The 144179-nt window shown below is 41.2% G+C and overlaps 1 protein-coding gene and 1 long non-coding RNA gene across 6 annotated transcripts; one reads left to right on the forward strand and one right to left on the reverse strand.

Annotated features, from left to right (window-relative positions):
- Positions 1-4500: 4500 nt before the first annotated feature.
- On the forward strand, positions 4501-93395 carry LOC128835143 (uncharacterized). 4 transcript variants are annotated; one of them, XR_008444580.1, is made up of 3 exons: positions 4501-5084; positions 51619-51713; positions 93317-93395. XR_008444580.1 is itself a non-coding variant. In XM_054024567.1 (2 exons), exon 2 carries the CDS (start codon positions 9648-9650, stop codon positions 11076-11078), a length of 1431 nt encoding a protein of 476 aa, XP_053880542.1. In that variant the 5' UTR covers positions 4501-5084; positions 8648-9647; the 3' UTR covers positions 11079-11637. The 4 variants fall into 4 exon arrangements, 2 of the variants coding, with proteins under 2 accessions (XP_053880542.1, XP_053880541.1); XR_008444581.1 differs by lacking the exon at positions 93317-93395 and adding an exon at positions 70371-70851; XM_054024567.1 differs by lacking the exons at positions 51619-51713; positions 93317-93395 and adding an exon at positions 8648-11637.
- On the reverse strand, positions 78800-95536 carry LOC128835144 (uncharacterized). Of its 2 annotated transcripts, none has more exons than XR_008444583.1 (3): positions 95026-95536; positions 80449-80526; positions 78800-79308 (listed from the first exon to the last, which is right to left on the reverse strand). It is a non-coding gene; the product is annotated as an uncharacterized LOC128835144 (long non-coding RNA). The 2 variants fall into 2 exon arrangements; XR_008444582.1 differs by having other exon boundaries at positions 94919-95536.
- Between the last annotated feature and the right edge of the window lie 48643 nt (positions 95537-144179).

Consider the following 144179-nt stretch of genomic DNA (forward strand, 5'->3'; position numbering starts at 1 on the left):
TGATGACGTCTTGAGGTCCCTTCCAACCCTACATTTTATATCCACATCTTTATCTAATATTAATTGGATTTTGATACATCAATCAATAAGTGTGAGTAATGAGTGTATGTTGCTATATGAGAACTGCTCCTGAGAGTACAGGCAGTGCAGTTGTGGATGGCCCCTTAGTGGGGAAAAGAGCAAAATGAGTTAGGCCCCATGGCTCACATTCTCAAAGATATTTAGGTGCCTAGCACCCATTGATCTCAATGGGAGTTAGATGCCTAAATACCTTTGAGGATCTAAGCCTATGTGTCCTCTCCCACTCTTCTTGGACATGATACTGCACCACTGAATTCAATGGGAATTTTGCCATTGACTTCAGTGAGTGCAGGATGAAGCCCCTTGTGCACCCACACAAGGCCAGTCACAATGTGGCCATGTGTAGTTCAGTGTCTTCAAGACAACAATATTGTCCCCATTCTATAGTACCTACCACAATACATGTTTATGCACAGCAAATACAATAAAACTAGAGTTGGCTCAAAAACAGAAACAAAAATCTTGCAAATTTTAAATTTGGTCCCTCCCCCAAAATTTCTGCAAAAGTGTTTTTGGTTTTCCAAGAACAAAAATCTAAACTAAAAAGTGAAAAAAATGTCAGATTTCAAAAGCCTTCAAGTTTTCTTTTCTCCTCCCCTCTTGCTTTTGCTCCATTTTTTTCCTTCCTCCTTCCTTCACTTATCCACTTGCAATTTCTCTGGGTTTTTTTTTTCTAGTTTTTCACTGAAAATGAAAATTTTCAGAAGGAGAAAAAAACCATTTTCATCAAAAAATATTTGTGATTGAAAATTTTCACCTGGCTCTAAGTAGATGCATCTTTCTAGCATTATTAAAGATGCTTCAATTGTCATTAGATGGTGGGAGCGTGTGTATGTTCTCGCTGCATGCTGAACTTGGTCAGGTTTATTGTCGACGAAGCATAGTATTAGTGCCTTATACTTGCTAATATACACTTAATACATGTATGCCCGTGACAATGGACGCAGCTCAATGAATGGTAGGACTTTCCATTCCCTCTAGGCTGGCCAAAGACATTCCCCTGAGACCTCATTTTATACACCAATACAAACAAGTTATGTATTCCCCTCTGATGTGGTTAGCTACCACCCGCTACCTTGTACATGTTGGTTTGATCAAAACACCTCTATTCATCACACTGTCATCCTAACCTTATCTTTAAGGGAGGTCAATGTGTCCATGTTATCTTTGGGGAATGTGTTGGTATTGAAGTGTTCTGGTACTACCCTTTTGGAATGTGTTTGCACGAGTAGCCTGTGCCTAACACTTCTCAGGAATGTGTGTGCAATACTAGTCCTGTTCTTGACAGGTTCTGTGAGCTTGCACGCAGGCAAAGCCTGACTTCTGATCACAGTCTGTCTCTTGCTAACTTTGCTTTATATTTGCAAGGCTTTACCACTACTTTAGTTCAGGCCTCAGGTATCATACCAGGCCTCTTGTCTTAGAGGCTGTCTTTTTACTAAATCAATCAGCTAAATAGAGAGGATGGGGAGATTCATAAGGTCAGAAGGGACTACTGTGAGCATCTAGTCTGAACCTTCTGTATAGCAGAGGTCAGGAAACTTCCCTGCATTAATTCCTTTTTGAACTAGAGTATATCTTTTATAAAAACATCCAATCTTGATCTAAAAATTGCCAGTGATGGAGAATCCACCACATCCCTTGTAAGTTGGGAAGCCTGCCTCAGCTGAATTTCTCCATTTCCCATATTGTCAGTGTACCATTTAGCATTCAGGGATATGTAAATGTATTTTTATCACTGGTAAACTACTCTTAAAGTAGGTAGAAAATGGCTTTAGTTTTTTTCTATAGAACTTTCATAAAGCTTTTAGCCAATATCCTATAGTTCCTTTTTTACTCAGTCCTTTCTAAGACAAATTTAAATGCAAATTTTATCCAATTAAGAATGAAGGGCCAGATTTTTAAAAGGTATTTAGGTTCCTAACTCCCATTGAAATGCATAGGTGTCACGTCACTAAATACCTTAAAAAATCTGCTCCAAATGAAAAATGAGTTCCAAATTTAGGTTTCATTTAAACTGGTCTAACTCTAGAGTAATTACATTTACTCTAAGTAGTTACTCAAGATTTATACTTGTGTAATTAAGAACTGAGTTCTGAAATTGGCCCTGAATAAGGAGTCAATATTTGTCTCACTGATAAGAAGACTAAAGACTATTTTCCTTTAAATTTGAAATTCTACACAAAATTCTGTTTAAGGGAAGGGGGGGTGCCAATTATTTTCATGGTAGGTTTCCTCAAGGGAATAAGGAAGAGAAGGAAGATGTGGTGTGAATGGGGGTTATATGTCATTCATAAATAAAGGTGTAGCCAGTTGACTATATACAGCATGAATCCACATCCCCAAACCCCACCTTTTCTAAGTGGGACTTAGAAATTTGCTGCATCACCCACCTTTTTTCCCTAATAACCCAGCAATAGCTTCAGGCAGTTGATAATAGAGCCCCTGTTGGGCCTACAGATTCCTTACCTTAGCCCTTTCTGTGATCAGGCAACACTGCTTTTGTAGAAGATTAAGGTAACCTTCCATTTTACTCATTCCAGTTTGGAAAACTTGCTTTATCTAGAAATTCCAGTGTGTCCTCTAACCTGATAACAGACAATTGTACTTTCCTCTGACTTTTTGACAATTTGGGGTATTCCTAAAGCCTTTCACAAAACTGGTCTGTACCTCTATAGATTCCTGTAATAAAGAATGGCACCAAGATAATACAATGGTGGGTCCAGTAGATATAAATTAATAGATAACACTAGAGAGATAATGAGGAAAAACACAATATAAGCCTTTGTTTTGTCATTATTCAACTAACTGAGTGGGAGGAAAATCACAGGGGCAGGAATCAAATGTAAATCTTCTACAGATTACTTCAGAGAACTACCAGTAAACCACTGGGCAGCGCATTAAATATATATGCATATCTAAATTCTTTTTAAAGTCATACAATTTTCTACTTTTTAAAAATGTAGAAAACAAAACAAGAGCTCAATTTGTGAGTCTCTAAATCTGGCATTTCCTCCTCAGGCAGTGTGGTCTATTCGCTAGAGGAAAACACAGACAGTCAAGAGGCCTGAGTTCTAATCTCATCTTCGTTGTTCTTTGAACTTGGGCAAGCCACTTTGCCTTTGTTCTCCCTTCTATTTTCTGTCTGTCTTCCCTATTTAGCAGAGATGGCCAGAAAACAAGAATTCTGTTTTATGAAAAGTACCAAGCTTTCAACATTTGTTTTCATTCTGATGCAGAATCAAACCCAGACCTTTTGAAATTTTTCAGGCACACACAGGAGATTATCTCAGGGACTAGGTCATTCAACTGGGATGTGGACGACGCAGGTTTAAGATCCTGCTCTGCCTGATTCAGCCCAGGGACTTGAAATTGAGTCTCCAACATCCCAGGTAGGTGTCCTAAACACTGGGTAGATGTATCTAGTTTTGACCAGAAATTTCATCCTGGACCTGAGAAACCTTCTCAACAAAAAGACATTTTGTATAAAAGTTCCCAACCAGCTCAACCATTTAGACTGTAAACTCTTTGAGGCATAAACTGTTTCTTACTGTGTGTTTATACAGTGCCTAGCACAATGGGGTCTTTAGACCCTCTAGGTAAAGCCCTGCACATATTAAACATTTATATCCACAGATACAGATATTCACAGATATAAAACAGATATCCACAGAGCTGCAGGACTCTACCAGGAACCACAGTGGCGAAAGCAGCAGCATGTTGGGCCACCACTCCCAGGAGCCAGCGCCCTGCACCGGCAGCTCCTTCAGTGTGTCTGTACTGCTCCCAGCCCCGCCCTCTGGGCCAGGCACCAGGATCTCTGGCAGCTGTCCCTGGTCGTGCTAGTGCAGGGATCGGCAACCTTTGGCACGCAACCCACCAGGGTAAGCACCCTGGCGGGCTGGGCCGGTTTGTTTACCTGCCACATTCTCAGGTTTGGCCGATCATGGCTCCCACTGGCTGTGGTTCGCCGCTCCAGGCCAATGGGGGCGGCGGGAAGCGGCAACCAGCACATCCCAGTGGGAGCCACAATCGGCCAAACCCGTGGACGCAGCAGGTAAACAAACCAGCTCGGCCCACCAGGGTGCTTACCCTGGTGGGTCGCGTGCCAAAGGTTGCCAATCCCTGTGCTAGTGTGTACAAGCAACTCAGACGCCCCAGACAGGAGACACAGATCGCTGGGTGCAAGGGATTCTGCCCATGGGCATGCGAGCTGCTTGCACACACTAGCACGACCAGGGACAGCTTCACGTGAGCTTGGTGCACGCCCCAGTGGGCGGGGCTTGGGTGGGATGGGGGGTGATACAGCCATGCCAGAGATGCTGCCTGCATGGGGTGCTGGCTCCTGCAAGTGGTGTCCCAACCTGCCTTTGCTGCTGCGGTTTCTGGTAGAGTCCTGCAGCTTTGCGGTGTGGAGGAAAAAGTTTGCTAGGGCCTAAACTTTAGTTGTCTCGGGCCTGAACTTTGGTTCAGACCTGAACATTAGTGAAGTCTATTGTAGGTGAAAGGTTTTTAGAGGCAGAATAGAGGAAAAGTATAAAAGCAGAACTATCTATAATTATAAGACCTGTGATTCATAGTGCTGCATTGACAGTTTTGGAGAAGTCTGGAAATCGCAGTAGGACAGACTGTGAAAAACAGGAAAGCTTAGAAACCGCAATAAGGCAGACTGTGAAAAACAGGAAAGCTTGCTAAGCTATATTCCTTTTATGGAGAATGTATTCCAAATATAGCAATAATGCTGATAAGACAGTATGTATCATGTAATTGTGGGTTTATGCTATATAAGCTGTGCAAGATTCTGTAATCGGGGGGATTGCTAGTTTGCTGGTACCCCCCATGCATGCATGAAAATAAAAAGGCCTCAGGCGATTCTGATTCAAACACAACGCGTGGTCATTTTTCCACAACAATCTTGGTGCCAGTGACTCGGATCCACAGACTATCCACCGGACCAGGAGACCGCGGACCATTCCCCTCCGAACCCAGCCGGCACTTGATAGGTGAGAGACCTTTTAAATCTCTATTTGGGTTATCGGTGGAGGACTGCCTGTAGGCCCTAGGTCGGGTGAGTAGCAAGCTGGATACGGACCTTTTACTGCCAGACTCGCCTGACAACCTTTTGGTTTCCCGGGAGGAGCCACGGGTAAGTGGCGGGGAGTCGGGGTTCCCACAAGGATAGGCCTTGGTTTTAGGCCTTACCTCAGTGTTTGTGTGCAAGTGTGAATGACTGAAAACGAATGAGGGTCGTAGGAAGACGCCCAGAGCTTTCTGCGAGGCCTTGAGGCTTACGACCAGGAATGTCTCTAAAGCAAGCCCTATGACCCGTGTGAGTGGCCTGATATTGTTCAGGGAAAAAGGGATTATAGGTTTAGGAAGACGCTATCGGAAACCTAGGGATTGAGAGATTGGATCTCACAGTCGGTAACCTCGGGATAGCTGACCAAAACCCTACAATCAGGTAGACTCCAGGAATCAGGGAAAAAGGGATTATAGGTTTAGGAAGACGCTATCGGAAACCTAGGGATTGAGAGATTGGATCTCACAGTCGGTACCTCGGGATAGCTGACCAAAACCCTACAATCAGGTAGACTCCAGGAATGTAAATGTAATTGGTATACCAGAGATGATAAAAATTTGTAATTTCCATTAGAAGAAAGCTTTGACTTTGACAGGATTGTGCACCTCAGAGGCGCACTTCTTGCCAACAAAGTCGGACAAGATCAGTTTGATGTATATTTTTATTGGTGTAAGGAAACAGTAAAACGGCGCCATAAATCTCAAGTAGGGAGTCCCAAGGACTCCCAAGAAAAGCTTAAAAAAAAGATAAAAAGGAAATTGACTCTTTTCCGTAACCCCGCTGGCCAGCAGATATTATTCTATTCATCTAGACCCCTTCAGGAGGCAAAGCTCTTTGGAGTATCCCCTCCACACCTCCTGACGATCTTATAGACCTGTTATTGTCAATTTTTCTTTTTAGTCCTTGTTTATTGGATAACCTTTTGGGAAAAGACTTGCTGTGTAAATTAAATTGTATAATCTGCTGTACCCCAGATGGTGTGTATCTGGACGTGCCTGGTCCCGCTCACAATGAAGTCCTGGCAGTTTATGGGAGAAAACTGACCCCAGCCCTTCCTCGTTGCAACAGGAACTGCTGGTTAAGGTCTCTCCCTCCCTGTGGGCTTTGTGAGCCGATCATGCCAACCAGGTTGGGGGCATTGAGTCTGCCCAAGCCGTTAAGATTGGCCTAAACCCAACAAGAACCCTTCCCAAGGTGCAGCAGTACCCTATATCAAAACAGGCCAAGGAAGAATCCAATCTGTTGTTACCTCCTTGATTTAACAAAAAGTCATTATTCCTATGGTCAGTAAGTGTAACTCCCCCGTTTTATCATGCTGTTCATGCTGTTGTTCTTTTTTCCTCTCCCGTTGTCCCTAGCCCTGTTATTATTCTTTTTATAATGCACCAGTGCTGAGGGGTTATTATCGCCTCAAGAAAAGATTGTATTAAGTCCAGACATAAAGAATTAAAGTTATTATTAAATAAGATGCATCTAGATGTAATGTGTGTATGTAATGTATATAAATAAAGAAAAGGGGGGTTAGTTAAAAGGCCCACCCTCCTTGCTAAATTGGTAGTGAAACAATGCCTGTGCCCATGGAAAGAAATAATGCAGCAAAGAAAAAAGGATCGGGCCCAAACAAGCAAGCAACCAGAGTTTGAGGAAGTTGAAAGAAAGAAAGTGAAAAGTTAACTCTGTAGTTACTGGAGGGAATCAAGCAGTGAAACTTGGTAGGAATGTCTGTAAGTAATCCAGGCAAGAGGTTATTTAAGTGGAATTATTCAACTATGAATAATTTAGTCAAATTTGCTGAAGAACACTCCTGCTGTGTAAAATTTTTATTTTATAACTTTGAGATGAATTGGTATTGTTTAAAGTTGCAAAACTGAGAATACTTTTGCCAGACACAGGAAACTAGTGTTGTTTAAGGTATTTAGCATTTAATCCTTAAGGTGACTTAATGCTTTATAAGATTTAAAATGTTTTAAATAAAGACCAAAGGTTGTGGCTGCAGCAGGGTAGTCAAAGCCAGGAGAATAAAAGATTTGAATTTGTTTCTGGGTAACAAAATAGTAGATAAAAGATCTGTTAAAGAGAGAGAAGGACAGTGCCACTGGCTCTGTGTGGTCGAGCTGTCACTTTGCTATGGTTGCATGAAGATTTTGTAAGCACAAAAGAAACAGTTACACCTTGTGTAGAAATTAATGAAGAGAATGGGCATTTTCCCCAGAAAATGTGCAGTGTATATTGAAGCAGAGGTAAAAGAAATGCAAACCTATCAAAATAGGTTGTGTTGTCTTTTTTCAGATCACTGTATGTTTGAAAATAGGAGTTAAAAGTTAATTGTGTCCTTTTTTAAGTAAGAGTCTTTAAGCTGTGGATAGCTTTGGATCCAGAAGCAAGCCAGAAAGCATCTGTACTAATGCAAATTATCTTAACTGATAATGTAGAAGCCACTGAAACCTGGGCTGCCTATGAAACAATTACAAGGAAATATGGGATAATTCCTCTGTTTTTCCTGAAATCAACAAGAGTATTTATATATAAAGGAAATATTTTAAGCAATGACTGACTACCCAGAAGGGGTAGGCTTCTGTTCTTTTGTCTTTCAGATCATCAGAGAAAAATAAATGCCAGCTAAATAGCATTCAGTGTACCATGCATTTACTGGTACAATAGGAATTATTTTTGTGTTCTGTGTCCTGTCTTGTGGTGTTTGTCTTGTGACCAGAATTGTTGTTTAATATTTTTATAGGACAGTCTAGTTCAAAATTAAATAGAACGGTTAAATAAAAAAAAAGTAGATACTTGTTTTATTCAACTTAGAATACAAAGTATTTGGATAAATGAGGAAAATGTGATATACTAAAGTCTAATACATTTGCTTAAGTAAGAAAAAGAAACTTCATTGGCCAGATCTTTTAATTGAAAAAAAAAATGTTGTTAATAAAATTACCAACAGTCTTTGGAAGCAAAGACATGAAAGGTTAACCCACTCCCTATATTGCACATGGGATCCTTCTGGCTACCTCAGATTTCTAGCCAGAGGGCTGGGGAGGGAGGAAAGCTATTGGACATAAGAGGTTGTACCGAGTGGACTCCTCAAAAGTGGGTGTGCTTGTCCTGGTTTGTTGCTCCATAGCTCTGTAATAAAGTTATTTTACTGGAAGGGTATATGTGGCATATATTGAATAATAAGATTAATGTACTGTATAAAGGCAATATGTATGTGCTCATTGTTGAGAAAAGGTGTATGAGTGAGGAGTGGAAGTTTCCTTTGTAGGTTAAAAAGCCAAGAAGGGGAGAAGGAAGAAGAACAAAACTAATTAACTGAAGAAAAAAAATAGCTAGCAAGCTCAGTCCAAAGATAAGATGCTGGCCCCATTCAAGGACACTGCTACAGCTAAGACTTGGCTGACAACCAAGAAAAGGGGGGGCTTGAATGTGCCCAAGCAGCTGTAAAATATCTGCAAAACACTGCCAGGCATTAATGAAATGTGTTAGGTTTTTTCTCACAGGTAAAGCAGTGCTAACCAAAGACCCTAGCAGCCCTGCCATTCATTGAAACCAGAAGACTGAGTCTACGTAAAGTCCATCAACGAAAGACTGCTTTGGCTCCATGCTGGAAAGGCCCTTTCCAAGTCCTGTTAACCACCAACACCGCTGTGAAGTGCCAAGGACTGCCTGCCTGGACCCATGCTTCTCACTGTAAAAAGACCCCTCCACCTCGGGAGGGCTCTCCAACTGATAAGCCTATTTCTCTTTCTAGCTCTGCTGTGCTTTCTGAACAGCAGGGAAAAAGGACAAGGTGAAGTGCTAGTAACGTCTCCCTTGTCCACTGACAGACCTACTGTGCCTTTGGATTTTTCTGGAAGAAGCAAAACCATTACAGGGTGATGTGCTAGTAACCTCTCCCCTCTATGATGCTGAACCATGACTGTTTCAGGAAAAGAGAAGAAGGAACACTCGCTCCATTGAAATCACCAAAGTCCAGGGATTCCTGACTACAAAAGATATTAAGAACTGACCCTAGTAAAGAAGCAAAGAATTACACACTGGCAGAAAAAAACTTGTGGGACCCATGCTTGGGAATGTGGTATTGATTGGATTTTGGGGTTTATTCTACAGGCTGTGCCCTGTGTTTTGGATAAGTCCTTCAGCATGTATTGCCCTCCCTAATTGAATTTTAAATGACAAGTACCAAAGGCACCTTGTTGCCACTGCCCCTGCCATCTCCTCCATTACACTATTACCCCTGTAACACATCCAAATACAGATAGTGCCATAGATTTGATAAAACCAATGGCCAAGGCCTTCACACTTTAGTGATTTATTTAAATATTGTTTAGAAAAAGAAATTATTTTTAAGGTTCAGGATATCCCATATAAGTGAACAATTGAATGGAAAACAAGTGGATCAGTGGAGATAAAAGTATATGATATCTCTACCAGTGAACCCCAAGAATTTGTAATTGCAATTGATGGGTTCTATAGCAAAGTAGACATGATGGCCATCCCCGGGGTTTGTAACACCTCAACAGGGAAAGGTCCCTTTTGTTATTTAGTCATCCAATTAAAAGGGGGTCAAATATATACCCAAAGGCTCTGTTCAACCTCAAGAAATTTTAATTGTATTCACACAATTCCTGTGACCATTGATGTAACCTGTACCCTATTGCAGTATGCCCCACCCTATGTTTTTAGAGTTAACGATTTCCAAAAATATGTGAAGGTGTTCAGTCAGCAAATGTGGTATAAGACTAACCCTAAAAGGGATATATATGGAAATCGATGGACCATAATCAATGCCACCCTGGGAATCATAAGATTTATGTTATCTTTGTCTAGTTTCCAAATTACTTTTAAATATTATAACTATTCAAGGGGAGCTGCTCTCCGAATAGCTCAACTACGGGCATGGGCTTTCCCCAAACGAAAAAGAGATTTAACTGGACATCTGTGGGATGGAGCTAATGGTGTAGCTACAATTTGGAATATCTATAAAAACCAACAGCATGCAGAAAAATTGGGCCAATTAGAAAAGGCTTCAGGACTTATTACAGGGGCACAACTAACCCAGGTGCAAGCCGGGGTAGGTGAATTACATGTCATTTCCGCCCTTGGTTCCTTAACCCAGAGACTTCTGGCAGAGATGGTATGGAACATCACTGGTGCTGGGGAGGCATTGCAGTGGGACACAGCATGTCTAGAGATCCAGGATTTTCTGAATGAGCAATTAGCAACCATTCGAAGTGATCTCGAACACCAGGCCTGGCCCACTGCCCTCACAGACACCTCAGGAGTACCATCTGATCTGTGGCCATGGAGACATACCTGGAGGTTTTCAGGGTGGAGATGTGTACAGTCCCAATGCTCCTTCCAGGCATATGGACCAGTTAAAGAGATATGGGCACCTACTTACCGAATCCTGCCTGGTCCATGGGGAGGATGCATCTGGGACTGGGTGATTCACCGAGATATATGGGAAATAAAACCACCTGGTTTACCTAGCCGATTTATAGTCGGTGCCCCTGAAATAACACCCAATATTTGGATTAGATTAGGAAACCAATGGACACTCTGGCCATTGGAACCCTCACAGACCCAATGTATATGTAAACTCAAACCAGGGAAAGTTGTCACTGTCCATAACAATGTTTGTTGGGAAGGTAAGGGACTGGGAAACCTCCTGACAGAAGTCATGATCTTCCAGGTTAATAACAGCTGTGTATTTGTTAAGGCCCATATTGTACACAACACCCATTTTAACCTCACTATGACTGCAGGCAGCCATGTTATTTATTGGCCTTTGGATAAAAATTTGCAATCTACTCTCTGGTTCGAGATGCCCTTTAACTGGACAACCCTGGTACCAGACTGTTTCCAAAATCTGCTTTCATTGATACCCAAGGTCCAGAAAATTTCTGATTTATAGGGACAAATTCATATCCTCGAAAATGTGTATCAAACAAAAAAAGGTGCCTTTCAGACCACCTATCGATTGTCTTCTTTGTGTACTAGTCAAGACATGTTGTGTGCAGTAACCAAAATTGTATACGAGACACACCATGTTGTTGTTATAAGCGGATTGATTATTGTATTAGGATTGTTTGGTTTAGGATTATGTTTTTGTTATTGTTGTTGCAAAAGATATTGCTGTGCCTGTAATTTTTCTGCTAAGCCTATTGCGAGAGAGCAGGTAGCCTTAATGATTGTTAATGAGGTTTATGATAAAAGTTGGGATGAGATAAGAGAAAAGGAAAAGACAGAAATTAGAGGGCTCATGAATGTGGAAGTTTAGGCCAAGGGTGGCGCTGGAAGCGCCAAAGGGGGGAATTGTGGAGGAAAAAGTTTGCTAGGGCCTAAACTTTAGTTGTCTCGGGCCTGAACTTTGGTTCAGACCTGAACATTAGTGAAGTCTATTGTAGGTGAAAGGTTTTTAGAGGCAGAATAGAGGAAAAGTATAAAAGCAGAACTATCTATAATTATAAGACCTGTGATTCAAGACCTGTGCTGCATTGACAGTTTTGGAGAAGTCTGGAAATCGCAGTAGGACAGACTGTGAAAAACAGGAAAGCTTAGAAACCGCAATAAGGCAGACTGTGAAAAACAGGAAAGCTTGCTAAGCTATATTCCTTTTATGGAGAATGTATTCCAAATATAGCAATAATGCTGATAAGACAGTATGTATCATGTAATTGTGGGTTTATGCTATATAAGCTGTGCAAGATTCTGTAATCGGGGGGATTGCTAGTTTGCTGGTACCCCCCATGCATGCATGAAAATAAAAAGGCCTCAGGCGATTCTGATTCAAACACAACGCGTGGTCATTTTTCCACAACAGCGGATATCCAATTTATATCTTTGGATAGCCTCATCCGTGGATATAAATTTTGTCTTCATGCAGCGCTCTACATCTAGGCACTATTGGAACATAAATAATCATAGTTGAGCTGCCTGGGTGGATAAAGTCACTCAGCAATAGGTGTAAAGGAAAAAAATAAGTCAGGATTGGATGTGTTACACAGGAGGTCACACTAGATGATCACAATGGTCCCTTCTGGAATCCATGAAGTGAACTAGCCAAGGATGGTACCATGTGGGGCTCCATTGAAAGTTAGAGAGGGCCCACTGCCCAACATGTTGAAGGAACCATGAGAGAAGTAGGAAGAGAACCAAGGAAGGATGGATTAATGAAAGCCAAGAGAGGACCAGATTTCAAGAAAGTGCCTAAAAGCATATAGTATATGAATACTTTTGCATTTCACTATGGATATTACTATACCCAAAGGGAAGTTTTGGTTTTGGTTCAGGGAATGGTTCTGGGGTTCAGAAGGAATACAGTGTGGCATTATTTTTCCTGAAGGAATGGGAAAGAAGAGTAAGAAAGAGGGAAATTTGTACAGCATGTTTATATCCATAAAAATAACAAATATTTCTTAGCTCAATTTTATTTTTATTAAGACATTTAACATCAGTGATTCCGGACCAGTTTGAAAGAATGAAATTTAATCCACATAATTATTAATATGTAACTGACAGTTATTTTTAAAGTTGCAACATAATGTGGGAGGTGGGGGAGGGAGAGTAGCTTTAGAAAATGTGTGAGGATTCTTGTTGTAAGATTATTATTTTTCAGCAATGTGCATGATTAAAAGTAAGTTCCAGACTACACAGAGGTTATATAAAATCACGGTATGCTATTTATAAAAGGTCCCTTCACCTCTCACTGCAGCTAATTAGAATCACTTGTAGCTATGAGAGTGATCATATAATCAGAGACACAAATGTGGGGTTTAATTATTCACACCTGCAAATGTTCAAAACGCACCCTGCTGTATCTTTTTGAAGCTTAGGAAACAAACACACTGTTCAGGCTCAGCGTGCTATTTTTAAATGCCCCCAATTTGTTATTTCAAACGCAGTTGTTTTTTTAACATGGCAAAGGCTCTGTTTATCACTTAGGAAGATATACAATACATTGTAAAGCCCTGATCCTGCAAAGAGACACGAGTAACCCTACACACTTGAATAGTTCCATTGAACACGCTGGCTCAGATAATGTGTTGCTCCAATCCCACACTTGACAGAGGAGGGAAATGGGTGAGGCGGAAGACAACTGGTTTTAAACCATCTTTATTCCTCCAAATTCTGTCACAGCAGGGCTTGTTGTAACTCCAGTGCAGTCAGGGCCGGCTCCAGGCACCAGCATTCCAAGCTGGTGCTTGGGGCAGCAATCTGCAAAGGGCGGCAGTCTGTGTGTTTTTGCTGCCCCAAGCAGCGCGCCGAATTGCCGCCACAGACGGCGGGGGCAGTCCGTGTGCTGTTAGGGCGGCATGCGCGTTTCTGCGGCAGCAGCTTCTATGTTCAGCTACCCACGGTGGCAATTCGGCGGCTTCTGTGAAAACATTGCCGAATTGCCGCCGCCGCGGAAACGCGCGTGCCGCCCTAACAGCACACGGACATGCTGTCTGTGGCGGCAATTTGGCGTGCTGCTTGGGGTGACAAAAACAGTAGAGCCGGCCCTGAGTGCAGTTAAACAGTGTATTATGGCCATGGCCACGCAACTTACCCCTCTGTCATTACACCAGCTTTATGCTGGCTGAAGACCCTCCTCCCACATCATAGGTGCATTCTGTAGGAGTCATTAAAATCAGATTTAGTGTCCCTTAGACATCCTGTGTAGTATAAAGGGACCATACTGTGTAACCCCCTCCAAAAAAGGGCGGGGGAACTCAAACTCATAGTCTACTTTAGAAATTGCTAACCAGAGTGACTTGCCCGAGGCTACAAAGGAAGTATAGTAATAGGAATTCAAGTGGTCCTAACTCCTAGTCATGCAATCAGTCCAGGACACTGCCACTCTAAAAACAATAATCTGAAATTTTCTGTTGGGTCATGTGTGTGTGTGTGTGTATGTGAAAGAGAGGATGTTATCGGCTGCTCTTTCATTGGTATAGCGAATCTGGGCAAGACTGTGCTGTTGTCTTTTGATAGCGATGCAGATTGTATATGTACTTTCTCTGTTGTCTACTCAAAGGAGCCCTTCAGAGTTCAGGGCCAGGCACTGCAAGTCTTGCTTTCCCAAAGGCTGGCTATTTGAACTTACTGGATACATTCCTGCATAGTTGCCATAGTTACCGAAGCCTTATTTACTTATTTGTATATGCTCTCTTTGGTGCTTATCCCCACAGTGTCTGAGCACCTCACATTAGAGCCTTAGGGATGTTGCTGTATCTATGTCTAAAACTCCATTTACACCTCCTGTCATTATTTCAGGTCATGCTACTGCCAGAACCAGTGCCTTTAGGCTTACATGCTGCTTTCTTTGTTGCCTCTTACAGCTCTTTGCTTGTTGGAAGAAGGAGCTAAGAAACTTATTGTGCAATGTCTTATTTGCTACTTGTTTCTCCTCTCCCTCCATATCCTCTAGGTCTTTCTCATAATGACTCCCTGTCTTTTTTTATTCATCTTTGCCCTTTTCCATTCATTTCTGTGCATGAATACATAAATAAAAATTGCATAAAACAACACTCTTTGTTTCTACATTCCATTCCCTCCTTCAGCAACTTTCTTATTAGTGTTTTCTCCCTGCCAAACAAGAGACAACATCTTTAAAAATGAACCTGTCCAATGGTTCCTGGGATACTGGGTGAGCTCAGTGCACTTTCCAGCAGCCAGTGTCCACAACACAAAAGACACCATTGCAGCTGCTACAAAATTAAGTTAGCACCCATGCTAGAAGGCTCAGAAGAGAGAAATTATGGATTGTATGAGCTATGGAGACCACACTCTCATTCTTAGAGGTGGTCCTTCCTCAAGAGAGTTTACTGTCATTGGGACAATGATATGAGGAAGCTAGAACTGCTGGCTGTTCTGTGGACAAACAGAGGACTTCTGTTGTGATGACTGCTGACCCTCAGCAGCTTTCCATGAACACTAACATTAGCACTGATTTCTTTAAAACCCCTCATAAATAATGTCAAAGGAAAACAAAAGAAAATGTTAGGCTCTTTAACCGATTTTAAAATCTGTGTTTCTTCCCAGGAAAACTCCTACATGAGTTCATGTCCTTACAAAACTCACATTGTTCTAAATCTAATAGATTTGAATGGGTAAAACATGGAACTGAATGGATAAAACAAGGTCTGCAGAATAATTTAACCCAGGGATCGGCAACCTTTGGCATGCGGCCCATCAGGATAATACGCTGTTGGGCTGGGACAGTTTGTTTATCTGTGGCGTCTGCAGGTTTGGCCAATTGAAGCTCCCACTGGCCACAGTTCGCTGTTCCAAGCCAATGGGGGCTGTGGGAAGCGGCAGCCAGCACATCCCTCAGCCCGCGCCGCTTCCTGCAGCCCCCATTGGCTTGGAACAGCGAACGGTGGCCAGTGGGAGCCGCGATCAGCCAAATCTGCGGGTGCTGCAGGTAAACAAACTGACCCGGCTCACGAGCGAATTTCCCTGATGGGCCACTTACCAAAGGTTGCCGATCCCTGATTTAACCTTTCAGTGCTCCTCTGCCCGTTTCCCCACGGTGATGCACAGATGTTGTTGTCACCCATCAACAGTTGTGCTGCTGAAAGCACCTGTGCACAGATAAAGGAAGGAAACTGAACAAAACTCAGTGAAAAATGAAATACTGGCCATTGTGCAAGCCAGGCAAAAGTAGTAAGTTTCATACTACAAAACTTTTCTTAAAGTTCTATACCAATTCTATGACTTTACATAAACCCATGTTGAAAAATATCCTTTGTGAACCAGATTTGTTGAGATTATCTCTAAGAAACAGAATGTAACGCATAAGAAGCAATCCTGCAAACAACTTGAGTAATCAAATTGGCCCCAGTTTACAGGTGATATAAATTACATGTTGGTAAATTAGTATAAATGGATACAAATTATATGGCAAGGGAGAAGAGGGCTGACATGTAACAGGAAAAGAAACCAGCTGAAAGGTATGAAATAAGATGGTAGGGAGGAATACAGCCTTATCATACATCTTCAAAATATTCCTTAAATTACACACATGGCATGTTGTTTTAATTCTCACTTTAATAATCCAAATGGCATCACATTTCTGATTATTTCAACATTTTCCCTGTTCTCATTTAATTATAAAGGAATAATCACAAAGACATGCAATAATCTTTCTTGAGCCAGATTAATGAACTCATGTTATATGCTGGGTATTATTTGAGGAATAAGTTTCAAAATGTGCATAATTTAATGAATACTTTAGTAGTAAACAGATTTGGAGAGCTGCTTGCAAGCAGCAATGCGGAAGCAAAATGCTAATCATTGTGTTTATCCTGATGCACTTCTTAGCTTGAATGTAGGCCAAAAGTAATATATTCCTCCACCTATATTTCCATTCTGCACAATACACATAATATTTTGAGAAGGTTGTTGAGGTTATAGAAAAACTAAAATGCTTTGATGTCTCTGTATGTAACTTTCTGAGAAACAGCAGCAGTAATACTTCAAGTTAAAAACAGAGCTCTTAAATACTTTATTTGTATTGACTACAAGTGGATTTGGTGGGCTGCTCAACTAATAGACAATTTCAGGGAGTTCATGGCACACTGGTCATTGCCAAGAGCTAAAAATGAATAAGATATACAATGATCTAGATGAAAAAGTAGGACAGACACAGGTGGGAGGTTGCACACACAAAAAAGCTAAAATACATGACACATTTAGGGCAAGAGCTTCTTGATGGATAGTTGTCTTGGTATCCTAGCGAGCCCAGTAATCTGTGTTACAGACAGCAGTAATCAGATAAGAATCTCACCTTTCTTTATCAAGCAGTCTTAAAACTACAATATCCACCTGGGGAACTGAGGAAACAGGTTGACAGAGTGAGATGGGTACCCAGAAGGGTACCTACTACAGGACAGGCCCAACAAGGAAAATAAGAACACCAGTGGCCATCACATACAGCCCCCAGCTAAAATCTCTCCAGCACATCATCAACGATCTACAACCTATCCTGGAAAACGATCCCTCACTCTCATAGACCTTGGGAGACAGGCCAGTCCTCACTTACAGACAGCCCCCCAACCTGAAGCAAATACTCACCAGCAACTACACACCACACCACAGAAACACTAACCCAGGAACCAATCCCTATAACAACCCCCCTTGCCTACTCTGTCCCCATATCTACTCTAGTGACACCATCAGAGGACCCAACCACATCAGCAACACCATCAGGGCTCATTCACCTGCACATCTACTAATGTGATATATGCCATCATGTGCCAGCAATGCCCTTCTGCCATGTACATTGGCCAAACCAGACAGTCTCTACGTAAAAGAATAAATGGACACAAATCAGACATTAGGAATGGTAACATACAAAGGCCAGTAGGAGAACACTTCAATCTCCCTGAACATTCAATAACAGATTTAAAAGTAGCCATCCTTCAACAAAAAAACTTCAAAAACAGACTTCAAATCGAAACTGCAGAGCTACAATTCATTTGCAAACTTAACCCCATTAATTTGGGCTTGAATAGGGACTGGGAGTGGCTGGCTCACTACAAAAACAATTTTCTCTCTCTTGGTATTGACACCTCCTCATCAATTATTGGAAGTGGACCACATCCACCCTGACTGAATTGACCTTGTCAGCACTGGTTCTCCACTTGAAAGATAACTCCCTTCTCTTCACATGCCAGTATATCTATGCCTGTATCTGTAATTTTCACTCCATGCATCTGAAGAAGTGGGTTTTTTACCCACGAAAGCTTATGCCCAAATAAATCTGTTAGTCTTTAAGGTGCCACCGGACTCCCCGTTGTTTTTACCTTTCTACCTATCTATGCATGTATCTATACTATTCTCATCACCTTGGTATTAGAGTGCCTATTTATAGCCATTGTTTTTGACAGGGCCTCATATGTCCAACTCAAAATCCTGGCTTTGTTGACTCAATTTTCCTCTCTACATCAAAGATATAGTTGCTGGATATCATCTCATCTCCTGTTAGCCCCAACAACAACACTGACACAGCACATTTTCTTTGTTTTGTTCAGTTGCATAACGTGGAAATTTGCCATGCAGAAAAGCAGTGCATGCTTCCAGCTATGAGAAAGTCCTGTGTACACACACTGTGATGGCTATGTATTCAGTTACTTAGCTATTTACTGAATAACAGGAAAACACCTCATGGGATTTCATAATAGCTACACTGTAGCTACCCTGCATGGCAACATTAATGGAAATAGCAACAGAGGGTCCTGTGGCACCTTTAAGACTAACAGAAGTATTGGGAGCATAAGCTTTCGTGGGTAAGAACCTCACTTCTTCAGATGCAAGTAATGGAAATTTCCAGAGGCATGTATAAATCAGTATGGAGATAACAAGGTTAGTTCAATCAGGGAGGGTGAGGTGCTCTGCTAGCAGTTGAGGTGTGAACACCAAGGGAGGAAAAACTGCTTCTGTAGTTGGATAGCCATTCAGTCTTTGTTTAATCCTGATCTGATGGTGTCAAATTTGCAAATGAACTGGAGCTCAGCAGTTTCTCTTTGGAGTCTGGTCCTGAAGTTTTTTTGCTGTAAGATGGCTACCTTCACATCTGCTATTGTGTGGCCAGGGAGGTTGAAGTGTTCTCCTACGGGTTTTTGTATATTGCCATTCCTGATATCTGACTTGTGTCCATTTATTCTCTTGCGTAGTGACTGTCCAGTCTGGCCAATGTACATAGCAGAGGGGCATTGCTGGCACATGATGGCATATATAACGTTGGTGGACATGCAGGTGAATGAACCGGTGATGTTGTAGCTGATCTGGTTAGGTCCTGTAATGGTGTTGCTGGTGTAGATATGTGGGCAGAGTTGGCATCGAGGTTTGTTGCATGGGTTGATTCCTGAGTTAGAGTTGTTATGGTGCGGTGCGTGGTTGCTGGTGAGAATATGCTTAAGGTTGGCGGGTTGTCTGTGGGCGAGGACTGGCCTGCCTCCCAAGGTCTGTGAAAGTGAGGGATCATTGTCCAGGATGGGTTGTAGATCACTGATGATGTGTTGGAGAGGTTTAAGCTGAGGACTGTAGGTGATGGCCAGTGGAGTTCTGTTGGTTTCTTTTTTGGGCCTGTCCTGTAGCAGGAGGCTTCTGGGTACACGTCTGGCTCTGTTGATTTGTTTCTTTATTTCCTTGTGTGGGTATCGTAGTTTTGAGAATGCTTGGTGAAAATGGAAATGATGTTACCAGTGGCAATGCTGTGCTATTCTGGATAACCTGACAAGCTGTGTTTCCACTTCATGTGTATATAGACCCCGTTTTGCCTCAATATATTGTTTAATTGTGCAGAGCAGCCATTAGAGCATGCTAATACAGTTGAAGCAGAAAGAGTAACAATTTCTAAATGTGTGACATCATTGTTTTTCATGATATACTTACTTTTCTTTCCACATTTGCAAGGATAATGTTTCACCCTTTCCTTCTACTAGAGAGGAGGGAAGTGGAAAGTATCTTTTCCAAACATATTGACATCATTTTAGAGGCCTGGTGGTCTAGAAGAAAAAAAAAACATGAATTGGAAGTCAAGACCATCTGTATTTTTTAATCCCAGTTTTGTCACTGAGTTATTGCATGGCTCTGGGGAATCACTTATCATCTTTGCTTCACTTTACCCATCTGTAAAATACTCACTTACTTATCTCTAGTGATGTGGTGGGATTACTAGTTTGTTTTTGTTTTGTTTTGTTTCTTTTGTACAGCACCTTGAACTTGTAAAGTGTTAGATAAATTGTAAGCATCAAAATTTATATTATTTCTGTTGTTTCATATAGAAATTAACAAACCTGTAATGAAATAGAACATTCAGCAAGTGAAATTCAATAATGCATTGGTTATCTACTGATGGGTCAAATCCTGAGGTCTTTATTTAGTGTTACTTACTATTTAGCCCCACTCAAGCAGACTCCCATTGCCTTTGGCTTCATGACATTATATCTTTGTATTAAATGCGCTTTTGTAATTATTTCCTACTCTCTCCAAGAATAACTGTTAGGTCAAAAAGCAATTAGAGTGCTCAAAGGTTTTCACTGTCTATATTATTGTTTTTTTTAAACAAAAGCTCCCTTTCTTAATTGCAGATATCTTAAAGACTGCATTGCTGTGCTACTGAATTGTTTGAATACACGTAGTTGAAGTAAAAAGAGAAAAAAAAATTAAAAAGGGACAGAACAACCTATCAATGACTCATCATTTTAAAAAATACCATATTTAAGACAAGTACATTTAACGCGCCACATTTCTACTGATTCTAATAACTTTGATACAATATTACAGGGTATTTTGTTTGGTTCCAATATATTCCTAAGGAGTTTTTGAACATGCTGCTATTTTTTCAGACACAACTTTTATTTTACGTTTGTTACATTTCTGTTTGAAAATCCAAAACCTTTACTATTGTTTTATAGCAGTCACCATTACATTTAATGAACTATTTATAATGTGTTTACTGATGGTTTGTATATTAAACCCTAACTGCTAAATTATTTGTAAAATAGATCATACCCCCTGTTTATATCATAATTAGCTATTGGTTTTAAAAAATAAAACAAAAGGATTTTTTACTAAAAATTTGCCTTGAGTATTCTCCTGTCCTTCCACTGATTAACTCTATCTAGTTCGTATTTCTCAGGATATACACACTATCAACTTAATGAAGATACCTCCCATTTTTACAACTGAAGAGTCATTAGCATTTATTTTTTCCCTTTGGATTATAAATAGAAAGTCACAAAATCTCCACAGGCCTATACCAAAGATACATAAACTACTCCAGATAAGAACCAACCCTGGAAATTCAATCATCCTTCACATAAGATGGCTATGTTTTCAAAATCAGAAACTGGAACACTTTTGTAGTGACATTTTTGGGGTCAAGAAATACACATGTATAAGAAAAAGTAAATTGAAAATATAAATATATCCTAATGTTGCTTCTGCCAACTTCTGACTTAACAACAGTATGCATATTACTCATTGTAGCATTTTTTCTGTTAACTTTGTGCTGTGAATGAGTTTATCAAGACATACCGAATAAGTGTAATTCACTCCCAAACATCCCCTACTGGTCTCAATGTGGGGGGGGGGGGGGGGGGGCGGGGAAAAACATGATAGGGTCTTCCACCTAGGGGGCACAGGTGTTCATTAGCCTGCATTTCCCGGCACCTAGAATTTAAACTGGAGTGAGGGCCATTTGAAGCCTCTTTCGGCTCCATTCCAGCACTCCCACCCTCCCCACCCCCAAACTAGACATGGGAAACTAGCCTGACAGATACTGTGGATGTAGGTGATTACCCGTTTTGGGGTCAGGCCGGGAGGACCAGGGAGATTTTTGCCTTTCTTGCAGCACTTTCAAGAAACAGTGCGGGTAATTAGGAACACACTTAGTTCCTAACTGAGGTACTTGGGTTGAGTGGTTAATTCGTCACAACTTGCAGTCAGTTTCAAGTGTGGTTAAAAGGATAAAATGAACAGTTCCTAGAGATAAAATACCTGGGATTTGGAGATGGACATTGAGCTCATGAGATAGGGTGAGACTTTGTGACCTTTGTGGTCCACAGTCAGACCTTGTGGCCCTCTCAGGACAAGGTTCCCACCCCTCTGCACTCTCTGTCCCCCTCAGGGTGGGGAAGATGCTAGGACTGCATCCTGGGGGGTAGGCTGAGAAGATCCTTTCCCAAGCTATGGATTGTATGGTAAGAACCCCTGTAATCGCTGCACTGGAACCAACAAAATACTTGCTATAGGAGAGTTGATAGGCAGGTAGCACACCTCCCCTGTGCTAAAATTTAATAAAAGTTGCAGCCTGCCACTTAATTCCATGCATGTGCCTGTCCTCAGTTTGGCACTGTGTCCACATCAACACTATTCATCATGCAGAACACTCATTCCATTGGACTACTTGTTCCTATTACACAAAGCAAATTCTGTTCGGTATAGAAATTTCTTGAAAAAATATGTTGTAGTTATTGAAAAAATGTTTTGACTGATTACATGAAAAAAAACAAACAAACAAACAAAAGAAAACCTAGGACATATCAAGTGTCCTGAAATAAAGTTCTGTGACACTGGAACATCCTGAGAACCTGGGACTGTCCCACTAAAACTGAGACATGAAATCACTTCACCTTTATACCAAACGTTTTGTTAAGTTGGGAAACATATTTTTTAGCATTTTTTTATGCTTAGTGCCATCTGCATTTCCAGGTGCCAGCTGGAAGTGGTAGCTGAAGTGACAAAATTACTTCACAGAAAGCTAAGGCCTCCAGCCTATGGTAAGCTTAATGGGGGCTGAGCCTGTGGAAGTGAGTAGAGATTTCTGTGGGTCAGTGAAATGCATTGCAGAATTGAGGCCTAACTCTGTGTTAGTGCAGCTCTTTCCAATGAACCAATTGAAATTTCCTCACCACTTCACTTCCCCAGTTCAAAACAGCTAAATAATTAGCATAATATGATGTGATGCTGCAAACTGCAATGTGGGGGAAAATAAATTCATATGTTTATTTCAGATTAGATAGTATAACTCAGATCAGGTAAGGATTTTGTAATCTGAGATTCTAGTAGTAATTTTACTGTTAGATACAGATAATGAATTAGTAGTAGTAGTACTGTTATTTATTATCTAAAGCTATTGCAGTCATACAGAGTTCTTTCATTACCTCAACCATCCCCCTTTTTGTGTAACAACTTGTCTAAAATATTTATAGAAGTTTACTGACTACAGATCTATGATAATTCTCCAGAGAAAGCTAGAAGTATTTCAATCACTGTGTTCCAGAATGCTCAGACAATATATAAAATGCTCCATAAAGCAAAGGATCATTGAGAGGTGCCCTTAAAATCTTGCTGTTAATAAACCCCAAGAAAACTCGATGTTAACTGTACTAATTATTTACTTCTAATAGGGGAAAAATATATTTGCATTGCTTTTCACAATGTAGCACACTACTGTGTTTCACCATTTCATTTAATATTTTGCCCACTAGATGGGGGTAGACAACCTTATTCTATACTGTACATCATGATAGCCATGGTAGATGAGAACTTTGTCAAAGATTGATTAAACACATTAAATGTAGCTTCTTTGGGGACCTTTTTCTTTTTAGCCTTCCAACCCCCCCTAAAAATCTAAGGAGTGCTGTTTGTTAACTATTGGTAGTTACATGTGAGACTGAATTGAGGTCATATAGAAATGCATTTTCTGAGTTTCAGAGTTGATGGAGGACTGCAACCTTAAACTTTCACTTTAATAAATCAGGCAGTTTCTTTACAGATTAAGTAAAACAACTATGTTATTGCAAAATAGAGAATGAGTACACAAAGTTCATCTTTTAAATCTAAATAAGTAATTGAATCAACAAAAAGATCACATGCGCGTGTTGCACAAATGCAGACTAATGTTGATGAATTAGCTTCACCTGCCTCTTGATCATTAGACCTAATTGATCACTATTGGTAGATCCATTAAACTCTAAGCTCCTAAATCAGACATGTGGATGCAAGCCATATTCCCCTTGCCAGGCCACAGTGAACCAAGTCAAGTGAAAGTATAATGATCTCTAATTTGCAACCTCAAAAGATGTTAAACATTTTACCTGCAACTGAAACATGCTCAGAAGTATGTAGAACTTCTATTTGTGACTGAAAGTTGCAAAAGAAAGTCTGGGAAAAAATCACTTTAAATCTAACCCTCAAACTAAAATGCAACAAAAGAAAACAAGTTTGGATACATACAGCCCAATCAAGGATTACTTCTTGTGTAAGCACAAAGCTGAATTTGATTGCTATGATTTTTTTAACTGAAATATTTGTACAGTACATTTGAGCTCATAAAATGAGTTTCTGAAAGCACAGGCTTGAGCCAGGTAAAGAATGGACAATTGTTATGCTAACTGTCTTACACCATTCTAAGAATATGCTTAAAATCTGACTTACAATGCTCCTTGTCAGCAGAGAATGCCAACTGAAGCAAATTGTGATTTTTTTCTGAAGTGGGCTAATGAAGAATAGGATAAGACCATCTGATTAGTTTTTACTTATGACCTGAGCCAACATTTTAAAAGTAAACTAGCTGACTGCACCATTCCCCTTAAATAGCAATGGCTGTTACTGAACATGTTACTTGACAGCTGTAATCACACTTTGATTTGAAACAAAAGCTCAATTTATGAACACACTAAAGATTCCCTAACTAAACTTAAACCATACATTATCTGTTTTTGCAGCCTATTTAAAATATCTTTCCATTGCTATAAATATATTATAAAAATCATAGGGAAAAAGAAGCAGAAATAGGTGCATATTACTCTTAGATGTTGTTATGATGATTATTGTAATGCTCTAAAATGTCTGTGTGCCGTAAGCACTATGACTTTCCTTTTTCAAGCCTAGGCACTCTTTTTTAATGATTTTTTCTGTCTTCCATCCAGATGGCATAATTACTTTCCATCTTTCTTTTCAGTCTGTCACCTTCTCCTTTGCTTAAACTGTTGCTATTGCTCATAAAACTTACATACTATTGGAGGTTTTTCTCATTTGACCTAATAAATAACAGTTTCTCTGTTTCACTAACACATCCCAGTTGTGTCATTTTGCTGAACTTGAAATAAATGTGTAAAGGGAAAAATGATCTTTGCGTAAATGTTAAATTTGCTTCTGATGGTAATACTTTCCTCCTATTGAACGTTACATACAGAGACAATTTTTCTTGCTGTGAACAGAAATGTCAAACCAAGGCTTAAAACTTGCTTCTATAGCAGTTGTACAATTATAAATACGTTTCTTAGCAGCCCTAAGTGCTATCAATGATATTCTGTTGCTTTTACTAGTACATGCAATATTACAAGAAATAGTTGACAGAATGTGATGTACACAATGTAGTCTTCATGATGTGAAATAAAAAAACAAGACTTTAATATAAAGCGCTTGTCTGATTTTAATTTTGGCAATATTTATCTAATCATTTTAAATGACATGTTAAAACTATTTGTTTCAATAGACAAATTAACATTATGAGCTACATATAAATGTCCTAATTGGACATTTGCAATGATGCAAGTGATATATAAATGGATATTGAAGTAATTTAGACTAATAGGCAAATCCCATTAATAGTATCTCATTTTCAAATTGGTTTAACACAGGTTTAAAGAGCTTCTAAGCAGCCCATTTTGAAGAATTAAATTGTTGTAAGGATAAGTCTAAAATGTATTGAAGTACACAACTCTGCTTATGACTGTAGTACTGTTGAATGATCCTGGATGGCCTATATCTATAATGACACATTTTACCCATCGTTTTTTTTAATACATAATAAGCAGCATTTTCATATATAGTAAATGGTTTTAAGTAGCATAGTAATAAATACTCATATCATATCCAAATCAACATTTACCCTTCTTTACTGTATATGAACAGTTTCCTTCGTTCATACTATCTTGTTTTTTAATTGACTGATTTGTAGTATTGAAGATATTTTTTAGTCGCCACTATATTGTATTTAATCTATTCCCCTTTCCTTCTTTCCTAAGCAGGGGTATGTACAGGTCTTAATGTTTGTTTTTGTTTTTCACTGGCTGTTTTAATGCCACAGTGAGTTATTTTGGAGGCTGATATGATGAGACATTGATCTCTTTTTGTCTGCATTTGTTTCATTTCACATTGCCCACTGCCCCTCTGCTCCAGTGATGTCAGCCTGAACACATTGTTCATCCCACAACCATCTCCTTGCTTTCTTCCTCATTGCTCTTTGAGCATGATCCAAAGCCCATTGAAGTCAATTGCCTCAAGTAAAGAAGATCAGGATATGATATGTAGTAACAACTATTTGCAGGGTTAGAAGCTTGAGGTGAAATACTGGCTCCAGTTAAGTCAATGGCAACTCTCCAGGGCTTCTATCCTGCAATCTGAACCTTGCAGGTTGGCTCTAACACACCAAGGAACCCCATCGATGTACAAAGGAGAGTGCCCCCCCCAAACCCCAGCTCTCTACATTTCATTTTTATTCAGCTTTTCCAGAAAACAATACATTACTTCTTGGCACTGTGTGTTCTACTTCCCCTGCCTTTCTCCTAAAGTTGGAACATTAACATGTACTTCATTTTATTTTTTAAATTTCCACTAAAACAACATTTCCTAAGCTTTAATAGGAGAGTCAGCTAGGGGACTAACACCCTGTACAACCTGGTGTGTATGCAAAATAAGAGACTGAAAAGCATGCTAAGGACTATCCGCTCATGCTGTCTGTGGAGGATTACCAGGGATTACATGTAATTATCTGAAACTGCACACTGTTTTTTGCCAATTTTAAAGAAGTATAATTGATAGGGCTTCTAATTTCCCCCAAACATTTTTTGTACATTTTTCTTTTTAAAATTTACTTATGAAAAGTCAAATGGTTATAATAGAGAAATGAAAGTTGTTTAGTGTTTCGATATAAATATCTATATAAAACGGCGAAAATGGAGCACTCTGTGAAAGGTAAAAGACAGAGACAAAGCTAAGAGTTTATTCTACACAGTGCAAATTGTGATCAAAATCTGTTCCCATTATTGGTGCGTTTCAGGTGTCTATACATTCTGTGGGCCAGATTCTGATCTCAATTACTCCAATTTAAATCCAGAGTAGCTGAAGTAAATGGAGTCATTTCAGATTTACAGTGGGGTAAATGAGAGCTTACATGTCCCTGAATCTGAAAATAAATAAATAAATAAATCCACATCTTGAAATATGGAGGGTTTTGTAAATATCCACTTTTTTCAAGTGCCAAACAAAACAAAACAATATAAAACAATAAAACAATACAATCTCCCTATTGACTTCATTCTAACTTGTACATTAGAGATGTGGGCAATGTGAATGTTAGGCTTTTAGGATGGTATTTTCAAAAGCACTGTGTACCACCTTCACTCCGCTCTCACAGAAGCCAGTGCGAGTTTTACTACTGATGTCAACAGGACAGGAATTAGGCCAAAATTCGGTGTTTTAGAAAACACCAACATGAAAGCAGCAGTCATTTCCCCACTTTTACCTAGAGACCACTGGGGTCTGATTCTGCTTATAGTGCTTGATCCTGCTTGGAGCTACTCACATGAGCAAAATTATGCATCTGCATAACTGTTAACAGCAGCAAGTCCTATCTGTCGATTTGAGCCTCAGCTGGTAAACACTGCTCTACAGCCAAAATGCTTCTGAAATAAATGTAGTCAAACTTTACTAATTCTGGGTCACTGAGAATGAAAATGATGCTTAAAATTGTTGATTGGCTCTAGTTTTCAAGATATGCTATTGGGTCAGTATATACAACCCTTGTCTTGGGAATGGCGGAGGATAAGTGAGTTATAAAGGGAAGGGATCTCAATTTAAACCAGAAATGACTAAAATACATCTTTGACTGGATCTATGAATAAATCTATGACTGGGTTTGGACAGTACTTGCTTTTTAGACAAAACAATGAATGATGCAATCTGAAGCTGGTCTTGCGTCATACATGATATGAATTGCATCATGTTATTCCTAGAAGTCATGGATGATGCAATCATAACGAAGCTTACATCATTCTGCTGAACAAATTGCCCTATATCAGCTCTAGAAATCATACAGTGTCGCGCTCTTTTATTTGTCAGTGTTTGATTTTGCAAAGGGACACATTTCTGTTTAGCCAAAGTGAGCAGAGATGCCTCATACTTGTGTGAACAGTGCAGATAACTTCTGCTACGTTTGTGGTGAAGTGACTTTTGCATCACAAAAGCGCAGTATAACCACTATGGTTAAGAAAGCCTTTCACCTTTATTTTGGCTGCAAAATTGGAGATCAGGACAAGAGGTGGGCCCCACACATATGCTGCAACACTTGTGCAACAAATCTTCGCCAGTGGTTGAACAGGAAAAGGAAATCTATGCCTTTTGCAGTGCCAATGATTTGGAGAGAGCCAACAGATCATACCAGCAATTGTTACTTCTGCATGGTGCCTCCAGTTGGGAAAGATGTGTCAAAGAAGAAAAAGTGGATTGTGCATTATCCAAACATTCCATCAGCTATATGCCCAGTACCCCACGGAGAAGGACTGCCGGTTCCTGATGCACCAGAATCATTCTCACTTGAGTCAAACGAGGAAGAGGACAAAACTTCTGGTCCTGAACCATCAATGTCACAGGACCCACATTTTCTCCCATCCTCCTCCTCTGAACCACACCTCATAACACAAGGTGAACTGAATGAACTTGACAGGGATGTGGAACTACCCAAGAGTAAGGCAGAGCTGTTGGGCTCCAGACTACAGCAGTGGAATCTCCTGGCAGGTGATGTTAGGGTTTCTATTTTCCGTGACCGTCAAAAGGATCTTGTCCCATTCTTCTTCATGGAAGGTGATCTTGTGGCCTGCAACAACATCGATGGTGTGATGGCAGCCCTCAACATCGTTCACGATCCAGATGAGTGGAGACTGTTCATTGATTCATCGAAGACGAGTCTTAAAGCTGTTTTACTGCATAATGGCAATGTTTTGCCATCAATTCCAGTTGGTCATGCAGTCCATATGAAGGAAACCTATGACAACATGAAACAACTTTTGAGGTGCATAAACTATGACCAACATCAGTGGCAGCTTTGTGGCGATTTGAAGGTTGTTGCTGTCTTGCTTGGCCTGCAGACTGGATACACAAAGTACTGCTGTTTTATCTGTGAATGGGATAGTCGTGCAAGAGATTCCCACTACATCAAGAAAGATTGGCCACTCCGACAGTCATTGGAGCCTGGGAGGAAAAGTGTTCAGCATCCACCACTTGTTTATTTATCCACAGTGGAAGAGTATCAATAGGAAAGATAGAGAGAGCCCCACATCAAAATATCCCTATAGCCCACGGATTCATTAGGGTACTCACCTGGGCGGTGGAAGACCCATGTTCAAATCCTATCTTCTTGTAAGGCAGAGAGGGGGGAATTGAATCTGGATCTAGGTGAGTGCTCTAACTAAAAGTTATAAAGTGTGTGGGGTGGTGGTGACTTGACTACTACTTGTTAAAATGGCTTAGGAACCTACCTCCAGGAGAGGGGTTCCTGGCTGCAGATCACAAGCAGCGATAAGTATCTAACTCTGGGCTGCAGGGAGATGCCTAACACTTTTGAGGGGCTCAGGACACAATCCTCTTATTGGCTTCTCCTACTGGCTGGCATTGGCTGTTCTCCACTCAGCATGCTGGCTTTCGTGGATACCATTCTCAGGTGCCTCATGCACCACATAGGGAGCCCAGGCACCTAAATCAGGCATTGTGAATCCCAATGATTTTCTAGGCACCTAAGACTTAGGCATTGTGATACTGAGCATCACGATGCTGAAGGCCCAGATTTTTAAAGCTATTTAGGTGTTGTTGTGCTCAGTATCACAATGCTTAACTAATTTAGGAGCTAAATCTCATTTTCAAAAGACATTTAGGAGTCTAAATCCCATTGGCCGTTGATGGAATTAAGACCTAAATACCTAAAATCCCTTTTGAAAATGAGATTAAGGCTCCTAAATCAGTTAGGCATTGTGATGCTGAGTACAGCAATGCCTAAATATAAATCTGGGCCTAAGTCTCTTTGTGAATCTAACTCTAACTCAGTTATTTACCCCTGACTATAAAAGTGGTGCATGTTCAAACCATTTTTTTCACTGTTCTCCCCCCCAGCACCAAAGCTTGTCTGTAACAAAATTGATAAAATAAATCAGAATAATCTTCAACCATTGTCACATTTTCCAGAGGCAAGGTTGCGTTTTTTAGTGACTGTAGTGTACTGAGTATGAAATAGTTTAGATGGTTACAGCTGAAGAGGGAAGTGAGGGATGTCAGATACCGGTGTTCTTAAAAAATTGGAGCCAGATTATGGCTTATGCATGTGGGGGAGTAATCTGCTCCCTGTTACACTCTGAGGTGGCTTGACTGGGCACAAATGGGTAAAAAGGGCCCACTGCTCCTTCCCTCAGGAAATGGGGAGGGAATGGATGGGAGCTTAGATTTTGTCCCCCATTAAGTAATGATGTTTAGAACAATGTGAGTGCTAACAAATGTTTCCTAATGTGGTAGCACTCACAGACAGCAGATGAAGAAAGGCACAAGTAACTCATAGTTTTAAATGATCACTTTGTGTCTCAGAGAAACATAATGTTTAAGAGATATTGTGACGGGTTGGATCACAGAAACCCCCTGGGAGCTGCCACCTGATGTGCCAAGACTACTTCTACCCCTACCTCCCCTGCCAGCTCAGGGCCCCAGCACCCTGTCTTGCTGAGCCAGACACTCCCGTCTGCTCCAACAAAGACCCAGGGTCTGCATTGCTTGCCCCAAAGCTGCAGGTTTACCTGAAAGCAGCTCACAGAAGTGTTCCTGTCTTTAACACTCAGATGCCCAAATCCCAATGGGGTGTAAACCCAAAGAAATCCATTTTACCCTGTATAAAGTTCATGCGGGGTAAACTCATAAATTGTTCGCCCTCTATAACACTGATAGAGAGATATGCACAGTTGTTTGCTCCCCCAGGTATTAATACATACTCTGAGTTAATTAATAAGTAAAAAGTGATTTTATTAAATACGGAAAGTAGGATTTAAGTGGTTCCAAGTAGTGACAGACAGAACAAAGTAAGTCACCAAGCAAAATAAAATAAAATGCGCAAATCTATGTCTAATCAAACTGAATACAGATAATCTCACCCTCAGAGATGCTTCAGTAAGTTTTTTCCTCAGACTGGACGCCTTCCAGGCCTGGGCACAATTCTTTCCCCTGGTACAGCCCTTGTTCCAGCTGAGGTGGTAACTAGGGGATTCTTCATGATGGCTCCTCCCCCTTTGTTCTCTTTCACCCCTTTATATATCTTTTGCATAAGGTGGGAATCCTTTGTCCCTCTCTGGGTTCCCACCCTCTCCTTCTCAATGGAAAGACACCAGGTTAAAGATGGATTCCAGTTCGGGTGACATGATCACATATCACTGCAAGACTTCATTGCCCACTTGCCAGCAAACACATATACAGGAAGACTTACATGTAAACACAGCCATCTGTAGACAATTGTCTTGGTTAATGGGAGTCATCAAGATTCCAAACCACCATTAATGGCCCACACTTTGCATAATTACAATAAGCCCTCAGAGTTATATTTCATATTTCTATTTTCAGATACAAGAGTGGTACATTTATACATATAGGATGATCACGTTCAGTAGATTATAAGCTTTGTAATGATACCTTACAAGAGACCTTTTGCATGAAATATATTCCGGTTATATTATATTCACTCATTAGCATATTTTTATAAAACCATATAGACTGCAATGTCACAGGTATATTGTTCAATATATCTGATCAAAATGAAACTGAAACAGACCAATAGGCAACCAGCTTGTACTGGTTAGCCTCATCATACAAATATGACAAAGCTATTAGAAATCATATAATTTTGGGCAGCAGAGATAATGAAGCTAGAGCTCATATGCTGTCACAGTCAGAGTTGGAACTTACTCATGCTGTTGATATCTACCACAACAGTGAAGCAAAGAAACTGCCACAAAAATTACAAGCATTTGAAGTAGCAGAAGATATATGACAGACACAAAACGGAGGCAAACAGACTAAAGTAAGGATCTGAGCAGGGTCTGCAAAAAAGAGCAAACCATGCATGTATTGTGAGTGAAAATATGAAAAAGGCAAATGTCCAACATGTGGTGCTACCATACGCTTACTCAAAAAAAAAAAAAAGTCAGTTGGAAAAGTTTCTCTATGCGCCAGAAACAGTCCTACAATGTACATCAAGTTGAGCGTGGCAATGACCCCTCTTGAAAGGAATTTATCTCTACCTCCACTGTGTTGGGACTGTGAAGAAGAGCAAAGAAAGTGGTTTACCCAACTAAAACTTGAAGCATCACCAAGGCACCCACCTTAGACATTTAAATCTCAAATTGACAGTGGCTCTACCTTTGACATTAAGGATTACTGCAAAATTATACAAGAAAAAGCCCACATCTGATACCATGTTGTTAAAACCAGAGGTGATGTAAAGAGCTGCGAGAGGAAGCTATTTGCAGTGCACAAGAAGAAGTTTTATTGGATCCATGTGTGATGGATTGCCTCCTGCCTCCAGGGTGCGACCTGATATACTGGGATACCACTGAGCCCAGCTGTTCCACCAGCCTGGGCTCCCTTATACTGTCCTGCTGAGCCAGGCCCTCAAGCTTCCTCCAGCACACACACAGGTAGGGACACACCCAGCTGCAGAAAGACACAGACACTGAAATCAGCTCTGCATGGGAAGACTCAGCTAGGGAATTGCCCGACTCTCAAGTGCACTCCCCCTCTGGAGAGTAAACCCAAAATTGTATCGTCTTGCACTGCACAGTTAACTGTACAGCGTAAGCTCATAAAATTCACTCTCTTCCTCAGTGTGGAGGAAGACATGCACAGCTTTGTGACCCCCAGTTATGAATTCCACAAACTGGTTTCAGAGCAAACAAAAACAAGTTTATAAACTACAAAAAGATAGATTTTAAGTGATTATAAGTGTTAGCAAACAGATCAAAGCTGATTATCCAGCAAATGAAACAAACACACAAGCTAAGCATAACACTAAAGAAACTGGTTACAAGTTGTAATTTCTCACCCTAAATGTCATTGTAGGCAGGTTGTGGAGTTTCTTGAAGGCAAGCTACTCTTGCTTGCAGCTTAAAATGCTAGGTATTTCTTTCACAGGCCAGACACCTTCGCAGCCTGGGTTCAGCTCTTTTCCTCCCCCTGACATTTGTCTTTGTTTCTTAGATGTTTCCAGCAGTCATCCTGGGCAGGGATTCAGTGAAGAATGAACACTGATTAAGTCACTCTCCAGCCTTAAATAGGTTTTACATATGGCGGGAACCCTTTGTTTCCACACTGGAAAAATACTGGTGTTCTATCATGGAGTCTAGTACCAGGTGATGTGATCCATGACCTTTCAGTGTCAAAGCAGCCATTAGTAAAAGGCCGTTTGTAGCATCCCAGGAAGCTTCTCCGGAAGGTGGGAGATTAGCATCTTCAAAGACTTATTGTTCTCCCTCATGGTTCATAGACTTGTCCCAGCTAACGAGCTAGACTGATTGCATTTTGTCTGGTGGGCATTCCCAGGTGCAAAAACTATTGTTGTACAGATGTATAGTTAATATTCCTAACTTTAGATACAAAAATGATACATGCAAACAATTAGGATAATCATATTCAGTAAATCATAACCCTTCTAATGATACCTCACACGACCCCTCTTGCATAAAATACATCTTAGATATGCTATAATCATATTAGAACAATATTTCTATGAAGAATATGGGGCATAGTGTCACACCATGAACCTCAGGAATTATGCTATGTATTTTTGAGTACCATCTACTTGCACTTTATCTATTAACTATTTATATATACACAGGTATAGATCACTCCTATAACACCCTCCATCATTGAGCAGCCACATGATTCCTACTGTGATGTATCCGGAGGGTACCCAAGGTTGCGAGGTACCTTGCTACCACCTGCCCTTAGCAAGAGGAAGCCTTGTCTGTGCCTGCAGGGGTCAGCTCCCAGCTCCACAGGCAATGCAAGCACCCCCCTCTAGGCCTCACAGGCCCCACTGTGTCTCTACAGGTTAGCAATAGACACACTCCAACACTTGAGCCTTCCAAGCATCTCCCTGGAATGTCCAGCCTCTGTTCCACCGGACACTCGTAGTATACACAGATTGTCTTCTTCCAAAGAATCACTACACCCCAGCTTATCAGTTCCATGTCTCTACTTAAAGCACATCACTTAGATATGTTTACAGTGAAATCAAATATAAGTTTATTTAACAAATCACAGAGATTCAAGCAATAGCAAATAGAAGTATTGGAAACAAAAGGTTAGCTATGAAATAAAATCATAACACACATTCCAGAACCTATACTTAACTAGATACTCTGATGTCTTGTAGAGTAATACTCACCAAAAGTCCTTGCAGTGCTTTACAGCCAGATTTGGCTGTGCTCCTTCATTCATGAGACAGGCATGCAGTCAGCTTGTCTCATGGGTGAAGGACACTGTGTCTTCCTTTGAACCTACAGATATACCCTAAAAATCCTTTGTCTTTAGTTGTAAACAGGAAACCACATTGCTGTTTGTCTCAGTCTGTGAATTTCCTCTTGTACATTTTGCAATCTCTTCTTTTGCCTGTGGCTCAGTATGGAAAGAGGCCTCCATTGTGAGAGGCGATACAGAGATGACCAGAAAGGGAGATAAGCATCTGTTTCCTCTGCCTGAAAGTAACGTGCCTTAGTGCCAAGACTTTAAGGACATAATTTTCAGTGTAAATTCATAACTCCTTAAATGTTATCCATACTTATATTTCACAACGACCAGTAGGCTACTGGCTCTCCCTTTGGTGAATTATTATGCCTATAATTCTGACCCAGAGAATCTGTGAAAAACCTGTATATTTTCTCTACCCTCTGCCAGTTGACAGCAAAAGGTCCCTTGCTCACACCTTCCATGTGCTGCTCCTGATACAACCTTAATATTCTTATACTGTAGTCTTTAAAATGGGATTTGAATCTCAGTGGTATTTATTATTTTATAGTTCTACATATCACACCAAAATAAGCGTGAAAAGCCAAAGAAGACAGAAGTGATATAAATGTTGCTGGAAATTACACTTTGGTAAGTAAGTGCAGCTTTACATACTTGTGGGGGAAGGGGGAAGAAAGCACCCAACAAGAGCATATAAGAAGGTATAAGAAACCAGGTCTCCTCTACTCTTACACTCACAACAATTCTTCAAAGTGTAACTCACACAACTAAGGACTTAGTTATTTACTAGAGATCACACAAAAGAGACATGTTAATTGAAAAGAGATCATGAGCCAGTTTTATAGTCCTACATAAGGAATGTCTGCTTTTGGGGAAAAAAATAGTAAAAACCTTGAATGCCAACATTAATTCAGAAAGTACTTAATCAGAGGGCTTGATTCTCTCCAACACCAGAGCTCAACTTAGCAAAGGAGAGAGAGAGAGGCATCAGGGACCTGGTTCCACCTGCCTGATTCTGAGCATCAGACTCATCCCTGAGGAGACTTAGAACTCCTTCTGGTCAGTTCTGATTTGTACCACTGACTCAGAACCCTACCCCAGATGTTGCCAGTTGTAGCATTGTGGAGATCTACCACATCCACTCCTCACACACTAGAGCTGGGTGAATAATGGATATTTCAGTTCATTGGCAATTCTGAAAAATTGAAAAAAAAAAAAACATTTTGGGTTTAACTTTTTTTTTTTTTTTTTTTTTTAATTTTCAGTTAATCGAATGAAAAAATCATTTTGGGTGAAACAAAATGCTTTGGTTTCATTTTTAACATTTTAAAATTATTTGTTTTTAAGCAAAAATAAAGCAAATTTCAAAACAGTCATTTAAATAATCAAAATATTTCATTACAAAAATATAAAAAAAGTTTCAAATTTTTGTTTGTTTTTTTAACTGGAAGAATTTGGAGAAACTGACGTGAATTTACAAAAGTTTTTGGTGTTGCCGAATCTGAATTTTTCACCAAAAATAAATGTTTGGGCCAAAAAATGTCACCCAGTTCTACCACACATTTCCATCATACTCCCCATGCTGAGTTGGCCAGGGTAATGGGAATGGCACACAATTAAGATCATTCATATAACAAGTCAACAGTTGTGTGTAAAATGCAATGCTGACAGACTGGAAGGTCCTGTTCTATATAGGCTCTTATACCACACTCATAATTGTAGAATCTGTGTGCCTGATTATCATGGATTATATGGGTCAATTCAAAGAGAAGGGTAAAAAGATTCCATTCCACTTTGTGTGCTTAGCATTCGTAGCCTTCATAATCTACTGGACAAACACTGCACTATAACTAATTATTTGCAAAATGCAGAGGTTCTCACTGTGCCATATCCACACTTTTTCAGCATGCTGGGAAAGAACTGCCACCTATACTTTTGAATTCTGCCAGATGAGTCCTGGAAAAGAAGATTTTTGTTCATGTTTAGGTTAATCACTCCCCTTTTGATGAAACCCGCCAAGTCTGAAATAAAAGATTTTCATAATTACAATGTCCAATTTTTCAGCTTTCCTCAAAAGCTTTATTTAAATCCTTCATGTCAGGGCTAATGAGTGATATGGGATGATGATTGGTACATTCTAATAATATTTCCCAATCTTGGGAATTACCATAATTAGAACCTCCAACATCACTCTTGTCACTTAACCATGAATCCAAAATTTCTGATAGATCTTTAATGCCATGGGTGCCTGAAATCCATCAAAATGTACATAAAATTCCATCCCCACTAGGAGATTTCACCTTTGTTTAATCTGCTGTCAGTCATTCATTAAATATATAGCATTCAATGCCAAATAACATATCAAACAGATTCATCACGCAAAGCCAATTACAAGTGCTTTCAAGAGAAAAGGAAGGAAGATGGTTTCAGTCCAAAAGAACTAAAATCTTATTCACAAGGACCAGATATTCCATACCCTGGGAACATAAAATGTAAAAGGACAAGCATCGAAAAAGGCACACCCAATTTGATTTCAACCATCCAATTCATGTCAAACACAGAAATCAACTGTAGGCTTGGAGGGAACTAAAATATCTTTATGGTAAATTAAAAAGGCAGGGTTTGAACTTCTTTTAGAATATTTTCACTAATAATGACCAGATTTCTAATCTTCCTTTTTTGGGAAAGGTAGAGAAGCTGGTATTAAATAAACCCTTTCAGTAACAACTATTTAATCTGTTTCTAGGCCTGTATACTATCTGAAGACTACACCAATTTAATTGATCAAGGTAAAGGGCTAGAAACACACTTTTTTTCTTTTCTATACTCCTTTACAGAAGAGATTTCCAAAGGCACAAGTGGGAACTAAATGCCCAACTCCCATTGACTTTCCACGAGAGATGGGGACCTAACTGACTTGTTGCCTTTGAAAATCTCCCATTTCATGTCTATCTCCTCTATGTAAAAGAGCTTGCAGCCACAGGCTTTTTCAGGTGCAAATCTGTCTTCATTCCTTTCATACATTGCAGGGTCACCTAAAATTGTAAAGGCCAGTACTGATTGAAGAAAAGATGATTTACTCCTATTTTATGATTTGCTAAAACTTAATTGAAGAAAACCAGGTTGGAATTTGTTAATAATCTATTTTGACTTAACTCTTCTGAAACAAATATTGAGACAGATATTCAGTTAATATTAATTAACATAGTTCCATTGAAGTCTGTGGGGCTATGCCAGTTTACACCAGTTAAGAATACGGCCTATTAAATATATGTTTCTCTGTCACTCATTTTAGACATCAAGGGAGGATCTGGGTTTAAATGAAAACTTGGAGTCAATTAAATCCTGCTCATTCAGTTAAACTGTGGATTGCAGAAAGTTGAAAGCAATGTATCTGATTAAAAAAACCTCTTCAGAGTTCAACAACCAAGGAGTTAAAAATGGATCAAGAGCTCATGAAAAGTCCAAATGTTGAAGTTTGGGAAGTGCTAGAGACAGGTGCCCTGGAAATTGTTCCTATTGAAGATCTATCAAGGAGATGATTTAGCTTCCTGCAGTCCCCACATTCTCAGTGGTTTGTAGTGTGTATTAAATCTAAACTTAGTATGTCTAAGGTCAAAACATTTCAGGATAGATGCCTTAAAGATTTAGGAGTGACAGTTTATAAAGGAAATCTATTGTTTAAGTTAGATATGAATATTACTTTACAAAGTATATTAAGTCACTAGAATTACAAGAAATTCCTTGGGTTTGGTTGGATGGGGAATTTATATCTATGGAATATGATGATTGGCCTGACAGTAGTATCAAGGGTGTTTATTATGCTGTTTTTTCAGTAGTGTGAATTCTTGTCAGGGACTTCACTTAGGTAAAATAAGCCTGTGGGGGGGTTGTTTTCAAACACAGAACTTCAGAAAGAAGCTTAGTGGATGAGCAGACAACATCAGCATTCCCATGTGAAGTAAAACCTGCATGTAAACAAGTGGTGAATTGTTAACACAATTAAGAAAAGTAAGAAGTAGATCCCGATTCTGCTCTCACTTGTGTTTGTGTCAATTCTAAAGTTAATGGCATTACGCTATGTAAATGTAGTGTCAGAATCAAAGACTATTTAGAGGGAGCTGTTCACGCTTTTGGGTTCCTGACTCATGCTGTTTATTTTCAGAAATGTTACTTAATATCTTTTTATACATTTTATTACAAAACTGAAACAAAAATAAAATCAAGAGAACATATCACCATACCTAAACTATTAATAATATTAAACTAAACTAACAATAAAGCATTACCACTATCAAATCAAAATCTTATTGACAACAAATCAAACACGTCAGACTCAGTGTTGGATTGGAGTTAAATCATAATATTAGTTAAATCCTCCAATTAATGCCAAAACTAACCAATCCTTATAAGGTGACTATCCATTTAGTTATAAATTCCTACTAAAGAATATGACCTAAATCAACCAGATCTATACTTTGAACAGTTAAGTAGCTTAATATTAAAACCAAATTATCTAATATCTAAACCACAACACCAAAGCCAATTATAAAGCTACTTTCTTAGAATTCCATTCTTATGTAGTGGCTAACCCTGCCCCCCTCAGCAAAGACATTATAATACAGACTTTGACAGAACACTCTAGAGAAGAAGTTTAACAACTCTTATTTATAAGAAATTGCAGCTGACAATCTCAAGTCTCTCAGGACTTTTCAAAATAGAACATAGGACACTCTCTAATGAGTAATTTTATGAGACAATATTTAGGGCTGTTTAAAACCTGGGGAACATTTCCTTCTGGTGCCTTATGGACTTTATTGGCTCACATGTACGCACACATGCATGCACACATTCACACCCTATAATTAAAAAGGATAACTTCACACAAATAATGAAAATAGAAAAAGGAAAAATAAGATACCTACAATTACAAGGAGTTTGCAAAGTCTTCAGCTCTCACAGACAACTTGACCCTTATATGGTAGGAACTGAAATTGCAGTCAAGGAGCCAGGTGGTGATGTTCCGTTGGCTGTCACAATTCTCAAGTTACTGATGGGAACCTCCTGATGCTTGGGCGCTGTAAAACCTGAAGGGTGCTCACATCTGTATAAACAGGAGTCTCAGAGTTGAATAGTGAAACTGTTTGAAGGGGATGGCACTCCTAACACCAGGAGGGGTTGTGGATACCTGTACTGACCACTTGGTGGCTTGTCTTGGAGCTTGCTGACCTATCTTGCCCAACCAGCAAGCCAGAGTCTGTTGTCTCCTTGTAGGATTAGTATAACCATCTTGAGAGCAATTTCCCTGAAGTCTTTCAGGAGTCTCTCTGTGGGAGCTGTCTGCTCTCTCCTCTCTACAAACAACTGACTGTAACACCCTGCTTTTTAAATTCTTATTCCAACCCTCACATGGTTGACAGTGCTGGAGGGGCAGGGCCAGCCTTGGCCACAAGATAGGATAGGATGTCCCCTTTGTTACCAGTGTGGGGTTTGTACAACCTTTTCACACATCCTCCTGCTTAGGATCAGGGTAAGGATGTTAGAGTCATGTGTAGGGGGGAAACATGTTAGCATTCTGGTAAGCTTTTCCATCTCAGTGGTGGACCTGAAACCTATATGGTTGTGGTGACAAATACCAATGTTCTAGTCAAGGGTTGGTATCCTTCATTGCATTCAATCATTGGATTGGTGCGTGGTTTGTAATTAATGAAAAGGGATTGACGAAACATCCCATCTCACAGCTAGTACCTCTTTTTCTATGACTGAGTATGCCTTCTCTCTGGAGAACAGCTTCCTACTGATGTATAAAATTGGATCTTTTTCCCCCTCAAAATTTTGTGAAAGCACTGACTGTAAACCCACCTATGAGATGTCAGTGTATAATGCAAACTCTTTTGAGAAATCAGGGTTGAAAAGGACTAACCAAATTGGCACTCTTTGAGGATCTTAAATGCCTTGTCACAGGTTCCTGTCCATCATATCTTCCTGGGGTGTCCATCTTTTATGAGGTCTGTTAAATGGCGAACCCCAGTATAAAATGTTTGTAGTACCCAGCTAATCTCAGGAATTATTGCATTTGTGTTTCCATCGAAGGGATAGATTAGCTCATCAAAGCATGGACCTTGTCCACTAAGAGTCGGAGATGGCCACTTTCTACTGTAGGTGTGTAGCTCGACCATTCCTGATTGCATTTTTCCAGAATGGCAGTCAACTCTGTGTCTATGAGTGATTAAAGTACCACTGCTATCTGTTTCAGGTGGTCTCTTCAATTCTAGCTATATATGATAATGTCATCCAGATAAGCTGCAGCTTATTGCAAATAGGGTTGTAAGATTTTATCCATGAGTCTCTGGAAGTTCGCACCTGCTTTATAGAGCCTGAATGGCATGTTACAGAACTGGTACAATCTGAAGGATGTGGAAAACAGCTGTTTTTTCTTTGAAGTCTAGCGTAATGGGGCTCTGCCAGTACCCTTTGGTAAGATCAAGGGTAGATATATACTCAGCTACCCCAGCCATTCCAGTAACTTGTCCACCCTTGGCATGGGGTAGGTGTTGAATTCACATACTATGCTGACTTCACAGAAATTGATACAGACATGCATCATCCTATCTTAGGTACAACAGGGCTCCTCCATATACTGTAGGACACCTCTATCATTTCCAGGTCTAATATTTATTGAAGTTCTTGATTGACACTTGCCACAATTTCTATGGACGGGTCTGAGGGTTTCCCCTCACATTCTGTCCTGGAGCTGTTTCAATATGATAGGAGATCAAGTCGGTCTTTCCTGGAGTGGACAAGAATATTGCAGAGAACAAGTCGACAATTTGTTGTACCGGTGCCATTTGATCAGCTTGTAAGGTTATCCCATCATTACAGGCTCGCAGGTTTTTTCTTTTGTGGTCTGAGATCCTAATTCAGGTTCATGGAGGGGACTGGGTGGAGGACAGGAATCAATGAAAAGCCCTTCCCTGGCATTTCAGGTCTTTAGAATATTTACAAGATAATTTTGGGTTTCTTTCCATTGTCCTGGGTCTTAGATTTTGTAATCAATGAGCCCCGTCTTTCTAACCACTTTGAAGGGCTCTTGCCGGTGGGCTAACACTGTAGACTCCAAGCTGCTTTGCAGTAATAGTACCTGATCACCTAGCTTACATTTATGCAAGTGAGTGCTGTGGTTATAGGACATTCCTTGTTTGTGTTGAGCCTACAGGTGGTTTTCTTTGGCAAACTCCCCCACTTCTTTAAGTCATCTCCATAACTGGAAGACATATTGGACCATGATGAATCCCTGAGGGGCCTATTCTTCCCAGGAATCTCTCAACAGGTCTAGGAAGGCCCAGGATTGTCTTCCATACAAGAGCTTGAAATGCAAAAAGCCTATAAAAGACTGAGGAACTTCCTGAATGGCAAATATTAGGGGCAGAAGTAGTGGTTCCCATATTTGGGATCTATGATCACAAATATTTCTTTTAAAGTTTTATTAAAATGTTCTACCAGTCAGTCCATTTGCAGATGGTAGACTGATGTTCGTAATGTCTTGACTTTCAATAGGTTGCATAGTTCCTTCGTGAATTAGCATGTGAAATTAGAGCCTTGATTCATGAGGATTTCTTAGGAAGTCCTATGTGAGAAATTAATTTCATAAGATCAGTTGCAAGGTGTCTGCATTGGTCGATCATACTGTATCAAGTGTATTGGTGTATCAAGTGGCTTAATCTAGGAAGAACAAGATGTGCAGAAAGCTGGCAGCACTCTTTTCCAGGGCCCCCTCTAAATCTATTCCTGTCCTTTCAACGGGTAAATCCACAAGGAGAAGGGGGATGAAGGGTGCCTTGGGGATGTTCCTGGGGCCTGTCAACTGACACTCTGGGCATGATCCACAGTAATTCCTCACATCTTTATGGATAGTGGGCCAATAAAAACAGGCCATGATTTGGTCAATGATTTTCTCCCTCCACAAGGGTCTTGTGCATGGTATTTCATGGACTAGTCTCATCACCACCTTTCTGTATGTGGTAGGGACCAGGAGTTGGGGCCTGAGTTCTCACATCTGTTTGTCTCTCTTGATGTCACTCTGGAGTTCAAAACAAGGACACTAATTCAGTAGTTGGGGTTTGAGTGGTTTGCCATTCACTGCAGTGACCTGATCAAAGGCCTGACTAAGCAAGGGGTTGGCCTGTTGTTCCTGTACTAAGTCAGTGTTCTGGGCGAGGATGTCAGTGCCATGGTCATCGGTTTCTATAAGGTCATTAGGCACAGGTAGGAGGGTAGTAGCCTGAGAAATCATGTTGTTTGCCTACATCAACCAATTCCCCTTGGCCAGTCTTTGTCTCCAACTGCTGGGAGTATCCAACCTTCTCACAGGGCTGACTCCCTCACTCAGCTATGGTTTCTTGAAAATATTGATAATCTCTTCCTAGAATAACCAGGTATTCTAAGGCCAGGATTAACCCAAGATTTTCTGTAAGGCTCCTCACAGTTAGTTGTATATTTTGTTTCAGGTAGGGCATCATGTCTCCATGTATATACTGGAGCATGATAGTCTCCCCAGCATCACCTTCTCGTCTGACTAATTGCTCCCATACCAAGGTCTACCAACAGCCAGAGTCTACTAGACCACTGACCTTTTTCCCATTAACTCGTATGGGCACCACTAGTTAGCTTGGCCTCTTCTTCTGACCTTGGGCCTAAGCTGTTCATACTTAACCATAACTACATTCCACATAGGGACAGTCTTGGTGGAAGTGTCCTCACTGCCCACATAAAAAGCATACCTTGGCACTGCAGAAACACTGGTTTCTGTTTTAGAAGTTTGTAATTCTTGCTGAAGAAGTTCCTGGTTGGTCTTTGCAATGTGTCTAATGGGATCTCCGGTTCTGCATAAGAGATCCCTTCTCTAGATGACCAGAGCTTCCCAGCTCATGTTCCTTTGCTCATGTTCCTTGATACCTCCACGTCTGTTTCTAGGGAACCACACTAAGGTGGTTTGTCTCCTGACTGGTCCCAGGCTCTGTTTGGTCAGGACCTGTGGTTCCACATATACTGCTCCCTGGTGTCACTGGTAGACTATCAGCAGGCATATAATTTTCCAAGAGGTGAACCACCTTTAACATCTCTGGGTAATGTTTTAACACCCAGACCCTCCCCAGCAGATAGGATGGGTGTGAACTGTTTCACCACCACAAGTTCAGCTATTTGTTCACCTATCCTGGCTTCGGTGAGCACCAGTCATGATTTCTCAAGTACTGCGCCACCACTTGAGGTCATGGTCCTGAGGGATACTTCTCCTCTTGGAAGTACTGACATTGGGTTTCCTCAGTAATATTTAAATAGTTGAGGATAGCTGTCTTGACTTTCAGGTAGTCGTGCATGGCTGTCACATTAAGTGCTCGGTATGCCACCTGGACTGGTCCGGGCAGGAAAGGGGCCAGAAGAATGGCCCAATGTTCCTGTGGCCACCAGGCTGCCTGGGCCATTTGCTTGAATGTTATGAGGAAGGACTCGCGGTCATCATTCAGGCCTATTTTCACCAACTTTACTGGTTTGGGTGTGGCTTCCATCATGGGATTCATCAGGCAAATTGAAAAAAGGTAACATTTATTGGATTAACTGTTGCTATTGCTCCTGATGCCATGTTGTTATTTTTCTTAGCAGCTGTTGTTGCCCCACCGCAGCTAATTGTTTTAGCAACTGCTGTCACTGTACCTGCTGTTGTGTGTCTGTCAGCCACTTCTGTAGCCTATACAAGTCCATCTTGCTTAGGTTGTCCACAGGTGTCATAACTGTAACAGGTTTCGTACTCACTGCTGGGGAGCCTCGTTGTGGCTGCATCTGGTGAAGAGCTCCACTCATTCCGATGTCCTCTTTTGTGTCTTGTTGATGCTGCGTCCCCTCTCACATTCCAAAACTTGAAGTGCTTCCTCTTCATGGCTTGGCCTTCTGGCCAGGTCACTCTAGTTTTCCCCTTTCAGAGGGGAGTCAAAGTCTCCCTCGACAAACTGTCTCAGGCAGTCTTCTGCTCCACTGCCCAGACTGTAACACTTCTCCAGTGGCTGGTAAGGGAACCTGGGCCTAATCATTACTTAGGGTTCCATCCCACGGACCCTAAAATCAGCAGACAGGGTCTGCTCTATCCCAAAACCCTTCCACCATTTCCTTGGGCTTTTACCTATTAAACCTCTATCAGGCTTAGCCACTCCACTGTTGGGTGTGTCTTGTTATAGCTTATTAAAATATGTGTATGTTAACCCAATATGTAGTTTGTAAGGATATAGCATCAATTCAAAATGGAGTCCAAATCACCATTTTGTAAACTCCATCTTGTGACCCCTTTTGTGCCTTGTCATCCTGGCTTAGTTATAACTTGATCAAACTGTTTTTTCCTGCCACTGGGCGATCTTAAGAACAATTTTACCTCAGACTGTTTCCTGCCTTTGCTGGGACTGTACCATGTTTTCCTGCCACAAACTGCATAAAAGAACTGTGACCACAGACAAGTGATGCAGTCCATCCCAGTGACCACGCGTGCATGGTTCAGGTCTTCACAGCACCAGTGCGTCATTGAAGGGCACCACCATTCCTGAAGTGAAGAGAAAGGGAAGAAGACATTCCATCTTACCTGCTCCTGTTCCTGGGTACAACATCACCAGATGTCCGCTTCTTCTACCCTGAGACATCCAATGCGCCTCTTCTGCGGGTTCCAATTACCCAATGAGTGTAGGTCCTGGACTTCACTGCTGCCACAGACATGCTGATAGTGAGACAATTAGGGTTCTCTTAATCAGGGATTTATGTTGTTTATTGCCAGGGTGATTTTGGGCCTGAGCTTCATGCTCCAGTTTTAAAGCTGCTGTTTCACTGTTTTATATTGTTATTTAGCTACTGTTCTTTCATGTTTACCCCTTCCCTTACTGTACTCATTCCCTTACTACACTTGCCTGTTGTTTTTACAATTACCTATTGTCAGTTTTTTATTATTTGCACTACACATAGAGAAGAGGGAGGGAGTCCTGTACACCAGTCCACCAGAGACAGACACAGCAGAGGGCGTGTCTGCTCTTCTGAGTAAAAGGTGCTTGTTTTACATCTCGATACCTACACCTACACTACACATCTAGAATTACCTTGGCTCCCCTTTGAGGTAACACCACCAACCCGCTGGGTAAATCCTTCCTGCAGGGCCAGGATCCCAGGGCTTCCACTCTCTCCCTGGGTTTCCTCTTTTCCCTCTGATGGGTGCTTCCTACTGCTTGGGTGCTGCAAAACCCATAGGATGCCCCTGTCTGTATAAACAGGAGTATCAGAACTGAACTGTCAGTTTGAAGCTGATAGGGTTCCTGGATCCCACTCCCCTAGTCTTTTCCGTACAGTTAACTGATTCTCCAATCCTCAGAGGAGTTAAGGATTGCAGTACTGAGTGCTTGGCAGCTTGCCTTGGGGCTTGCTGACCCATCCTGCCCAGATCAGAACAAACTTCCTGAGCGCATTTTCACTATGCCTCCTTCCAAGATCTTCAGACAAATCGGGTGCAAGGCTTACTTTGGAGCCATGCAGTTTGGTCCAATCAGATTTGAAGTAGGGCATTGCTAATGACTATCAATTTGGAAAAGTCCCATTAAATCAACAATTATAAACATATTTGGTGTTTTGCAAATCTGTGATTCATCCAAAAAAATATCAAAAATCTGGACACACCTTTGAGTAAGTTGTCATGGTCTTACTTGGGTGAAAAGACCTTGAGATGACATGTCACCAGTTTACTGAAAGTTCAATATAAAAATTCTATAAACATTGTTAATTGGAAAAAATCTTAATAATAAAACCAGTAACTTACCATTTATTCGCCAGCAAAATTAAAAATAAGTTCAAACTTATAATCAGTTTCATCACCTACAATTCCTTCTTAGAAATGAGGCATTATACAGTAATCTTTGTATTTTAGAACTGAAAGCTTCTGGGATATTCATAGATACTTTAAATAGGTAGGTTTTTAAGTAACTATTCTATTGAAACTATCAAGATTAAACCCATTTAAAATATAAAAAATTAAATTTATATAAGTCATGTATTCTCATAAATTATTCTTTTCACAGTAGAGTAACGCCCTTGAAGTCAATGGAGTTATAGCAGTGTAAGAAAAACAATAACATACAAACACTTCATTTATATAGAATATATTTAGTATAGGTTTGTCATTGTATATAACTTATGGGTGCAGAACCATGAGCTCCAGTCTGATGGTGTAGCTAAGAGGTAGCATGCAACCCTTACATGCATAAACTAGGGAATATAAAGTAGGAATAGGGAGCTAGTATGTCTATGTATGGCATTTGTAAGACCAGTACTGGAATACTGTGTCCAGTTCTGGTATCCACAGTTCAGAAAAGATATTGAAAAAATAGAACGACTTCAGAAAAGAGATACAAGGATAATTTGAGTGAAAACGTGCCTTATAGTCAGAGATTAAAGAAGATCAATCTATTTAGTTTATTTGAGAGAAGGTTACATGTTTATTTGAGAGAAGGTCTACAAATATCTATGTGGGGAGAAGATTTCTGTGATAGATGGCTCTGTAATCTAGCAGAAAAAGGTATAACAAGATCCAATGTTTGGAAGCTAAAAGAGGTGCTGTAACTCAAAAAGAAGTGATTGGCCTGATACAGAAATTATTGTGTGAGGTTTATGGCCTGTGTTATGCAGGAAGTCATACCTAGGTGATCATAGTGGTTCCTTCTGGCCTTAAAATCTCTGAATCACCAGAAGCCTCTGAAAAAGAGAAATATAACTCTTGTAATCCATGCAAAAATTGGTGGGCTCATCCAACTTCTCAGCAAAGATTTAATAGCAGTAATGAGGGTTCACCAGGACTTCATTATGTATATAGAATATAATACAGTGCATTTGTAAGTACATTGAGCATTACTAATAATGAAAATTGTACATATCAAAATAAATTGATAAAATAGGCAGTATTGCCAACCCCAAATGTTCAGATATCATGAGTCAGGACTCAAAGAAATCATGAAAACGGGGTAATAAGCATTATATTTTTAAAATACTACATTTTGAATTTCTTTTATCTGCCTGGTGGGTTTTGTACATTTGGTGTTCATGTTTTAAAGCTGCAACCGGGAGGGCCAGACACTTAAAGAAAAGGATGTTGAGATTCTGATGTATTAGTAGAGGCTCAGGATCTAGGGGTTTGAGGAGAAACACCAAATATCACAAAATTCATGATAAAATTGTGAGCATTGGCAAAAGCAAGTATGTTTTATGATGCACTATCATTGGTGTGTGTATGTGTGTGTAATTTCATATTGGGTGGAATACCTCTCTCATACTGCAAAAGGCTTCCAAGGCAATTGAACTGTGGCAATTGTGCAGCTTCAGAGGAAGTGCTAATGTGTTCATCCAACTATGGAGCTAACCAGGTCCCTGAATTTCACCTTTACTTGCTAAAAGGTAGTAATTTGCAATGGATCTGCCAGTTATTAGTATGAATTAGCAAACTTCTACTAGTATATTTTATTTACTTAGATTTCTTTGACATTTGTATCCCGATGGGTGTACGTGATTTTCCCACATTTGAAAGATATGAAAATGAAGCATGAAAACCAAAAACACAATCTGCCCATACAAAGCAATTTAGCCTAACATAACACTTAATTAATAACTAATTAATAATCTCCTGCATCTGACCACTGGACTTTCACCCTCACCCCTTTCCCCAAAAAACAGATAAATAAGATAAGCTTTGCAACATGCTCTAAAAGAGGCTAACAAATCCGCCCGTGCCCAATCATAGGGAGGAAGTGAATTCTAGTATCAATGACCCCTCCTATAAAATGCTCTGCCTCCTACCCCGAACCCCAATCCCTTTTAAATTTGAGGACTGATCATTTTAAGCACCTCCATTGATCACATCTGTGGTGCTGTCCAGGGAGAGAAAGAGAGAGAGAGAGGCTGTCAGCCAGCCATAACATTCTACCTGAAATACTACCTCTAATCTAACTTCAGGATTTATCATATATCCATCATTCTCAGGAATTAATTACTTGCAGTTATTAACTAAATTGAATGGTGTTTTCTATAACTTCTGATTCATATTGAAATGTATAGTTAATTTTATTTGCATCAGTCTCTCTAACTTTGATTTAGGACTTTAATTATGGAAATATTATTTGTCCTCTATTTCCCCTTTAAAAATCTATGTAGGCCCCTGGAAGCTTTATTTTCTTTCTAATAGAATTTATTCTGAGATTAATGATACATAAATTCTACCTGAGTTCTTAATTCCACATTTAATTCACATTTTTCCTTCAACTTCATTGTAAAAGATTGTTAGAACCTGATCTGAACCAACATGATATTTGATTTTTTTTAACCTTTGATCAGCTTTGAAAAAAAAAATCTTCTACCTTTTCTAAAAAGATAGTGACTTTAATCAAAGTAGTTCCAGGCTAATAGCTAAAGTGACTATGATCACAGAAGTTCAATGCATTGCTTTGTGACAGCAGCACTGCAGATGCTAGCAGGACTGGTGGGATCACGTCTGTTCCTATGCTGCATCAAGCTATGAGATTTGCTGGTGGGTAAGGCTTACTAGCAAGGCCTGGGTAGTGAAAGCTAAGGGCCTGAGAGTAACCACTATATAAGAAATGAGGAAGAGGTGGTTTGGTTCTTGCTTAAGTAATATTTCTCCCTGACGTGTATTTTTATTTATTTGTAATATTTAGGGATGTGGGGAGAGTTCACATTTCCAGTCGCCCCCCCCCCAAAATGCTACACAGCAAAGGATAGGAGTGAAATCTCACTTTGTGTCACTACATAGAAAAAGGTAGAGAACTACCCATCTGTGCCTTACAAGGTTTCATCCTAACCCTTACACACAAGACTCACAGGTCAGGAGTCACAGCTGGGAGAGAGGGTATCCAGATCCACTGGTAGCCACAGTGCTGCTGCTACAGGGGACTAAATGCGAACAACAGGGAGAATTACTGTACTAACATACTGAACTTGACGACTGTTAGCTGGCTGGTGTGCTAAGAACACTACCTATCATACTGACCAATACTGTTTCCTTATGCTCTTCTGTCTGCATCCACCTATTGACCCTTGTCTTATACTTAGATTCTAAACTCTTTGGGCCAAGGATTGTCTTTTGTTCTGTGTTTGTAAAGCACCTAGCACAGTGGCTCCCAGTCCATGTCTGGGGTTCCTAGGCACTACTGCAATACAAATAAATACTAAATAACATGAAACTGCTGTAATTAGAACTGAAACCTTTATTACAAATGATAGAAAATATACCAATTTCGAACAAAGTATCATATCTCAGATATTTAGAATGTGCTGCTAATATCTAAAGTCATTGTCAAATGACTTTTATTAAGATTTTGTTCAGGCAAAACGCTCATTGATTTCAATAGGTGGTTTACCTGTGTAAGGAGTGACAGACTCTGTAAGTAGGCTACGTCTACTAAGATGAGGGATCAGATTTCTAGAGCAAACATACTTTGAAACCTGGAACAAAGCACAATTTGATGGTTAGTAAAAACAGTGGATCTTTAACTTTTCAATAGAACCATAGTTGGAAAACAAACCAAAACAAAGCCCCCAAGTAACAACTAAAAATACTTTTGAAACCATGGAAATAGAAAGGGTCATGCAACAAAGTCTGTACCCACTGCCAGTCACTGGAAAAGATGAAGAGAAAGTCCCATGGAAAGAATTCTCATAGGATAAAGTTTTATTATAAAAACAAAAATAAATTTTATTCAACAGTTTACTAACTGCAACCTGCTAACCTTTAAAAATATCAATGATGTCAAAAATAAGAATGCAGCCAGGGAAAGCAGTCTCCTAAGGGAATAGAGAGAAATTTCACTGGCAGTGGCAAGCCACTCATCTTGCTCTCTGGTCACTGTTTTAAGAAACTAATACGTTATATTTCCTTTTTCTGTATCACAGTGAATCAATGTCAGTTACCCCTACTTTTGCTCAGCTGGGATGCATATAGTAATACAGATTATTCTTTCAGTTCATGCCTTCTTTACTTACTGCCTATAGCAGTTTGTTGGCAGACTTTGTGCACTAAGCCACTGATGTGTTTTTTGCATTTTTTCACACTTTGGGTTTTTAGAATTCTCCATACATTCTTCCAGTTACTGGCAAATAAAAGGGTCACCCAACAAAGTGTACCGAGTGCCAATCATTGTAAAAGAAGAGAAAGAGGTTTCCATGCAGAATTCACGCTAATGTCAATGGAAGCTTTGAGCATGGATCTGTTGCAAAAGTGGGTGTATTATCAAGAGGATTTTCAAATATGGCTCAGGCTTTGGCTTACCTCTGCTTCCACTGAAGTCAATGTGAATTTTGCTACTGACGTCAAAATTGAGTTTGTCCAGTGCTGAGCACTTATGAAAATCCCATCCTACATACTTAAGCACTGAATATACAGATCTATGTTTTTTATCCTACTAATATTTTAAAAGTATAATATTTTGTGGTTTTACTAGGCATCATCACTTGTTATAAGCAGCCTTTTCATCCCTCAAGTTACTGTAGAGTCATCTCCACCAAATGGCCCAGAACTTCATTTCCCCTAATCAGAGCTCATAGGGAAAGATACCTTCATAACAGGTGGGAAGTATCAAGTGGGAAGGAGGGTCTAGGGCACTCCAAAAGGGAAGGAAAGGAGGTGGAACTGTGGTTGTGCCAGCCTGCTATGTACAGGCCACCAGAGGGTATAATAGCCGATGAACAGCTTCTGAATGCCTGGGTGTTCCAGAAAATACACAGATGTCTCCCAATAACATTTTTTCACACCATGCAACCCTGTACTCACCAGATTGTGATTTGTGTCCTAAATAAGAGAGATTCTTACAGTGGGTTTTGTTAAAATCAGGAATCAAAATACTGCTGATATGTCAACCTCAATCTAATTGGATATAAAATGATAATGCTGCTTCCATATGTGGGGTTCCAGTGAAAACCTTAACATAACTAGTGTGAGTTTTTCTACATGGAGAATAAGTTTAGACTATGCTCAAATTAAAGAAAACTTTTAATATTTTAACTGGAGATGGGCCTGAGCAGCAAAATTTGTTTCTTTTATCTGAATTTCTTCAAAGTTTTTGGGTGTTTGGATGCAGGGCCTTGAGTCAGCCCATATGGCTAGTCATGAATGTCAGATTCAACCTTTCCCATATTTGAGGGTAGGTTGTTCCCAGGTTTCTATCCCAACTTTAATTTTAACCCCATTTATACTAGGGAGAGGAAATCCAGTTCATGTAATATGAGAATTTTACACTCTCAGATATAAGCTCCAAAGCCTCTTGAAAGTTTCAGAAGTTAATTTAACTCCCCCCTCTCCCCATTGTGTCTCATTTTAATAGGCACCTGCAGTTCTGTAACAAGGCCGGGAATGGAAGTGACAGTGATAGAGGAAAACTGTCCTTGTAGTATAATATTCAAGTTGGAATCAGTTCAGGTAAGAAGCATCACAACCAAAAGCTATTCTTGTATGACTTTGTACTTCATTTGCAGACCCAAAGGACTCAGCATAAGAAATATTGGTTGTTTATCCAAAGAAATATAGAAATAACCCCACTGGATGACATCATTGGATCCATCTCGTAAGTCCAGTATCTTTTCTTGGACATTGGCCTGTACCAGATGTTTCAGAGGAAACTCCAAGAAAATCCAGTGGACAATTATGAATAACTTATCCAAGGGAGACATTTCTTGTCTCCCCTGCTCAGGCTTTTTGAGCCTCACCCATTACTAGCTTACACCACTGTCCTAAAGCTGGTCTACATTGTAATTCGGGTTACAAATCACCCAGGTATTATCAAAATTACACATGACATTTTACTTGTACAACTTTTTGTACCTCTTTCACTTACCTCACTGTGACTGCCTATATTCCTGTAAAACTCACTTTCTACCTGAAAGCACTATCAGAATCAATTAGCATTCCAATAGTTAACATGTGATTTCTAGGCAACTATAAAGGAATTAGGCTCTGAGCAGTAAAGGAGCATTGTGAAGGAGTGTACTTCCCCTTCTAGGGAGAGGCTGGAGGGTCTGTCTGGGACAGCTTGGAGTGTAATCAAAGGGGCCCTACCCTGGGGATGGGCTATACAGGAACGGGAAGCTGAACAAAGAGAGGGAGTAGAAGCCAGGTAGGTTTCAATGAGTGGTGGCCATCATCTCCTCTTCTTCTAAGACACAGGAGACCAGCCTGCCAGAAAGAGAAGCTTTGTTTTATGGACTTTAAGTTTGGGAACTGAACCAGGGTCCTCATGAACTGTGTATTGTAATTACTCCTGTCCTGAAACCTCATTAAAAAGAGAACATGCCATTTGGTTAGTGTGTGTTGGTCTCTCCTTGCCGCAGGCTGTTAAAGTGAAGCTATTGCTGCTCCAGATGGGGGAAATTAAGATGAGGTACATTTGCAGTGCCACATCCCACAAGGGGGAGGGCAGGGGCTTCCCACATCTTTCAAGCATAGAAAATGCAAAGATATTTATTTTTCTTAACAGAGGAGAAAAATGCAAAAGCATTTGTACAAGCAAAAATACAAGCAATGTGATGCTTTGAAAACCATAGCAAAAACTCTACCCTAAATATATCTATCTATCTTAGTTCTCCCCTGATTGGGGCAGCAATAGCTTCACTTTAACAGCCTCTGGCAAGGAGAGACCAACACACACTAACCAAATAGTATGTCCCCTTTTGTCCCCAATGGTACAACTTATGCTGTGGTTTTCAAATCATCATATTGTTTGTATTTTTGCTTATACAAATACATATCTATAATGCATATTGGTCTCACTTTGGGTTAAAACCCATGTCATTCTGCACAGTTTGAAAAATCCTCTCAACACAACAATCATTTTTTCCCTATCAGTAATGGATTCAGCTTTATGAAATCTGACGTTTATCACTTTTGTTTAACAATATCCAGTTAAAATCCCCTGTGTTACAACTAAATCGCTGCCATATTTTAAGGATTTAGCAGAAAATATGTTAAAGGTGGGTGCAAAGAAACGTGATCTTTGTTTAAAAAATTCATAATAAGTGTGTCTTTGTATTTTAATCAATCTTCTTTGATCTTTCAAAGCATTTACAGTCTGAACATCCACAATCTTGTTAATCACAATGGTCACTCCCTCTCTGTCTCTTTTTCTTAAGTCTGCAGTAACCTGATCTGCCTAAACTACTTCCATTCTCCATTCTTTCTAGGTTCTCAAATGGATCTTATGGATTCAGGCTACATTACAGTCTTTCTTTCGAGCATGAATACACTTGTCATGGGGTCTCTAGGTTACTTAGTTCTTTAATGCAGAGTGATACTATTTTAAGCCTCTGAATTGCCATACCACATACTGTTAATATCATAATAATCATAATAGAATATGCACCTTGCTCACACAGTAATCATGAAAATAACTTACAGTGACATTTGGCCCAAAAATATTACTGGAAATATCAATTTTGACACTGCATTAGACAGAATGCAATTCATAAATGACACCTACATATATATTTCTATAAATGTAGCCGACTCCAGATGCAAGGGCCAATCCAATACGTCTATCAAAGTTAATCCAACTTCAGACAAATAGCACTACCCATTAGGATCCAATGGATGAAATTAATCAAAGTACACAATGTGCATCATGTATAACATTTGTGTCTATATAATTTCCATCCAGTGTTTGTTCTAAAATACATAATGTAAAAACACTTTAAAAAAATGAGAACTCAGGAAAGGAATTAAAACTCAAGGAAAATTTGCATAATTTAGGATCTATTTCCACTGAAACACCTACAGATATTCCAGCTATCTAGTTCCATTTCCATCAAGCATTAACTCAACTGGAGCATTTATTTTGCAACAATTAATCACTTAATAAAAAAATATTAATTTGTCACATAGCATACATCAATGATACAAATCTACTGTGTTTGTGCTAGGCTTTACCAAAATTTATTCCTTAGAAGTTCATAAAGTGTGGGACAACATAGACAGCTGAAATCGGTGGCACAATGCTGACTGACACCAGCTGAGGACCTAGCCCTGTGTTCTATTTCACATAAATTGACCTTGATTGTTATTTAGCCTACTTCCAGCTTGAAACACATGGCTCTCTTTGCAGTCAGCTATTGGATGATGTAGCTCATAGTGATAGGGTCTATTGCTTAACTAATCTTATCTGAGTGATTCCCATTACCTGTAACTCTTCTGAGTTTCAAATATTTAGAGCATTAACACATAAAATCACAAGTGTCTTACTTTCTACTGAATTGCTTTACTATTATTTTTAGTTACCCTAATTAAATTTAAAAAACGTTACCCAATAAGAATTTTTAAAGTACCTATGTGATTTAGGAGTTAAAATTTCATTTTCAAAAAAGACTCAGGCACTTAGGACTGGAGCCTAAATCCAATTGCATGTTGACTTCTGTATCACTGCTCAGCTTGTGAAGGTGCACCTCAAGTTTTCAAAAGCAGATTGCAAGGAGGATGTGCTACTTCCAGAGTACCCACATTTATGAGGCACCTTGCTACCACCTGCCTTTAGTGTAAGGGAAGCCTTGTCTATGCCTGCCAGGAGTCAGGTCCTTGATTCTCCCAGCCATAGGCAATGCAAGCACTCTTCTCTCAGCCTAGCAGGCTCTGCTGTCCCTTTGCAGGTTAGTGATAGATACACTCCAACCCCCAAGTCTTCCAAGCCTCTTCCAGTAGTGTCCAGCTCCTTTTCCACTAGACACTCAGAATTCACAGATCTACTGTTCCCAAAATAATAGCACACACCAGCTTACCAGCTGCACCTCAAGATCACGGCTCCATTTAACACTCAGCACTTACTGTTTTTACTATAAACGTATCTAAGTTTATTTAGTAAAGAATAGTGATTTGAAAAGGAGAAAATAGGATTAAAGGAAACAAAGGGTTACATATAACAACATGCTTTCTGGAGCCTAAACATAGCTAACAAGATGCCTTCTTGTTAAATAAAATACTGCTTATCCAAAGTCCATCAAGCAGCTTTTTTTCAACCAGGATGAAGGCAAAGCCCACTGGCAGCTTGTTTCCCCAGATAAAGGATGCCAGGGTGTCCCTAGAATATAGTCTAGAATATAGACCAGTCCTTTTGTTCTTCACCTGTAACCAGGGTTTCCCCACCATGCTGTTCACCTGTTCCCATTAATTTATTTTCCTGAAGTCCTCATCATTAGCATTTGACTCAGTATATAAATAGATGTCCATTGTAAGATACCCCATACACAATGGTCAGTCAGGGAGGTAAGTGTCTGCCACCTCTTGCCAGGTGGAACCTGTCTTAAGGTATTTTACCTGAGGGTGACCTGCCTTTAATGCAAAGGCTTTAAGAACATAATTTCCATTATAGATATAGATCTCCTTATATATTTTCTGCATATATATTTCACAAAGCTTATGAGGACCAGTGTTATACAGACTTCCTTCTAGCCAGTCATATTTACCAGTTTCCAAATTTTCCTGCTCATGTAACTTTATTTTGCCAGTGTGTTTCATGGGACTCAGCCTCTTACTGAGCAGACCAAACTAACAGCTATCAAGAATCAAAGAAAATACCAGTGCTCCAAGTTAAGCATCATTTTTGTCATGTGGGAAAGTCTTTGAGTCATGCAGTGGCATTGAATGGTGTTCTTGATTCACAGTATGATTTAAGTTTCATGAAGCTGAGTATTGTGGTGCCTAATCTTTATGAGATTAGATAAATCATAGGAACACCACTGCAACCCACAAAGCCTCAGTTAGGTGTCTAGCCTCCCTGTAAAATGAATGAAGGGAGAGAGGTACCTTAGAAAGTAATCCACAAAAGCCAGCAACCCAGCATGCTAGGTGGGGAGCAGCCTAAGATAGCAAATGGGAGATGTCAGTCAGAGGGGGTGTCCTTCAAACCCTGCCTTTCTTGGAGATATGTACTTATATCCGACGAAGTGGATATTCACCTACGAAAGCTCATGCTCCAATACGTCTGTTAGTCTATAATGTGCCACAGGACTCTTTGCTGCTTTTACAGATCCAGACTAACATGGCTACCCCTCTGATACTTATATCAGTTAGTAATCCACAAACAGGAAACCAAATCCTGGAGTCAAGTATCTTAAGCATCTACCAGTTTCTTGCAGGATCACATTTAGTTTCACTCCAATGGCCTAATGGATACAGCACTACTGTCCTAAGCCAGAGATTGTGGGTTTAAGTCCCCTCTGGGCTTTTATTTAAAAAAACAAAAACAAAAAACAAAAAACAAAAAACCTTCTTTCCTCCTGTATATTGCAAGGAAACCGTGGTCTTATTTTCACCAAGGAAGCTGGGAGATGTTGGAACACAAAGTACTGGATCTTGGGAACAACCCCCACAGAAATGTCACCAGCTACAGTGGAGGGCTAGTTCAGTGGGTTGAGCATAAGCCTCTTAAACCCAGAGTTGTAAACTCAATCCTTGAGGGGACCATTTGGAGATTAGCCCTGCTTTGAGCAGCGTGTTAGACTAGATGACCTCTTGAGGTCCTTTCCAACCCAGATATTCTATGCCTGCCTCACTTGACATAAAACAACCAGAGTAGGAGGTAGTAATAAGGCTGGTGGTTACCTCAACATTTAGCCTGGTGATTAGAACACTCACTTAGGAAGTGGGAGACCCACTTTCTATTTTCTCTCTGACTGATGGGTGAGAAGGATTTGAAAAAGGGTTTCACACTTCTCAGAAGCATTCTAACCACTGGACTATGGCATATTCTGAGGTGGGTCTTCCTCAGTCTCTCCTGTTAAAGTGGATTCACTGTGGATAAATGATGAAGTGTGATTAGAGCAGGGGGAGTGGATCATGGATCTCCCATCTCCCAGGTGAGTGCCTAACAACTGGACTAAAGTAATTCTCACTCGCCCCAAGACTGTTCCACTGTGGATAAGTACTTTAATAAGCAGGAATGAGCAGCATCGAGTGGTGAGAAGTCCTTGTGAGTGGAATAGGTAATTCAGTTGGTATAACATTTTTCTGCTGTGATTGGAATCTGTTTCCCTGCAAATTGCAAACAGGTCTGTCCTTCCAGAGACCACGGGGAGAGTGATCAGAAGGCCCATATATCTGTAACTCAACACCACCCCAAATTTAGGACTGTTCTTTCGTCCTACATTGTGTCTCAGCTTTTGTTTGGTTTGGTTTGGGTTTTTTTAATAGCAATTTTTGGAGAACCCACAACTCTTACAAAAGAGGCACACTAAAATTCTAGAAACTTAGCATTAAAGCATTTATCTGTATACATCCATTGTTTTCTTCTGTCAATATCTTATCTTGCAATCTTACTAACACTGGCATGTTTTTCTGGGCATGCTTTGTAGCCACCTGTGTGCATTCTAGATCCACACAAGAAGCATGACTTTGTTCGATTTACTGCAGGAAGCTGGCAACAAAACTTGTAATTCAAACTCTTGGATTAGCATAGGAATACATGAGCGTACTTCAATGCAATTTTGCCAACTCCTAAGGCAAGTCACATCACCACATGTGGTGCAGCTACTGAAAGGTCTTGAAGCTTTGGTGAGGTAAATTCTAAAAGATAACATGAGCCTCTATTCATGGCTTGAATGTAATAATTAGCTGGTCTTTTTGATTATTTTTATTTTTGACAAAATTTGGTATTTTTTCAAAATATTCAACAAATGTTCCATTATTCATCTAGCGCTTTTGAAGTAATTTCCTACTGGCCCAATAATTTAAGATGTACGTGTAGCTTACTTGGTAGACTTGCTGCTTTTGAGCCAGAAGAATTTGTACCAGGTGTAGCCTTGATTACAGTGGTGTATAAGTTACACACTGTTCAGATGGGTGGCCATTCCAGCCCTGTAGAGGCCAGCATCCAAACTGGCAAAGAACCAATGTGGTGTCAGCTCCTGAGAGTCAACCAAGACCGCCACAGGACTCCAGACCTGGGAGCCACATTGGCCAATCTTCACAGTGCTGTAGTGCTCATCTCTAGACTCATCTTCAATGTACCATTTGCCAGGGAAAGAGCTTGCGGTTGCGAAGAGTTGAGTATAGGCAGGTGGGGGATTTGTTGATGTTCTAGTACCAATTAGTTAACTCTAGCCCTTTCCTTTCCAAGATCCTGTTCTCCTTCTCCCAGTAAAGTCCTCCTTTGTTATATTATTGGTTTTGGGTGCATCTTTGCTTTGCTTGGGTTTGTGTTGTACTTTTTATTGGTGATGAGTTTTGTACTCCTTGCCAGCAGTGGTTGTATTATTCATGTTCCATAGGGACAGCTCCCCTTGTGTCTTGGGCACAGTGAGGACTGCAAGTGGTTCCTGAAAGACTGTTTCAAAATGCACACAGACAAGAGAACAGAATTAAAGTGCTGGGGCAACTGCAATTCTCGTATTTTCTAACTTTTGGCAGCTTGACTTTGCAGCCCAAGCAACACTATTTTAACATTGCTTTTGTAATATAATTTCCTGGTTTTGTTAAGGAAAAAAAATAAAAAACAAATACTATAGAATGACCCCACCACCATTGTATCAGCAGTGGGGTTTGACACCTGAACTTTCAGCACTGAAGCAGAGACTGCTACTACCTGACCAAGAAACTAACTCCATTCATTGGCAGCAGGGGAAGGCTTTTGTCGGAGTCCATGGACAACCTGGTGCATGGGATAATTAGGGAAGAGCCCAGCTTGGCTTAACTCTCTTCCTCTACCACCTCCACAGGGAGCTTTCATCCACCCTCATGTGGTGCTACTACAGAAGGGGACAATGGTCACTGGTACCAGGTGGTGGAGAGGCTCCTGAAGGGTAGTGGGAACCTGGACCGTCTCTCTCTCTCTATTTCCCCTGTCTGCCATCAGGAGGGGAGGAGTTCCTAGGAGGGAAATTGGGGCTCAGACTTGTCTACCCCTCCTTTGTGCTCCACCTCCTTCTAAAATAGTGTGTGCATCTGCTGCTTCAGAAGCGGTATCAGCCTAGCCTTAGAACATTCATGGTGCTCAGTTATTATTTTGGCATGCTGACAACATTTTCCTGAGGAAAACAAGAAAGAGAAGGGAAATAACAGTTATTTAACAGTTGACCTTAACTGAATTTAATGGGACAGAGAAAAGGCACTTCTATAGCTGTTGGGCTACCACCCTGCATAATATCAAAAGCCTGTTGTCAAAATGAAGGTGTCAGAGCATCTCAAAATTAGGCCACAAGAATCTTTTATAAGGGAAAGTGTTAGGCAACCTACGAATATGGGGGTCACTACCAGCTGTCTCTGTGATTCATATTTATAGCTATGTATACACTCTCTCTCTCTTTCATCATTCAAATCCACACTGAAAACTCATTTTTTTCTTTGGAGCCTTTCAGTAAGTGTTCAGCTAGCCTTCTCTATTCCATTCATTATTATGTAGATATCGATCTTACTGCCTCTTAATCTTCTAGGTAGATTTAGAAAAAAGGTGAGCTTTTCAGAAGGTATGAAAAGCACAAAGCTTCAGATGTCAAGAAGTGAGACACAAGTTGCAAGATTTTAAAGTGAGACTTTTAAAAATCTTATCTAGGCTCTTGCTCTTGGACAATATGTGGCACACTGAAATCAGCTGCTTCCTGTTCTCCTGTGGGAACAAAAAAACACCCAAGGTTGTAGTTGTCAATACTCCTTCACAGAAAGCAAGAGGATGGGTGAGGGGATGGGGGAGGGAAACACATAGTCAGAAAGGCTTAATGAAAATGTTATCATTCAGTGCAGAGATATCCCAGAGCAAACTCCAGGAATAAATTATTAAATATAAAAATATAGCACCTGCTGCAGCAAAGCTAATGGTGCAGTTCTTTTAAAAACAAGAAGTAGCCTGAAGTATAATCCGTTAATATATTCTGTGTGTAGAATTTTTGGTTTCAGCCTTTAGAAACCACTGATTGGACAGCAAAAGCCTTGATTAAAGTGTGGAATGCTTTTACTCTCATAATGGATAGGCCTCAGTGTGCCTCCATAATGCGGTGAGTCCTCTGTTTATCTTGATTTACAGCCACACAGCTAGAACAAAGATAAAAAGCAACTCAACATGAAGGAAAATAAAAAGAAGGTCATTTAATCACCCCGTTAGCTTAAAATGATTATTGATTCCTGGAGGTGATGTCTAATTCTGCCAGAAAATCCATTTCAGTAATGATTACTGCCCTCTGCTTTATCTATTATACTGGAGGTTATTAAAAGTGGGAGTCTCCAGGGAAGTATACAGCTTTAGACCACTAATATCATATTTAATATGTTTTTATCAGAACAGAGATTCAGACTCTGTCCTTTAACCTACAACAGAGTCAGGGTAGAGAGTTAGGAAAGTGTGTTTCACTGTAAGTCTAATTATTATATATACTCCATTGGGATCATTGCAATACATGATAGATAAATATCAACTGGGACAAGGGCATATAGAACTTTTCATTTTGCTCCTTATTACCAAGTACATACAGCTCTAGAAATATTGCACCTAGAAAACTTACAGTAGCCTGCTGATTTTTTTCATATGACTTATAACTGCTTTTCTGCATAACATAAGAACATAAGAACGGCCGTACTGGGTCAGACCAAAGGTCCATCTATCACAGTATCCTGTTTACCAACATTGGCCAATGCCAGGTGCCCCAGAGGGCATGAACCTAACAGGTAATGATCAAGTGATCGCTCTCCTGCCATCCATCTCCACCCTCTGACAAACAGAGGCTTACACCTCTGACACCATTCCTTACCCATCCTGGCTAATAGCCATTAATGGAGTTAACCTCCATGAATTTATGTAGTTCTCTTTTAAATGCTGTTATAGTCCTAGCCTTCACAACCTCCTCAGGCAAGGAGTTCCACAAGTTGACTGTGTGCTGTGTGAAGAAGAACTTCCTTTTATTTGTTTTAAACCTGCTGCCCATTTAATTTCATTTGGTGGCCACTAGTTCTTGTATTATGGGAATAAGTAAATAACATTTCCTTATCTACTTTCTCCACATCACTCATGATTTTATATCTCTATCGTATCTCCCCTTAGTCTCCTCTTTTCCAAGCTGAAAAGTCCTAGCCTCTTTAATCTCTCCTCATATGGGACCCGTTCCAAACCCCTAATCATTTTAGTTGCCCTTCTCTGAACCTTTTCTAGTGCCAGTATATCTTTTTTGAGATGAGGAGACAACATCTGTACGCAGTATTCAAGATGTGGGCGTACCATCGATTTATATAAGGGCAATAAGATATTCTCCGTCTTATTCCCTATCCCCTTTTTAATTATTCCTAACATCCTGTTTGCTTTTTTGACCACCTCTGCACACTGCATGGACGTCTTCAGAGAACTATCCATGATGACTCCAAGATCCTTTTCCTAATTTGTTGTAGGTAAATTAGCCCCCATCATATTGTATGTATAGTTGGGGTTATTTTTTCCAATGTGCATTACTTTACATTTATCCACATTAAATTTCATTTGCCATTTTGTTGCCCAATCACTTAGTTTTGTGAGATCTTTTTGAAGTTTTTCACAGTCTGCTTTGTTCCTATCTTCAGCAGTTTAGTATCTTCTTCAAACTTTGCCACCTCCCTTTCTACCCCTTTCTCCAGATCATTTATAAATAAGTTGAATAGGATTGGTCCTAGGACAGACTCTTGGGGAACACCACTAGTTATCCCTCTCCATTCTGAGAATTTACCATTTATTCCTACCCTTTGTTCCCTGTCTTTTAACCAGTTCTCAATCCATGAAAGGACCTTCCCTTTTATCCCATGACAACTTAATTTACGTAAGAGCCTTTGGTGAGGGACCTTGTCAAAGGCTTACTGGAAATCTAAGTACACTATGTCCACTGGATCCCCCTTGTCCACATGTTTGTTGACCCCTTCAAAGAACTCTCATAGATTAGTAAAACACAATTTCTCTTTACAGAAACCATGTTGACTTATGCCCAACAATTTATGTTCTTCTATGTGTCTGACAATTTTATTCTTTACTATTGTTTCAACTAATTTGCCCGGTACCGAAGTTAGACTTACCAGTCTGTAATTGCTGGGATCACCTCTAGAGCTCTTTTTAAATATTGGCGTTACATTAGCTATCTTCCAATCATTGGGTACAGAAGCCGATTTAAAGGGCAGGTTACAAACCCTAGTTAATAGTTCTGCAACTTCACATTTGAGTTCTTTCAGAACTCTTGGGTGAATGCCATCTGGTCCCAGTGACTTGTTACTGTTAAGTTTATCAATTAATTCCAAAACCTCCTCTAGTGACACTTCAATCTGTGACAGTTCCTCAGATATGTCACCTACAAAAGCTGGCTCAGGTTTGGGAATCTCCCTAACATCCTCAGCCGTGAAGACTGAAGCAAAGAATTTGTTTAGTGTCTCCACAATGACTTTATCATCTTTAAGCGCTCCTTTTGTATCTGATCATCAAGGGGCCCCACTGGTTGTTTAGCAGGCTTCCTGCTGCTGATGTACTTAAAAAACATTTTGTTATTACCTTTTGAGTTTTTGCCTAGCCATTCTTCAGACTCCTCTTTGGCTTTTCTTATTACATTTTTACACTTAATTTGGCAGTGTTTATGCTCCTTTCTATTTACCTCACTAGGATTTGTCTTCCACTTTTTAAAAGATGCTTTTTTTATCTCTCACAGCTTCTTCTACATGATTGTTAAGCCACGGTGGCTCTTTTTTAGTTCTTTTACTGTGTTTCTTAATTTGGGATATATATTTAAGTTGGGCCTCTATTATGGTGTCTTTAAAAAGCGCCCATGCAGCTTGCAGGGATTTCACTTTAGTCACTGTACCTTTTAATTTTTGTTTAACTAACCCCCTCATTTTTGCATTGTTCCCCTTTTTGAAATTAAATGCCACAGTGTTGGGCTGTTGAGATGTTCTTCCCACCACAGGGATGTTAAATATTATTATATTATGGTCACTATTTCCAAGCGGTCCTGTTATTATTACCTCTTGGACCAGCTCCTGTGCTCCACTCAGGACTAAATTGAGAGTTGCCTCTCCCCTTGTGGGTTTCTGTACCTGCTGCTCCAAGAAGCAGTCATTTAAAGTATCGAGAAATTTTGTCTCTGCATTTCGTCCTGAGGTGACATGTTCCCAGTCAATATGGGGATAATTGAAATCCCCCACTATTATTGAGTTCTTAATTTTGATAGCCTCTCTAATTTCCCTTAGCATTTCATCATCACTATCACTATCCTGGTCAGGTGGTCGATAATAGATCCCTAATGTTATATTCTTATTAGAGCATGAAATTACTATCCATAGAGATTCTATGAAACATGTGGATTCACTTAAGATTTTTACTTCATTTGATTCTACATTTTCTTTCACATATAGTGCCACTCCCCCTATCCCCTGCATGACCTGTTCTGTCCCTCCGATATATTTTGTACCCTGGGATGATTGTGTCCCATTGATTGTCCTCAGTCCACCAGGTTTCTGTGATGCCTATTATATCAATATCCTCCTTCATCACGAGGCACTCTAGTTCACCCATCTTATTATTTAGACTTCTAGCATTTGTTTACAAGCACTTTAAAAACTTGTCACTGTTTATTTGCCTGCCCTTTTCTGATGTGTCCAATTTTTTTATGTGAATGTTTCTCATCTGATCTGGCCCTTACATTATCCTCTTCCATCCTCTGCTCCTGACTATAACTTAGAGAATCTCTATCAATAGACTGTCCTCTAAGAGAAGTCTCTATCCGATCCACATGCTCCTCTGCAGCAATCGGCTTTCCCCCATCTCCTAGTTTAAAAACTGCTCTACAACCTTTTTAATGTTAAGTGCCAGCAGTCTGGTTCCACTTTGGTTTAGGTGGAGCCCATCTCTCCTGTATAGGCTCCCCCATCCCAAAAGTTTTCCCAGTTCCTAATGATCTAAACCCCTCCTCTCTACACCATCGTCTCATCCACGCATTGAGACTTTGAAGCTCTGCCTGCCTACCTGGCCCTGCGCGTGGAACTGGGAGCATTTCTGAGAATGGCACCATAGAGGTCCTGGATTTCAGTCTCTTCCCTAGCAGCCTAAATTTGGCCTCCAGGACGTTTCTCCTACCCTTCCCTATGTCACTGGTACCAATATGTACCACGACTACCGGCTCTTCCCCAGCACTACACATAAGCCTATCCAGATGCCTCGAGAGATCTGCAACCTTCACACCAGGCAGGCAAGTCACCATACTTTTCTCCCAGTCATCACAAACCCAGCTATCTATGTTTCTAATGATCGAATCTCCCATTACTAACTCCTGCCTTTTCCTAGTGACTGGAGTTCCCTCCCCCGGTGAGGTAACCTCAGTGCGAGAGGAGACCCTAACACCTTCTGGAAGGAGGGTCCCAACTATGGGAAGGTTTCCCTCTGTTCCCGTTGACTGCTCTGCTTCCCTGGGCCTTTCATCCTCCTAAACAGAGCAGGGGCTGTCTGACCGGAGGTGGGACAATTCTACAGTGTCCTGGAAAGCTTCATCAACATACCTCTCTGCCTCTCTTAGCTCCTCCAGTTCCGCCACCCTGGCCTCCAAAACGCATACGTGGTCTCTGAGGGCCAGGAGCTCCTTGCACCGAATGCACACATACGACACTCGCCCACAGGGCAGGTAGTCATACATGCTGCACTCAGTGCAATAAACTGGGTAGCCTCCACTCTGCTGCTGGGCTTCTGCCTGCATTGTCTCCTGCAGCTACTTAGTTAATGAAAGGGTTTTGTTTAAATCAAGATGTTTAGAATGTAGTTTAGTTTACAGGTTTTAAAGGACAGCAAGCAAACCTTGCCCCCTTCCAAACTCCCTTGCGAAATTCCCTGTTAGCAGTCCCTGGTCACTTGTGCACTGCTTTATAAAGCCCTGGCCTGCTTGATAGCCCTGCCCACTGACTAAGGCTCAGCCAATTAACAGAGTCTTCTAGCTTTCAAACCTTACTTTGAAGCTCACAGCTTCCAACTGCCAACCACAGCACACGGTCCTTCAAACAACCAAACAACCAGACAGACAAACACAAGCTCAGCACACAGCAAGTAACCCCCAAACACAAACACACAATACAGACAGCCGCTTACCCCAAGGGTGCTGTATTTGCTCCTGGAGAACTCCCTTGTGAAACTCCCTGTTAGCAGCCCCTGGTCTCAAAGCTGGATGTTCAAATCTTACGAAACAGGCTCAACTGTAGAATGTATCTTGGTTCTTCTTTAGAAAGCTATGATAGTGCTAATGTAGATATAGCTACCATGTGAAACAAGATCCATCTATGTAACAAACTATTAGTACTATGATTATGTTTGTAAAGACATTTCTAAACTGGGCTACACTAACTATATTACACATGTGGTCAGGCCTGTGTTATACAGGAGGTTCAGATTAGATGAGCTAATGGTCCCTTCTGACCTTAAAAATCTCCAGATCTCCTACTGACTGTAACACACAAGGGACAGGCTGCTCTGGAAGGAGAGCAAACTGGTGCCAGTTTATGTGTTGTTGTCCTATGGCTTATTGGAAGTCGCATAATCCTGCTACCCTACTTTTATATATAGACAGCAAAGTATATCTTTTGGGGGGTGAACTACCTTGAAAACAAGCCAATTTTTTAAAATAAAATAATTACAGAAACCATGTGTGACAGGGTGTACCTGGCCTCTGCAGCTCCCTACAGGAGGCAGGGCAGGATTTACACCTTACGTGCCTCTAGGCACAGCATCTTCAGCGCCCCACTCCTCCCCCCACCTACCGTTAACCTTTGTGTTGCACACAGTTTTAGAAAGGTAAGGCACCCCTACAATGCCAGTGCACCATGGCACATACCTACTGTGCTGAATTGGAAATCAGGCCCTGACGGGAGACCATGTGGGCCTTCTACACCCTGCCACAGGCTAGAAAGACCTGGCTCTGAAAGTACTGGAAGGGCTAGTTACAGCTAATCAGAGCCCAGCAGTCTCAGATAAAAGGAGCTGCAGGGCCTTAGCAGTTCAGTTCCTGGCTAAAACCAGAGGGGCAAGGAAGGGAATGCCTCTTTGGCCAAAGCAACTTGAGGGATAACCAGAGTTTTTCTGACTGTACTTTGCACCACTGGGTTTGTAGGGAGAGAGAGGACCTTAGTTTATCCCTGAGATAGGGGTGAAGTTAAAAGTGTCAGGAAAGAAGAGGTCCAGGGAAGAAGCAGAAACTAATTGAATCAAGCAATCCGGAATATGGCTGTTGATGTTAGGATCCCTGGGTTGGTACCAGAATAGTGGGTGGGGCTGGGGTCCTCTAGTGGCCACAGGTAAAAAGGCATAAACCCCCAAAAGGGGATGGAGCTTATTTGGGAGCCTGAATAAAGGGCCGAATTTAAAGGATACAGAGCTGGGGTTCAAGATGCTAGCAAGGGCAAATAGTCTTTTTGATTTCTGGACTTTTAAATACACCAGAAGGGTTCATTTGGGCTTCGTGGCCTGGCTTAAAGGCAAAGCTATTGAAACCCCAACACATCTGGCAGGCAGCCTGCATAGGGCAATGGTTGCAAGAAAAGGAACGTGATACTATACCCTGCTGCTCAGAGGCACTCCAGAGGTGAGTTCCCTGTTACACCATACTTCTGAAATATATTAATTAATACTTTCATTAATAGTTTTATATTTTTAGAATGAATGATATGGGAGAAAAATCAAGACAGTCAGATAATCCTTCTGCCTGCCTCTTATTTATACCATGCTTGTCACCATGCTTTCTGAGTGTCTTACAAGTGAGGGGCTATCTTTACTTTATGATGTGCCCTGAGCAAAGGTAAAGCTTTATTTGCTGTGCCCCGAGAGGAGGAAATTGTGACACCTTCTCCCTGCTGGTGGGCGCTGAGCCAAGGTTCCACTTAGTCCCCTGCCCTTCTTGCACTGGATGAAGAGATAGCAGCTCCTTTGCCAGGAGAGTATGGAGGTGCTTACAGCCCCTTATTCCGTTGTGTGGCTCTGTCAGCTTGTGATGATCTGCCCTTCATTTATTTTTTACTAGTATTTTATGTATCTTAAGTTTCCTTGCCTCTCTCCCACCAGATAGGATTCTTATTACAGTATTTATTATTGACATTTTTTATTAAGGTAAAGTTACAACAAAATCTTAACATGCTACATCATACATTACGTATTCAGGATCAGGTTAATATTCAAAGAACTTGGCTAAGGATTCTGGCTTGCTGGCTGGGGAGCCCCCCTCCTCTGAGTAAGAGTGACCAAACTTCTAAATAATTAACTCCTTTTTGGTTCTTCTCTTGTTTGTGAAAGCTTTTCCCTTACAAGGACAGTCCATGTTTTACTATATCACAATTCCATAGGAGCAGATGTTTTCCCAATAATATGCAACACCAATTCTAGCTGTTAACAATAAATAAGAAATTAATTTAGTTGTGTTTTAAAATGTAGATCGTTTACTGGAGTATTAAGTAAGTCAGTCAGAGGATCTCTAGGAAGCCATTATTTTGTCATAAGATGAATCTCTTTTACCTTAAAATCTGAGGCCACATTATCCTTCTTTCTGCCCTTGAAATCCTCCTTTCAGGCAGGTTCTGGGGGCAGCCACTGGCTCAGGTGCCCATAGTAACATGGCTCCAATATAACCACACCTCCTGAGACGAGGAAGGAGGCCCCAGAGCCATCACAGAGTTGCTATACTTATACACAGATGGCCCTGGCCTATTAAAATCCAAGAGAACTGCAAAGGGTTGGAAGACAGTTAGGGGTTTGTTACAGGTGTGGGTGGGTGAGATTCGGTGGCCTGCGTTATGCTCCAAAATGTTTTGTGAAGTATATTCACCACAGAAAGTATATTACTTCTGATTTAGTTTGTTGTGGTTTAAAAAAGTCATTGTATAAATAGATAAGTGAATAGCACAGACATAAAAGTCAATTGAGCCAATTGTAAGGTAACAATGATACACGTCAGACGTCTCCTTACTATAGTCATCAATGCCCTCCTTTTATTTCACTTTTTGCTTATTTACGTGGACTTGCATTGATTCCCATTGGAATACGTAGCAGAAAACCATAGCTTGGCTAACAGAATTTTGGCACTTAGCTACATTAATATCCTCAAACCTCCTTGGTGACATCTGATCATCTTAAGTTTCTGGCATCCTCCCTACTTCCTGTCACTGATGCCGCCATGAGAAGAAATCAGAATTTTAGCTTAATGGGCTTAATGTATCACTGTCACAGATGCTAGCCAAGACTGCAGTACACGGTTTTAATGGAACAAACATCAATCAATTTCTGTTCAAAATACAGAGGCAAATAAGTTGACAACAATATGGGGGAAAAAACCATGATTAATCAGTTTTTCAACCAGATCTTCAGCTGGTGTAAAATTGGCATAGCTCCACTAATGGTGATTGGAGCTATTCCTGTTTACACCAGCTGAAGACCTGGTCCACTATGTCTCTCTGTCTTAGAGCCCATCACTCTAGTACCTTGTGGTTACTATTTTACTGCCTGACCATCTTTCCTTCTGTCCTGCTCATGCTGCTACTGTATTTAAAACTTTAATATAGTTTAAACAGTTCATTGATCAGAACTGAGTTTCTAATATGGCAACCAAAAGGTTAGGGATATATCAGTCATTAATAGGTACAGGTAATCATTCTGTTCTTATTATATTAAACTATTTAAAATAAGTTCTGATATCTGAGCCAATGGTGAGCGCATAAAGTCTCAGTTCATATTAAGAGTTTTAGCAATGATCTTTCTCCCCTGCTGTTAAGACCTATTTTCCTATGTGCTTATGAATCCTGTTGGCATAAACAGAACAATAAACTAAATGATGCTGGGACCGTAATGTTTCATTCCATATCTGGGTGTGAAGATGGCCCATAAATAGTGGTTGAACAATGAATTCATTTGCACTTAAAAGAATTGCAGACCAGACAAGAATAGAGAAGAATAATTGTTGCATGAATTATTGCAATCCCCAATAAACAACTAGCCAAAACAATCTAAACTATCTGTAATATAGGGTTAATGATACTGTAAAGTTCTATGAGATCTACTAATGAAAAGGGCTTTATAAGAGCTGCATATTTATTTATTTATTATCAGGAAACAGCCTACAAGTGTAGGCAAAAGTGAGTCCAGACATGCCCCTAAAACAATTCCTTCCTATAGGGCCTGACCCAAAACCCACTGGAGCCAACAAGAGTCTTTCCATTGACTTCAATGGGTTTGGACTAAGAGCTTAAATAAGGACAGGAGGGATACAAAGAAACCCTTTTTGAATCAATCTATCACACTTTTCTTAATACCACCTCTCTTCTAGTTTGCTTTTTTGACCATGCAGTACACATCAAGCAGATGCTTTAGTTGAGCTGTCCACCGTTTTCCTTAGGTCTTTTCCTTTGAGTGACCTATAGTTTATTTAGAACATGTGATATGAGTTTTTAAAACATTGGCCCTAGTTCTATTACATTGCCCCTTCTTCAGTGATACTGCACGGGGGAACAAGAAGAAATGGTGCAAATTACTCTGTAAGATTTACATTGTTTGTATTTCTTACGGTTAGTGAACTAGAACTATTTTTTAAGATATTGCATATCTTGAGTGGTTGTATTTTGTGTCAGGAGCTCTGGCTCTCCTGCTGACCTCACATTATGGAATGGGTAGAGACAAAGGACTTCATTCTCAGACTGAAGTCACAAGTAACTAGCTTTAAATTATTTGGAAGACAATCATACCTGTATATTGTCTATGCTATAGAATGGATTGGAATGATAGCAAATATTAATAGAAGTTTGCACAGTTCCACTAGAGTAAGCTATTAATTGGATGCTAAATTAAGGGTAAAATTGGCACTCAATTAGCAGTGGATAAGTCAACAAATATTTAATTATAGAATTAGCAGTAACCAAATGGATACTCAATATAATCCCTTCCTCACACAACACAGGGAGCATTTACTGGGGCATCATTCAGAGCATAGTCATGTCTCTCTTCCTCCCCTTCAACCTCAGTAACCTCACGGCTTCCTGCTGCTCCTCAACTCTGATCTCTCTCTTCCCAGCCCAGCTCCCCCTCTATGAGTTGGCAGGGATGGGGGGAGAATATTAATGGTTCCCCTCATGTCTTCAATCCATGTCCTCCAGGAGTATCCAGCTGCAAGTCTGTACCTTATGCACCATCCATTGTTCCTTACCCCGTGACTCTTAGAAAGCAGCCCACAGACAGTTCACTGGCTGCAGATGCTCTCAGAAGAGATGTCAAGAACCAACGTACATCCTCTTCCTGCCCCATTCAAACTTCCCAGGGATCATGGAGGAGACCGTGCAGATGGTGGTTGGAAAGCTGGTACCTGAGGGGTTGTGATAAAGGCAGCTCTGAGTTCTGCTCCTTTGACAGCAGTTACAACTGGTGAAGTATAATAAAAGCACACTTTAAAAAAATTGTAATTGTACACCTCTGGGTTTGTTTGTTCATTCTTTTGTTTTCTTTTTTCTTCCCAAAGTTTGGACATTGTTGATAATTTTGTTTGTGGTCAGTCTCTATGGCTCTTTGCAAACCTTTCAAATTCTCACTTTGTGATTGTCACATCAATCTCTGTGGCTCTTCTTGACTTTCCATTCTTGTAATTTCTCTCACCCCTTAGGCCCTGGTCTCACTGAAAGATTATAAATACTGTTGCTTTCTCTGGGTGTACTGACTGGCTTAATCATCATATGTTTTCATATCCTCTTCAATATCCTGTTAGGAAGAGTCTTTAAAACATTTTGTCATATTAGTGTTATGCTCATCCTTCTGTTATCTTAACTGTTTGGCCATTGATAGGTTTGACAGTGCTCAAGATAGTAAACTCTTCATATTTCAGTTTGTCTTTATGATCTTTTCCTAGAGAATGGTCTTATTAATCAAAGAATGGGTGTAGTTCTTAGTGTATGAATTTTCAAGAGTCCATGTGCTGAAACATTTCACAAAAACTGTTTCTCCCAAAACAAGAGAGATCCTGTCTGAATCTGGGAAAAGTAACTTAAAACATTCTAAAGAGCTCAATTCCCAACTACAGAGCTGGGAAGGGGAAGATATCTCCACATCTAATGCCCCAAACCTGGGCTGGCATATATTTTATTGCAGAGCCAAGGCTGCTCTACACTTGTACCAGCTGTACCCAAGGGCTGAGGCATCCAAGGATCTGAAAGAATGCCATGCTCTCTACCATACCTCTTCCAATCCAAGATATGCCCCCCTTTCTGCCCCCTAGATGATCTTATGCTGAGGAGTGGGTGGTGTAGAACCAGCTATGCCAATTTTATAATATCTGAGACTTTTCCTGGCTTCTCTTTTAAGACAGCTTTTTGGCAAAGAAGCTAGAACTAAGGTCCAGGACCGGACTGGTCCCTACAACTTTAAAATTACATTCTGTTGAACACAAATTACTCTGAAGAAGAGCTCTGGGTAGCTTGAATGCTTGTACCTTCCACCAACAGAAGCTCGTCTAGTATAAGATGTTACCTCACCCCCCTTGTCTCTCTAATATCCTGGGAACAACCCGGCCACAACAACTTTTAGAAAATTCATACATGCCATTCAAGGGAAATACCTGGTGCGCCCTTAGCAATGGTGTCATTAATGTATCCCTGTGTGTGTGTGTGTGTGTGATTATATATATATATATATGCAATAATGTAGTGTGTGTGTACAATAGAGTTGGTACATGTTGAAACAATGGTGATCAGACAGAAGGGGAAAGGCTAGGTTAACAATAGTTTGGTCTTATCTGTCAAAAAAATACATGTCTCTGTCAAAAAAGTAGATTAAGTTTAACACTATGCCCTGAGGAGGCACCTTTGCACCTGTATATCTTGTGTCTGACACACAGGTATTTAAACTTGTATTAACAAAGGCATCAGACAAAGCTGTTTTGGGGGGTGGGAAATATCATTACTATTGTGGCAGAAAATAGTGAGACAGACCAAAGAAGTTCATTAATCCTCCTCACTTCCATCTGTTTGGCTGTCCCAGTGAGGTTCAGGTGAGAAAGACAGGTGTACAACTTAGGAAATGTTCCAGATTCCATTCTAAGAAAGGAAGGTATTCACAACAAATGGCTCCATACGAAGTTCTGTCTCTCACTGCTACCAGAAACGCTGGATATACAGAATGGGCCAAACTGCAAGGTCCCTATGTGTGTGTTTTTTTCTGTTTTTTTGTTTTTTTAAACAACTGAAGCTTGCTTAAATAAAAATATGAATAAGGATATCAGTAGTCATGACAATGACAGTCATAACTACAAAGGAAGGCTGGAAACCAGAGTGGAACCCTGTTCCCACCACGTTCTTAATCACTGTCCCCCAAAGGAAACATTAGAGATTAAGCAGTCTTTAGTTAACATGCCATTATTAAGGGATGGTTTTGTAATGGTGGAGCAGACCAGTGGTGTTTTAGCGACTGGGTCTACGGGGCCTGTGCCCAGGGGCCCTGGCCAACTGTGGGGCCCTGGAGCCCTAGGCAGGCGTGGAAAGCCCCTGCGCCTCTGATCCTGTTTCTCGGAGGCCATGCCAGACATGGTGGTGGCGGAAACCTCCACACCTCCTAACCCTGCTCTCTGGTGGCCAGGCAGAGGAAATCCTCGCACCCCCTGACCCGGTCCCTGGTGGCCAGGTAGTGGGGGAAGCCCCCAGGACCTCTAACCCCACTCCCGGGCAGCAATTTTGGGTGGGCAGGGTGGCACGGCTGCAGGAGAAGCACCCTGCGCCACCTGCCCCTGCTCCCTGGCAGCCAAGCGGGGGAAACCCCTGCACCCCCCAACCCTGTTTCCTGGTGGTCAGGCAGGGGAAACGTGCCCCCCGACCCTGATCCATGGCATCCGGGCGGGGAAAGCCCACAGCACCTCCAGACCTTGACCCCAGAAGAAGCTGGGGGCAGCAGGGAAAGCCCCAGCACCGGGACCCCTGTTGTGGCCCCAGGACCGCAGGAGCTCTCGGTACCTGCCACAGCTTCAAGGCTGGGGAGCTCTCACTCCTCGCTGCAACCAGGGGCCATGGCAGGGGGACAGCTTCTTGGGCTGCAGTGGAGGGAGGAGGGCGGACTGGAGGGATCCTGGGTGGAACGGGGGCAGGTAGGGTGCCAAGATAGCAAATGTGAAAAATTGGGACGGGGGTGGGTGGTAATAGGAGCCTATATAAGAAAAAGACCCAAAAATCGGGACAGTCCCTATAAAATCGGGACATCTGGTCACCCTAGGGGCGGAGCCCCAAGGAAGGGGCAGAAAGGGGTGGGGTCACATGTGGAGGGGGTGGAATGGGGGCAGGACCACAGGTGGAAGGGCTGGGCTGGGCTGGGGAGGGGGCCCCCACTTGCTGTGGCCTAGGGCCCCAAGCAACCTTAATCCGCCTCTGGAGCAGACTTCTGCATGTTTAAGGATGGTCAGCACACTTCCTTCACTAAACAAAGCACTGATACTGTCATGAATAATAGCATCACAGCCACACTGCCTCTTTTAAGCCATGAAGAAGGGCAAGGGTCAGAAGAACCACAATTGGTGGGTACCAGGAAAACCAGAAAAACACAGACAGTGCTGGAATCCAACCTGGGGAAGTGAGAGTGACTCTTGTGGTCAAAAAGTGCTGAGTTATGGGTTCCAGGAAGGTCTATTTTAGTAATTAAGAATGAAAGAAAACTTTTCACTACAATAAGATGTATGAACTACTGATGGAACAAAACAATCTGGATTAATCAGACTGTACTTCCTGAAAAAGTTTAGCTAGATGATTCCTGACCACATCTTCGTAATAATGCCTCAGTAGTAGCACTTTTGTATTCCTATATATAATTCCTTGACAGAAAAGATCATAATCCAAGTATTTCCCTAGTTGTCTTCTTTCCAGTCTTTGACCCAGTTAAAATAGATCAGGAAATTCTATTTTTCCACATGAAAATGTTTATAAACTTCATTTTGTTTTTTTTTGTAAGCATTTTCTTTGAAATTATTCAGGGTTTTTGTGTGTGTTTGTTTTCTTGTTTTTCTACCAAAAAAACCCAAACAATGTTTTCACACAAATTTTTGGAACTTCTCCCCCTCCCCCTTTTCTGATCAGCTCTGATTACCACATTTCATAAGCTTCTGAGACTCTAGAAAGAAAATTGGTTCTGGTGCTGATGCAGTGTGGAACTGTAACATACCAGGACACAGGAATAGCTCAATCTAGAAATATGCTCTCTAAAGCATGCCAAAGTTGATAACAATAGCGTGGTAGCAATACTATTGCCTAATACCTGCAAGTGTTCCCTCTGCCCTCTTTCTTTGCTGAAGGAAATTGTAAATATCAAGACTCATAGTTACTGGATAGTCAGCAAAATAATGTATAGGGCTTTATATGGCCTGTGCATTTTTTCTCATAGCGATGTTCACGTGTGCAGAGAATTGAAGTAAACCTGAAGATTACTAGAGTTACTGTAATGTCTCGGATTTCTTCTGGGGCTCCCCAGCTGGAGCTGTTCTCCCTTCCCATTTGTATGATATATAGGCCATTGCTGTGATCCATCTACAAAATACCCCTCAATCCAATTGATTATATTATCAAAGTTTAAAACAAGAGCCATAAGAGCAAGTTCATGGCAAAAATAGCAAAATATTATGTTATCCCATGGCCTGATTTCTCTATATTCTCTTTCAAATTTTGTAATAAAGAATTCTTTTTAAAAGGAAAGCAAAGGTGCTCACTGAAGGCCAGACTGTGATATCCATTCTTGTAATCATAGAATCACAGAATATCAGGGTTGGAAGGGACCTCAGGAGGTCATCTAGTCCAACCCCCTGCTCAAAGCAGGACCAATGAGCAGCACCTTATTCCACAGGATGTCTCACTGACTTCGAAGGGGGACTGCTTGTGATGTAAGGTACTGTGTAATGTGAGAAAGGGTGTCTCAATCTGAGCTTGAATTTTGGGGTTTTCGGGGGAGGTGTTTTGTTTTTGTTTTCATCCAGATTCTCAAATTTCTGCTTTGGATACTAACTTGAAACCATGGAATGTAGGATTTTTTTTTTTAATAGTGGTTCTTTTTGTATATGCTTTTAGGCAGCACATTAGCAATTAAGAGGCAAATAAGTTTTCCAAGACTCATTGAGAATTTCAGCATGGCAGTCTCATCTCAAAACTATAAGTGATTTTCAACATGCAGTAATACTTGCATACAATGCTAAGAGTGAGGGGAAAGTGTGTTGGTAAGGTATGTGACCGATTCTCACTCACACATACCCTTGTGTGGGGAAAGGATAGGGAAATTTGTGAACTGCAGAATAGACATGTCTGTTCAGTTTCCATCAAAGAATTTTAGCTGGTTTGGTGCTCAAACAAGAAAAGGATGAAGAAAGCAGAGGGGAAAGGTTTTGCTCCCTGGAGTTAAAAAAAAAAACAAACAAAAACAAAAACTGGCTTTTGAAATTAAAGGTAGTGGCCCCTGCTTCTGACTGGTTTCTGGGAACAAAGCCAATGCATTTGGCAACAGGAAAGAGTCTGGAATTGATATATGAAAGGTTCTTTGTAGAAATGCTTTAATCCTAAGGACAGGGAAGTGGCAAACTTATCCAGAGAAGTGCAAATTCTAAAGTAATTAGCTACAGATTTACGGAGTTTGTTATCCTGATCAAGGAGTATTTACCGAGACCTGCAGAATCATACTGTTAAACAAGAAAATAAAATCATCATAATAATAATAATAAAAAAAATTGGACAGATACTTTGCAGATGCAAGTCAATGTAGTTCCATGGACTTTGGCTTACACAGCTGAGGATCTGTCCCTACATGTCCTTGGGCTGCAGAATTGAAGTGGAATTGGAGGACACTGAAGCTTTCTTTCTTTCTTTGGCTAAGTGATTGTATCAATTTAAAAGTTCTTCAGTTCTTGCAAAGTTGTAATACAGTGTAAAGCGTTGCAGTCTAGAAATAAGGAACAAAATATATCTTAAGCTATTTGCTCTCTTCCTCCATTCATATTCCTCTGAGCCCTTACCCCCTAGTCGCAATGCATAATTCCCATTTCATTCTCTTCTGGTTGCTCTGCTCCTTTGTCTGCTGTTCCCCTGTCATGGAACATTACTGTTATCTCCATTCCCCACCCACCTCTCTGGGTGCTCTGTCTTTTTCAATTTTCCTCTCACCCTTCCACCACCATCACACACCAATTTTCCTGTTCCCTCAGGTTCTCTGTTATAACCTTGTTCTGCTCCCCTACATTGATCCTCTGGCCTCTTTCTCTCTGTGTGTTGCCCCACCATTTCCTTTCCTTCTAGGTAATATTCTCCCACAAATACCCATATTGGGTGCTCTATTTTCTCACTCCCCTTCCCCAAATAAGCTTGTTGCCACCCATGGACAGTCTACAGTTGCCAGGAGTCCATTTTTTGGCTGGAATGCCCAGTTGAAAAGGGACCCTGGCGGCTCTGGTCAGCACCGTCGATTGAGCTGTTAAAAGTTGGATCGGCGGCCCAGCGAGGCTAAGGCAAGCTCCCTGCCTGCCTTGGCTCCATGCAAATCCCAGAAAGAGCGACATGTCCCCCCTCCAGCTCCTAGGTGTAGGAGCAGCCCGGGGGCTCCATACGCTGCCCCCGCCCCAAGTGCTGGTTCCACAGATCCCATTCGCTAGGAACTGTGGCCAATGAGAGCTGCGGGGGTTGCACCTATAGACGGGGCAGCACACAGAGCCATCTGGCCATGCCTTCACATAGGAGCCGGAGGGGGGGGGGGCATTCTGCTGCTTTCAGGAGCTGCCTGAGGTAAGCGCCACCCGGAGCCTGCACCCCTGACCCTCTCCCCATAGCCCCCCCCCATGCCCCAACCCTGATCTTCCTCCTGCCCTCCAAACCCCTTGGTTCCAACCCAGAGCACCCTCCTACACCCCAAACCCTTCATCCCTGGCCCAACATCAGAGCCTCACCCACAGGCAGAGCCCTCTCCAATCCCCACTCCAACCCCTTTCACCAGCCCAGAGCCACCCTTCCACACCCTGAACCCCTAATTTGTGGCTCCACCCCGGAACCAGCACCCACAGACCAGAGACCATACCCCCTCCTACATGCCAACTCCCTGCCTGAGCCCAGAGCCCCCTCCCATACTCCAAACCCCTCATCCCCAGCTCCACCCCAGAGCCCGCACCCTCAGCCGGAACCCTCACCCCCTCCTGCATCCCAACCCACTGCCTCAGCCTGGAGCCTCCTCCTGCACCCTGAACTCCTCATTTCTGGCCCAACCCCAGACCCTCTCCCTCACCCCAACCCGCATCCAAACCTCTTGAGCCAGTGTAACCCACACACCTTCTGGGTGTGATGTTCTGTTCCATCTAGTGGCACTGAGACCACTTAGAGAGAGTTAAATGAGCTGCTCTACAGCTTTACTTAATAGCCAGCTGGCTTTAAGCTCATGTGGTAGAAGCTCATGCACTAAGCCCCAGAGGTCCTAGGTTTGATCCCACCTGTCCACAACTGGGTTTTGTCAGCATTATACCAGCTCAGTGAAAATGAGCAAGTGAATGAGGGGTGGGAGAAGAGCAAGTGATGGAGGGGGGTAGAGTGAGGGGGGGCAGGGCCTCAGAAGAGGGGTGGGGCAAGAGTGTTTGGTTTTGTGTGAATAGAAAATTGGCAACAGTCAAGTACCACAGGTCTCAATCCTAGGCCTAGAGAGCAAGAGCCTTGCCATCTGTGCTACTACACTGCAGGGTGCGATGAGAGAACTGAAGCTAATGCCCCACTACCATAGGCTACGCCCTCTGACTCAGCAGGTTCAGGTGACCAGCAGCAGATTGGACACCACTGGGTATAAAACCTTTGTGTTTCTGTCCTAGTCCTTGTCCGGGTAACTAATTGCTAGGCCTGTTGCTGCCCAGACCCCTGAGTCTAGGTCTCTGCTTCTTCTCTTGGTTCCTACTACATCCTGATTCCTGCTGCTTTCCCTTGCCTCCTGTTCCTGCTACCATGCCTTGTCCCCACCCCTGCTACCACATCTTGTTCCTGGCTCCTGACACTTGCTACTGACTCCATATTTGACCTTTGGATGGCTTTGGACTCTGACTCTGACACTGACCTTTGGTGTGACATCCAACCATGAACCCAACACCAACCTGACTCTGACCACTAGGTCAGACTACGCTGTTATGGGCCCTGACAGGACATGTCCCCCTAAAATAAAAAATATGTATGGAAAAAAATACATTCTTCTTGCCCTCATTTGAACCACAGTATTGGCAATAACAGAATAAAGCATTGCAGGTGCCATTTGATACGAAAATGCAATTATTAGATGATCTTGAAGATGAAAAGGTACTGAACTTACAAATATTGTAAAGTACATGAATTAGTAACTAAAACAAAATACAACATTTTTCATGTATTCTGACCCTTGGTATCTCATGGCTTGTCAGATCTCTTAAAGTTTGAGCCTTCCCTTTTCAGAGCACAATGTCTCTGCTTCTGTCTAATAAATCCATATCTGGAGTACTATATGGGTAGTTCTAGTCATTTCATTGTAATAAAGACATGACAAAAGGGTAAAGAGCAGAAGGAAGGGCAAGCAGAATACACGGCGCCAAAGTGCTTTTTTATTTAAAAAGGTTAAACAGAGCCAGGTCTCTCTTCAAGGGAAAAGAAAAGGTGGGTACAAAAATTTGAAGAAATGAGAGAGGATAAATGTTATAAGGTTATTTAAACTAAGCTTCAATTATAAGAGCAAGTGGGCACAAATATAAGTTAAAGAAAGGACAGGGCCTTAAGGGATTCAGGAAGAATTTCATTATCCAGTGAGATGTTAATACAATATACAGAATAAATGTATGGACATGGTTTGAGATGATACTACCACCTCATAAAGGACTCCATAAAAGGACTTTCATGCTCTTCAGGAATATCTGGCACTATCATTATCTTCTTTTTAAAAAGGAGAAAATCCCAACTGCGATTTATCTGCAGCTGAATCTTCTTCTTCAGATATCAGGATGATGCAGAGTAGGTCAGTTTATTGGTCAAGACGACTTAGCATGAAATGAGGAAGGGAGTCTTCTCAATAAACAGCTGTACCCCACTGTCCCCAGGCAGAAACCTGGCAATCAAATGAGAGGGACAATCAAGGAGTGTGCCTTATGCAAATTGTAGTGTACATTCACATTCAGCTTTTGATTGGGGAGAATGCCTGCTTATAGTGGAACATGAAACAGAGATCAGTGAACTCAATCATTGTTCTTGGCAGATAAATAAATTACTGATGTATATGGGGTAGCAATACACAAAAGTTCCTCAAACACCTCTGGCCAAAACTCTGACATTGAATTAATTAGTCAACTGAGAGATACAAAGAGAGGACTTTCTTTGAGAAATGAAAGGCCACTGCAAGTAGGCCTTTCATGCATACATGTAACTCAAGATTGCAGAGAAAATGATTACTGGCAATCAGTGTACGGGATAGATATATGAGATACAACTTCTTATATCAAGTGAGGCTGGAACACAATACATTGCAGTTCACAAACTCCTCTCTATCCTGACCAGACCTTCAATAATGAGGTAGTCAATCAAATGAGTGAGATGCAAACAGCATATGTACATGTAAATGCAATTACTTTTTGTGAATATGAGAATAATTAAAGCAAAGTTTGCTACATAGCCAATAAATCCGGTTTCCATCTTTCTTTTTTCTCTGACAGAAAGCAGCAGCCCAAGTATTTTTAAATCTGTGGTTCACATTTGTAGCTAAATACAATATTTTTTGGGGAGAAGAATAAAAGTAAAGCTTTAAAATGTCCATTATTTCCTGAGGTGGGCTTCTCTCCTTTTTCTTTTCTTTCCCGAAAGTGCTCCTGTCTACTCCCTGAGATAATCAAAGCCACAATGATGTTGCAGGCACATCTCCAGTTGTTAAAGAACATGTCAAACCAATGAATAGAAACAATGCAATGTGACTTTACGTGATCAGTAACAAAGCATGGGTAGCAAACTATAAATATCAAATACTTTGAAGTAATACTTCCGGTGAGTAATCATATGCTGACATTTTAATACTTTTTTGGTCAAGTTACAGATAAACAAATTTGTAAATATCAAGTTCTGATCATTGATAATTCTTGAACAGAAAAAAGTTTTAAATCCTTGAGATAGTTATTCACTATAAATTATTTAATTAGCTTTTGGTACAATTAGTGATACCAGAATCTGTTACAGATAATTTTGCATTTTACTTACTTACATATACAACTTCCTTGTCCTCCATGGGCCTTTGTTTAAGAAGTCATGGTGGGAAGATAATGAGTCAAAGACTAAGTGCCTGAAAAGAAAGAAAATGGTAGATATTTTAATGTGAGGCATGAAACTCATAATTGAACGTAACCCCTATGCTGCTGGCCTCTCTCTACAAATATCCTTTTATACTGGGAAAAGAGATTTTCTACAGTTTCACTGAAGATTTGGATAAATAGAATCTGTAAATGATGTCATTGTTTGAATTTATAGACAGTGACTTTGAAAATGGCATGTTGCTGTAAAAATAGACTCCTGATAGCACGAAGGCTCTTTCAACTATTCTTGAAAGCATTGTTCTGATTTTAGTGGCTACACACTGCTAAATGACTGACTTTGCCAGCTATGGAGGGCAATTCTAATTCAGTCGATATATCAAAGAAGGAACAAATTCTATTTTGTGCTCCTACTGAGAAAAATTGATACTTTCTGGTTTGTGTACTGTATGCAAAAACTATTTTTCTTTCTTTTTTATGTAAAAATATATTTTTTCCATGGATCAGCTCCAAACAATTCAGTTCAAAACATTTATTTGTGACTGGTCCCTTTTTATATTATCTTTTGGTTGGTGTATGCGTGCACAAACACACATACCTTTTTCCAAAACATTTTTTACAGGAAAAGTAGAGTACAAACAAAAATGTTGCAGAATTAATATGTATATGTGATACAGATGATTTTCTGTCTCTTAAATCTGCTTTCAGAGATCTGCTTCATATCAGCCACAATCCAAATGCCAGACTGATTTAGACCAGATATTGCACATCTAGGGTAAAGGTCATTTGTTTGATACTTTATGAGCACAGCAGCAGATAAGACAAATGAGCTATGAACTGCAAGGGTACTGGTCTAAAACTGTTCTGCCACTCTAAGGATATGTGAGGTAATACTCTTGAGTAGAAAAGAGAGTGAAGAATAGCATTTAAAACAGTAGTGGCTTGAGGTAAAAAAATTCAAGTAGGGCATTAGAGCCCCTTTTATTAATTTTACCTGCCAATTCACTAATATACTGCCTTTTAAGTATGTCCCTCTGGTTGTTGAATTGTTCAGTGATGCGCTGCTGACTGGATGCCACACCCAGAATGTGTAACTCAAAAACTTGTGCACTGGAGAAGTAGCCCACACAGAGATTGTTCAGTTTGTATGACTCTTAGAACTGGACAAAATAGTAATAATAAAATACAAAATACTTGTTTTTAAAAATGCAAAAAAGTTAAAAAAAATGCTGCGAGGATGGCTTCAAACATACAAAACAAACAAAGAAACTTTTCCATGTTTTCATTTTTCTTTTTTGCATTTAGTGGTGGTTTGGCTAGCTGAGTTTGGCCACATGCTACTGGTTCTGTTTCCCTTAATGGAAAAGCTGATGCTACATGGACAAGAGGACAAGCAGAATCTAATTTGACTCATTTTCTCAAAAGATGAGACAGCAGCTGAGAGTGGGCTTTGTCTTTAGAGGGTAAGGGATATTCACTTATTATCCCTTTCTTAGAGAAGATAAACAAGAACATTTAGAGAGAAGTAGCCTTGAAGATACTGAAGATGAGAGCAATCAACGCACCAAAGACAAGATGGAGATAGTATGCTATTGTTCTTTCCCCCACATGAGGTAACTGACCAACAATAGCAAGATAAAGGGGCAACTGGGGATATTTTTATTTTTTTAATTAATAGTTTTAAAATATTCAAAAAATTATTATCAAGATAATGTCTATCACCACCTTGACCATTTTATCCGTTTGCTTTATCCTTCCCTTCATTCTGTTAGTTCGTCTGTCCTGTCTTTTATTTTGTTCATCATCTGGGGAAGGGAACATAGCTGCCTGAATCACTGATGCCTCAAGGTGACATCTTAGACCTATGGAACCTAAACATTACCCAGGTATAGTGAGTTCAAGTCCTGCCTTTGGCAGCTTTCTGGGAATGTTGTTCTTTATCGGCATTCTACAAGACTCCTTCTGTAAAGTACTGGGGAAGAAACAAAGGAGACGTAAGGAGGGAATTTTTCCTCTGTATATGGCATTGGTGAGACTGATGATAAAATACTATGTCCAGTTCTGGTGTCTACATTTAAAAAAAAAAGATGTTGAATAATCGGAGAGGATACAGAAAAGAGGCACAAAAATTATTTGAGGGCTGGAGAAAATGCTTTACAGAAAAAGACGTAGAGAGATCAATCTGTTTTAGTTGATCAAAAAGAAGTTTGAGAGGTGACTTAATTACCATATATAAGTATCATCACATATCTCTTCTGAATCAAGCAGGGGCTTGAACCTGGGTCATCTAAATCCCACATGAGTGCCCGAACATCAGGCTATTAGCTATTATGACAGAAAGGGGGAGCCAGGGGAGGGTTACAAAATAAAGGGTGACATGGCCAAAGTTATGGGTTTGGAAAATGATTAACCTTTGGAACAAAGTACCAAAGGAAGTGGTGGATTTTCATCTCTTGATGCCTTCAAATCTAGACTGGGTGCCTCTAACAAGTTACTGGGCTCAGTAGTGAGGTTACTGAGTGGAATATAATGTCTATGATATACAAGAGGTCAGAGTAGATGATCTTTTGGCCTTAAAATCTATTAATCTACCTTCATGCTTACAGTACCTCGTACATTGCATGAATTAGTTGACACCAGGGCCGGCTCCAGGCACCAGTTTAACAAGCAGGTGCTTGGGGCGGCCAAGGGAGACGGGCGGCACCTGCAGCAATTCAGGGGCGGCAGGTCCCTCGCTCCCTCTAGGAGCGAAGGACCTGCCACCGATCGCAGCTTTTTTTTTTTTTTTTGCTTGGGGCAGCAGAAATGCTGGAACTGGCCCTGGTGGACACAAATACTATGTAAATAATAATTACTGTGTGGAGTCAGGAGTCATACTGCCTGATGGTTACCTCCACAGAATCAGATCATTTGGACAAACATATCTTTTTATGTCTCTTGACACATATTTCACATGGAATCTCACTAGTTTACAATGTGCTTTTCCCATGTGGTTAGGCTGGATTACAGTGCGCTGTTACAGATACTTTTGCTGTGTTAGAAGGAAGGTTTTTTTAAATATATTATTTCCCTTTTAGTCATAGTGTACATGTCATAAGATCAGTGATACTCTGGCCTGCCGAGATATAAGAAACCAAAACCAATGACCAACATGCCCTGTGCATCCAGCTTGCATCTATTGCTCCCAGTTCTAGTCCTCCCTGAGTTGTTTGTGCAAGTAGTGATATGTATACCCTGTGCTACATGGGGAGGTGATAAGAGAATGAAAATGTCTCTGGGACACCCCCATCTCCATCTGACACCTGTCTAATCTGTGAATGTTAATAACATAAATGAAAATGAGAGAAAATATATTGTGCACTCTCATGTTCGCTAACATTGCCAAGATGGTTTTTGTATACAAAATTCTGAGTGAGCTAAATTACAAAATGGACAAAATTCAAAATAGAAATGAATTTTGCAAGCTGCTTTGCAAATAAATATGTACATATAAAATAAAAACATTGGAATGGTTTGGACTTAGAAATTAATGGAAAATATAATTCTGAGGAGTCAAATGTGTGAAGCAAATTGTCAAAAAGATTGAGGGAATTTTTTTTTCCACAAATATTGGCCAGCATCAGCCTTGAATGAAAACATGATTTAGAGTCATAGATTGCAAGGCCAGAAGGCCATTGTGATCATGTGGTGTGACCTGCTGTGTAACACAGGCCAGAGAACTTCCCCAGAATAGTTCCTAGAGCATACATATTTTTTTAAAAATCCATATTGGTTTAAAAATGCCAGTGATGGAGAATTCACTACAACCCCTGTTTTTTTTATTCCAATGGTTAATTACCCTCACTGTTTAAAAAAGCAATAGGCCTTATTTCTAGTCTGAATTTGACTAGCTTCATCTTTTAGCCATGATGATGTGGATAGAATAAGTCTAGAACACACACCAGTTTTAATGGCTGCATATGCAAAGTAGAAATAAGTAGGTTATTATTTAGAATAATTTCTTTATTGATAACATGAATTAGGATCCCATCATAGTAGGTAGTATATAAACAAATACAATGACAGTCTCTGCCCCAGAGAGCTCATAATCTAGGATGTAAGCAGTACACAAAAGGTGGACAAAGATTAAATTTAGAGGAGATGAATGGAAAGATAAGGTGACAGAGACGGGTGTGAATGGATGTTGGTAGTTCAAATTATTTTGATCACGTGTGGTTACAGATTAACCAAAGATAAATGATGACATATTTATTTTACCTTAATTTTATTGTAATGTGTTTCTGTGTAGGTCAGTGCTCCAAGTGACTCAGTGGAATAATTTTTTTTTTATATTTTTTATATTAACAGTAGTGCTGGTGCTGCATACTTCTTCTATGAGGAATCCCTCTTTTTAAAAAAAGGCCTCCTGGGTACATACCAGAGATGGATTCCAATCGGAAGGAGTAATTTATAATGGTTTTTAAATTGTCATTATTCAATAAGTTGTTTTTCCATGATTTGAGCAAACTTTATGCATTCATTTCAAGTATCTTGTTGCTGTATTCAGCCAAACTGAACTAGTAATATTGGACTTGAGATTTTTTTCCCCCATGTGCTTTGTTATAGATTTTCTTATCATTTCTAAATCACCATTACTGGATAGCTTTCTGAGTGGAGTAATTGAACTTTAAATCACAGAAATGAAAACCCCTTCATATATTAGAATAAGATGTCAGAACTGACCTGAAGCATCACCCAAAACTCAATCAAAACTTCTGTCTGGTTTGAATTCTAAAATGTATGGGTAATATTAAAAAAAAAAAGATATTGAGCATCCATTTTAGGCCAAAATTTACATTGTTTAAATTTACTCCTCCCATGTTTTTAACATGAGAAAGTGAATCCTGAACCAGAAGTTAATTAAAACTCTTATTATACTAAAAAAAAAAAAAAAAAAAAAAAAGACTCCCACTGTCATGGTATATGAAACCATGGTGCTTCTTAAACAAGAGGTCATTACTAAAGGGAACAATTACAACCACAGACTTCCATAGAGATTGAATTCCAGCTTTTGGCTCCTTTTTGTTTACCAAGGACCACAACCTGTCATAAGAACAGCCATACTGGGTCAGGCCAATGGTCCAGCCCAGCCCAGCATCCTGTCTTCCAACAGTGGCTAACACCAGATGCTTCAGAAGGAATGAAAGTGAATATGACAATTACTGAGTGATCCATTCCCTGTCGTCCAGTTCCAGCATCTCGTGGTCAGAGGCTAGGTCTAACCAGAGCATGGGGTTGTATCCCATACCATTCTAGCTAATAACCATTGATGGACTTATCCTCCATGAACTTATCTAATTCTTTTGGGCCCAACTTAGAAGGCATGCTCTTTTTGCTCAGACTGTAGTGGGTTCAAGTTTTAGCTATGGAGGTCCTTCAGTTCAATTGCCAGCCACAACCCAGACTCATGGACACTTTACTTTTGTTCCTTCTTAAACCTAAACCATCATCTTATCCAAACATTGAGACCCTGCAGTTCTGCCTATCTATCTGGCCCTGGGTATGGAACTGTTGCCTTTTTTTTTTTTTGGTTTGGGTCATAAACTGAAGCACCAAATTATCACAAAATATGTTGTGTTGTCATAATCCCATGCGTAAACCATATGAAAGTGGACATCTTTGACCAAGTTCTGATATCATGAGATTTCAAACCTGATGAAAGATAAAGGTCTGGGTTCAAATTTCTTTACCCCAGTTTGGCCACATGACAGTGCTTAGGCAGCACAATGGGGCCACATAACCACCAGCTCTCCCCAGGTTAGTATTCCTTTAGCATGGGAGTGGGTAGGAAGAGAACGTGGCTGCAGAGCACTGGGCCTTGGCAATCACTTGCTGGGACACAGCCCCTCTCTGTGCTCACCCCAGCATAGATTTAAAAAGCCTCACGGTGTTCTAGTCTATGTCATCTCACTATGGCAATCAATCTGAGTCCCACAATGGAAATGTTCACTATTTAGAATGGTGTTCACAATAACCTTAAGGTTATTCAGCTCTGCAAGCTACTCCTGCAGTGTTTGATCAGACTTATACAGATGTTCTCTGCCCCCTTGTGATTTGGCTGAGTAGAGCTCATTGGCACCCCTCAAAAATTAATCACACTCTTTGAAAGTGACAACAGGGTAAATTGCTCAGTTTTGATCCCGACCCATTATTCATGGACAAAAATGACCCTGTCAACAGATGGCTATTGAAATCCTACTTGCTTTATGTTGGCACACCTCAAGTTCAGAGGGATAAACCAATGGGGTTGGCTGGTGCCTTCAGGTATTAATGATGTCTTTTCTTTAGGGTTACAGGTCCTGCTGTGAATGTGTGAATTTTCAGGCATGGTTTCAACTACTAGACATAGTAGTGTATGATCAGCCAAAAATGAGGCTTATAACTAGAATACAATACCATGGAAGCTGTGTGATATAGCAGGGTAACAAAGAGAAAGATAAAATCAATAAAAATCAGGTTGTGTTATTACAATATATATGTATATGTGCCAAGTGCTATGGTGTATGTCTGAGTTATAGCTAATTGTAGACCTTTGGGAACTGTCACTAGAGATTGTAATGACCTCTTTAAATAATGAAGAGGAATAACAACAACAAAAATTAGAAAACTCCTATTTCAAAGTGAAAAAGGAAATATACCTCTCAATGATTTGTTTAAGAAAAACTCAGTCTTATATATTAAGTAACTGGCCCTTTTGGGGTGGCCCTCTTCATCTCTTGAGTTAAAAGCTTTGTCACAATGCTTTTTGAGAAGACAAAAAAATAGAACTCAGTTCACAATACAGGAGAAGCCCTTTTGCAACATTTTTGAAATAACACTTATTCCATGAAAATGCAGAAGTAAAGATCATCCATGCACATTATATTCAGACATCTAAAGAAATGTAAAAATACCCCTTATTTTCTGATGAAAGCCAAATTGGTTGATAATCTCAGGTAATTAAACTTAAAATCAAACAGAGGAAAGAAAACTATAAAATAAAACCATTGACTGCAGGCCAGAATTACTAAGGCCTGAAGATTGCAATTTAGCTAATAATTCAAATAGAAAGGTTGGACTAAGGGGAAATTAGTAATGGTTGTCCACCCATCATCCCTCAGCTATTATCACAGCTGGGTGTTCTGGTCAGTGAATGATATGAAATCTATATAACAGCAGCCTCATTACCTTGTACCACTATGTGCTACAGGAAAGAGTACAACTAAGGTGCTTCTCATCTGGATCCTGATTCCCTTCAGGTATTTCACTCTTACCCTCCAACAGAGCTCAGTCCCTTAGTAACACAGGCAAGCATACCATGAACACCTTAGGTGATGCATGGTGGAAAAAATTACTTCAGAACTAAAGCCACCTGCTGCTAACAATAAAAGCCAAGAGAGCTATCCTTACTCCTTCAAACTACTTCACTTCTTTGTTTTATTCATGCAATTGTTTGGAGAATTTCTTCCTTTGCTATTTGAACGTGTTTTTGAGCAGCATTTGACTGGCAACTATTAACAATTATAGTTAGCACTGAAGCATCAGGAAAATCTTTTCATGAGTTCCATGGGTGAAATTCTGGCTTCAGTGGTGCAACTTCCATTGATTTTAACGGGACCAGGATTTCAGCCCAAGTACTTTGATTAAAAGTAGATGATCTTCTATCTATCTATGTGATTTATGGAATTAAAGAACTACATGATTTTCTTCTGAAACAGGTAATGCAAGCAACTTATATCATTAGTTTTGTATTCAGAACAGAATGATGATAGGGAGCTATCTCTAGAAGGGTAATCATGTTCTTAACTGACAGATGTCTGCCACCAGCTGCTGCACATTAGAACATATTATCTGACATGCCCAGGTTCATTGAGAGACACTTTTTAAAATACTCAACAGCATAAAACTAACATGCTTCAGCTTCTAAGCACTGTTTGTTACCTCTTCTGTCACACAATTGTGTTTTTCAACAATGACACTTGAGCTGCTTTGTTCTTAAATTTCCTGTTTGAAAATTACACTGTACCCTCTTAATCTGTTTTTTTTCAGAGAGCCTGTTTATAACAAATTGAGTTAGAGCTTAAGAGAAACCTATGAAACTAGCAGGATGTGCAATATCACTTTTAAACTGATGCTGTTTCCTTGTATCGTGCTTATTTTCAGAATCAAGACTTTTTTTTTAAAAGAGTATGAGTATTAAAAACATTGCAAGTCTTCAGGGGCAATATGTCTTCCAAGACTTCCTAGAATTTGGGATCTGTAGTACTTGATGCATCTCAAATCTGTTTCAGGCTTGAGAAATATCTATCTTGTCTTTTTGAAAATCCTTGACAAAGCATGACAAATAGGTTCCTTTTCATCTTTCTAGAAAGCAGGGTCCTTTAGACTCCAGGCGGAGAGGCCTGCATTCTACTCTTTGCGGTACAGAACCTGGCAACCACCTGGAGTAATACAAGCAGCTCCAGGGTTGAAAGCCACATTACAAACCACAAGAAGTGAAGGAGCTGAATATTTTCTGGTATTAGAGGCAGCTACAAGGACCCCATATCCCTTTTGTGAGGATGATCCCTTTTGTGCTCCACTAGGTGATAGTGCTGATTTTTTTTTTTTTTTAAAGAATCTTCATGTAAAATATTTATGCAAATTTGAGCTCATTTTAGCTATCACTAATGAAAACACACACACACACACACACACCTATACAAGGTTAAAGTTGGGGACACAGCAACTATTTGTCAGGGAAGCATTTGAGGAAGTGAAAATAAAAATGAAAGGATAGATTCTCATTTTGAAGGACAGGTAGCTATAAATATCTAAATGTCAAGGTGAGAATGCTGTTACAGTTATTTACATTACAGTAGCACTTGTTGATCCTCAGCTGAGATCACAATCTTGTTGTGCTGGCACTGAACAAAGACATGTTGAAAAACAGTCCCTGCCTCAAAGAGCATACAGTCTAAATAGACAGGACAGACAAAGGATGGGAGAATGGAAGCATTACTACCCCCCTTTTACACAGATTCCATTCTAAGAAAGGAAGGTATTCACAACAAATGGCTCCATACGAAGTTCTGTCTCTCACTGCTACCAGAAAGAGTTTACACGTGGGAACTCTATCACAGAGGGATGTAATGGCTTTCCCACGGCAAGTTTATGACAGAGCCAGCAATTGAATCCAGATCTTGGGAGTCCCAGTCCAGTACCTTAACCTCAAGACCATCCTCTGTCTGGATTCAAAAATGAACTAGATAAATTCAGAGAGGATAGGTCTATCAATGGCTATTAGCCAAGGCAGGAAAGGATTTAATCCCATGCTTGGGGTAACCCTAAACTGCTAACAGCAAGAAGACAGGAGGTGAAGACAGGGGTGGATCTCTCCAAAATTTCCCTGTTCTTTATTCTCCTCCTGAAGCTCTGGTATGGGCCACTGTCAAAGACAGGATACTGGGCTAGATGGACTGTTGGTCTGATCTGGTATGGCAGATCATATGTTCTCTCCAGTGCACCCGTAGAGACTATTCTTGTGGACCAACTGACAAAGTACTTCTCACCACCACAACCACCTGAATTTCAGGTAGGAAGAACTTCTATACACACATGTTGCAACAACTAATGCAATTTGTCATTAGTCTGACATCTAATAACGGAGGTCACACAAGCAGAGGCTTAATGGTATATATACACATGATACATAATCACACTTTTTAAAAAGTTCAGAAAAAGTTGTCATGGTTTATCTGGAGATATCTCACACTTCACCTAAATCTCCAGGGCTTGCTGACATCCCTGACACTTTGTGAATGAGGCCTTTTTTATTTTCCCTTCATTTGTTTAGTTCTTTACCTAATTGATTTTCTGTGCTAATACACTAAAGGTCTGAAGAAGGCAGAGCCTCAGGTGTGACAGATGAAATAAGTTGCTCTTAGTCATTGCTTTTATCTTCCATGTCTAATGTGTTGGTTACAGCTGTGCAGTTTAACAGCAAAATCAATACATCATTTGCTGCAGGTACCTGAAAGAATTTGGAAGCCTGCTGGTATTTTAACTATTAGGTTTCCTCTGAAAGACTTCCCCCCCCCCCCCCCGCCCTCGAAATCAATTGTTGCACAAAAACAAGTGTATGTGTGAGAGAGAAAGAAAGAACCATTTACTACTCAGCTAATTGGGTAAGTTACTGGTGGTTTGTCATAGGAAACATCCATTCATGTGGTTGAAATATCACAAATAAAACTACTGTCCAGTGAATATATAGTGTCAAATTTTTGTAACTAAATCCAAAGCTGTACATGTAAAATACAAGACACAAATAGGAAATTGCTTGCATGACAGTTACAGTGAATGAGCAAAACTGATGTTTTGTTTGTTCATGCAGTCATCTGCTTGTGCATGCAGCTGGATATTTTGCATTAAAGGTTATTGCTTCTATACATGCAGAATTTGCATGCACAGCTTAGACATCTGCTTTGGAAATTGTGGCCTTTTGAAGCTATAAATGGAGCAAAAGCAGAAAAGGCCACTAAAATACAGTGCAGTTAAATTAAAAGTCAAAGTGACAAATTGGTTATTCAACCTAGAATTATGTCAATTTAACTCACTCCCATGTAGCATATTTTACAGTATTTTTATCCTCATCACCTTAATATGTTTTGCTGTATCCAAACCTTGCGTTTGCCATGGTAGTGCAGTGTTATATCTTGGTGATTTTTTCTGACTAACGTAATTGTTTTTGTGATCCCTCACACTACTGTATTTATTGCCATTTGTTAAGGAAAAGCTCAGGCACAAAAAATGTTCTCTAAGTAACATGATTATTGATTGATTTTCTAGTTTGCGCTAAGTGTGCTCAATGCTGTACAATGAGAGGTCTGTGCCAAACAAATAACAGGTTCCCGGCCTCAAAAGCCTGAGTGTAACAGTACAATCCTACATGGTGCTGAATGATCCCAAGGAAATACTGAGCACCTTCACCTCCCATCAGTTTTGCCCACTGACAACTCCAACGATGCTCAGCAGCACCTGCCCCGATGAGTCCCAGTTCACAAGTTGCTCAGTGGAATAACACTATGATAAGTGAATTTTAGCTACTGCAGTTTGAGGACTTAAAAAATATTCTTTTGAATTGTATCATCTCCAGATAAGCACTCAATGCCCTAACAACATATTACTAATGTAATGAGGCTGATTATAATTTGGATTGACCAAACGAGTGTGGATAAAATAAGAACTGACCTGAACCTTTGCCCTAATATTAAAAATGAAGCGGAACCAGACATTTTTTCTAAGATTTAGAACTGTTCATTGCTTCCCTCCGATTTTCATAGTTTTTTTCCCACTTCTGTACTCTCCTGGTTCTGTCTAGGAGTGGGAAGACCAAATACTATTAAAAAAAAAAAACCTGTTCTAGTCCAGGTCAAACCATTACCACTATTTATACTCACGTAGCATACAATGTTCTTGGCATCGATCCCGCCCTGAACACATCATTTTTTAAAAAGGTAGTGGAGGTCTTATGGAAATGTCTGTTCTCCCTCATACGTATATCCCAATTTGCAAGCTCAAGAGACTAGATAAAGCAGAATTTCTAAGGCTTTAATAATGATTGTTCTTTGAACTGAGCTTCTGAATTTTGCTTATCACTAATTACGATGACTGATGTTTTGCACTAATGTGGCACCAATTCTGTAGGTGCATTTCCTCAGCCTCAATGTAACTAGGACAATTTACAGCAGCTGAGGATTTGCCCAGAGATTTTAAAATCAAAAGGAACTATTATGATTTAGTCTGACCTGCTAATTAATACAGACGATAGAATTTCACCAACTGATTCCTGCATCAAGCTCGTAACACCAGGCTGAGCTAGAATTTGTCTTAGAAAGATATCCACTGCCAGTTTCATTGTCAGTCATTTCTTTACTGTTATTTAAATTTAATGGGGTTTACAGTTGAACCCTTTTATTTTGTCTAATCAAAGTCTATTGGACAAAAAAGCATTGCAACCAGCTGGAAGTGTGCATTTCCTTCTGCCAGGGTTGGCAAAATTCCCCAGCATACCATCCTGAGCCAGATGCTTCCCTTTATTGCAAAATATGGAGGCGGAACAAATGAGTGAGGAGAAAAAGCACCAACGAACCCGCTCTTCCAGCTAGGGAGCAGAGTGTCATCTCTGTAGCATGCTTTTCTCAGTCCCATGGAAACTCCTTTACATGAAAAAAATGTGGTTGAGGCTCAGTGGGCATTGGGAAAATGGCTGGCTAAGGTGGGGTAGAATTGGACAGCAGCTACTCTACAAAGAATATTTCTGTAGTACCTTAGTGGATTTCCATTGTGCTCTTTGTGGTAGTAGCTTAACCTGCAGTTAAGAATGCGATCTTGGTAGAGTAGACAATAGCAGCAGCATGACACCTGGCTGAGTAGTGCTGTCAAGAGTAAAGGGAAGGTAGGAACTAGAGGGTTTCTCTGAGATGTGCAGGGACAGAACAAAATTTCTCCTGACCTCTTCAGGCATTGTCTCAATACAAAACCAGGCTGCTCCTTTCTCTGCAAACTCCTTCACTTGAGGAGAAAATACAGCCACAAGTCCACAGTCCTATACAGATATTTCAGAGACATAGTCTTTTCTCTCCTGCGGAGTTTCTGTAGGAGGAAAGGATGTGGCTCGTAGCAAGTGTTAATAAGCTTAACTTTTTGAAACTGCTTTTCAATTGCCCAGTATTAAAACCAAATCAAACTGCATTTTTTTTCCATTTTCCACAGTTCCAGAGACATGGTTACTTTAAAAATATATATTTTTAAATATTTTCACAGGTAAACCTTCCTTTGTTTAGTTATGACAGGGGATCATCAATAAGATGACAGCAGAAGCAGCAACTGGGATACTGAAAAGGCAAGTGCACAGGATTTGAATGTGAAACAAATCCATTTTTTACTTAAAATTCACTGATAACTTACTGGCAATGAGTTGGCAGGGTAGGTACCTTGTGGTTAGAAAGGTTTTTTCTTCGACAGCAAATGAAATAATGTGGATTGGAGAAAGCCAAACTTACAATGCTACAGACATGGTGGGTTAATTTAAAGTATTTCAGTGCTGACTATTCATTAAGTCTCTGAATTAGCAATTCCTCCCTATTCAGCAAACAACTTAAGCACATACTTAAATCCTTTGCTGAAATGGAGCCTAATCTGTGCCATTGGAGTCATGCAACTCAGCTGCAAATATGTGAAAGATAAAAGAACATTTTAACTAAGGCAGATGACCTAAACTGGCAATTCCAAACTGAGTATTTGCCTGGCTCTACCAATTAAAGATCCCCTTTCATGTTTCCAGTAATCTAAAATTAATTTAATCTATCTATGCTGATGTTTTTTTCCTTGTTCCCTAAGCACATGCATTGCTTTTTTTATGCACTTTGTGCATTTTTAATTCTAAGCATGATTTTTTTTCCATTTTATTTTTAAAATGGTGCTATTGGCAAAGAAATGTCTTCTGCTGGGGTCTCTAATTTGTCTTTCTCTGAAAACACACACATTCATGCCTACATCCCACTGTGACATATGCATCCAATGTCCAAGGGACAACTAAGGAAAACTGGCAACACATGTTTTTATCACTTGCAAGAAAATCTGGAAAAAAACCTATAACAGGAACTTACCTTGGTAACTGTTGTAAAATTAATGTAAAGAACAAGCTGTTTGGAACCCTGGTCAAACCTTCATCCCTACTACTGTGTGACAGAACCCTTTCATAACCTTAGAAAGGAATATTAAAAGAACCAGATAATAAACTGCCTGTACACATGAACTCAGCTTAAAACTAGTTTCCACCCCACATTCTTTAACCTGTCTTGGTGGCTTTGTCAAAGATTTTAATTTATTTTTTACTAGAGCTGAGCAAATAATGGAAACATTTCTCTACAAATACTCATTAAAATATGAAATAATTTCTATTCAGTCATAATTGGGACCTCTTTAAACACTTGGATGTTGACAGAAAGCGAACACAATCTTCACTAATTCAAATAAGCGGGAGAAGCTAATTTTAAGCTTAAAAATGTGCCAAAAGCAAATTTCAAATTGTCCATTTGATTGTAATACACTCATTTCATGCTGTGCTGGTTTGTTAGATGAGTCATCCGATAAAGGAAGAGAAACAATACCAGAGAAATCTTGCAGCTAACCAGCACAGTGCATGTTGAGAACTGTGACTATTCACTGCACATGATTTTGCAATAGCAAAGCAGTTTTCTTTTTTTTTTTTTTTAAAGCTTTCTAAAAGGGCTATTCTTTGGTCATCTAGCACCAAATGAAATAAATATGATATGATTGCTTTTTAAAAAGAAAAGCAAAACAAAAAAGCCTCCCTTCAGTTGTAGACTTTCCCTTTCAAACCAAAGTATTCTTTTTACTCACCCTCAATCCACTAGTGGCTTCCCATGGAGAGCTGAAATCACCAGGTTTCAAAAATCAAATGGTTAGTTTTCTGTACTTTAAAGAAGTTTCAGTTAAGTTACACTTACAAATTTGCACAGCAGGTGTGTTGTTTCACCTTGAGGCAAACTCTTGCAATCCAACAGTCCAGCCCTCTGTCCAAAGTACCAAGATCAGATATTTAGAAAAATATAAATAGAGAAAGAATAAAATGTCTCAACATCAAACAATCCTCTTCGGTCAAATTCTGTGCTGTGTTTCACTCCAGCAAGCCCACAAATCTCCCTGAGGGAAGGATTCAGCCCATATGTTCAAGCCTTTCAGTCGATATCAGTTAAACTGATGTGTCTCATGTGTCCACACTTTAACAGAAAAAGCCAAAAGCCATTGAATTGGGTCATTCAGAAGGGCTGCATACCTGAAGTGTATCAGAAACTAAAAATAAAAGTGCACCTGGGGTAAAATCATGACTCCATTGAAGTCAAAGGAGCTATGCCCTCGGTTTCTAAAAAAAACCCAAGACACCTTTCATGATTTTTTTAATCTCATGGATCCCATTATCAGACAGAATGAAATTTCAATTCGATATGTACTGTTTGAAGCAACAAAATGCAGAAAATTACCTTTTAGTTAGCTTCATAATATTTATTATGAGCACTTTCAACATGTTTTATATCAATACCAAATAAAATAAACACTCTTTCCCCATGTAACAATTGTCCAGCTATACTGAAATGACAGAAGGAAAGAAGGATATGGATGTAATCATGCCACAACTTTATTATTAGATGTCTGGGACTATCCAGTAGATATACGGGTACAGGTATACCCTGTTTATTCTGTAATTACCCAGGGGGCTTCCACTAGCTCCCCCCTCTTTTCCATCCAAGTTCCTCCAGCACATCCATTGCTGGGACCTTACCATAGCTGGGGGGCTTTTACCAACTCCCCCTCTTTTCCATCCAGGTCCCTCCAGCAAATCCATTGCTGGGATCTCACTATGCCCAGGGGCTTTTATCAGCACCCCCTCTGCAGCAACAAAATGCAGAAATAGGACATTTACCTTTTGGTTAGCTTCATAATATTCATTATGGGCACTTTCAACATGAGAAGGAGAATTGAAAAAGAAACCTTTTTTTTTTTTTTCATTTTTGTAAAAAAAAAAAAAGTTTTTTTCACCCCAAAAAATATATTTGGAAGATTTAAAAAAAGGTTGTTAAAAAAAAAAAAAAAAAAAAAAAAAAAACCAACTAACTAGCTCTACTCCAATTACTATTATCACTTTTCAGTCAAGCTATTTCCAGCATCCCAGATAATATCGCCATTTCAGGTAATATTTGAACAACCTTTGTGTTTATGTTGTCTTACAAATGCTTATTTTTCAAAAGTTATTTAAAATATTTAAGTATTAGCAAACTAATGTATGCACTAAAGCCAGAAATTGATGGGTTGAGGTAAGCAGGTGTCCTGTGGAGTGAGACTGTTGGGTTGGATTAGATCATACTAAATCTTAATTTAATCCTCAGGCCAGACCACTTTTCAGATATAATTAACCTCTTCACAGAGACATATGTAAACTAAGGTCACTCATTCTTTCCATATTTGCCCTTAAATTGTCATATTTGCTCCTATTTTCTGTTCTATATAGGTTCTTATGCCACCCTTAACGCCGTAGTATCTGCACAACTTCTTCTAGCTGAGAATGGCATTTTCTATTTATGTAATTTACTATGTTCTACTTGCTTTTGATGTTCCCCCTCCCTTTATTCCATTTTTTCTTTCCATTATCTACCATTTCCTTTTCTGTCAGTTCCTCCCCTTTATCCCCTTCCTTTCCTTGTGTTATCTTTGCACTGATTTAAATCTTTTCCTTTTTCAGTCTCCCTCTCTTTTCTCTGCCTAACCATCTTTCCCTCCTTTCAAGTATCTTAACCTCTTGCTCCTGTCTTAAACTGTTACTTCTCTTTTCTAAGCAATCCGCTGAGCTTTTGATCCTCCTCCGGCCTGGACACAGGGAGATGGGGTTTTGTCCACACTAGGCTAAGGCATTCCCACAATGCAGACCATTGTTTAGGGAAACAGGGAAAGATGAAATTCTGCTGTAGTTATGTCTTAGTAAGGTGCAAGCCAAACAGAGGTGGCAACAGAGGTCTACTCAGTGGAGGCAACTGGGTGTCTGTCTGCTCTTGCTTGTGAGAGGGAGATTCAGAAGCACTTTATAGACCAGCATGTGGAATTCATTGTTCAGGAAGTCAAGCAAAGTTCATAAAGGTAATCAAGTCCCTTCAAAACTTTGGTCTAGATTCTCTGGCTATTGGTTCAAAGGGGTCATAGTCCTTTCAGAAACATCCAGCAGAGAATGCTCCTGTCAGAAGGGAACTCCTTGCTGATGCATTGGCACCACATCCAGGACCAAATGTCCTGTATGTTTCAAATGCCAAAACCTCAGTATTATACTATTGTTATTATTTTAAACTAACACTTGCTTCTCTCATGCTTAGTTTTATTTCACTGGGCAAAATTTCTGAATTTTACTTTATTACATTTTAGTGGGGGGACTGAAACCATTTTGCCAAACAGTTTATCTAAACCTACTTTCAGCAACTTCTGGAGCCATTTTATGACCCTTTGCAAAATGTAATATGAAAATTAATGGTGGAGAAAGATCCCTCTGTTTTCAGAATGTTTGTTGGTAGGAGAGTAGGTGGTGTAATGTGGGAGATTCATTAGTGCCTATACATAGCAATGCTGCATGTACTACAAGAAAAACAGGAGGATGTGCAATATAATACTGCTTCCCATTGTAAAGGTTTTTCAGTGAATTGCTAGTAGTTTGACCAGTTCAGTTTAATTAATAAAGCCTGGAAAATTATTGAAGGGATTGCTTGCATGTATCAGTAAGACAACTGAATATTAGAACAACAGTAACTTCAGTTACAGCAGTAAATTGTCTCCTTCTACCCCCTACTACATTCACAGCCACTAAATCAATGCCCCTGATTATATCGTGTTGATATGCTGGCTATCATTATGTTTAAAAATCCTAGAATAAAACACGTATTTTGCTTTTTTTCCCCTCAAGTTTCTATCTTGCTGACATGTGGGGAAAAAATAAGTACAAAATCTGTGCTAAACTAAGATTATACTTCCTTCACTTTTAACACAGAAAATCAATAAAAAGCAAACAACCAACAAAATGAAACAAAACAAAAAGCAAACCCTCCCCAAATAGGCAGCACCTAGTGAGTAATAACTTTATTTCTGTATAGCTCAGGGGGGTTTCAAAGAGAGTGTGAAAAGTTCATTATTATCAGCCAGGAAAAAAAGAGCGAGTGCTAAGAAGAAAGAAGCATATTTCCTACTGGGATTTCTCTCAGACTACATGATTTGCATGAAGGGCGCCACATCAAACGTTTTGGGTGCCCTTTTTCAAATATTAATGTGAAGCTTGTTTTAAGTTCTCTCTTGACTTTGTGCCACCTTGTATCAAAGGAAGTTAAAAGTAGGACTTGGGAGGAAAAAACAGTTTTTCCAACTGTTTCAGCACTTAGTAAAAATCTTTCTGTATTTGATCAGTTCTGCCTCAAACTTTTAGTATTTTGACAAATAGGCACATTTTAATCGCCTGAACATTTTTTTATCACAATCCCTTTGCAATTCACTATTCTGTGGCGTGTTAAAACATCCCACGGTAGGTGATGAAGTGGGGGAAGTTCCATTACTGACCCAGTAGGAGTACTTATGCTCAGAGCTTAGCAATTAAATGATCTTCCCACCAAACCCCCAAATCTGCATTTTTAAAAAATAAAAGCTGAATTACACTCTTAAAGGCAACTCCTAAAAGAATCCCAGTCATTTAAATTATTTCAACACATGTATAAAATAAGGTGAAATTGAGATTGGGGATGATTCCTTGTATAGCCCCCCCCCCGACACCAAAGAAGGCAAAAATGGTGCAGCAGAAATGACAGGGGGGGGGGGGAAGACATTACTGGCCAGCAAGCTGGATGACCAGGAACTCCTTTCAGAAATAAAAGGTATACAATCAGATATATATGTTATATTCATGGTGTACCCACAAAGAAGTTAACGAAAACATAAAATACTCTTTCTAGAAGGTTGCAACATAACAAAATTTTATTTTTTAGAATTCAGAATGACAACACAGAAGAACCCAGAGCCACAGAGAGATAAAGCAGGCTGTGTCCTAAACCCAGAGTGGCACCGCTCACCCTACCTTACTATAGGCTGCCATTTTACTATTGCAAAACTCAGATCACACATTTCCCTACAGAGCCCCCAAGCCTGCAAACAGAATCAGGAAAACCACCTGACTATGTAAAGTGACAGCTTACAAGTTCAATAGTTTTTAGTCCACCACTATATATATATGGAAATAAGTTTTGGAGAAATGTCTGCAGTCAACTATCTGCAGAACAAAACAAGATAGCTTCAACAAAATGAAAACTAAATACAAAATAAAAGTGGTGATTAAGAAAATAGAGCCATAATAAACCTTAGAATTAAAGTTTTTCCTGAAGACCTTGGAAAAAGTAACTCCATTGCTCTATTGCAGAATTTAATAAAGGAATTCTTAAATCCCAGTTGAAATAATCGCTGAGAGGACACAATGCTCTGTGCCAAATCCCAAAACGAGGCCATACATTCAGAGAGATTGTAGTATTTTCATCAGAAGGAACTTGAAATGCTGTAGAAAAAGAAATAATTTGCTTAGTTCATAAGATACTGATCTTCTAAGGGTACCTCTTTTTGGATTTATGCCACTACTGTATTGGAGACTAGTGAGCTTATTTCTTGTCCATCATAGAAATAGCAACGTTTTTGTCATTTTGTTTTAATTCTTTTTGGTTTTGTTTTTTAATGAAATTTAACTGAGATGTTGATGCAAAAAGATTTTTTTGTGTAGAGATGCATAGCTCCCGAATCGCCAGTCCACAGGCGCGGCAAACTGCTCCCATGGCTACGAGGCAGGAGTGACCTTCAATCCAGCGTTTGTGTTTGGGAAACTTATTTGGCTGATTTGATTGTACCCTCGCAGCTGGTGTTCACGCGCTCAAGAGATGGGTTCGTTATCTTATGTGCATGTATACTGCCTGGCTCTTCTATGCGCAAGAATGTAACCACTAAGAAGAGTTGTAAACAAAGTAAGGAGAGAAATAAAAACCCCAGGAAAAGTTTTCCTGGGAGGCTTTTTGCAAGAGGCTTGTAAAGCTCTCTAGCTACCACAGACCTGGCGTTCTGTTTCCTTTCCTGCGTCGTCACCACAGCTGGTGACCCCGACGTGATACCCCTCTACTCACCGGCTGGATACGCCGAGCGCGCCCGCGGCTGTTTGCCGCCCCTTATTCGTGAGTATGGGGGGGAAACTTTCCAGTGCCCAGAAGGAGCACGCAAGAGAGTTACAAGAGATTATACGACAGCGATCATGTGTCGCTGTCCCGGTCGCTCATATTGAGGACCTCCTAAGGGAAATAGATCGCCAGTGCCCCTGGTATCCAGACTGCGGGTCATTGCAGCTTTTTGATTGGATACAGATTGGGATCACCTTGTATAGTAAACCCCGTGCCCCAGTTCAGTGCCTGCTGCTCTGGCAGCGTTGTAAGGAGGCACTGGAGGGGATCGGCCCCAACAGCCCCAAGCCGGTCCCCCTTTTGCCCCCAGGTGATGGGCCACCCCCCTCCTGCCCACAGCTGACCCTCCCTGCGCCGCCGCCCGTGGCGGCGCCCCCCTGCCTACCGGTCGGGCAGGGGGGCGCTGTCGCCGCGGCGGTGCGGCAAGCGCGTGAGGCCGGTCTCTTGACCGATGAGGAATCCAAGTGTGGGTTCGAGGCGTTTCCCGTCTCTTGGCGGGATAATGGAAATGGGGGGCAGATAGTGGACTGGGAGGCTCTCCCCTACTCAGTTCTGCGCGAGCTCCGCAAGGCAGTTCGTGAGACTGGGGTGCGGTCCACTTTCACCCTGGGGATCTTGGAAGGTGTGTCAAACGGTTACTTCTTGCTCCCCCAAGATTGGAAAGACATGTGTCGCATGGTGCTGTCTCCCGCGCAATACGTTGTGTGGGATAGCGAGTACCAGCGAGAGGCGCTTGCAGCAGCAGCGCAAGGTGGGGGGGCTTATCTTGCTGAGCAGTTATATGGCACAGGGCAGTTTTCAAGCATCCCCGAGCAGGCGGCGGGCACGCCCCGGGTAGCTTTTCCCATCATTGGCCAGTGTGTCCGTCGCGCGTTCCGCAGGGTCCCCGCTGCAGGCGAGTCCTCTAAGTCCTTTGCGGTTACTCGGCAGGGTGCCACCGAACCATTCCACCAGTTTATTGACCGCCTCCAAGAGGCAGTCCAGAGGCAGATTGATAACCCGCAAGCCCAGACTGAACTAATGATAAAATTGGCTTACGAAAATGCCAATGCAGACTGCCGCCGTGCCATGCAGGCAGTGGTCGGGCGCCCCGGGTATACCCTGGCAGAATTGCTGCAGGCGTGTGCTGACGTAGGCACTCAGACCCATCAGATGGCCCTGCTGGCAGCTGCCCTGCACAAGGGGCAGAAGCCTCAGGGGAACTGCTTTAACTGCCAGAAGCCCGGACATTTTTGGCGGGAGTGTCGGGCCCCTGCGGGGGGCATGTGTAAAAACAAACCCAAGCCCCGGACAGACCAGAGGCCCCGCACGCTGTGTCCGAAATGCAAAAAGGGCTACCATTGGGCTGCGCAGTGTCGCTTGGCCGGGGGTGACAGCCGGGTCTTGGCTGCTAACCGAGACAACCCCCCGGGAAACTAGTAGGCGGGCCTGCGACCAGCCCGAGACCCAAGGCCGCGCCCCTCTCCGTGCACGACGCCCCCGCCGCCACAAGGGGCAGTGCGGGGATTGACCTTGTTAATCAGGAAAATATGGATATCACTCTCCCCGGGGAGGTCCTCCTCATGCCGTCCCAGATTCAGGGCCCGCTGCCGGAGGGCATGGTGGGCCTTGTCCTACCCCGCTCGTCCGCCAGCAAGCAGGGCCTGTTTGTGGTGCCTGGGGTGGTGGATTCGGACTATGGTGGAATTATCCATGTTCAACTGTGGAGTCATCTCCCGAAACGGCTGTTTCAGGGAGATGCCTGGGCGCAACTCATACTTGTGCCCTACTCCCTTCCGGCAGGGGGAAGAAACGTTCCCCGAACCGGAGGCTTCGGGTCCACCGACCAGCGCACTATTCACCCACAAGTGGCAGCAGTTGTTAAAGACATTGGAGCACCCCAACCCAAACGCATTTACTGCCTCAACGATCAGCCGTTCGAGGGTGTTATCGACTCTGGGGCAGACATTACCGTCATTGCCGCTGCGCAGTGGCCCGCCCATTGGCCCACAGAGCAGGCTCCGGCAGTTTGGGGTGTGGGCGGGGCACAGGACTCACAACGAAGTGCCCGATGGTTGGAGGTTAGGGCGCCCCAAGGCATCCGCCGCGCCCGTATCCGGCCTATCATTCTCCCCGTCCACCTCAACCTGTGGGGCCGTGATTTATTGACACAGTTCACTGCCACCATCCATATCAATGATTAGGCATACGGCCCTCCCCCTCCGTTGGCTCACTGACGAACCCGTATGGGTTGCGCAGTGGCCGCTTCCTTTAGAAAAGCTGGAGGCCCTCCAGCACTTGGTTAATGACCAGCTGAAGGCAGGACGTTTGGAGGAGTCCACTAGCCCCTTTAATACCCCCGTGTTTGTGATTAAAAAGAAATCTGGCAAGTGGCGCCTCCTGCAGGACCTTCGCGCCATTAACAAAATTATACAGCCTATGGGTCCCCTGCAGTGTGGTACCCCTAATCCCAACCTTATTCCCTGTGATTACCGGTTATTTGTAATAGATTTAAAGGATTGTTTTTTTACCATCCCCTTGCACCCTGAGGACCGGGTGCACTTTGCCTTCACTGTTCCGGTTTTGAATCACTCCCAGCCCACTCCACGCTATCAGTGGAATGTGCTCCCTCAAGGCATGTTGAATAGCCCCACCTTGTGTCAGCATTTTGTTGCGCAGGCCCTACGGCCCTTCCGCGCAGCACACCCAGATGCCTTAATTTACCACTACATGGATGACATCCTGGTGGCTCACCCCGTCCTCCCTGATGACTGGCTGGACGAACTGCGCCACCAGCTTGCGGCGTGTGGCCTGGTTGTGGCACCGGACAAGATCCAGCGTCAGCCACCCTTTTTGTATCTTGGTCACCGCATGCTCCAGTCATATGCCCGTCCAGTTTGTCCCGAGTTGGTATTGCCCAACCCTCTTACGTTTGTACAGCTTCAACAGTTATTGGGGTCCCTTAATTGGATTCGTCCTTTTTGCCCTCTGACTACCTCCATGCTGTCCCCTCTTTTTTCTGGCCTTCGGCAGGGCCGTCTCCCCGGAGATATCATTCCCGTTTCCCAGGAACAGCGCCAAGCGGTCACCCTCATTAACCAGACCCTGGCCCAGGTGTGGGTCGACCGCCGAGAAAGGGAACAGCCCCTTTTTGTCATTTTGCTTCCCACACTCTCACAACCGACAGCTGTCCTCGCCCAGGAGGGGGCGGCAGCGCGTCTTCGTTTAATTGAATGGATTTATTTGACCCACTCCCCTCCGCATACTATTCAGACACTCCCTCAACAGGCCGCAGAGCTGATTTTTAAAGTGCGAGAACGGTCCCGTACCCTCTTGGGTTGGGACCCCGTTGCCATTATTGTCCCCATCCCGGCTAAAGACTGGGAACGCACTGTCTCTTGCAGTGCCACCCTCCAATTGTCTCTTGCTGACTATGTTGGGGAAGTTAAATATCACATTCCCCCTGACCCCCGTCTTTCATTCCTACAACAACGTTGCCTTCACCTCCGGCCGTCCTTGTCAACCGTCCCCATTAAGGATGCACTTACCCTTTTTACGGACGGCGGCCCAACACGAGGTGCGGTCAGCTGGCAGGTGCAAGGCACTTGGCAAGTCCGCTTTACCCTGCCTCAGCGCTCCCCACAGCGCGCAGAGTTGGCTGCTGTCATCCTGGCCTGCCGATGCTTCCAGGATGACCCTTTTAATTTGATTACTGACAGTCTTTATGTTACTAATGTTCTTAAGTCTCTTCCAGGTTCCTATGTGTCGCCCTCCTGTGATGACAATTTGTTGGCCCTTTTTCTTACCCTGCAACAGCTCCTTTCCTCCCGCTCTAGCCCACTGTTTGTGGCACACATTCGCAGTCACACCACACTACCGGGCCTATTAACAGAAGGCAACACGGTGGCCGACCAGGCGGTCAAATCGGTGGCCTCAATTTTTTCCTCCCCAATCGAAAGCCACGCCTTTTTTCATCAATCCGCCAAGGCCCTTGCCAAGCAGTTCACTCTCCCATTGTATCAGGCGCAGGCCATTGTTCGCCAGTGTGACCTTTGCGCTTCTCTCTCCAATAGCCCGGAGGTAGGGGTTAACCCTCGTGGAACCTCGGCCAACCAGCTCTGGCAAATGGATGTTACACATTTCCCTCCCTTTGCCCCCTGGCAGTATCTTCACGTGTGTGTAGATACCTTTTCCCATTATGTGTGGGTCACCCCCCAGAAGGGTGAGGCCTCTCGTCATGTTATTAATCACATGATTCGCGCTATGGCAATCATGGGTCACCCATCCCATCTTAAGACCGACAACGGCCCCGCCTACTGTAGCTCGGCCTTTGCCTCCTTCTGTACCACGTGGGACATTGTCCACACGTTTGGTATCCCGTATAACCCCACAGGCCAGGCCATTGTGGAACGAGCCAATCGTGCGCTCAAACAAGCCCTGGTCCACCAAAAACAGAAAGGGGGGATTCCCGTAGGCCTTCCTCCCCGCCAGGAATGGCTGGCTGCAGTGCTTTTTACCCTGAATCATTTGAATTTGACTGACAACTACTCTGCAGCAGAATGTCATTTTCGCAGCTACCAGGCCTTGCCCCGCCCCTTTGTTAAATATCGCAAGGCCCCAGACCCTCAGTGGCATGGCCCAGTGCCCCTTATAACGTGGGGACGAGGGCATGCTGCCGTTTCTCTTCCTACAGGTCCGTTGTGGGTCCCGGCGCGTAACGTCCGCCCGTGGCACGGCGATGGCCTGGCACCAGGGACTATCGAACCCCATTCCACAGTTCAACCTACATCTGCAGGATCCCGAGCGTCCTCGCCAGCGCCCCCCGCGGGGGCCCCCGCAGCGCATAACCTGGGGACAGGTTAAAGCCCTTTCATTGCAGGCCGAGCAGCTGCGAGTGCAGCAGCAGCTAGAACCTACCGCAGAAAATTACCTTGTGACATTGTTAGCTTGCCTTAATGCTAATTCACTCCTTATTTTGTGTGTATTGGGGAGTTTCCTGTTGGCCCCTAGCTGCCAAGGCGAACCCCAGATGGAGCAGCGGCTGCAGTTTAACACCTGGGTCCACCTGGCAGAAGTATTAAATCAATCTGATTTCTGCCTGGCCGTTGCCCCGGAAATGCAAGGTCTGTTAAGTACCTGCCTTGTTCCTGTCTGTAAACCACCCAGCAACATCTGGGGTGTGAGACAGTGAAAGAAATGTGCTGTTTTAAGCTTGCTGATAATAGTTTTGTATGCAATAGCAAATTGATATGCTGAAATGCTATGCTTAAGTCATCCGCCAAGACGTTTTTCTTCCTTGGTAGGATTATATTTAGTTATAGCCACCCTTAGAGTGGATGAAGACCCTTTTATAGTATGGGGTCCTAGTTTTGATGTTTGACGTTTTACTTTGCTGCTTTGTTTAATGTATACCCAATCTAGTGGCATTGTGTATGCTACCCTGCGAGAGTGTTTTGTTTAAACACCGCATTTATAAAATAAAACAGGGGGAGATGTAGAGATGCATAGCTCCCGAATCGCCAGTCCACAGGCGCGGCAAACTGCTCCCATGGCTACGAGGCAGGAGTGACCTTCAATCCAGCGTTTGTGTTTGGGAAACTTATTTGGCTGATTTGATTGTACCCTCGCAGCTGGTGTTCACGCGCTCAAGAGATGGGTTCGTTATCTTATGTGCATGTATACTGCCTGGCTCTTCTATGCGCAAGAATGTAACCACTAAGAAGAGTTGTAAACAAAGTAAGGAGAGAAATAAAAACCCCAGGAAAAGTTTTCCTGGGAGGCTTTTTGCAAGAGGCTTGTAAAGCTCTCTAGCTACCACAGACCTGGCGTTCTGTTTCCTTTCCTGCGTCGTCACCACATTTTTGTGAATTAGTTAGAAATACCACGTGGGAAAACTGGATTTTTTTATCTGAAGCGTTTTGAATGAAGTATTTTTGTTTGAAATTTATCATATGAAAATTTTTTTGACCTACTTTAGTTGTTACAGTAAGAAGTTAAGAAAATGAAAAAAATATATAATCATAAAAACTGTATACAAACCTGGGTTTTCTCACATAGGGCACGATCTGGCCCTTAATAACTGAGGATGTAGTATGATAGTCTTCCCTCACATACAAAGGCTTAATTCTTGATTTCAGTGGGGTTGTGTCCACATAACTGAGGTCAGGATTTGCCCCCAATTTAATTATCTTCATTTTAACTCCTCTGCATTTCAAGAGGTGATTTCCTTTAATCTTGTTTCAACTACTGCCAGTTAAATTATATGGGCATACAATATATTCACTAGGATTAGGGGCATAAACTTATACAAAAAGAAATATAGTATATGGGAAAAGGATAGGCTAAAGACTAACATGATTTACTATGTAGTATATAGCATGAACAGGTTGGTTGGGTCCTATATGTTCAAAAATAAAGGATTATTATAGAATAATAAGGGCTAATTCTGCTTTTATTTACACTGATAGAAAGCTGTAGCAACTCCAAAGAAATGGAGTTACTCCACATTTGCACTGCTGAAAATGAGAGCAGAACTTAGACCATAGAAATTAGGGATGGAAAAGATTCATTAAGTCATCTGGTCCATCTTTCTGTCAGGGAAGTGTTGGTTCATAATGCAAGAAATCAGTACAACTGAGTAATTCAGTCTGAGAAATGGATACAAGGAACTTTTACCTCTCAAGGATACGTGGAGTATGTATGTGCCGTAATAATAAGCAAATACCGTGTGCAATATACTTGAAAATAAAGTGCATCGAAGAAAGCACTACATTTTTATTGGGTATTTTTCAAGTAGTATTTCCTAACAACACAATAGAATGGCTTTTGTCTTTTCTACAATTATTTGTAAAATTGAAATAAAAGAAAAAAATAACATCCCACAGATAACCTCCTTAACCTTTTTGATCTACTTTTTGTACATTGTGAAAAGCACAGAAGTTTATGGGCTAAATGTGCTAGCCAAATAATGTAAGAGCTCTATTTTCTTCTCAGTGCAGGTCCCATTAATGTTAATTGGAGTTATGTGTTCTCTCTCATATGCCTCTCTATTACACGTGGAACACAGGACCTACATCACTGCCTTCCATCTTTGCCAGTCTCCTGCTGCAATCTTAGCTTTTTCCCACACCATTTTGATAGCTTTCAATTCTGGTTCCATTGTGCATTTCCATGTACATATCCTTAGTCTAACCTGGTCACCTCTTGCTCTGAGGGTTCCAGTCCAACACTTGTCTTATATGTTATTCATGTCTTTTCTCCATGTATGTCCTAGCCAACTCTATTTTTGTTCCACAATTTCTTGTCCTATCAGATTCTGTTTCCTCCTCCTCTAGAGTTCTCTTTTTGTGATTGATTTTTTTCTGGCCATCTGCTACTGTGGATCTGTTTAAGGCAGCTGTTTATGAAAACCTGGAGTTTAGATAAGAGGGTCTTCTTAAGTCTCCCAGTTTCAGCACCATGTAGTAAGACCAATTTTACAATGGTGTTAAATATTCAAAATTTAGTTTAGAGAGCAAGATTTGTTTCTCTGGATTGGCTTTAGAGTTACAAAGGCATGTCTGGCTTTTGCTATTCTGGCTTTAATATCTTCCTCTGGTCCACCTGTTGTACTTATGCTGCCAAGATATGTGAAATATCAGGCCTTCTCTATTAGAGAGACAAGGACAGTGAGGTAATATCTTTTATCGGACCAACTTCTGTTGGTGAGAGAGACATCGAGCTTTCACAGATTTTTTCTTCTGAAGAAGAATTAACCAAATTCTGAAGAAGAGCTCTGTGTAAGCTCAAAAGTGTCTCTATCACCAACATAAGTTCATCCAATAAAAGATATTACCCCACCCACCATGTCTCTCTGATATCCCAGAACCAACACAGCTACAACAACACAGCATACAACAATGGAAGACCTCTTCTATGTCAGTCCTAGAAAGTGTTATTGATGTTTCTTCTTGTGTGTTGAGCCTCATGGTTTTAGTTTTTTCAGGGTTGATATTCAACCCCATTAATTTGTGCATAGCCTAAAGATCATTTGTTTTCACTTGCATGACTCTATGCTATGTGATAGCTAGTTGATATTATATGCAAAGTCAAGGTCCTTTAAATTCTGTGTGAAAGTCCATTGTATGCCCCTTGATTTTGTGGTCTTTCTCATTACCCAATCCACTACCAGTAAAAAGATCATGGGTTACATCTGATGCCTAGAGTAGTCTTGAACAGCTTAGTAGGTTTGTTAGTATGTATTACTTGGTACGTTATATTTTCATAGAAGCTGTGAATAATATTCACAAATTTCTGAGGGATTACATAGTGGTATAAAAACTTCCATTAAACTGTTCTATCCACTGTATCAAAGGCTTTTTGGGAATTTATATACTTCATATAAAGCAGTGACTGCCATTCAATCAACAGTTTTATGATGATATGTAAGGTTACTATTTGATCTATGCATGATTTTCTTATCTGAACCCTGCCTGTTCTTGTTGCAACCTTGATTCTGCTGCTTTCTTTATTCTGTCTAGAATAATATGCATATGGGTTATATGCAGATAAGGAAAAAGCCTTCTCATAAGAAGATCTGAGGAGGGATCTCATTATACATTCTCTTCTACTTGTTTGCTACATTAGATCTGGAGGTTATGGATCTGGTTGAGAGAGTTTTGAGCATCAAAAGTAGTTTAGTTTGTATTCAAGATACTATTTTCATCTGACGTTCTTCCACCCCAAGCAAATACCAGGGTCGTGCAAGCTTCTATCCTGTCACTGAAAGTAGTATGATGTATAAATCCTCTATTTTCATTTTGAATTAGATAATTGTATTCAAAGTATCCACCTGGTTTTATTATTACGAGTAAATCAGTAAAGCTTGTCTCTGTCAGTAAGGCTTGTTCAAAAAAGAACTAGATATATTCACGGAGCATAGGTCCATCAATGGCTATTAGCCAGGATGGGTAGGGATGATGTCCCTAGCCTCTGTTTGCCAGAAGCTGGGAATGGGCAACAGGGGGTGGATCACTTGATGATTACCTGTTCTGTTCACTCCCCCTGGCATTGGCCACTGTCATAAGACAGGATACTGGGCTAGATGGACCTTTGGTCTGACCCAGTATGGCTGTTCTTAAGTCACCAATAGAATAGTCACCCACTTTGTCTCAGTAAATCTGTGTTATTCTACTTGTAGAGGCCCAAGTTTCTTAGTCTATATTTTATTTTTAATATTCTTGGAATGTTTTAGTTTAAATGTTTATGGTCTCCATCCATGCCTATGATAACTTCAGAACTTGTATACCAGAGAAAAACGTGCAGTTCACTCAACTATAGAAGCCTATGGAAGGAATATTGCATCAGAGGGATTGAACTAAGGTAGGGACTTTTTGTTTCTCTACCATATTCTGCTATAATGAGATTCCAAATCCAGATTCAGCCACTTTACCATATAGTATCATGAAAAGGAAAGGCCCTGCACAGTTCCAGCTCAGTTTCATTGCTTCTTCTTCGAGTGCTTGCTCATATCGATTCCAGTTAGGTGTGTGCATGCCACGTGCACGATCGTCAGAAGATTTTTACCCTAGCAACACTCGGTGGGTTCACTGAGGCGCCCCCTGGAGTGGCGCACTTATGGCGCTGGATATATGCCCTGCCGACCCAGCGCCCCCTCAGTTCCTTCTTACCGCCCATGATGGTCATTGGAACTGTGGAGCGTAGCTAGCTGTTCTCCACTCTCCCTAGTATTCATTTTTCGTACTTGTTAATAGTTCTCATTAGTGATAAGTAGTTGTTAATAGTTGTTTAACAGTTGTAGTAGTTAGATTAGATTAGTTTCTTTCTGAGAGGGAGAGGGATCTTCTCCCCTCCCCCCCTGGCCTGGTGCCTAGGCCCATGCCGGGGTCTCCGGGTTTCAAACCCTGCTCGGGTTGCCTGAGGCCGATGCAAACGGGAGACCCCCACGACTCCTGCCTAAGGTGTCTGGGGGAATCCCACCAAGTGGACAAGTGCCACATTTTCAAAAGCTTCAAGCCAAGGATCAGAAAGGAGCAAGACTCTAGACTGAAGCAGCTCCTTATGGAGGTGGCACTTAGCTTGGTCCCTTCCACTTCGCGGGACCCAGCACCATCATCGTCGGTGCGGAGTGCCTCTGCGGCACCAACTGGTCCGGCACCGCGTTTGGACTCGTCGAAAGACATGCGCCATACCACCACGGCGCCTTCACCACCAGGGCGCCAGTCCCTGTCTCAAGGACAAAGGAAGAAGCAGCCCAAACAGGTGACGGCCACTTCCAGCTCGTCAGCTCACCAACCGCTGGCGCCTCCCTCACCGCAGCCAGAGCCGCGTCCATTACCGGAGCATGTGGGACAACTAGCGGCCACGGCGCTGTCGACTCCGGCACCGCAAGGGCCGTCGAGTCCGGCACCTGTGAGCTCCCCGGGGCACACCGTGGTTGAGCTGGGACTGCCTTCTACGCTGGAGACCTTCTCAACAGCGCGGGACTTGATCACACTCACGGAGCCGGTTCTTTAACAGCCCCCCGCTGAAGTGCGGACGCTCCGATCAAAAGGGAAGCTGTCCCTGATGTGATCGCCATTGCCCAGCGAAGCAGGACGGCACCGGTCCCAGTCCCGATCATGGTCCCGGCACCCGTCTCTGCGCCGCTCGCAATCCCGGCACCGATCTCGTTCTCGGCGCCGGTCACACTCGCGCCACTGCTCCGGCTTCCGGAGGTCTGAATCGCGGTACAGCCAGTACCGATCGGACTCTCAGCACCAGTACCGATATCGGTCCCGGAGCTGATCTCATGGCCGATCTCGTCGGAGATGTCCATCGAGATCTAGATTGGGCTCACGGTATCGCTATGTCCGCAAGCACCGTTTGCCATCTCGGTACCGCTCCGCATCATGCCACCGGTCCTTGGCACCGCGGTACCGAGGGACTCGGCACCGCCTTGGCCGTCCCACTCTGCTTCTGCGTCGTCGCGCTCTCAAGGTGGCTTCCATGGCCAGGACCAGGGCGAGGGCAATGCAGGCCCGTGGCTGGAAGAAGGTCAGGACCCAGGCCAGGAACCCCCACGGTGGTCCTTTTGGACGCCTTGGGCATACCATCAAGCCCAACGGGCTCCTTCGAGGGCCTCTCATTTCGCCCCTTCGGAGCCACGAGTGCTGGAGGCCACGGTATCTCGCCTCCCCCACCCCCAGGGGGATGATGAGGCAACTGTTCCAGTGCCATTGCAGGCCCACCCTGCTAACGTCACTGACCTTGACCAGCAAGACCCTCCACAGGAGGACCTCACCCAGGATCCCTTAGCCCCGGGGGTATCTTCCTCGTCCTCGCCAGATGAGGCGGTGGCAGGTACAACAGTTACGGGTCCTCCCCCTATGGACCTCCACGTCCACCAGGAACTGCTCCGCAGAGTGGCACGCAATACAAATCTCCAAGTGGAGGAAGTGGTGGAGGTAGAGGACCCTGTGGTGGACATTCTGTCGGTGGAGACACCGTCCCGAGTCGCCCTCCCCGTCATACAGACTATACAGGCCACTGCCAGGACAATCTGGCAGTCGCCATCCTCTATTCCACTGGCGGCCAAAGGCGTGGAAAGGAAGTACTTTGTTCCCTCTCAGGAATACGGGTTCCTTTACCCCCACCCCCAACCATGCTCTCTTGTCGTGGCTTTGGTCAACGAAAAGGAACGCCATGGCCAACAGGCCGCTGCGCCTAAGTCAAAGGATGCTAGATGCCTAGACTTGTTTGGGGACAAAGTTTACTCGGCGGGAGGCTTGCAGCTCAGGGTGGCCATTCAACAGGCACTCCTGAGCCGTTATGACTATAACTTGTGGGTGTCTATGTCCAAATTCAAAGAGTTGGTCCCACAGGAGTCCAGAGAAAAGTTTGGAGCTCTAGTAGAGGAGGGCAAGAAGGTGGCCAGAACCTCCTTACAAGCCTCTCTGGAAGTGGCGGACTCGGTGGCTAGGACCCTGGCCTCGGGCATACCATGTGCCGCATCTTGTGGCTGCAGGTCTCTGGATTACCACCAGAGTTGCAACAGACTCTCCAGGACCTACCCTTCAACGGTCAGGGTCTGTTCTCTGAAAAGACAGACTCAAGGCTGCAGAGTCTGAAGGACAACCAGGCCATCATGCGTTCACTGGGCACGCATACGCCGGTAACGCAGAGGAGGCCCTTCAGGCCGCAGCCCCAGAGATTCTACCCTCCCCCTCGGCCAAGTCAGGACTTCTCGAGAAGACATGGCCGGGGTGGTAGGAGGAGACAATCTGGCCCTCAGACGGGTCAGAATCAGGGCCTTGTCGGGACAGCTTGCACACGATAGTTACCATTCCGCCAGGAATATTAGCCTCTCTAGACAGGTGGCTGGACCACAAGGTAGTGTGCGAAGGGGTGCCATTTCATGCCCCACCGCCCTCTGTGTCCCTGGTCATGGACGCGTCATCCCTGGGATGGGGGGCCCCCCTCGGGAATGTCCATACACAGGGCCTATGGTCAGCAGCAGAGTTATCCCTACACATCAATGTATGGGAGCTCCGAGCAGTCCGCCTGGCATGTCAAGCATTCCGACAGCACATTCAAGGCAGTTGCATTGCAGTCCTCACAGACAACACAACGGCCATGTTTTATATCAACAAGCAAGGGGAGCCCGGTCATCTCCCCACTGTCAGGAGGCCCCTCATCTGTGGGAATTCTGCATAGCCCACTCGATCCATCTGGTGGCGTCGTTTCTCCCGGGAGTCCAGAACACCTTAGCAGACCGCCTCAGCAGATCATTCCTGGCTCACGAGTGGTCAGTTCACCCGGATGTTATCCATTCTGTCTTCTGGAGGTGGGGCTTTCCCCTGATAGACCTATTCGCTCTCATGACAATTGGAAATCCCAGGTGTTCTGCTCTCTCCAAGGTCGCTCCCCGGGCTCTCTCTCGGATGCCTTCCTAATACAGTGGAAGCCTCACCTGTGCTATACCTTTCCTCCATTCCCGCTAGTTCACAGGTTCCTGCTCAAACTCTGCAGGGACAGAGCCCAGCTGATTTTGATCACCCCGGTGTGGCCCAGGCAGCACTGGTATACCACTCTCCTTGAGCTGTTGGTGGACACTCTAATCCCACTCCCGCTGTGGCCAGACCTGATCACTCAAGATCACGAACGGCTCCGTCATCACGACCTGCAATCTCTCCACCTCACCGTGTGGATGCTGCATGGCTAAACCAAGCTGAGCTGTGTTGCTCTCACTTGGTTCAGCAAGTATTCTTGGGTAGCAGAAAGCCCTCTACCAGATCCATATACTTAGCCAAGTGGAAACATTTTTCTTACTGGTGCGCCCGGATTCATAAGACCCCACTACGGGTGTCAGTTCCTGTCATCTTGGACTACCTCTTGTCCTTAAAACAGCAGGGCTTGGCAATATCCTCTCTCCGAGTGCACCTGGCAGCTATTTCAGCATTCCGCTCGGGTGAAGACAGGTGTTCTATCTTCTCCAACCCTGTGGTCACTAGATTTCTCAGGAGATTGGAGCACCTGTTTCCACGAATTAGACAGCCAGCCCCTACGTGGGATCTTAACCTGGTACTCTCCAGGCTCATGGGTGCTCCCTTTGAACCCATGGCGACCTGCTAGCTCCTGTACCTTTCCTGGAAGACGACCTTCCTCATAGCTTAGAGCTCTCACATCGGAACCATCATATATGGTGCTTCATAAGGACAAGGTACAGCTGCGACGACACCCCATCTTCCTTCCTAAGGTGGTGTCTGCCTTCCATGTCAACCAAGACGTCTTCCTTCCAGTCTTTTATCTGAAGCCGCATGCCTCTCGACAGGAGCAACAGCTGCACTTCCTAGATGTTCGCAGGACCCTTGCCTTTTACATTGAGCGAATGAAACCTTTTTAGAAAGACGACCCAGCTGTTCGTAGCTGTGGCAGACTGGATGAAGGGTCTCCCGGTCTCCACCCAGCGCATCTCAACCCGGATCACATCATGTATCCGTGGGTGCTATGAGTAGCTGGTGTCCTAGCTACACACCTGACTGCCCACTCCACTCGGGCTCAAGCTTCGTCCTCCGCCTTCTTGGCGCCTTCCTGGCCCATACAGGAGATCTGTAGGGCAGCGACTTGGTCATCTGTACATACCTGCTCTTCCCACTATGCCATAGTGCAGCAGTCTAGGGATGATGCGGCATTTGGTTAAGTGGTCCTTCACTCCGCGACATCTCATTACGACCCCACTGCTGAGGTAAGGCTTGGGAGTCACCTAATTGGAATTGATATGAGCAAGCACTCTAAGAAGATGTGTTGCTCATATCTATTCCAAACCCCACCTCCTTCCCCTCTGTCGGAGTAGCCGGCAAGAAGGAACTGAGGGGGTGCTGGGTTGGCAGGGGCATATATCTGGCGCCATAAGCGCGCCACTCCAGGGGGTGCCTCAGCCAACCCACCGAGTGTTGCTAGGGTAAAAATCTTCCTACGATCGTGCACGCGGCACGCACAGACCTAATTGGAATGGATATGAGCAACACATCTCGAAGAACAACAGTTACAAAGGTGAGTAACCGTCTTTTCCCTTTCTACAGATTTCTTCTGCCACTATCCATTGGTTCAGACAAGGCTACTTGGGGCCAACAGAATTCCAGATGTTGATCTATCACATTTCACAGAAAGAAGTTTACTGTTCCAACTTCCATTTATCTGACAGCGCACAACAGGAATCAATATTCATCTGAAGCTAATATAGTGATTAAATGTCCCTTTTCTTTCTTTTTGTTTAATTTTCCTTTATATTGTCTGCTTGTTACCTTGATTTAGTGCTAGCTTCAAACAAAGATAAACAGAGTAATGGGATCACTGTAGTAGCGCATTACCGTCCATTCATCTTCAGATTACATGTTTTCCCCAGTTTAATCAAGCTTTAATATTCAATCACCTGGATATTTATGGATTGTGTTTAACCTCAACACAATGAACCATCGCACTATAGGCTAATAGGCTGCAACTACTTTTGGGGAGGGATTTGCAGTATAAACACCGAAGTTTTATATTGTCATGTAATGTAAGATTCTGGTTCAGTGTAAGTGATGGTAGGCTCTGGCAAATGGAATTAACCAAATTCTTTTAATTTGAAACATTATTATTTTTAGAGTAGATCTAGCCAGATTAGGTGTTTGGTTTTGAAGAATATCTCAATAACCCTGTATTGTCCTTTATTAGCATCTAAGATTTCATTTTGCAAAATCTAGCTGTCTTAAAAGGTCAATATATACAGTACATTAAATGAAAGGTACTGAACAGTGTTGTTTTACAAAAAATCAAGGTAATCTGATGTACAATGTATTAGAACACTCAACAAGTGTTGGCTCTTGTACTTGCAGGTTGAAACTCATATCACCTGTAAGATGAGAAAACTGCTTCAGGTAAAATGCATAGGAGCTCCCTTACTGATCTGAACCAGAAACAAAACTTCCAATGTTTCAGACAAAACATGAAATATTCAAATACCTCCACTGAATAAATATGTGCATATGCATACATACGTCATATACACATGCAGTTAGTTTTCCATCTCTATAGACTAAACTGACAGCTTTTCTTCCCAACGAGACAATTCTTTCCATACCTGATACTTTTCACTTCTCTCCCAATATTTAGATTCTCTGACCCTTTACTTTAACTAAAATCCTGAGTGCACTGGTGTCAGCATTGGCTTCATTCTGCTACACCTCTTGTATCTACCTTGAGTGCACGTTGTGAAGTGAAGCTGGGGAATTTACATTCTGTGACTGGACCTAGGGTTCTACTACTTGGGGTAGTGGTAGGAAAAAAGCTCTAAATAAGTCATGACTAGAAGCTGGAAAAGTAGCTTTGAATCTCTGAATCCTAGAGGTTTAAGAATCACCATGTAGAATCACTATGAACTCAGATTTATTCCTGTGTGATTAAGATAGACCATCTATTGTTAAACACGCCATTCAATTTGTTTAATAATTTCAAGTATTAAAAATGACTGTCTTTGAAGAGTCTTTTAATGATAATAGTCCAGTTTCTCATAAGCTTTGTTGGCAATTAATGGACCTGCATTGCATCGCCCCTTCAACTCAAATCCATTATATGCCAGAAAAACATCAAGTGTAACCCTTTTGTGAGGTGCTTACTGGCAGCAAAAAGCAACAAATTCAAATAACTAGAAGTCGCCTCTTAAAACTAACAAACATCACTCACTCAAACCCTTACCCAGAATCTCTGGGATAATTAAACAATTTCCGTGGGTGCCCTGGATAGGCAATGCTTCTGCACTCACAAGCACTGAGTCTGTATATGAAACAAGAAGAATTTCACTAGGAGAAAAGGGAACACAGCAACCATCTAACTATTGGAATGATAATAAAACACCCCCACCGTGACTTTGGTAGTAGTCTGTTAATTCAGTTCCCCTCCTGCTGGTATGACTGTCCAATAGGCTTCAGTGAAGAGCCTTCTCTGTGTTGAATCTTGTTAAGGCACTTCCTTTCCTTGTCTTCTTTCAAAGAGTCATCCCGATGGCACAGGATCCTCTGGCGAGGAAAGCCTATAGCATAAAGAACCCTGTGACAGAGTGTTCAAACCCTGCATCGGGGAAGAAAGGGTTAAAGAGAAGCTTTGGGCTCAGGCAGCCCTGCTCTGTCACACATGCAACTCCTGCCAGTTTTTGAGGAGGAGCCTTAAAAAGGGAGAAGTTCCGTTCAAAAGGCTCCAGCCTGGAGAGGTGGACACACCTCTTAACTGCAGCTTCCAGAAAGCAGCACAGTAGACAGCAAATGTTCTTCTACTGCTCTGTGCTCACAGGCAACTGAACAGGTGACTGGAGGATACTGGAAGGAAACTGGTGCTGCTCTTCATTTCTGTAAATTTAATTTCCTTTCCTTTGTTGCCTTGAGAACTGGGACAAGAAAACTGGATTCCCCTACAGCCTCACCAGGAAGTCTAGTGGGAAGACACCAAACATAAGGGGCCAGAAAGATCACTTAGCCTGATCCAGGGCTGTCGACCTTGTCTGAGGTCCTGGGACTACCCTACACCAAACCCTGGTGTACCCTAAAAGGGGTCAGATCAAAGGTGACCCAGCAAGAGGGCATAGTCATGAGGCACAAAGACTATGTGGACCTAGTTGGCAGGACTACAGAGAAAAAAAATGCAATGCTTTACCTAGCCACAAGGCAGTGCACTACCTGGTGAGTCACTTTGCACAGATCCTTGAACAGAATTCTAGTCACTGGGCAGGCACTCCTAGACACAAAGTTGGTCTTTCCTTTTTCACTTCAGTTCCACTACCCAACCAATTCTGAATTTGTGTACAGCTATAAATATTCTTAAAGTATCATAGGAGGAATTCTGGGTAGAAAACTTATGGAAATGATCCTCTCTCCATAGCCATACTCAGTAGTTCTGGAACGATTTTTTATAGCAGGGGTGCTGATGATGGAAACCAAAGAAACCATGTATTTGGTGTTTGTTGCTACTATTTCAAGCCAGCACCCCCAGCACTCCTAGTTCCAGTACCACTGGCTGTACTTCCCTATCCATCAATACATGGGAGCAGAGAAATCGTTTCCCTATGGGGCTTCTGTCCATTTGGAATTCTGGGTAAACAGTACAGATAGATGGATAATGGAATTCCCATTCCATGAGAAATGTTTCATTCCATTTCAAAATGAAAAAGGACATTGTTTTGGAATAATTCTAAATGAAATGCCATCTAAATTAAATGTCATTTTGCCTTTTCTAAATATTTCTATGAGCTGTCTGGAACCCCAGAAACCAGGGAGCTGGGCCTGGAGGAACTTCTAGGATGCCCCAGGGTCAGAAACTCTGGAAACCCTGAGAGCCCATGTGGCCCAGGAGCTGTAAGCTTGGGAGCCTGGCCTTCCAAGCAGCTTGCAAAGTAAGCTGCTGAGGAGCCAGGAAGGCAAGTTGGCAGAACCCTGTCTGGCTTCTATTGACATTTCATCTAAATTGAGTTGTAGAATTGGCATTTTCCTACGGAAAAATGTTCTGCTCGGAAATTTCTGGCCAGCTCTAGTTAAATAGCTTAAGCCAATGAAGCAGCTCTGTCATTGTTCTTACCAATGTTCACCAACGGATGGGAACAAAGAGCTCCTTACCCACTAGGCCAGAGCTGGAAATGGTATCTGATATTGTTTAATTATTGACTTGATTGAGAGATGAAGCACACATTTTCCATTACAGAGTATCTACTCTTACTGACTTTAATAATACAAACCAATGAATTTTGGGAAAGTAGTAGTATGTGACTCATCCATTAAGGGAAGAGTCCTAGTACACTGTCTGACAATAGGATCAAGTATCAGAGGGGTAGCCGTGTTAGTCTGAATCTGTAAATAGTAACAGAGGGTCCTGTGGCACCTTTAAGACTAACAGAAGTATTGGGAGCATAAGCTTTCGTGGGTAAGAACCTCACTTCTTCAGATGCAAGTAATGGAAATCTCCAGAGGCAGGTATAAATCAGTATGGAGATAACGAGGTTAGTTCAATCAGGGAGGGTGAGGTGCTCTGCTAGCAGTTGAGGTGTGAACACCAAGGGAGGAGAAACTGCTTCTGTAGTTGGATAGCCATTCACAGTCTTTGTTTAATATTAAACAAATATTAATATTTAATATTAAACAAATATTAAACAAAGACTGTGAATGGCTATCCAACTACAGAAGCAGTTTCTCCTCCCTTGGTGTTCACACCTCAACTGCTAGCAGAGCACCTCACCCTCCCTGATTGAACTAACCTCGTTATCTCCATACTGATTTATACCTGCCTCTGGAGTTTTCCATTACTGAAGAAGTGAGGTTCTTACCCACGAAAGCTTATGCTCCCTATACTTCTGTTAGTCTTAAAGGTGCCACAGGACCCTCTGTTACTTTTGACAATAGGATATTTCTTTGGCTCAGGGAAGGTCAAATTTCTGGCAAGAGCACACTTTAGTTATCATTTTCCACTCCCCAAATATTTAAATTAATGGAGATATCCTATCTCCTAGAACTGGAAGCAACTTTGAAAGGGCATCCAGTCCAGCCCCCTGCCTTCACTAGCAGGGCCAAGTCCTGATTTTGCCCCAGATCCCCAAGTGGCCCCCTCAAGGACTGAACTCACAACCCTGGGTTTAGCAGGCCAATGCTCAAACCACTGAGCTATCCCCTCAGGACGTCAGGAAATTTCATTCCATTTCTAGGGTTGCAATGAAGCTTTTATTCTTCCTTGTGAGCAGGAACAAAAACCTGTCATTCTGCCTTGCTAAAAGCCCCAGCTGATTCCCTCACACCAGCTCTGCTTCTTCTGCTCTAATCGAAGAGAACACACATTCTGTCATTTCTCCTCCTGTTGAAAACAGGAAAAGGAAAGAGCTACAAATAATTTGCTCCCTGAAATCAGTAAGTAGTAGTCTATAAAGTTCTATGACATCAGAGCAAGCTATCTCAGAAATGTTTAGAGTAGGTAGGAGACTAATTGAAACAAGCAACACTGGACCTTAATACCAGTGGTCTCCAACAAGCTCTGGCTTTAAACTCCTGTCATTTTTCTGCATAATCACATATTAGATCACCATGATCTTAGGATTTGATGGTTGGTTAGGAATGTCTCAATATTAAAACCCGGAAGAAACAGTTGCTCAGTGTGATGCGTTAGGTCACAGAGATCCCCTTGGGACTGTCAGCTGATTTGTTGAAATTACCTCTGAGCCCGTTTTCCCTGCCAGCTTGGGACTTCCAGAACCCTGTCTGGTTGAGCCAGACATGCTAGCCTGCTGCAACACAGACTCAGGGTCTGGGCCATGCCCCCAAAGCTGCAGATTTTAACCAAAAACAGCTCAGCAGGTTGCCTCTCTAGCACCCAGACACCCAGTTCCCAATAGTGTCCAAACCCCAAATAAATCCGTTCTACTCTGTATAGAGCTTATACAGGGTAAACTCATAAATTGTCCACCCTCTGTAACACTGATAGAGAGATATGTACAGCTGTTTGCTCCCCCAGGTATTAGTCACTTACTCTGGGTTTATTAATAAAGAAAAGTGATTTTATTAAGTAGAAAAAGTAGGATTTAAGTGGTTTCAAGTAATAACAGGCAGAACAAAGTAGGTCACCAAGCAAAATAAAGCAAAAACATGGAAGTCTAAGCCTAATACATTAAGACAGTGTTTCCCAAACTTGGGACGGCGCTTGTGTAGGGAAAGCCCCTGGTGGGCAGGGCCAGTTTGTTTACCTGCCGTGTCCGCAGGTCCGGCCGATCGCGGCTCCTACTGGCCGCGGTTCGCTGCTCCAGGCCAATGGGAGCTGCTGGAAGTGGCGCGGGCCGAGGGACATACTGGCCACTGCTTCCAGCAGCTCCCATTGGCCTGGAGCAGTGAACCAAGGCCAGTGGGAGCCGCGATCGGCCGGACCTGCAAACATGGCAGGTAAACAGACCAGCCCGGCCCGCCAGGGGCTTTCCCTACACAAGCGTCGTCCCAAGTTTGGGAAACACTGCATTAAGAAACTGATCACAGGTAATATCTCCCCCTTAGAGGTGTTCCAATAAGCTTCTTTCACAGACTACACTCTTTCCTAGTCTGAGCCCAATCCTTTCCCCTGGCCCACAGTCTTTGTTAGTTCCAGCAGACATCTCGGGTGGTAAGCAGGGGTTTTCTCATGACTGGCAGCTCCTTTTGTCCTGCTTCCCCCCTGTCTCCCCTGTATAGCTTTGGCACCAGATGGAAATCTTTTGGCTCTGCTTGTCCCCACCCCCGCGTCATCAATGGAAAAGTACAAGGATTAAGATGGATTCCAGTATAATGTCACATGTCACTGTTAGACCCCCAGTCTCCATTCTTCCTGTGTTGGCCCACACATACACAGGAAGGTTTGCAGGTAAATAAACCATTTGCAATCAATTGTCTGGGTCAATGGGAGCCATCAAGATTCTAAACCACCATTAATGTCCCACACTTTGCATAATTAATATAAGACCACAGAGTTATACTTCATATTTCTAGCTTCAGATACAAGAATGATACATACATACAAATAGGAGGAATATATTCAGTAGGTTATAACCTTTGTTATGATACCTTACAAGAGACCTTTTGCATAAACATCATATCACATCCATAAACGTATTTCCATAAAACATATGGTGTGCAACGTCACACTCAGTTCTTGAGGAGCAGGAACATTATTCTGAAATGTAAAGCAATAAACGAAATGAATGAGTAGACTTTGTTACGAGCCTAGGCAGTGGAGTGGAAGTTTATTGACGCCAATGGAGCCTCCCCTAAAAATGTTTGAACTTACCCCAAACATGTAGTAAATGGGGTTTACTATGAGAAACCCAGGTGAATGTTAGTCAGTGCTAAACACCTTTAAAAGATCAGTCACTGTTGTCCTAGGAGTTTTTACCAGTTGTTCAACTGCTAAAATTTCAGAGGTGGGTGTGAGAGTGGTTATTTTGTTCAGATAACATATTGATTGCACTAAAATCAGTCAGGCAGTCATAGCTGTGCGTGGGAGCCACAAAGCACTTGCTAAAAGGGGCCTCTGGTCAATTTATATGTATTTGATAAATCACTTACAGTATATTGTATGACTGGATAGCCTGAATAATTAAAAAAAAATCTGATAAAAAATGTATCCTGTGTAAGCAAAAAAAAAAAAAAAAAAATCTAAAAGGGTTAGCTGTTTACATGGACTGGTTAAGTTAAATGAGACAAAATGATGATGATTTATAGCCTACAGTTCATAGCTCCATGAGTAGGGATGAAGTTAGCTTAAATATATGTTGCTTAACTAGAACATTTTAAATAGCTTATCCATTTCCTAAAGTGGATCACTTAGTTTAGAGCTATTTTATACAGATGAGCTATTCTTGTACTAAGGTGGGAATTTTAAAATTTTTAAATTAAATAGTATTGGATCATAATTTTTTTGTATAAATATGGCAAGAAGGAATAAATCTATAATTGTACTGACTGCAAAAAAGTTAATAGACATTTTAATTAAGAATAACCTTAACACGATTAGAATTCACTCCCTTATAAAGTTTGAATTACTCACTGTTTCATTACCTTCTCTGGGAACAGGTGCTAAATTAACTACAGCAGGGTTGCTCTTTTGTTCCCTGAATACAATAAAAACATACTGAAAATTAAAAGTGAAAAATTAATTTACCAGATTAGTACTTCAGAGTTAAAAGAAAGCCTGGTCCATAGTTCATACCCAAACCTCCATACATCCATGCAAATAGTCAGGGAACTCACACTTAATGCTATATATTATTATTTTGCTACTTGACCAAAAATGAGCTTAAATATTTTCATTAAATGCAGAATATTTTGGATTGTAGAGGACAGTTTGACACTGAGTGAATTAATAATTATAAATTTGTGAGCAGTAACTCGCTAATGGGATGGCAGATGCAAATTGTTGTTTCCAATGGTTGGATAAGCATGCAAAGTGCTATTTCTTTAACCTTACTAACAACTGTACTCTTAATTCATTCTCCTCTTAGATTTAATAGAAAATCAACGAATGGCGCTCAGTACAGAGACGTGATGCCAAAAACTCCTCAGTCTGTGATAAATATGCTGCTCCTGGGGTTAAATACTTCTCTGCCTCCTTACCTCAACTTCAGAGGAGGCCAATCCATAATTTACATACACACCAACCCCTCAAGATCAATTCCATAGTCTTCTGTCTACCCCTAGCAAAATGTTCAGCAATTCCATTCTCTTTTTCCTTCTTCAGTCCTTTACTCCACCCCACTGCCCTCATAGAGGCTTCTTTATTTGGCTTCTTACCTGGCAGCGGTCTCTTGCAGCAGCAGCAATGGATATAAATGGGTCGTGCTGTGGCTTCATGTATAGAATGGTTGCTCAGGTTGAGTGGGGCGCCTCTAGTGGTGGTCTGGATCCCCTCTGGTTCTTCAGATGTGCCAGTACTGGCTTTGGAGCTGGCCTGGCAGGGAGAGAGGTGAGTTGTTGAGTGTGCAGGACCCACACTCCATGCTGTAGCAGCTTAGCTTTTGCTCCTCTGCTCCTCATCCTTGAGTCCTGGTGGGTAAGGGCCAGCAGGGTAAGGTTGGTGGTTGCAAAGAACACATGGTACACGCCAACTGCTGTGGCAATAGTGGGAAGGCACATAGCTTAGTAGCTGCCAGCATGAGCCACAGATAGCTCAGTCCCAGCTTAAGAGCATGTTGAAAATGTTCACGAGCACTGCAGCATTTTGCATGAGCCTTCAAAACAATTCCATCCCATTCCTTGACCCAAGTAACCAATTCCTACATTATTCAGCAAGGACAACACTATGCACTGGACTGGTCTATGGAATTTGGAGAAAGTTTGTTAGCTCATTTTTTGGGAAATACCCAAATTTAAGAGATTAATTTTAAATGCAACTGTTTTATGTGAGTGTGAGATCTTTAGGTTCCCCCTCCTCACCCCTCTCCCAGCCTCCTGCTTCAGAAACTAAGTCTAGATGTTTGTATCTTTCAATTCTACCCATCTGTTTAAATGAGTTACTCTCAGGTAAATGTTCCCAAAGTTCAGTTCACAAGAAAAAAGCTGTTTATGTGAAAGCTGAGGTTCTCCTTCATGGCCCTCAAAGCTGGCTTTGTTAACAAGGGACTCATGCAAGCCCCCTCTATCCTATCAGTAGCTTGATATTCAGACACTGGATAGATTTAATATGCTAGCTTCACTGATAAAGTAAATTGATATCAAGTTCTGACAAGTTCAATATACAACACAAAGTGATTAACCATAATCGCTCCATAACTGTACTAGAAATAATGGTAACAGTACATAGTAGAAATGCTCACACTGTATGATACTAACTTGAATTCACCATTATTGCTGGCTATAAAACTGATCCACCATGAACTTCCTTTTTTAAAACAAATTACCTTTCATTTTTTAAGGTGGCATCTAGAAACAATAATCAGTTCTAACACCGTTGTACAGGAGTTATTCCTTTATTTTCTGTGTTACACGATCAGAGTTTTTGCTATATCAGATGCATCTCTATAATTGCGCAAAGTTTTCATTTATAACTTACCCAATCCACATTTGTATATGAATTTTAAAGAATGCATTTTGATTCCAATACATGTTGAGAAATGAACTCTCCATCTGTTCCAGCCCACTCCTACCTTATGGTTGGTATTTAGTTTAAAAACAACAAAGTCAATATAGTCCATTACAAAAATGACTTTAGTAGACAAATATTTCTGTGCCATATTGAATATGCTGTCTATAATAAGAGGTATTTTAACAATCTGTACTCTACTTAAAAGTTATTACCTTGCATAAAATATAGGTTTAGACCAGGGAACAGGTGTAATGCAGTTGCTCCTGCATTATGAAACAGAATAATTGTCAAAATAGGACATCTTGAATAATCATCACATCTTATTTTGAGGTACATAAAAATAATTTTGAACACAATGCTCTCACCCAATTCCCATTGAAATCCATAGCAAAACTCCTTATCAATTTCAAATGGGAGCAGGCCTATGGCCAGGAACATTTCATTTGTCTATTTTATCATGGTGTGGATGGGGTTAGGTCTGTATAACTACATCACTCAGGGATGTGGATTTTCCACACTCCTGAGCAACGCAATTATACCATCATAAATTGGTAGTTTAGAGCAAGCCTTAGGTTGTTAAGTCACTTAGGTGATTTTGAAAATGTTATCTCATATTTAAAGTGCCTGGCAAGAGGTTAGCTCTACAATATAGTAATAAGAACAAATAAACTTTGCTATAATAGGAATAGTTTATATGTTTTGAATTATGAAAAATTTGTAGATCTGTATATATACAGAAAAATAAAATAGTTAAAATAGTAACATAAGTAGTTTTCAAAATTCCATCTATGTGATTGTTTATTTTCTTAGATATGTGTCTAGCCCTTTGGATCCCAGCTTTTTCTAGCAGTTATTTACAGAAAAAGTAGACAACTATCCTGTACAAATCTTAACTTCTGTGTCCTCATGTCTGGTATGTATGTACGTACCAAAGGAATTGTATCCATTCACGTAGATATGAAATATCCAAAAGGGCATGTGTGCAGGCACCTCCCAGCCATCACAATTGCAATCATAATACTGTGTGGCTTCTGACTTACTGCTACAGCAAACGAAAGTGGGCTGGTAGGAAGAGAGGGTCAGCTGGTGCTAAAATCTTGCCAAGTTGGTATGTGCTTGAAGATAATTTTAACCATTTGCCATTCCCCAAATTCTTCGGATTTTCACTGTGGATACACTCAATTTCTCCCCAAATCAAGTTACACTCCAGGTTTGGCAGCACCTATGGGAGAAGATACCTTTTCAGTCACCTACAGCTTCACTTCCAGATGTCCCCGTGTCTAATTTGAAAATCTTAGTTGGGCCTCTAAGCCATTGGCCAAGTCTACTATACCTAGGCAGGCACATTCCAACTGAAATTTAGGCTCTGGATTGGGCACTTATGAGGCAGTTAGGCCCTAGGTATATTAGTAGCTTTGAAAATTCTAGCCACTGTGGTTCTATGTCACATTACAAAAGTATGAAAGCAGGTTTTGGACTTTATTCTGCATGTGCTCTACAGTTTGGATTCAATGGGAGTTCTGTGTGCAAAGCAGCTGTAGAATCAGGTCTGTAGTTTTTAAAACTAAAAGGGCTGAAATTAGTCCTGGTGTAAGATGGTGGAACTGCACTGATTTAAATGTGCTTGTGCGTGTTCTCGCACTATGTAGGAAATTTGCTCATAATCTTTAACATTTGGACTATGAGCTAAAATTTCCCTTGCAACACTTACAACATTCTGTGTAGGAGGACACTCAAGGAGACTGTCGGCCCACTGCCACAGATGGTCCCTCCTGGCCAGAGCTGAGGTACATTTGCAGAGATGAGCTGGAGAAGCTCCTACTGCTACTATCCATGTTACACATGCCCCATGATAAACAGTGGACGTCCCCTCCAATGCTGTTGATCTGGTGTGGTTTACAAACACTACATTTACTTGAAAATGTTTTTACCAGTAAAAAACATATTTAACCTACTTTTAGGAACACTTTCTTTTTGCAAATTGCAGGGGTGTTTTTGTTTTGTTTCTTGCATGTTGCAAATCTGTTTATTCTCATAAAGTCCTAAATGGATAATAAGATAGAAAAAGGCAAGAGTTCATTATTTCTCTACTGCCTTTTTTAAAGCAACAATCAAGCTTTTCTACCCATAGGCCAATAATATCCACTGTCCTCTCTACCTTTGGGACAGTATTAAAGTGGAAAGTTTTAACATTATCTAAAGAATAATGATTGTGGCTATGGTTATCTGTTATGTGTATAACAAAATAAGTGCCAGTATTTAGAAGGGAGTTTCTGTGTATTCATACTCTGCCTTTAAGAAGTGGCTGACATTAAACCAAATTGAGCAATTACTAAAAAAAAAGGAAAAAAAAAAAAAAAGGAAAAGCATTTTGCTTCCCATTTGTATAGCTTAATGTTTCAAACATAAATTGACAGACCTTATTAAATGGCTCCTTCATAATCACATAGCAGCCAACAGAATAAAAATATAAGATATCAACAGCTTAAACTCAGGAACTGGGGCAATGAAGACAGAACTACAAATATTGTGCCATTCATTTTTCTTTTATTGTCTCTCCATGGTGTTTAAGCACTGAGGGCAGCAAACAGTAGCAAACTTTTACCATTGCCAACATTCATGTCTACACCTACTGTAATTTAAGGCTAACAAAGAGGTTATGGTATGGTTTCATAATGCTTTATTCAGTACTTGACAAGCCATTGGGGATTCACCTGATGAACCTAACACAAGCACTTAATGTAATTTTAAACTTAATTTCATTGTAGTGATAGACTACATGTTATCCTTTTTGACCCTAAGATTTACTGCTCCAGACTCTGTGGGGTTATCTGTCAATTAGCACCTTTCAGGGTCTCCTGGACAGTTTGACTTGGCTAATATTTGTCTAATGTACTGTAGAAGAGATGAGTGAAGTGTTATTAAATAGGCTTGTATAGTACATATATATTTTACTAGCAGACAATAGTGAAATTGCATTGTTTAATAAGTCAATTGTTTCTGATTCTGTCTGGTGTATGCAACCTCCTTGCCTGCCCTGTTTTAGCTGCCCATGCAAGATTAATTGTTCCCTCTATCATCCCAATCTCAAGGTTAACTTAAGGTCTGCCACAAGTTGTTGGACCATGTAATAGAAATCAGTGTGAACAGGCTATTTGAGAATAAAACATCAAGAGCCACGAGATGTTGCTCATTCCTTTTTCTTTTGTGTCATTTCCCCCCACCCACCCTATGCATTGGGTGGAGCCTGGAGGAGTATCTAAAATAAAACCCACAAATATTAGCAAAGAAGTGTGGAATCTGACTGACACCATTCCAAAGGAAGCCTCCGGTTTGGACTAGCTATGCCATCATCCGGTGCCAGCTAAACTCATGGTAGCAGTCACTAAGCAGGACAAGAGGGATCTCTTCTGGAACTACTTGAACCATCATGTGATCATCAGCAGCTTGGAAAGGTATCACAGGTAAGATCAGTATATATTTTATTGTTGGACCAACATGTCTGCAAATCAAAAAGACAGAGGAAGGTGGTTAATCTATTCCAGTTCCAAGAAAGAAAAAAGTGAAGAACTCATGTGTGAAGAACTCATGTGTTAAGCATGTTTTATCTGTATCTACAGACATAGTAATTATGGCTAGGCTTTGAGGAGAAGCCTACCGGAATTAGGCTTGTAACTCCCCTTGTAAACTCCCCTTGTAAAATGTTGAACTTAATGTTAATGGGCTACACAGCGATACACTCCACTTCTCCTATAATTAACTGGCTTAACAATTTCAATTTAAAATTATAGTTGTTCTACATCTACATCAGCCATTCAAAGAAGAAGAGGAAGATAGGCTACCTGCTACTCTGTTCCCTTTAAAGACACACTCATTCTAATATATGTGATAGGCTTTTCACTAATCTGTCGGCCAGTGATACATGGATTTAGAGATCAGTATGGTCAAAGGCTGGATAGTCATAGATATTAAACTATCTTCTCACACCTATAGAGTTAGAATCTCACCAGGTTAGAGGAAAGGCAGAATGAAGAATCAGGAACTACTGTAGCTTATGCTCTACATATTTTCTGGATAAAGACTTTTCCACTACTGCCTTTGCAGCAGCTTTCATGAGTCTGAAATTCACTTTAAAATTTGAATTCCTTATTTTTTAATGGTATGAAATGTAAAACACTGCACATTATGTTCAGGTTTTCACACAATATTAAATCTGTTTGAATGATTCCTTTTCATTCTTTATGGGCATGTCTCCTCTGAAACTCTTTCTGGAGAGAAGGACTTCATCATTCTGTGCCAGGAATGATGCCACTGAAGAAACAGTACCAGAAATTTAGAGTTGGATAATGTTGTTTACTAGAAATGGTGGCTTCCTAGGTGTTACAGAAAACAGAGTATCTAAGCTAATTGAGAGTAAACACCTACTGATGTGAATGAGAATTTAAATGCTTGTTTCAGAAATTGTGTGAAAACCCCCCAGAACCTATTTTTTTTTTCAAACTGCATATGTTCCTTAGAAGCTATGGATTTCAGGACAGCACAAAGAAATGTAAAATATTTTTTAACAACTATTGGCTCTGAATTCTAATTACATATATGTTTTTTAAAGATTGTAATCTTCTTTACTACCATGTAGACTAGAAAATAAAAAGGTAGATTTATTGACTTCAAGACTTCCTTTTCTTTAACAGTTTTTACAGGTGAAAAAATAATTACAGATGATGATTATTGCCCAGAGCTATGCATTAATAGGCAATGCAAATATTGCATGTGTTAATAAGTAATACAGAGTTCAAACCAAACACCAGGACAAAAAGAAATAGAAAGCTAACAAGAGCTGATTTAGCTACAGGGTTTGAAATCCTCATATTACTGTTACAGAGCTGCACATTTGACATGCAGTCCATGCTTTGAACAACCCTGAAACTTGAGAGTGTCTGAATTCAGTGTTCCAGTATACAGTCACCTCTAATTGGGATGGATTTATATAGTTTCAGTAATTGGGCTAAAAATTTCCAACTTCTAATTGTTTTTGGAACCAGGGCTTGTTGATTACATCTTGTGATTTCCTTTTAAAAATCTCTGCTCTTTCTTAAAAGTGTCTTCTTTAAAAATCAAATTGTGGGTAGCAGGGTTTCCTTTCCTTCTTATGTTGACAACATTGCTTTAAGGACTTATTATTCATAAACTAGGAGGCAACCTTTGAAGATAACAGCCAGGCAACATGTTCAGCTCAGACAGTAAAAAATAGTAGTTAAATTCACCCTCCAAGTTTTATTTGCCTCTACAAACTAGGAGGGGTTCATTAGAAATGTATTGTGTGCTTGTAAACTATCTAGAGAAAAGTCTTAGTGATTTTCTTTTTTTCGGTTGGTCGGTTGTTTTTGTTTGTTTGTTGTTCTGTTTGGCTATGCATAAGCTTTTTTGCAGAATTCAATGTATTAGGAGTTCAAACCTGGTTGACTGGAATAGGTCATATAAAGCAAGTCATGTTAGGTATTTCTCTTCAGTACTTAATAGTCTGAATCAGTCCCTTGTGACAAGATGGGCTGGTACAGTTGGGAATTTCACTTAGGTTTTCAGAGTAGGTCTATGCTTCAATTGCACTTTCAGATCTAACTTGAAAGACCTAGGAGAGAAGAAGTATTATGGTAGGCATTCTGGTAACTTGATTAGTGTCACACCATAAGAGCTTAAATGGAATAGAATAGCACTTGTGTCTGTCTGACTCAGGCAGGCAATAGCCTTGTAGTTTGTTTATTTTGTATTTCCCTAGTTTGCTGTCTTGTGTTTATTTCATACTTTAGGAAATGTATTTTACAAGAGAAACTTTCCCCCATACAGGACATCTCTTTTTGCACTTTACTGTGCATATACTGTGTTTATTCTGGGACAAAGGAACAGACATTTCTCTGGCCTTCTAGAATGCGCAGCCATTAGTCCAGAATCAAATGCATGCCTATCCCTAATCAGCACTTAAGCATGGGTTTAATTTGTTTAAAGGGGCTTAATCATGGGCTTAAGTGTTTGCTGCGATTAATACTTAATGAATTCCCTCAGTTATTGCCTGGGTATTGCTTTATTTTGTATATTGGCCTCATCTCGTTTAATGCGGGTTTCATTAACAGACATTCCCCCAGTATAAATATGGTCAGATTTAGAAGCAATCAGAGCAACAGCAGCAACAACAGGGTTGTCCCATGTTCAAAAGAACACAGTGAAACATTATTAACTCATAGCTGGATTCAGGGGACCATCAATAGGGGCCAATTAACTTCCTGTGCTTTAGCCATCTTTCTGCCATGCAGCTCCACCTGCAAACCTCAGGGAGATGTAGTCTCAAAATATATCTTTAATTTACATGTGCTATCCAGGATAAACGAGTGATGCGGTCTGTTATGTTTCAGATGCAGAGGCTAGAATGTAGCTCCACAGAACTGACCCACATCTGAGTGGAAGAAACTTTTGTGAACTCATATCAGTGCTTCCATGTTTGGAATGAACGGCAACTACAGACAAAGGAGTTTGCACTCATGAGAACATAGAACTGTGCGTTCCCATGAAAGCAAATCATTTGTGAATTTGTGGTTGCAGTTTATATGCAAACTGAGCACAACATAAAAAATTGTGGAATACCGAACAAACCAGAATCCATGAAGTTGCCTGAGAGCATCATATTGGAGGGTGTTTGTGTGTAAGGTGATTAAATACCACCATCTTCTTGATTTGTACTGAAATAGTCAGGTATCCCATTGTGGCTGATTAGGGTTATACAGGAGAAACAATTTCAAAGATATAAACAGTTTTATGGGGAACATAGGAACAAAAAAAGTATTATTAGACCCAGCACTTTGATTTGTATTGCTGAAAGAAAAACATGAGAGAATTGAGGCATCTTCAGTGCAACTGGCTCTTGATCAAAAACTATTTAAGCATAAATATTGAGATTTTGTTTATGAAGCAGTGGAATTGTTTGCAATTTCCCCTGAAGCAGGATGTAAGCACAGATGCCATTCAGCTGGAACACTGGCAACCAGTTGAACTTGCAGGGTCTCGACCCTATGGAAACAATTATTTATGGTGAGGCAGAGTCTGCAAATGGCTGACATTAGGATTAAATATACATAAAATGTGAAGGGCCTCTTTCCCACAGAATATATAATCTTCTGGTTACATGACTGGATAGGAATGTACTCATCCATCCAAAATGTTCCATCAGCTTTTAACACAAACAAAATCATCATGGTGCACCCCAATGTCTATTAACACCAGCCTTGAACTTGTGTAAAAAATTAATCCTATGGCATAATGGATATTGTTTAAATATTTATTCATAGGTCTGCAATTAGGCAAGGTTCATTTGCCTGCCCAAGCTTTGTCTCTACACTGAATGACATTGTTCTCAGAAGTAGCATGTCTGGAGTGAAAGTGGCTTGGACTATGCACCCATGGAAGTAAGAAGGAATGAGAACACCCTGACACCTCTGTCTTGGGGAATACATAAATAAGGAGGTCCATGTTCTTGTTAATTCCCTGTCTAGAGCAGGTGGGTGGAGAGCAGGTGGGGAGGGGCAGGGGATGGGTGGAGTCTTGGCTATGTTCCTTACTGGTCAGCTCAGTCAGTACAGATGGGCTATAAATTAGTGCTACTGTACACCAATGACAACTTAACCCCTGCCACAGAGCAAGGGACAATGGGGAAGGAATTGTGCTGCAGAGGGTTGCCTCTGAGGTACAAAGCCTGCCAGGGCAACTTCTAGGGTAATGGCGCTTAGGCACAATCCCTTGCTCAAAGCTGCGCATAAAGTCCTACTCAAATACTAGGTGACAACAATATAGAATCATATATTTTAGGGGCATAAGGGACCATTATAATAATGTAGTCTTCCCTCCTCCTACATAACACAGGTCACCGATTTCACCCAGTAATGCCTACATGTAGCCCAACAACTTGTGTATTTATCACATCATCTACAAACTCCAGGCATTTACAACATCAAACTGAATAGTGAAGGATAATTGCAATCTTACACTATCTCTCCAATAAAAAATATATTACTGTTATCAAGTCTAAGGCCATGTCTTCACTATTGGCTAAACCGGCACTGTGGTTTCAATTTAGCGGATCTTTATAACACACTAAGTCGATGGGAGAGAGCTCTCCCATTGACGTCTGTACTCCACCTCTCCAAGAGGCAGAAGCTATGTTGAAGGGAGAGTGTCTCCTGTCAACATAGTGCAGTGTAGACACTGCTGTAAGTCGACCTAACTTACATCAACTTCAGTTATGTAACTATGTAACGGAAGTAGCCAGGGCCGGCTCCAGGGTTTTGGCCGCCCCAAGCAGCCAAAAAAAAAAAAAAAAAAAGAACAAGCCGCGATCGCAATCTGTGGCACCAATTCAGTGGGAGGTCCTTCACTCCGAGCGGGATAGAGGGACCGTCCGTCGAATTACCGCCGAATAGCTGGACGTGCCGCCCCTCTCTGAAGTGGCCGCCCCAAGCACCTGCTTGACAAGCTGGTGCCTGGAGCCGGCCCTGGAAGTAGCGTAACTTAGATCGACTTACAGCATAGTATAGACCAGGGATCGGCAACCTTTGGCCTGCAGCCTGCCAGGGTAAGCACGCTGGTGGGCTGGGCCGGGCCGGGCTGGTTTGTTTACTTGCCAAGTCCACAGATTTGGTCAATCGCGGCTCCCACTGACCGTGGTTTGCCGCTCCAGGCCAATGGGGGCTGCGGGAAGCGGCGGCCAGGACATCCCTTGGCCCGCACCTCTTCCCACAGCCCCCATTGGCCTGAAGCAGCGAACTGCAGCCAGTGGGAGCCGCAATCGGCCGAACCTGCGGATGCAGCAGGTAAACAAACCGACCTGGCCCGCCAGGGTGCTTACCCTGGCAGGTCGCATGCCAAAGGTTGCCGATCCCTGGTGTCGACCAGCCCTAAGGAAATGTTTATTTAATCACAATACAGCAGCCTTTAATCTGACCCCAAATAAATGCTATTTTCAACAGTAATATAAAAATAAAAGCACCACACAATTTTTTTTAAATAATAAACATAAATGTATATTTATGTACACATATTAATTTAACATATTTTTCAGCTTCAAATATAATTCCTACATATACAGAATTTTACCCTAAATCAACAACATTATACACTTTTCTTATTAAACTGCAGCATTCCCATAAACTGCAATTATAATATGTTTCCCAAAAATATACAACTTGATTCATATATTAACTGATAATTTAAAAAGCAACCATATATGGACAGCAATTAAGGTTGCTGTGTAATTAGATAATTGTTTCGTTATACTTGATAAGAATAATGTGTTGGTTTATTATGTGAGCAATGTCAGATAGATGATGTCCTTAGCTATTCAGTGCCTTGCTTTCATAGTTCTTGGATTGGTAAATGATGTCATTGCTGCAGAGGTCTCTGCAGCAGCTACATTGTAGCTTTGTAGCTGGGGATTGAACAGTGTAGCTGACTTTATGCTCTGCATGGTTCCTCAACCATCTTTTGTGGTATTTGCATATGGCTCTTTGTGAATTCCTCTCAAAAATATTTTAATCTCAGTACACTCTGCCAGAAATACACAACAAAGAGGCACTAATACTAAATGCTTTGGGAGAATACAAAGAACTTACCTTTGGGATGCCGGATTTGCTTTCCTTTTAAAGGAATGTGTTATACATTACATCATTTTGGCTAGCATCACATTGGATGCCTGTCAGACACTACCTTTTTAAAGTGTCACCCCATCAAATTAATTGCTTTGTTCTGAATGTGGGTTGGGTGATATACTCCTCCATCCCAAATTTTACCTGCTGATAAAGGAACTAGTTGTTTTGAAGAGAGAATGTATACATTTTTGAGAAGGACAAAATGGACAAGAACTGGAAGAGTAATCATGTGTATAACCTTATTAAGTAAGTAAAACTGTACTGAAATGGGGAAGCAAGTAAAGGCAACTTGCCAACATGCCACTCAGACATTGCTATACATCTTTTAAAACTCTGTCAGATAATTTAGCACTAAGAAACTATTGACAATTTAATACAGATACAGTATCTATTTTGGCTTGTAGTGCAGCATTAGGCATTTAAAATGACTCTTAGTGAATTACAATGAATATATTTGGGAAAATATCTTTTTAGCGTTTCCTCAAGAGGTTCCCTGTGGTTATGCTAAAGTTATGATGGAAATTATTTTACTTGAACTATTTTTAATGATTTATAAATTCTCAATTTATTTAATCCTGTGGGATGGTGGGGGTTGGACACTTTCTTTTACACCCATATAAAATACAATTCTGCAACATTACTGATCATTTTATAACAAATGCAACACACCTTTAACCACCTAGAAACTTCCAGATTGTCACTATGCTGCACATTGTGGTCACCCAAGACTTCACAGCAACAGCAGAGATTACTCTCAGCCTTCTGCTTCAACAGCACAGGCTCTCGCTACTTGACCTGGCTTGGCGATCTCCTCTGCTCCTACTCCACTCAGAGAGAATATTTTGGAAGTAGCAGGGATTTGCTTTGACTCAAATACTTTATTATTGTGGATTTGTGAAGTTTGCAAACTGCACAGAATGATTCAGTCAGATACACATGTTGTGTTGCTGCATTTACTGGATTGGAATTAAAATAACGGATTCCAAGGGACCATTGTGAATATTTCAATATGACCTCCTGTATAACACAGCTAAAAAACATCCAGAAAATAATTCCCTGGGCATATCCCTTAGAAAAACATCTAATCTTGATTTTAAAATGTTTGGTGATGGAGAATCCCCACAACCTTCGGTAAATTGTTCCAGTGGTTAATTCATAGAATATTTGAGTTGGAAGAGACCTAAGGAGGTCATCTAGTCCAACCCCCTGCTCAAAGCAGGACCAACACCAACTAAATCATCTCAGCCCGGCTTTGTAAAGCCAGGCCTTAAAAACCTCTAAGGATGCAGATGTAATTGCCCTCAGTGTTAAAAATTTACTTATTTACAGTCTGAATTGGTCTAGCTTTAACTTCCAGCTGTTGGATCATGTTATATCTTTCTGTGCTAGATGTACAGGGCCGGCTCCAGGCACCAGCCTACCAAGCACGTGCTTGGGGCGGCACCTGGAGAGGGGTGGCGCTCCGGCCGGCCAGGAAGAGCGGGGCCCCGGCCGGGCTTGCCGCCCTCCCCTGCAGCGCTCCCCGCCGAGGGCGGCGGGAGGCTTTTTTGCCTAGGGCAGTAAAAAAGCCAGAGCCAGCCCTGTAGATGTAGAGCCCATTATTAAATGTTTGTTCCCCAGGTAGATACTAATAGGTTGTAATCAAGTCACCCCTTAGCCTTCTATTTTTCAAGATAAAAAGACTGAAGTTTCTTGAGTCTATCAATATAAAGCATATTTTCTAATCCTCTAACCATACTTTTGGCTCTACTCTGAACCATCTCCAATTTATCAACAAGCTTCTTGAATTGTGGGCACCAGAACTGGACACAATGGTTGCACCATGGCCAAATACCAAAGTAAAATAACTTCTCTACGCCAATCTGAGATTCCCCTCTCATTATGCATCCCAAGTTCCCATTTGCTCTTTTGGCCACAGCATCACACTGGGGGCTCATGTTCAGCTGATTATCCACCATGATGCCCAAATCTCTTTCAGAGTCACTGTTTTCTAGGATAGATCTTGTAAGTATGACCTACATTCATTGGAGGTGGGTGGGAAGTGGTTTTCCTGTCCCACAAAAATTTCTGAGATACTGAAAATTTTTTACCATCCCAAATCATGATGAAAAGTCAATCACAACAATTTTTTACAAACTAATTAAAAAAAATGTGTGGGTTAATCAATACATTTCATTTTGATTTCAACCTTTTTTTCTTTTAACATTTTTAATTTAAATTTATTAACATTTCCAAACAAAAAGTCATTTTGACTTAATCCAAAATGTTCTGGTTTGAAAAATGTCAAAATAGGCCATTTTGACAATTTCAAAATATTCTCCCCCAAAAATGTTGAATCAGGAGATTCATCAAAACCAATCCTACTCTAAACATTTCACTTTCAACAAATTGGCATTTTTTGACAAAAATAGTTCGTTGAAATATTTTCAACCAGTTTTAATTGGAATACATGTATTTGATGCAAAATACATCAGTTCACCCTGCCTGTATCATTGGGAGGCCAGTTTCAAAGTTTAATAACACCATTGGATGCTTCATGAACAATTTTTGGCCAGCCATTTGTTAGCTGTGATTATATTTGTCAGTTTTTTAGATGCTAAATAGATGCAGGAGTCCTATAGTCCCCAGTCCTTCTGGAAGTGGAGGCTAAGCCTCAGTAAGGAAAAGATTCCAGCTTCTGTCATATGCCAGACACATGCCTCTGGAACCTTGGAACCTTTCCTGCTACTCTCTGACATCAGCAGCAAATGATTTATTTTGGAGAGGTGATCTAAAAAGATGGGACTTGATGCTGTAGTTTGCTCTGTGTGTGTGTGTGTTTGTGTGTGTAAAGGTATCAGCCAAGATGGCGGCCATCGCATAAGTGGGGAGATGTAATGTACACTTATCAGTGAGTTACCTAGTATAATTAAACATGGATCTATAAAGAAGCATGTCCTGTCGTAACCCTAGTTGTTTTGCCTTGGTCCTTGCTAGCTGACGAGCTTTCTGGACTGTTAATGTTGCATTTCAATAAGTCTTGGAACACTGGGAAAGTTCCAGAAAGTGAATGCTGTGCCAATTTTTTAAAAGGGTAAAAGACATGACCTGGGACTATAGGCCTGTCAGTCTGATATCTATCGTAGGCAAGATAATGGAGTGGCTGTTACAGGATTCAATTAATAAAGAATTAAGAGAGGGTAATATAACTAATGTCAATCAACATTAGTTTATGCAAAATAGATCCTGTCAGACTAACTTGATATCTTTATTTGTTGAGATTACAAGTTTGGTTGATAAAGGTAATAATGTTGATGTGATATTCTTGGACTTGTGAGGCATTTGCCTTGTTACCACAAAACACTTTGATTAAAAAATATAATGATATAAAAATTAACATGTCACACATTTAATGGATTAACAGATGGCTATCTGACAGGTCTCAAAATGTAATTGTAAATGGGAAATAATCATAGAGTGGGTGTGTTTCTGATGAGGTACTACAGGGATCAGTTCTTGGCCCTGTGCTAATTGATAAAAAAAAAATTAATGACCTGGAAGAAACCATATATTCATCATTGACAGAGTTTGCAGATGGCACAAAAATTAGGAGAGTGGCAAATAATGAAGAGGACAGGTCACTGAACAGAGCAATGTGGATTGCTTTGTAAGTTGGGTGCAAGCAAACCATATGTGTTTTAATATTGCTAAATGTAAATATATACATCTTAGTAAAAAAAATGTAGTCCATACTTACAGGATGGCATCTCTATCCTGGGAAGCAGTGACTCTGAAAAAGATTTTGCGGGAGAGGGTAGATAAGCAGTTAAACATGAGTGCTCCCAGTGCAATGCAGTGGTCAAAAGTGCTAATGTGATCCTTGGATACATAAACAGGGGAACCTCTAGTAGAAAAAGAGAGGCTATTTTACTTTCGTATTTGGTACTGGTGCAACCACTGGTGGAATACTGTGCCCAGTTCTGATGCCCACAGATTAAGAAAGATGTTGATAGATTGGAGAGGGTTCATAGAAGAGCCACGAGAATGAATAAAGAATTAAAAAATATGCCCTATAGTGATAAATTCAAGGAGCTCAATCTTTTTTGCTTACCAAAGAGAAGGTTAAGGGGTGACTTTATTATAGCCTATTACTATTTGCATGGGGGAACAAATATGTATTGATGGGCTCTTCAATCTATCAGAGAATGTATAACATGATCCAATGGCTGGAAGTTGAAGCTAGACAAATTTAGACTGGAAATAAGGAGTACATTTTTAACATTGAGGATAATTAACCACTGGAATAATTTACCAAGGGTTGTGGTGTATTCTCCATCACTTGCGATTTTTTAATCAAGCTTGGATGTTTTTCTAAAAGATCTGCTCCTGGAATTATTCTTGGGAAGTTCTATAACTTTGGTCAATGTTTTACAGGAGGTCAGACTGGAATATTCACAATGGTCCCCTCTTGCTTTGAAATCTATGAATCCTGTCTTATAAGTCTGACTATTCTGATCTGGAAAATACTAAAGTTTCCTGATAATGTTATATCACATTTCCTACCCACTGAACTCAAAGCCTGGGATTTTTTACCATGTATTTGAAGTGCAGCCCCACACTCAGCAAACATAGGCTGAGGTTGTTTGCACAGCACAAAAGGCAAAAAACATCATCTCTGCACACAGAGGTCAAGGACCTCCCACCTCTTAATTATGTATATTAAGTAAGGTAGCAATTGTTGACCTGTCCTACTCCTTCCTGTTGGGCTTGAGCGGCCCATTCTGCTGGTTCATTGAGGGAGAAGACTGCAGCAGATTCTTCAGGAGGTCTCCCAATAACAGATGCTGCTTTCTCAAAGCCAAATATCTCCTCAGGGCAAAATCCACCACCTCCAATTCTTCTCCCAAGAGATCAATAGGAGCAAGGAAAAGAACTCCCACCCCACTGGTGTGTGTTCTATATAGATCCAAGGCAGTAAAGTCCCATAATGCTCAGTGCAGTAACGGGGCCCAAAAGATAATCCCTAGCATGTAATTATTAGGGGAATCCCCAGTAGTTTTCCTAGTTACTGCACTATTCTGCCTTGAGATTCTTTAGAGAACCAGCAAATGCCAGAATGCTTTTCTCACTCTTGAATTTATGAACAGGGCTTAAATTCTCAGAGACTATTTCCCCGAGCCACCCATGTCCACCATGATTTGCAGCTCTGTGCTTCAGCTGTGGGGTAGAGGGGGTCTCAGGGCTTTAGCTGGGAGGGCACTGTTGCTTGGGGCTTCAGCCCTGTGTGAGGGTGGGAGGTGTGCCGCAGCTTGGGGCTTCACGGGGGCTGCGGCTCGGGGCATTAACACTGTGGGGAGGCACCGGGGCTCCCATGAGTTTGACAATATTTACTGGAGCTCTGCTCTAGATGCCTCTGCTGATGAATTTAAACTCTGCTTATGAATGTGGATGTCAGAAAAGGGCAAAGACTTCCTTTTCTCTCCTCACCAGACCTAGGATTAGTAAGACATTAACTCATAATAGGCTGCTACTGGAAATTCCAGCAGTTTAAGAACAGCCCTGTGGTGTCTCCTAACCACCAAAGAAGGAGCCTTTGTAACTGAATCTTTCATCATAGATAGATAGATATTAATTGCTAGATTATTAACTGATGAGGTGGAAAGATTTTGTTCGTGACATCGTTTTATCTTTTTCCCATCCTAATTTAATTTTTCTTTTTCAGTAATACAGTTCATAATCCCTATTTTTCTGAATTTTAGCCAGAAACTGCAATCTGTATTTCATTAGTATAATTCTTGCAATTTACTTTAATAATCTTAAACCGAGTTAAGGGAAATTATAATAAAAAGCAAAACAGTTAAGGGGAAGTGGGAAAAGCAGTTTGTAATACATAGGCCTCTTTGAATACACAACCCCTTTTCCAAAAGTAACTTGGGTTTACATTGCTACCTTAAATTCAAGATATGGCTCTGGGAAACATAAATTTATAACCAGAAAAGAAAAGAGATAACAAACCTGGAATCATTATGGTCACGGATAAATTGATAGGTACAGAAGCCCAAATAAAGATATCAGGAACGATCTAAAGTATGTGTTCAACTACAGTTCTATTATATCAAACAGGAAAGCAACAAAATTGTTTCTGGAAAACCTTGTAGTAACAAATGCAAACAAAAGAGAAGTATAATATTGATAAGAAAATAGAACTGTGTTGATTAGATCAATTCTATTAAAAGCTCTGAAAGACAATAAATGATTCAATAGAGGTAATCTGCAGTTCAGGTTTACTCAGCAATCCACTGGAGGTCTTTGTCAAAATCTTTTGACAAGCTAATTAAAAGAAGACTGTTATGCAACACTGACTATTTATCTTTGTGAAATGAATCAACGAATCTTCAAGTTTCTACATCCATATTTTCCACTCAGCAGTGTCACAGTGACCTTTCCTGATACTATAAATAGACTCCTCCTGCATCATGATAGTTTCTGAGTAACATACTATTTGAATAATGTACCTTTTTAGAGAAGTTTATGTGAAAGAATACAAATTTGGGGAAGACATTATATGCTGAAATCCAATTATTGCACATCTGTAGTATGTTCACTATAAACTCTGGGTACGTCTATACTTACCTCCAGGTTCAGCGATAAGCAATCGATCTTCTGAGATCGATTTATTGCGTCTTGCCTAGACACGATAAATTGATCCCGGAAGTGCTCGTCGTCGACGCCGGTACTCCTGATCCACGAGAGGAGTATGCGGAGTCGACGGGGGAGCCTGCCTGCCGTGTGTGGACCCGCGGTAAGTACCTTGTAGTTCAAATTAAGGTACTTCGACTTCAGCTACGTTATTCACGTAGCTGAAGTTGCGTATCTTAGTTTGAACTGGGGGGTTAGTGTGGACCAGCCCTCTGATTCAGAAGCAGTTTGTCCCTCAGGAAAAGGGATTAAGCTGTGCATTTCTCAATATTCTCCACTGTATTTCCAACATTTCTTACATATGGCACAAAAACATACTTGAAAACAAATAAAAATCTTGACACATCTTTAAAAAACAGAAGCTACATTATTAGTGTATTTCATTTAATACAAGTTTGTAATGTCCAGATAGCACCTATTTCCTAATTAGAGTTGGTAGTGATCATGCTATTTTCTTAGTTGGTAACCAATGAATAGGTAAGGAATCAAATTCAAATTTTAGGCCAAATCTTAAACTACTTGTTCTTAGATTAGAAAGGATTTGAGTTGTCCCCAAATTTTCCTGTCCTTGCTGAAATCCATCTCAGTGCCCTAATAGTGTATAGTAAGCTCTGATTGGCTGGTTGTTGCCTTTTAGTTCTATCAATGGGTCAGCTGGGTTTAGAGGGAGCCAGGGCACTCTGGGGCTTTGCTGAGAAATATCTGGTTCATACATGTCACATACTGTAGAAGAAAAACCCTGACCTGCTGATCATCTGAATTGCTTACATGACTTCTCAAACTTTTGGGGTATTCAGTACCTGAATTGACACTGTTTATTCAAGTGCTCTGGTTTTGCTTTAGGTAGCTTGATCTGATATGGGGGCTGTAAGCAGGAGACATGGTTTCTAGTCCCAAAACTGCAGCTGACTTTTTAAGTTAAGTGATTTACTCAAGGTTACCTTTCTGCACCTCAGTTTCTCCATCTGTACAAATAGGATAATGATAATACCTTTCTAAAGCACTTTGAATTCTGTGGATGTGAAGTGCTATGGAAATACTAAGACAGATTCTGGCAGGAACCTGAGTATGATGCCCTGCCACCCGTTCCTGATGGATACACACTGACACTACAAAAGCACTCTTAATGGGTACCAAGACCATGGTCCAGATCAATGCCAGCAAAGCCTTCCAGACAGTAGGAGTAAAGAGTAGGAGCAATTTACACAGGAGGATGTGCATTATGGCCATTACTGTGTCAAAGAGCACTCATACGCAGACACACGTACATGTGAACTACAGTCTTATCCTTTTGGACATGTGCGCCCTATAGTTTCTGCTGAGGACAGCCTCTCAGCAATGTTTTGGAAGAGTAGGATGGGGTAGCCAGCTTCTACTATCCACGCTTGCTCCAGACCTTCAGGTACCAGGTGTGAAGTACCAGCTAAATTTTATCTGTAAGTATAATGAACAGGCTGTTGTATGGACTTTTAGGGAATATTGGCCTATGAAATGTATTCTTTCAGACAGTCTCACATCAGTCTGATATGGTTGGGCCTGATGTGGCATTCTATTTGTTAATCATTCTGAAAGGGGGAAACTAATCTAGTTGATACTACTTACAGTAGCTGATCTTTTTCTGGAAGTTTCTTTCATATTCAGAATTGCTAGCTTTATCTTCTTCCAACAAGAAAACTACATTCTGTCCCTACCCTTTCACTAAACATTCTTTTATACAACCTAAAATGCAATTCAAGGCCATGTGATTATCATAACATAACAATCACGACTGCACCTTAAGTCTTGGGACATTGCATTGTGGCATGTGTGCATCAGTGATTATGATAATTTCACCCTGTTGTGTTTTTATTGATTCACATTTTGCAGGCTTGTTTCATTGATTTTTTGTAAATTTGCATATCTAAAGGAAACACTTCTCAGCTTAGGACCATGATAATATTTTAGGTAATTTATCAGTGTATTCATCCTGGTTAATTCAAGTTAATTAGCTCTGGTCTACTGTAACATTTCAATGAAGATTTCTGTGATAGCTTTTTTATACTAGCTCCAGAAATTCTTCAAACAATGTCATTGTCTTTTTATGTCCATCTGTGTTTTTGGATGCTATGAGAATTTAGAGAGATTCAGATTTCCGTTTTGCAATCTGTGGGGCCTATTCACAAATAATTGACTTATGTTTTTATTTTCAGTTTTTGTTGACTGGCATTTTATTGGTATTTAAAATATGTTTAACACTTTTATTATATCTAAAACTAGGACATTCTTATCAAAGTGTTAAGGCACATCACAGGCTGATATGCAGTATTGTGAACAGCGGATATCATCAGCATTCTTTGCACTCCTTCACCGAACAAGGAAAAACAAATAAAAACTGCATATTATTCTCATAGCAGAGTCTGTTCTCCCCTTGATATGTGCATGTACCTTGTATTAATGCTAAAGAGAGTAATGCCCCTGCGGTGAGCTCAGAAAATATTCCCAGAGTATAGCTTCACTTCACCAGATAACTGGGTGAGGGGAAGGAGTGGAGAATTAAATTTGGGTAAGTTTGTCTATGAACATAGGACTTGTCAGGTTATATTGCCCAATTTTCCATCTAGTCTGGTATTCTGCATCTGCCAGTAGTCAATTATTACAGAGGGCCAGAGAAAGATGAATCAACTCCTCCTACCCAGTTCATCTACACCCCGGTTCAGTAAAACCTCTTTGTTCTTCCAAGCCCTTGATTTTGACAGGAGTTAAGAATTCGCTTGATTTTTTTGCTGAATACACATGCACTTAAACGTGTGCTTAAGTGTTTCGTTGTGTTACTGTGTGCAGGGGTGGCAATCAGCATAGAAGCATAGATGCCCCTTTTCTCTTTCTCTTAAGCTTATTAGCTATAAATATAACTGGTCATAAAATTACCTCGGTCTTTTAAAACTTCAGTCACAGTATTTGTCCCAATGATTTTCTGTGGCAGTGAACTTCTGTGGCTGACTATGCACTCCCTAAAATATGTATATCTTTTAATTGTGTTCCATTCTATTGCCTTTTAACTACACTAAACGACTCACTGTAAAATGAGGTCATTAGGTAACATGTCGTTTGTACTATGCCACAGGATAAAAAAAAGGTTTCTCAGTTATGAATTTTCAATACTTCCATAACTCAATTCCATTTTACAGTAAATATTGTTAGGCTTTGCAATTCCTCAACCTACGTAAGCCCTGCCATATTGCTAACCAACTATTTTCATTGCCCTCCTCTAGAATTTCTCAGATATTAGATATTTTTTGAGATGTGGCAACTAAAATTGAACACAATACTTCAGCTCAGGGATGTGTACTGTTTTATATAGTTACTAAAAAGAAAGCAAGTAATTATTTAAAAAGCCATTCATACCATTCTTCAGCTTTCTTAGACATATATAAATCCATAAGCGATTTGAATGTG

This window comes from Malaclemys terrapin, chromosome 3, assembly GCF_027887155.1.
Source record: "Malaclemys terrapin pileata isolate rMalTer1 chromosome 3, rMalTer1.hap1, whole genome shotgun sequence".
Classification (NCBI taxonomy): Eukaryota; Metazoa; Chordata; order Testudines; family Emydidae; genus Malaclemys; species Malaclemys terrapin.

What these genes read in the sequence shown, in the direction of transcription:
- LOC128835143 (XM_054024567.1), top strand. Translation starts at nt 9,648, where the DNA reads ATGATGGCCATCCCCGGGGTTTGTAACACCTCAACAGGGAAAGGTCCC.